The 121,293-nt window shown below is 42.6% G+C and overlaps 4 protein-coding genes and 1 long non-coding RNA gene across 14 annotated transcripts; 2 read left to right on the top strand and 3 right to left on the bottom strand.

The window, feature by feature from the left end:
- Positions 1-19,693: 19,693 nt before the first annotated feature.
- On the bottom strand, positions 19,694-53,727 carry pou2f2b (POU class 2 homeobox 2b). 7 transcript variants are annotated; one of them, XM_028981216.1, is made up of 17 exons: positions 52,902-53,727; positions 28,867-28,932; positions 28,719-28,753; positions 28,546-28,602; positions 27,308-27,430; positions 26,635-26,901; positions 26,310-26,415; positions 26,043-26,134; positions 25,826-25,963; positions 24,702-24,843; positions 24,272-24,420; positions 23,565-23,756; positions 23,271-23,319; positions 23,044-23,185; positions 22,571-22,639; positions 22,049-22,122; positions 19,694-21,430 (listed from the first exon to the last, which is right to left on the bottom strand). In XM_028981216.1, the coding sequence occupies exons 1-17, from the start codon at positions 53,122-53,124 to the stop codon at positions 21,102-21,104; spliced, it is 2,253 nt and encodes a 750-aa protein (XP_028837049.1). In that variant the 5' UTR covers positions 53,125-53,727; the 3' UTR covers positions 19,694-21,101. The 7 variants fall into 7 exon arrangements, with proteins under 7 accessions (XP_028837049.1, XP_028837050.1, XP_028837052.1 ...); XM_028981217.1 differs by having other exon boundaries at positions 26,635-26,877; XM_028981219.1 differs by lacking the exon at positions 52,902-53,727 and adding an exon at positions 42,714-42,861.
- Positions 53,728-68,749: 15,022 nt separating this feature from the next.
- dedd1 (death effector domain-containing 1) lies at positions 68,750-77,539 on the bottom strand. 2 transcript variants are annotated; one of them, XM_028981556.1, is made up of 6 exons: positions 77,319-77,539; positions 76,679-77,159; positions 76,459-76,590; positions 76,048-76,185; positions 69,761-70,142; positions 68,750-69,650 (listed from the first exon to the last, which is right to left on the bottom strand). In XM_028981556.1, the coding sequence occupies exons 2-6, from the start codon at positions 77,139-77,141 to the stop codon at positions 69,644-69,646; spliced, it is 1,122 nt and encodes a 373-aa protein (XP_028837389.1). In that variant the 5' UTR covers positions 77,142-77,159; positions 77,319-77,539; the 3' UTR covers positions 68,750-69,643. The 2 variants fall into 2 exon arrangements, with proteins under 2 accessions (XP_028837389.1, XP_028837390.1); XM_028981557.1 differs by having other exon boundaries at positions 76,048-76,182; positions 77,319-77,530.
- A 4,017-nt stretch (positions 77,540-81,556) lies between these two features.
- On the top strand, positions 81,557-84,997 carry rabac1 (Rab acceptor 1 (prenylated)). The gene is made up of 6 exons (XM_028979476.1): positions 81,557-81,629; positions 81,916-82,018; positions 82,312-82,524; positions 83,512-83,609; positions 83,753-83,854; positions 83,956-84,997. Exons 2-6 carry the CDS (start codon positions 81,945-81,947, stop codon positions 84,042-84,044), a joined length of 576 nt encoding a protein of 191 aa, XP_028835309.1. The 5' UTR covers positions 81,557-81,629; positions 81,916-81,944; the 3' UTR covers positions 84,045-84,997.
- Positions 84,998-85,653: 656 nt separating this feature from the next.
- On the bottom strand, positions 85,654-117,796 carry atp1a3b (ATPase Na+/K+ transporting subunit alpha 3b). Of its 3 annotated transcripts, XM_028979473.1 has the most exons (23): positions 117,743-117,796; positions 117,196-117,264; positions 94,211-94,330; positions 94,015-94,074; positions 93,134-93,337; positions 92,897-93,010; positions 92,679-92,813; positions 92,246-92,363; positions 91,793-92,061; positions 91,293-91,491; positions 91,077-91,079; positions 90,539-90,783; positions 90,099-90,291; positions 89,684-89,996; positions 89,116-89,266; positions 88,711-88,879; positions 88,467-88,621; positions 88,223-88,346; positions 87,907-88,052; positions 87,571-87,701; positions 87,265-87,366; positions 87,066-87,157; positions 85,654-86,945 (listed from the first exon to the last, which is right to left on the bottom strand). In XM_028979473.1, the coding sequence occupies exons 1-23, from the start codon at positions 117,791-117,793 to the stop codon at positions 86,917-86,919; spliced, it is 3,192 nt and encodes a 1,063-aa protein (XP_028835306.1). In that variant the 5' UTR covers positions 117,794-117,796; the 3' UTR covers positions 85,654-86,916. The 3 variants fall into 3 exon arrangements, with proteins under 3 accessions (XP_028835306.1, XP_028835307.1, XP_028835308.1); XM_028979474.1 differs by lacking the exon at positions 91,077-91,079; XM_028979475.1 differs by lacking the exons at positions 117,196-117,264; positions 117,743-117,796 and adding an exon at positions 104,477-104,939.
- LOC114789967 (uncharacterized) lies at positions 105,123-113,008 on the top strand. The gene is made up of 2 exons (XR_003749739.1): positions 105,123-105,170; positions 107,661-113,008. It is a non-coding gene; the product is annotated as an uncharacterized LOC114789967 (long non-coding RNA).
- Positions 117,797-121,293: the final 3,497 nt, after the last annotated feature.

The following is a 121,293-nucleotide window of genomic DNA, read 5'->3' as shown; positions in this document are numbered from 1 at the left end:
AAATCACTCAATGATGTCAAAATAATCTTCTACATACTATGATGCAAATGATATTTGAGGTTTAGCTTGATTTTCATTTTGAAAATCTATATGGTAACATGGCTTGGTTGGGTGTGTTATAAGACCCCTAATTAATTAGAAACAATTATATAAAATGATTAAAATGTTCTGTTCAGTGCAATCCGTGGAAACTAATGATCATTGTGCTCATTTGAAGTTAATAACAATTTTATTATAAAAAACACCAGCAGCCGTAGCTCGTAATGAGAGTGGGGGTTTGTTCCTCTTCACTTTCTACATTTTTACTGAACTCTTGTAGATGTGTGGCATAATATCTTCTCTCTTTCACTCTTTCCGGCTCACTTTCAGGTGAAGGGCCCTTCAGCATCCCCCTGGCTCTTTAGAGAGGAAGTAGGGTTTGAGAGCAAAGGGAGAGTGGGAGATAGGAAAAGGGAGAGATGGAAAAGGAGAGTGGGGGGGACGGAAAAGAATGAAAAGGTTGAGGGTAATGAAGTGAAAGAGCTGAAATGGAAATGAACGAGTAGCCGGAACTGTCTTCCTCCCTTTCGCCATTGCTCCCCCTCTTCCTGCCTGTGTCTGTGTGACTCCCACCCCATTACCTTTGTTCTGTCAGTCCTCCTCTCACTCACTTACTAAAAGGTAAAATGGTAACACAAGAGCAGTGGGTGACATTTTCAGAGATGTACAGCACGGTACATTCTGAGCACTGATAAACAGTGTTCTCTCTGTCCCCTTCTGTCTGTTCTCTATCCCTCGCTCTCTTTCTCTAGCCTCTGCACCATCACCCTCTTCTCACACTTATTTATCCACCCATTCAGTGTCATGATTTTCCCCTGCCTACCTCTCCTCCCCCTCTGTCTGTCGTTCTCTCGTGTCAAGTTTCTCGCTGTGTGGTAAACTCAAGGTTATTCGCCTGTGTGAAACAGCACAATGGAAGTTGCATTCTCTGTGTGTGCGCTGACACACGTCTGTGTCAAATGGTTTATTCTAAAGATGTTTACAGACCTCATAAATTAAAGTTTTATATTCACCTGTCACAAAAATGACAGCTAAACAGCTAAATATGAAAAAGACAACAGAACCCTGTTCAAGTGATGGTGGAATAATGGTGAATATATTAGTTACTTTTACTTAAATGAATAGCCTAAACAGACTAATAGCTTGTTTTCACTTTGACAGCCTGAAATAACAAGGTTACCTGTTGCCATCATGGCACAATGTAGTATGTGTGACGACTAGGAATGTAACGAGTCAGCTAATTCAAGATCCATTTTGATGGGTACTATTGAAATTACAACTAAATGTTTCAAAAATTTGCGATTGAAGAAAAAAAGATTTAAAAATACAACTGCATATCAACACAAATCTTGATTCTGTTAAACAGGAAATATAGCCAAGCATAAACATAAAACAGTTACTGTTCCTGTCACAGATGTAGTGCATGGAGCTTGGTCACAAGCGTATGGTCCAGTATGTCTTCAGGATTTTGAATAAACAGAAAAACAATTACTGTTGGCTAGTTTCCAGTATTTTGAAAAGAAACCAACCTTTTGAGTCTAGCAGAAGATACGTTTTAATTATGATTTATAAACAAAGTTTAAAATGGGAGGAGCCTATAGAGATGACAGTAAGTCCTCAATTCTGGATTATTCTCTCACCAGTATGTCACAAGTAACACAAGGCATAACACCAGCAGTGTGGGCAAGATTACTTTGGAACTGTAATTCATTACCGTTAAAAGTTACCAGATTTAAAATGTAACTCTTAACCATTTTGGAATTTTCTTATCTCCCAGTGACCACTGCTTTCAATAAATGAATGAACATTATGAATGAACCAGGGTGGTAGTAGCCTAGTGGGTAACACACTCGCCTATGAACCAGAAGACCTGGGTTCAAATCCCACTTACTACCATTGTGTCCCTGAGCAAGACACTTAACCCTAAGTTGCTCCAGGGAGACTGTCCCTGTAAATACTGATTGTAAGTCGCTCTGGATAAGGGTGTCTGATAAATGCTGTAAGTGTAAATGTAAATGTAAATTATAATTGCTCAATTTCTTCTCCTTCCTTCAGTTACTCCACAGCTGATCAGCCGGTCTGGCTATCCCGACAATTGTCTTGGCAAATGTTTTATGCTGGATGCCCTTCCTGACGCAACATTCCTCATTTACCAAAGCTTGTGACCAGCACCAAGATGCATATAGGTGGTAGTAGCCTAGTGGGTAACACACTCGCCTATGAACCAGAAGACCCAGGTTCAAATCCCGCTACCATTACCATTGTGTCCCTGAGCAAGACACTTAACCCTAAATTGCTCCAGGGGGACTGTACCTGTAACTACTGATTGTAAGTCACTCTGGATAAGGGCGTCTGATAAATACCATAAATGTAAATGTATATCCCCAGTGGCTGGGTTATTATAATTCATAAATTTAATAAAGGTACTATAATAACAGCCACCACAAGGTCAGACTTGACTTGACTCAACTATTTAATACTAAAGAGCATGTAAGGAACTTTATCATTGTTTGGGGTTCCTCTGCCCTTCCTCACCTCTGTCCCAGCATACCAGCACCCTTTTACTGTCACAACACACCTGGCAGGCCTATAGCATCCAACGTTTTTCCAGCATTTTCCATGTGGTGTCACGGTAAGATGAAATGGTTGTATTAAAGCACTGTAATCAATGTAGAAACACCGCTAAAATCAACCTCTTCTCCATCCTGGATCCAGAGTCTGCTTCAATGCTTTGTTTCTATTGGTAGTGCAACATTGCATCACAGCGCGCAAATTTTAGCTTTGGCAACAATGTGCACAGTGTTTCTATTTCTGACATCCCCTTACCTTAAAATGGCAGAACACTGACTTTAACCCTGTAGTGATAGCTTTTGGTGGCAGGATACAGTGGGTGGACAGTCCAGCTCCAACATCAGGTTCAATGTCAGGACCAGTGACTTGCCACATTTAACCAACAACGTTCACTTCACTGGGATTTATAGGCGCTAAGCACAAATACCACTTCCATTTTTTTTCGCTGTATCACTATAATTAAACATATCGGCAAGGTTTTGTATAAAATATTAAGATGTAACTAAAATTATAATCATGAATCTTTCAGTAAGTAACTGTACTTTAATTACACCTGTTACATGTAACACATTACTCCCCAACGCTGGTTGACAGACACCTGATTTCAGCCCGAAATCATTCGGCCAACACACAAACACTCTTTCACAAGGATCAGGGGTAGCTGAAGTAGAGAGACGTGCTTTAGCTAGTGAAGAAAACAGTGAGTATTTTCCTCCCTGCACTGGAAAGGACAGCTTGTGGGTGAAATGAAAGTTTCATCCCTGTATTTCTTCATTTCTGCCCCAATCTCCACATTTGAGACACTGTGACTTTTGGCTCAGAAAAGGTCCCTCCAAGAACATCTTCCAGGGCTGATTTCTTCTTGCAAGGGGCCTGTTCCAGCTCAGCTTCCTGCACCATCCCTGTCAGGACAGATACTTCTGCTGCAGGAGTGGTGTCACCATGAAATGAGCCCATAGACAAGGATCACATCTTTCCACACAAGCAAGCAACACCAGGGAGCTTGAAATAAAAATAGGATTTATGAAGTCCAATCTCAAACAGATACAATCCCCATCCTTCCCCTCCTACCCTCTCTCTCACTGACACATGCACTCTACCAACCTACCTGTTCGTAAAAAAAGTGCATAGTTCTCTCCTTCAGCATCTTGAAGACATCATGCCATTGGTGTGGTTCTAGAAGAACAAGAGTTCAGAACCTAGGGACCAGTGCAGTGCACGCTAGAAAATTTCCATGTATCTGTCTGAAATCTTTGGATAAGTGTGGCTTTCTATGTATGTTATTTGCTACTGTGGAGGAATCCTCTTCTTTGAATGTTATCCTCTGCTCAGTCATGTTCTTGAAGAGCAGTTTTTTATTGCACAGCATGGTGGTAGCTGTTTTTAGAGGCGTAGGTACCGGTAAAATATCCGCTGCATCTCTAATATCAGTGCCATCACAAGTATCAATTTCACAGGCCATTTGTCATACTTAAGCTGCTCAAGATAGCACAGTATCATATGGTTCCATTGTATGGTGATATCAATGACCGGTTTAAATGATAGAAACTACAACCGTCTCTGTTTTGGGCCAAACAGAGCTGTGGCTCTGAAGAAAGATCCTGAACATTGTCTCACACTGATCCCAATATGCTATTCAAAACAAGCACATTATTTATGTATTCAAAAGCCTACATTATTTACAATCCTCATTGTGAAATGGTTGCAAGATGCCTATACTGTAAAAAGTGAAAACTGGCTAAACTTAAAAATAAATAAATAAATAATATTTTAGCATTGCTGTAATGCAAATTACCTGCTGCAACCTGTTTATTTACATTATGTCAATGCTAAGATATTAGGAGTTTAGCCAGTTTTCACTTTTTACAGTGTATGGATGCACTAAAAGTAGACCATACATGTGTCACGTCTACGGACTTACGGGGGAAGGAAGCGCAGAGGTCTGACATGCTGGGAAGGGGTTTTTATTAATAAACAAACACTAAACACAAATAAAGACTGGCGCGGTGGCCAAAAACTTAAATGAAGAACTTAAACAAACCCGTAGGCGTGTGGCGATTGCCAGAACTCAAATCACAAACATACACACGGTTGCCAAATGAAGTTCACGAAAATGCCGGAGACCTGGAAGGGGCGGAAACATCCGGCATTTAAGCGCTGTCAGGATTGGCCACCGGTGTTGAGCACAGCTGCAGTCAATCCTGACAACATGTTTAATGTGTTTTTTCTCCTTACAGTAGTTAAAAAGTATTAGTTTGCTATTTTAAATGGTCTAATTTATGCTTATGAGTATTTTTTTACTCTACTTTAAAACTACTGACAACGTGTTTGTTTGGTTTATTTACATTATGGCAATGCTAAAATATTAGGTGTGACAGGTTCAGAAACTTCTTTTAGCGTTCACTTTTTTCAGTGTAGTGGAAACACTGTTCTCTGTGTGTGCAGAGTGTGTCTCTTGCATCCTGCTTATTGTCTGTGGGAGAAAATCCCAAAACATTTTTTCAGGCAGGAGTGCCTTTACCAGCACCCCAACAACTCCCTCCACACCCAGCTCCTACTGGAGATAAGTGTACATCTTCCTGTCTCACTGAGTTTATGTGGTGCGATCTTTACCTCCATCTATGCTGAAGGAGTAAGGGAGCAGATGAGAGCGCTTTGTAAAGAACTATGCAGGAGGAACGCCAACTGTTCTTCAACAATGCTTCACCCACTCACTCCAGAGTGATTACAAATACTTGCCCACACTCAGATGCATGCATGTACACACTCACACGCATACACACACCTGCCTCCACACTTGCACAGGTACACAATGCACACATGAAAACTGTCCATACGGTGGCTTCCTCCACACTCTCATGAAGCATGAACGATGCATCCTCATGAAATTACACAAGTAAAGACAGCAGGGAGGGAAGAGAAAAATAAAGAGAGAATTTAAAATTAAGTACTGAGAGAGGAACCATTAATGTCACACCAGTCTTCCCTAATTGTTTTCAAATCTATTCATAAGAACAGTGTTCTATGACATCTGATGGTTTGTTTTGGCCATCGTGCCTTTTCTGTTTTGTGTATTTGTTTGTGTAAAATACATTTTATTTACTGTCTGTGTATATATATGTCTGTGTGTGTGTGTGTGTGTGTGTGTGTGTGTGTCTGTTTGTGAGACCTGCTGAGATTGTGGGACCACGCCCACTTGAGCCATCTGTGCTAGCATGGAGTGAGGCAGCTGCTACAAAGGGTTTTGGAGGGTTTGCCAAGGAGTGGCCGATGCCTAATCTCTGCACCGCTGGTGCAATTAACGGAGGAGTGGGGCTTGTTGGTTGGATGCTATTGCATGCAGTGTAATCAAAGAGAAAAATTCAGACCAGTTGGAGTGCCAAACAAAAATACGTTCCTAGTTTACCAAAAGGATAACTGTTTTTGTCATGTAACAGGATTGCTCTTCATAAGGCCTCCACCCTAACACCTGTCCAACTTGGGCGTCCCACCTGAAGGCTGAGCTTAGGGTCTCACATTCCCCCCACCCTTGACCATGATAAGGTGGCAATCCCCCAGGACAAAAAGTAAAATATTCCTCATCAGGTATTATATATATAAAAAAAAAATTACCTTAATTGGATGGCCTATATAAAACATATTCAAACCCAACAATAACACTTCTTACTATCGCCAGTATTTACAAAAATACATTTTTATATTTACAAAGCTGGTATAGTTGAATAAAGTGCTTGTGGGATCGAGAAAGAAACACTTGAACAATGTCCCCCATTGACTGAACAAATATAAATGTATTTTTTAGTTGCTCATTATCAGTCGCTAAGATTTTGAAGACAGAGATTTGCTGCTTCCTCTAAGCCTCTCGCTCACGGGAGATCACGAGATCACATTAAAAAGTTTTGCTTGTGTCACAGCTGAAGGAGCCAATCGGTTCTCTGTTTTCACTTGCGCAGTGAAGACAAACCTTAAGACGGGCGACAAATTTGAAACATGTTTGCTATTCTTATGTCCAGCCGATCATGGTTTGTGGCCTGGTCAGGAGGGATGTATCGTCATCTATCATCTGTCATCTAATTTGTGTATTTTCCAGTGTATTTTTCAGCTACTGTAAATACCCTTTGTGCATATTCAGTTTGCGGGCAATCTATTACTTTCTTTCTCAACTTCTAAAAGTTTGATTTGATTTTGAGGCTTCAGGAGAAAAGATGAGCAGAAAGGCAAAAGTGCAACATCAAAGCAGAAAAAAAATCAGAAACAACCATATTACACAGTAGAAAAACCTGCTTTTATTCAGTTTGAATGACACAGGTGTGGAGAAGCCATTTTAATGCATGACATGAATGCATGTGTAATGCATGACATGAAACCAGTATAAAGTGTGCAATGTGATTGAGGTAGGTATGGAGAAGGCTATTTCAGCACCAGTGCAGTGACAGTTTGTGACGTGTGTCTTTATACCTGACACCCCTATGGTCAATACAAACAGCTCTAATATCAGCACTTAGTCACTTTAAATATAAACTTGAGGCAACAAGTACTTTACATTGCTAAAAGCTCTGAATACTCCGGCCATGGCCCTCCATGGGGGAATTGGGGAGGGGTGTACGCGTCCAGAGAGGGTCTGAAAGTCTTCAGCGGGCTGGAATGGGAGGCGGTAATATGAGAGCTGGTGACCGGGGGAGAGAACTTGTGTTATATTAAACCATCATCTGCTAGAGTGACACGTTGGTAATGCAGTGAGAAGGAGACAGAGATGAGGAAGGACATGGACATAAAGGGAAAAATGAAGATGTATTAATTAGGGCTCGGGGAACATGAGACTGACAAGCAGGTAGGCAGAGTGAGAGACTGGGGGGAGAAAGTGAGGTCGGCTAATTTGTAAAAAAAGGGGGTAAAAAAAAGTGTGACAGAGTGTCTGATAGAGAGATGATGTAAGGAGAGAAAGATGGAAAGTAAGGAGAAGAAGAACATGCACAGGCAGAGTGAGGGAGGAATGGCGGAACCTTGGGGGGGGAGTGAGAAAGTGATTGACGCAAAGGTGGGAGAACGAGGGAGAGCATACGTGTGTGTCACTGCGCGGAACGGAGGGAGCGCGAGGGGGGCAGCGGTACGGGAGAGAGAGGTATGCCTGGCACAGTGACAGTTTCTATATTGAGCGCAGCGTGTGTGTTGACAGTGTCTGTATCTCTCCGCGGAACACTCTCTTCCTATTGGCACTGCTTCCCCTTCTCCTTCCCTCTCTCTCCTTCCCACCTCCACATTGACCTAATCGGTACCCCATCCCAGCACGGTGTATGTCATACCACAGGCCAGAATTAGATTTGGCTGTGACACACCCGCTACTCATAAGAAGTGAAAAGCCGAGGTCAGATCCAATCAGCGCGCGCTGCTCGCTCATTTTCTGGAGAATTACACATTAGGAAGGGGGCCGTGCCCCGGGTCACCAGGAACTTCCGCTGACACAGTTCGAGTCAAGTGCTGCCTTTATGGATTTCTTTTGTGGCACAGTTTTAAAAGGTCTAGAGCTGCAACTCACTCACTCACTGCAACTCACTCACACTGGGGCAGTGGTGGCCTAGCGGTTAAGGAAGCGGCCCCGTAATCAGAAGGTTGCCGGTTCGAATCCCGAGCCGCAAAGGTGCCACTGAGGTGCCACTGAGCAAAGCACCGTCCCCACACACTGCTCCCCGGGCGCTTGTCATGGCTGCCCACTGCTCACTCAGGGTGATGGGTTAAATGCAGAGGACAAATTTCACTGTGTGCACCGTGTGCTGTGTATCACGTGTGACAATCACTTCACTTATTATTATTATTAAGTTTTTTTATTCTCATCTGTCAGGTGGGCAGTGCAAAGATTTGGCCTCAGAGTTATAGTCACAGTGGGTGCCTCTCAGTGTCTCCCCGCGTTGTACTTTTCACACCACTGTGAGGTGTTCTGAAATAAAGGTCATTGTTTGTGGAGTAAAATGCTTCTGTAAACGTCATGTGTATGTATGATGTACTGTGCTTTGGGAGAACAATTACGGCACAGTCTCTGGCTCTGGCAGAGAAGGATATTTACCAGCAAAGCAGTTAACCTGCCTTGGTCCCCACTTTGGGGTCCTTGCAGGGTCATGCCGGCCTGACTCATGAGCCCCAGGAACCTTTTGTGTGGTGCTACAGCCAAGTATTTAACAGCTTGCCATAATAGCATTTTGGCCTGGCGTAGCATTGAGTCACCGAGGTGAGGAGGTTGCCACGCTGTTTCCTCATCTGGACACAAAACGAAATCATGGGGTGCAGACGAGTTGTATGATGTCACCGTAAGCATTCTGTATGACTCTCTGTCGGTCTACGGTTTGAGGTAAAACTCCTGTCATAAATGAATGTTGTTCAAAGTGACAGAGCTTCACTGGGCTTCACAGAGCTTCACTGGGGGGCAAGAAATTGCAGTTTAGTATGAAATCAATGACTAAAACAAAAGCAAAACGTGTCTATGCTGGATGTGTGTGTGTGTGTGTGTGTGTGTGTGTGTGTGTTTGTGTTTATATATACACACACACACACACACACACACACAGTGGTGGCCTAGAGGTTAAGGAAGTGGTCCCGTAATCAGAAGGTTGCTGGTTCGAATCCCGATCTGCCAAGGTGCCACTGAGGTGCCACTGAGCAAAGCACCGTCCCCACACACTGCTCCCCGGGCGCCTGTCATGGCTGCTCACTGCTCACTCAGGGTGATGGGTTAAATGCAGAGGACAAATTTCACTGTGTGCACTGTGTGCTGTGCTGCTGTTTATCACGTGTGACAATCACTTCACTTTCATTTATATATATATATGTGTATGTGTGTGTGTGTGTGTGTTCACATAGTTCTTGTGGTCGATTGTCAACAGCACCTGTTTTTTGCCCACCTGGGTGCCAGGCTGTGCCCACAGGCGTGAGAGGCAGACCACCCGGGTCGGTGAGGGGGTAGGAGCAGGCTGACTGAACCCTGCTGTGACTGGAGGCTGGCAGAGATGACGGATGCCTCCTGTCACCAATCTGTAAACTGTCCCCGTGCATCTGCAGCCGTGCCGCGCGCCTCTCCTTGCATTCACTGTGGGGTGCTTTTATTTTGGTCGGTTTTATTTGTCACGCATGCAGCAATTTGTCACACAGTGTAATAATACTGAGACAGAGACAAAATTTGGTGGGAGGAACAGCGGTCGTAAAAAGAGTGGGGAAACTTCGTAACACGACCATGCCGGGCGAAACGGGATCCGTGACACCGAATGGCACCCACCACTTCTCAGCTACCAGCACTGGCATCCTGACCCAGCCACACCATGGCAACTGGCATCTAGCGGTGGCATACGGTGACAACTGGCATCATCAGCCACGGCGGCCTTCTTTTCCCCGTATCAAATTCTGCTCACGGGTGACATAAAAAGCACGAACCGCATAGCAGCGGCATGAGATCCGAGTGTAACATGCAGCCTCCCATTTCCTGTGAGAAATGCTTCATGTGGAAACCACCGCTTTGTTGAGGGTCTTACACTCTATCAGGAACTATCTGTGGTATGGCCACAGATTTAGCTGGCCAGCAATAGGGGACAGGGCCACCGTCCCTGGGGCCAATCGGGCGTCTCACTGGGCCTTCGCTCACCGTCGCAGCTTTATGAGAACAGATCCTCAATCACGACAAGACACCGGTCTGGCCGGACTCCTACTCCAACACCCCCACTCCCACATACACACGTGTGTGCACACAGATACAGTGGCAAACACTCACACACTCGTGCACAAAGAGACAGCAGAAGCGCACACTGTTCCTCGCACGGAGACCTAAGAAACGGGGGATTATCCGATTTCAGCGCATGTCAACCTGGCAAACAATCCGTGTGACTCAACATGGAGGAGCTGTGTCAAAATTAAGGCAGAATTAGCATGAAAAGATAACCAGGAACAGAGAGAAAGACACACAGAGGAAAGAAAGGGCAAGTGGGAGTGAGCGAAGGAGAGACAAATAGAGAGGGACAGAGGGGACGACAATGATGGACAAATTTTGGGATGAGGAGTGAAACCCAGGACAGCGACAGTGTTTGTCAATGACCAGATGTCCCCTGACTCACAAGAGCAAGCAGAAGACGGACAGAGAAAGAGAAAATAAAGGGGGGTAAACTGTGAGAGAGCGTGTGGGAGACGGAGAAGGGGACGACTAAGCGATCCCGAGAGGCTGAAATGGAAAGTGCGACGTGTTTACTGTGTGTTTGTGTGAAAAAGAAGGAAAAAAAGATAGAAAAATATAAGATGACTAACCTAGCACTCCTCTGTGCCTGCTGGGTGGCAGATCCTTCAGTAGGAGGCTCATCTGCTTGGTGCCGCAGGACAGCTAATCACCACCACCATCACCGGTGATATCACGTCCCCATCACCACCCTCATCACAACCGTTATCAACCCCAGCGTCAGGCGTCGCGGACGCAAAAGAGCAGATAGACCTGCAGTAAGTCAGTTCCATCGACCATGCTAACTTTTCTCAAGAAGGTTTGTTTGCACTCAGCTCTTTTCAACAGGCCGGCACGGCACGCTTTTGTAGCGCAACGCGAGAGACGCTGTCTGTGCAGCCTTTTCAAAGATAGCTTTCAAGGCTGCTTTCAATCCAGCCGATATCTGGATTTCAAATGAACAGTGAGGCATGAGACTCTTCCTTTCGAGATTAAAACAGGAAATGGGATGAAATTAACGTCATTCTTATGATTATATTTTGTTATTCACACCAGGGGCCGAATTTCCAAAGCAGTATAATAGATCTAATGAGTTGAGGCGTGTGACGTGGTCGGCTCCTGTGTGGAGATTGGAAGTGGAGTGATTGTCATTGTGATACACTGCAGCATAGCACACGGTGCACACAATGAACAGACCCATAATCGGACGATGCCACTGAGCAAAGCATCGACCCCACACGCACTGCTCCCCGGGCGCCTGTCATGGCTGCCCACTGCTCGCCAAGGATGATGGGTTAAATGCAGAGGACACATTTTGTTGTGTCACCATGTGCTGTGCTGTGTTTCACAATGACTATTACTTCACTTTCACTTTTTATTTACTGACGCTGACTGATCGTCTTCTGCAACAAAAATGTTGCCTGTCTTTGACTGGAGAAATGTAAAAATATGCTGACTGAATAACCACATTGACAAGACGATTAACCAGAAAATTTGTTTCCCCTATTTTAGGGGAAGGCAGATAACTGCTTGGGTCACAAAAGAGGAAATTACATCCTATAAAGTAGTACAACTCTGTACAATCCTTCTGACTTGTCTCCTTGTACAAACAATAAAAGCTTTATTCATCTTGGATCCAACGACTGTCTTATTAAGTAAAATAAATTTCACCTAACACAACTAAATGGTATTTTTTGGTGTTTTACAGCTTCTTCCAAATTCACTATAGAAAATTTTGCTGATCATTATAACCACCAGACTAATAAGGCCCCCTTGTTCTCACAGAACAGTTTGAGACATGGACTCCACAAGACCTCTGAAGGTGTCCTGTGGTATCTGGCACTAAGATGTTAACAGCAGATGCTTTATTGCCCAGAGCATCACAGTGGCCTTATTCCCACATTGCATCCTGCTGCCATTTCTTCCGCAGGTAAACAACCCACATGGTCCTGTCAGTAGGGTTACCAACTGGTACATGGACGTGTTCATTGCAAACAGGTGGGTGAATCTTTCAATTCTTGAAATAAACCAGTTTCCAAAAGACACTGATGGCCATAGGAGACTAATAAATCAACGCATAGCAGGAACGTAGTGGAACACAGACACTTTCTGGCTCAAAATGTCCTTCCTGAAATGGATGAGGTGATAACAGTATTCTTGCATTGCCGAATGGTTCACTTCTAATGCTAACATGATTATATTAGTATCATACTGCTATATAAGCATACTGCTATATAAGCAGTATGAGGACAGCTCCACACACAACAAACTGAGATGTACTTTGTGTACTTTAAACACCTTTTAATCAATAAAACCACTCACAGGCTTCACTTATCATAGGTTTTAATACAGTGGCCGGTTGGTATGTTCTGATGTTGGCCAAGAGAGCTTGATGTCTCCATCTAGTGGCCAATCAAATAATCTGTGTGGGACATAGTGATTGAGCATGATGGACACAAAGCATTCTGGAAATCCAGGAAGTAAAAAATCCAGAAAAGGGCTAGTTGTTGCTTTCAAGGTAAAATCTTTAGCAGAAGCTTGCAATGAACAGGTCTATGTTTATTTACAAGGTTGTACAAAGATTAGACCATTTCCTACAGGTTTCAGTAGGAGCAGTTTGGCTGTTTAACTGCACATGTGCACGGAACATCTAAACAGCAGATTGTTTTCTGTCACGTTTTATTTGGATGAATGAAACACTTTTAATTACAAAAATTACTTTAAATGAACAACACTGTACAATGAACAAGCGAGTTTTAATCTATTTTTTTTTTTGGTTTTAAGATAAATACACTAAAAGGCTATTTGGCACCACAAGTAAGAAGGGAGGGACAGAAAAAAAGGGACCAGCAGAAAGTTAGACTGTCCACACAAAGGAAAAGACACAAGATATTAAAACGCACGAACATAACATAAAATAGGCACAAAATGTAAGCATTTTTGGAGGGCTGTGTACATAAACACACACGCACACACACACACACACACACACACACACACACACATTCTTTTACTGATACTCTCCCAATTTCTTTTATAAATTTGATGGACAAAGATTACATTCTTCTAAACAGCCAGTGTTGAAGAATAAATAAAAAAAACAATGAAGGAAGTACAAAAGAACACTGGCCTCAAACCACCAGACATTAGGCACATTAGGTCAGACGAGCTGCATGTTGTCATATAGAACATTAATCAGGAAAGTTCTAGGGGAATAACGACAAGTATCTAAGAGACGTTAGTAATTAACACATCATCTCTCGCTTTCTCTTTGTGCACTTACGGATCCACATTTGTTAATAACGCCTTTTCCCAGCCGTACAGGGTGCAGCAGTTTCTATGTTATAACGAATGACCTGACTAAGCCTACGGGCAAGTAGCTGCTGTGTTTTGAGGGCTTGCCAAGTTGCCGTTTCTCATGAAATATGAGTAAAATAAAAAGAGTGCATGAAAATGTTTAGATTAGAAAAAGGTTGTTGCAAAATTGTAAACGTCACACTCCTTGCACATGTGCTTCACATGCACAAGGTAGTTGGAACTTTAATATAAACTGTAAATATGAAATATGTGTGCCCCCTGTCTCAAGGAAGTGTCCCACGTATTACACACCATGAGAACTCCTAGCCATATGAAGGGCATGATGTATGTAATTCCCTGGGAACCCCCTGTGTAACAGCCCATGCTAATCTAAATTTTAATCTAAAATTGATCTTAGTGGAGTCAGCGAGAGTGTAAACTGTAATGGTTGGAAGTTAATGGGAGTTAACACTTTATTTCTCTTTTGTGAGGATTCACCAGAAGGGAAAATGCATCCAACACCTGTCAAGAACATATGAAAGTAAGAGGAGGCCATTCAGACAATCGAGCTTTCAAGGGGGAGTTTGAACTAATAATTTAAAGTTGGCAGAGTCTAGTTTAGGTCAAGTTTTTTTTTTCATTTAACTCTATGTTAAGTTTGTAATTTATTTCTTTGGAATTCTATCCAAATCAACATGAAAAAAAAATAAAACAGCATTAAAGCAACTTATCAAGAATCGGGAATTTAACAACCTGACTAAGTTGTCTAATGCCAATTTAGAACAAATAGCTAAAAGGCATGTCAAACCTGTAATTACTAGTGACATATGACATCACAAATGGACAAGTAGTAAAGAGGTGGAACTTGAAAAAGTGGAGAAGAGTAAGTAAAAGTTGAGCAGTGTTGGGTCAACAATTAGAGTCCTTCATCCATCATGTTTATCAAATTCTTGTGCATTTTTTAAAATCATATTTTAATAAGGGTTGATATATCTCAGTATCAGAACAAATATGGCTTCTAAGTGACATTGTGTACTGACACACTTAGAAAAAAAAGATCTGTAGCTGGATTTCTACCCAGAAATGAACATATTAAAATAAATAAAAGTTAAAGAGTAGTTTGTAATTGTTAACTTTCTTTGAGTAACTATCCCAACACTGCACACTGATTTCACACACACACATACACACACACACACACACACATACATGGACAGTGATGAGTGGACAGTCACAGAGAATGAATAACAGATTTTACAGGAACTCATGAAGATGGATGTATTAGCATTTGTCTGGCAGCACAAAAAAGCCACAGAGATACAAAGAGTAATTTCATTATCATCATCATCGTCATCATCATATGTATGATACGTTTTTTTCCCCTTCAATGACAAATAGTTAAAAATATACATTTGATCATAACATCATCATCATCTTTTGTTACTTCACTTTGGATAGCTGAGGTCAACGATTCAGAAAGCGGTAGCTAGGTGACTAGGGACTGAGTCTGTAAAGGTATTGATTAATAGAAAGAAAAGAGAAAGAAAGGTTGGAGTCAAGGTCTTACAGATAGGAGGACATAGTGGAGTTCTTTGGTTTCATTTCATAGATTTCTTTCTGACAAAAAATCTTCACCATCACCTTAAAGTACCTTTGGACTGAAGCTGTATTATAAGCAGAAATTAGAGCAAATGTAGGAAAAAAGTGCAAAAGGCGGGAGAGTAAGAAGAGTGGAGTGCTTGATTACTTTCCTTTGATTTTCTCTGAGTGTTGCACCCTTCTGTAATTTCCCCCTTTTTTTTACCAAATGTTCTTTTGAAAAATCTTTTTAGTCAGTTCTGGGGATTCACTGAATTTGGCTGATGATGATTTTATTAAAGTGTTTGAACTAATGTCTGGCCATTTACCAAAATCAACAGGTGTATTACCAAAAGTTGGTATGAAACCAATATTAGTATTGCATTATATGACATTCCCATTGATGTCAAGTCTGTAAACCCTGGACTATGTCTTTAATGCTAAAACTCCAAACAGAGGGTTAGCTTTGGTATCATTCTCTTAGAGTAAAGTCTGTTTGGAGGCCCAGCATTTCAGACAAAGTTCAGACATACAAGTCCAAAAGTATTCTTGTGTAATTGACAGGTAACCTAAAGCTAGTGAGTGCACACCAGAGAAAACAATGTAGAGCAGGAACAATGGGACAGATAAAGGGCACCCCGTCAACATCACTCTGCCCAGATCTCTCCCACCCATGACATTGAGACAGTCTACATATGTACAGATGTCACCTAGCAACCACAGTCCCCGTCTCACCCACCTACGCCTCTGCGCTCTGCAGTATAGGTGGACAGGACTTTTGACCAGTAGGTTTACAGCATCAATGGACCTTACTGAATCAGGCAGCCCTGATGCTATGAAAGAAATCTTGCTTGGGGTTGTCTTGGAAACAGTGAGAAAAAATACATGTATGTATATATCTTTGTATGTGTGTGTATGGCACATGTGAGGCTGCATGATCATGTACTCATGTACCATGCGCATGAATGGGAGGAAGCAGAGGATTAGGTGGCTGAAGACAGGGCTCTAATCAGAACTTAATTAAGGGGTTACAGGGCTCATACCAGGGTGAAGGTTGCCATGTGGTCCAGAATGTTCCTTAAATGTATTTGTGGAGAGCTAGCCCATATTCTTAACTGAGGGTGTGTGGCTATTGTACCCTTTGATTTTATAACCCCTCCCACCTTCAGAATACTGGGACACATGCTACCTCCATCCCAACAATAAATTATTACACTTATTATTTAAAGCATTTGTCTTTTTGGTTTATCATCATAGAATATGAGGTATATGATGAACTATCTCTCTTATACATCCACCTGAGGATGCGAAAAATAAGAAAAAGAAAGCAAAGGAAAATACATAGAAAACACCAGAGAGAGTAAGATGGACATATTGTACAATATGCTTTTGACTCAGTCTAGCATCTCTCCTGGCTTCTCATTCTTTCCTTCTTTCTGCAACTGACCCCACACTTTAAACATTTTCTTTGACTTTCATCTGTAATGTGCCCTTCTTTCCTCTCTTTCTGTTTTTGGTTTCATAGCTGTTTAAAGCTTTCAGGTTCTTTTAATCCCCACGAGAAAAAATGGAGGGTTCTGAGCAGCTCTGTGTCTCTAGCCAATGAGATCAAAGTGTCTGTATCCGTGACAACAGCAACCAGCAAACAAGCTGTGCAGCGTAGTCTCTCAGCTGAACTGTACTGGAAGCACCCGTACTGCAGCCATCTCCTCCAACCCTTAGGGTTTACCGTCCCAAAGCTAATCCATCTGAACACCTTGTCCTTGCTGCCTTTTCAGTATCAGTGTCAACACCGTGGCACTCATTAGCAGCATCAAACATTTAGTGGCGGGCCTGAGGGTTTATATTAAGAATCTCACACGTACTGTTCAGACCAAATCAGTGGGTAAAATACTACACTGTGATTTCCTGTCATGTGCTTCATGCTAATACTGAAAGACCTTTTGGTTTGATCTCTTGTTTGTGCACATTAAGGGCAACATTGCTGGTCAGGGTATTTCATTAACAATCGTGGCTCCGGGTAAGGCTGTAGAGATCCCTAGTGAAGACTCTGCATGCTGAAAAAAGGCCACCATAGTGGGACAGCTAGTGCATGAATTCTAGCACATGCATGTGGTACTCAATTGCACAGTTATACCACATAACATTTAGATGAAATGTAAAAAACCCTAGGAGTAGGAGTTTAAGAGAACCAAATATGTGAAACAGTTGCACAGTACCTCCATTAAATGAATTTTATACCCATGATGTCTTGTTAAGGTCATCATGCACTAACTTTAAGGGTTAGGACATATCAGATGACACTTTTGCTTTTCTCACTGGCTAAGCAGAGTGTTGCTCGTCCCCTGTTGCTAATGCACCACCTGAGGCACAGTCCCGCAAAAGTGGCCTGGGGTTATTCTGGGCATGAAACCACCCATTTTTTCACTGGCCAAACTGGACCAATGGTTGCATTATATAAAGATTTGGTTTGCCATGGTTGCCTTGCCATAGGCTGTGTCATAGTTTTACACAGTCTAACTCTATAACCCTTTCCTGGTTCCCCCATGACATTGAAAAATCAATTAAATAAATACATATTAACAGCATTAAAACAGGTACAATAAAAAACAAGTAAAGCCTCCAGGAATAAATTTTAAAAAATGAGAGAGATAGTTGAAATTTTTGGTCTAAAATCAAGTTATCATCATTAGCATCATCATGTTTTTAAAGTTTTTTTTTCATTTTTCTCCTTTTTTACAGTAGCAATAAGCAATAGAACATAGATCTTTTCTACAAAATCTATAGAAGCACTAACAGATACATTCTGTCTAAAAGTTAATGTAGATATTATTTTTCACTTATTGGATTTAATCCTGATGCATCTAAATATGCTGTACGGATCACATTCATTCCATTAATTCCTATCATTGATCTGTATATTTGTTGAAATTGAATACTGCAAGATATTTCTGTTTGTGTGTATGTGTGTATTCTATACAGTCGGTAAATGATAACCTTCTTTGGTTGTTTCAGTTTTTTCTGATGCAAATAATAGCATTTTATTAAGGACATTTGCCCTTATGTGTGAACAGACCTTATACACACTTACACACACTTTTAATCAAAATGGTTGCAGAAAAGTTTAGGGCAGACAGTCATATCCTGAATGTGAGGGTGTCTTTTCTTTTTGAAAGCATGAGAAAGATCTGATTATATTTAGCAATTTTGTTCTGTCTTTTTCATTTAAAGATCTGGAAGCAATTTATTCACAGTAAGGACTTTTGTCTGTCATTAGTGAATATGATATTTCCAAATAAGATCTAGCTAATTTAGGGTTTTTTCTTATCAGCACACATAGGAGGAAAAAATCAGAATGAAACAGCCAGGAGAAAAGAAACAGAACATTTTAAAAAAGAAAATAAAAGAATAAAAAATTGTTAGATCAGTTCAGTGAGGTCATTCGAAGATTCTTCCATCCAGGACCAATGGGAGTACGCTTTGGGTGAGACTAGAAAGAAGGACATTAAAATCCATCCATCTATTTTCCTGCCATCAACAGATTCATCCACTCGTCCGAGTATTTGTGCTACACAGTTCAAGTTAGCTGGGACTCCATTCCAGTGAGAGTGACACAGATGGAAAAGGATGATCAGATGCTCCTCTATAAAGCTACTTTTTTAATTCACCACCTTCTCCACCTGTCCATATTTGGTCTGGTTATTGTTTTTTTGGCTTTGCTATTGTGAGTCCTTGTTTTTGGTTGTTTTAAAAGAAGTTTAGTTCATTTTTGGTATTTTTGGTATACCTGCTTAATACCTGTTTCTCCCATACCCCCAAATACAAACAATGCTCCTCTTCCCTGTTAATGTCACAATTTCCCTACCCCACCTCATTATGGCCTAGGACCAAAGATGGGAGAGATCAGCACTTTCATGTCCTTGGGGAGTAGTAGAGGTGGGCTGAGGAATGTAAGAGAGGAGAAAGTTTGCTTCTTCCCACTCTCTGCGTGGTCATGGCTATGCCATACACTCTGATGAAGGGTTTGGAAGATAACAAGAACAGAGTGACAACATAGAGCAGAGAATGGGCATGAAACAGAATAAGAAATCACAGATGATTAACATAAAAAATGCCAACTGCTAGAATGTAGTTCATATGTGATTATATAACAAGAGACCAACAGAAAATGAGAGAAAGGTGACAGACTTGCGTAAGTCATTGGAAAAAGATATTGGGCCCTAATTTCACTGTGTTTGTTGCTACATTTTAATAGTAAAATGTCACCAGGATTGAATATTCTAATGACATGCTGGTGCTACACAGTAAAAATGCAGGTACTGTAAAAGAGAATACTCTGTAATCACATTTCAAATGAATAAATTAGTAGACATGAAGGTGTAAATCAAGAGATTTTGCCACATTTTATAAATGCTGATTCCCTAAGGCTGAAGGTCATGTGAGATTTAGTGTGAAATACAACAATAATTATTATTAGGATAATAATAATAACGTATTTACAATCTGCACCAAAAAGCCAGCTTGTTTCTACAACAAAATAGAGCACTTACAGAGCAAGCCTGTTTCTATAGTCAGTCAGCTGTGTCATATTGCCAACAGAAGTAAAATACACATTTATTTAATTAAAATGCCTTTATGGACTGGTTTACTGTGCATGAAATGTGTTATTTTTTATGTTATCAAGAAAATATTACAAATATAAAGCTATTAAAATGGTCACAAACCATGGTTCCTGTTGGTTCCTGACAAATTGATTATTACATCAATAATGTAAATGGAAGTAATATCTCATTGTGTTTGTTACACTGTATTAACTTTCAAAGTGGATTCTGGTGGCACCATCTGGTGGAGAACTCAAATAGCAGATGCAAAATGCTTTGCACGTTCAATTTGGCCAAATTCTATAGAACATCAATGGAGCACTAGTGGGCCTTCAAATTGTTATTTTTGTTCAATCTCTCTCCCTCTCCCTCCCTCAGTTTGTCTGATGTCAATGAAAGGAGTGATGCAGACAATGATGATGATGATGAGACCAAAACAACAGTTCAGCAATTTACATAAATAGATTTATGTAACTGTAACTGTATATATTTACAGATCACCAGATTATGCAATATGAAATATGATAAAGAACATATCATGTTCAAAAAAGAAAAAAAAAGAAAGGCTATATACAAATTCCTCATTTATAAATGGAAGTATTTTCACTTTTATACCAGAATAAGTATGATTAATGGATAATGAAAGACATGACATGAAAGATATTATAACAATGCATGTGATAAGATAAGATGGGTGCATGACTTGAGTTGGTCTGATCCTGGACAGTTTTTTATTTACAGGTCCTTTGGATAAAGCTTTTCTCTCCATATTTTTGGTTTCGGTTTTTGGTATTTTGGTATGGTTTTTCTTCAGGACCGTGTGTAATCACTCCACTGAATTTTTGGTATAATTCCTCCACCTTTTTGAACAGCAGCTCTGTAGTGAAGTCCTTATTATTTTTTGTCTTAACTAGCATTCCTAAATACACACAGTAAATGTTCTTTTGTCATTTTTGGTTCAGAATCATCATGCTTCTTCTTCCCTGTCATTTGTTTTTTAAAAAAGTAGGTTTTTTTATCCAGAGAAGAGATGCTCAGAGTTGCTCATTATTGACAAAGAGTCCCACCAAGTTTCCTCCTCAGAAGATTTTTGGTTTAGAGCTCCCCCTTTTTTTGCACCTCTCTTCCTGTTTCACTTCAGTCTCTCCCTCTCTCCTTTCTTCCATTCTGTATATATTTGGCTTTGGGAGACTGGGAGAGAGCAAGAGAAAGAAAGTGAATAAGAAAAATGGACAAGGGGAGAGCAAGAGAGAGTTTGAGAGAGCTTTGGTTGAAAGGCATGGTTTTTTCTCTCCTCTCCCTGTCCTGTCTTTGGCCAGATGGCTGCGTCACTCAATGTTGGCCCTTCCCAGAGGCTGTGGGCTGTGGGCCATTTCACTGGAGGAGCATGACGAGGCAGGGCTAGAGCAGGGAGAAGGGGAGCAGGGGCTGGGGCTCATGCCACCAATCCCCGAAAATAAGGAAGGCCTGGCAGGTTTGTTGACCGTGGAGCTGACCAATCCAACTCCAGCACCTGCAGCCATTGGCAGCAGGGCAGAGTGATTAAGGAAGAGGGAGGAAGGAAGGCCCACCCCCTGGGGCCCAGAGCCGCCCACCAAAACTTTACCACCCCCTTCAAGACTGGAAATGGGCAGCTGACCACCACTGGCTGCTAGGGCTGAGAGACAGAGAGAGAGAGAGAGAGAGAGAGAGAGTGTTACGAGAGTTTAAAGTTTAAAGATGACTTTGTACAGCAGGAGACTCATAGAATATTGTTAATACTTATGGCTGTTGTGTGTTATATTACTTATATCATTTACATTAATATTTATGCCATTTAGTCGATGCTTTTATCCAGAGCGACTTACAATCAGTAGTGGCAGGGACGGTTGAAAATGTGACTGTGGACTTTTGGTTATGAGGCAAGTGTTTTACATACTGGGCTACTACAAACTCTATGCCCTCAGTGTAGTACAGTGAATATCCTCACTTGCTGTGTGTTTTGAGTGCAGTCTTGACAAATGATGACAGTCAACAAATAAATAAATAATGTTTCTATTAGGAGTTATCATATATAGTCTGGTCATATTGCCAACTTTTTTTTTGCAGGTGGGCGTTTGAGTGAAGGAAGCCGGAACAACAAGCAGAATTAACAAACACACATGCACACGCGCAGACACACAAAGTAGTTTCGACCTGAATGCTTTCTTTCTCATCTCCTCCAGCCTTCTGCCTGTCACATTGGACATCTTTCTTTCTATTTCTCTTACTTTATCACTCCCTCCCTCTCACACACCTTGTATTGTAGCAAGTGGGTTGCTGCTGATGAGAGCTTGGTTCATCCCTGTGTTAACTCCCATCACAGTGTTCCTGAGTCACATACATAGACACACAAACACACACACACACACACACACACAGAAAGTGACAGTAGGCAAAAGCAGAAAGCAGATTTAGAAGCAGGCCTGCAATTTGGTTATTCCCAGCACCTTACAAAATGACACACTATCCAAGAATCATCAGCATGACTGGTTACAATGGCAATATAAAAGATGGACAAGAAAAGACACAGACAATTCTACAAAACATTACTGGTCCTCAGTGTGACTTTAAGTTGCCCATTCTGAAAATATGTGACTATGTCAAATCCTGAATTAATAGAAAAAAGGGCTCAATGTGTGTTTGTGTCCCTTTTATGCTTTGACAGCAAAAAAAAAAAAAAGGTAAAATAACGTTAAGCACAGCTGGAACATGATTGTGTGTGTGTGTGTGTGTGTGCACAGACAACAAAAATGAATTCTCTCTTTACTGTATTCACCTCAAGTTTGCAGCAAAATCTGTGATGTAGTTAGAAACGTCACCATTCTTTTTACCAATACGCCATGGGCTGTGGACAAAGAGATCACAAACACAGAGAAACACATGGGGTTAAAAGCTGCTGTTGGACTGGAGTACTTCAGATACCCAGCACGCCTCACTGTTCACACGTGCAGGTCTGCGTCTGTGAACATGTTCTGCCTATGTTCATGTTCTGCCTATATACCCGAGAATGGGTGTCAAAATGTTACTGATAAAGATTTACATCTGCACAATTAATAACACCTGATGTTGAAACTGTATGTGTATAATAACATTTAAATATAAAAAAACAATTTATCTCTGACACTATTATGGAATTTGTCCATGTAACTTTAGGATGTAAACACTTTTGGATTATAGAAAGTGGTTTGGACTATTCTTTATCCAAAAACGCATTCCAGCATGTACAGTCTTGTGTGTGTTGGCACTAACCCTGTGTTGGGACTCAGTGTACTGTGGCTAGGAGGGGCAGGGCTGGTTGTGCTGCAAGGAGGAGGAGTTACGGGAGAAGGTGTTGAGCTGAGGGTAGCTGCACCACTGGGGGTCATAGAGCAAATGGACGGCATGGTTGTCACTGGGGAAAGGAAACAGAAGAGGTTACTGCAGTGGCATCCCAGGGCTGGTAGATATTAATTTGGATAATTCTATACAAGTCTTACCTGTTGTGCTGAGGCTGGTAACAGCCTGAGAGAGTCCCTGATTGGACATCTAGTGGTAGGTCAAGACACGAAAAGACAAAAAAAGCAATTGGGATTGGTAACAGTTTCTTATGAGCAATTAGTCTTTTTTAAAGATAAAAACACTTTTCTTAAAAAGAAATGTCAATGTTTTCTTTACATCAATTGCTACCCGATGACACATTTTCTGTCAGATAGCAGGGAGAGTAGTTGGGTGCAAACCATTCAGGGATTCAGAGTAAATACAGGATGGGTTAGTGAGTGTGTGGATTGTACCATGTGTGGGCTGTAGCAGGGGGGTTTGTGCGTCGCAGGGGCAGGCTGGTTGGGCAAGGGAGACGTGGCACTGGAGGGGTTGATGCGTTTCTCTTTCTGTCGGCGGTTGCAGAACCAGACCCTGATCACCTCCTTTTCCATGCTGAGCTGCTCAGCGATCAGAAGAATCTCCTCTGAGGTAGGCTTCTGGTTCTGAAGGGAAGAAACACTCCAAGGTAGTGAAGTACGAATGGAGACAGGCATGTTACAAGAATCTTATTAAGATTAAGATTCTTCTAATTTAGTCTCTGAAAATACTCAAATTTGTACCTGTGAAAAATAGAATTCTCCTACAGGATGTGCTTAATATGCTTTATTAATGTCCTTAATGTATGTTTCGTATTTCATACATGGGTCTTAGTAGATTTGAACATCTTACTTTAAATGTTAATTTCCTGTGTTTACTTGCGCACCTTTAATAGCATTTAAAATGCAGTTAAACTCACCTGAATGACAAAAGAGTCAATTTTTGGAAATTAATGTTGTTTTAGTTTGTTTACATTTAGTATAGAGCATACAGTTAATGAAAATGCAATATGTATGTATCCCAACACATATTTACTAAATTAGATAGAGAAAAGTACATTTCTGCATCCTGAGCACAGACAATATTTTAACTGCCGAATACTGAATCTAAGTTTTGACTGACATTGTCTGTCTGGTCTCACCGTGATGAAGCTACGCTCCAGAGCCACACGGACATTGGTCTCAATGCTGGTGCGTTTCTTACGGCGGCGCCCAGGCAGTCCATCAAAGCCGAGAGAGGGAGAAGACATTGAGCTGGGACTCGGCATGGTGCTGTCCATGGACATTGTCTCTGTAAGGAGGTAATGAATGGGCTCAGACATAAATAAAGAAATCACACTCGCATATCTACTACATCAGTCTATAAGCACTAAAACGCATTTTATTAAAATAATCGTATTTTCTGACATTAATTAATTAATTGATTGATTATTTTAGTTTAGTTCCTACAGTCTATAACATTTTCCAAAAAATAAATATTGTGTTTATGCAGCCTGTATAATACTCTATTGTTTTTGAATGTACACTTATTTAAAAAATTGTAATGGTGCTCTATTTTGTAACTACTAGTACCAGCATCGTTGAGCCACTTCTCCAGGAGGGGCTTGAGTTTGCACATGTTCTTAAAGCTTAGGTTGAGGGCCTCAAAGCGTGAGATGGTGGTCTGGCTGAAGTCATTGCCGTACAGTTTCCCCATAGCAAGACCGACATCCCCCTGCGAGAGGCAAAAGAGAGGAGGTGAAATGTGTGTCACTGGTGGGGCATATCTTGCTGGAATTGCTATAGACTTCCCTATTTTTGCAAACACTTTCTGTCTGAACCGACTGTAAACTGATGACTCAGTCACACCTGAGGTGTTTGAGGTCTCACATGTATGCGAGTGACCCCCAACCACAATTTACGCAGTACACAAACTATGTGCTTGAGTAAAAGTAGAGTTACCCAGGGTAAAATTCTACTACAGTAAAAGTAAAAGTCCTCCATTTAAATTTGTACTTGAATAAAAGTACAAAAGTATTTGCCTTAAAATGTACTTAAATATCAAAAGTAAATTAAAGTGATTTATTGCAGTTCTAATGTCTAATTTTAATTTACGGATTAAATCAGTTTTATTTATGTGAATTTTGCATAGAAAATCAATTTGTAGAGAAATTCCATTAATTAAGAACTAAGAATTAATGGACATTTTTTTAATGCTGCCGGAGTCTACAACCCACACGTGGCTCAGGTAGTGCAGCTCATCCAGGATGGCACATGCCGAATACTGAGCTGTGGCAAGAAGGTTTGCTGTGTCTGTCAGCATAGTGTCCACAGCATTGTGTCAACTGCCTTTTGATAAAGTAGTGGAGTAAAATATGGCTGTGAAGATTTTCAGTCATCCAGGTGAAGTTGTCTAAAAGTTGAGTCATGGCAACTGTACTTTTATATATAAATTTTAAGGTCAAAACGTTTCATTCTGCATCCACAGAACTTCGTCAATCTGAGGGAAGTTGGCTGGTGACCACAAATTTTACCTCCAGGTCATTCACATGTCACTCCTGTCTTGAACAGGTCGTTTGTGTCACTTGTCATAAACATTCAGACATGTAAATATTTTAGTACAAATTTGAACAAAAGTACAAATACACAAAAAACTACTTAAGTATAGTAACGAATTACATTTACTCCGTTACTATCCACCACTGCCAACAACTGACCTGTGTGAAGCCCAGCTTGATCCTGCGCTGTTTGAAGGTGCGTGCAAACTGCTCCAGCTCCTCCAGGTCACTGGGCTCTTCAGGGTGAGAGGTCACAGTATTCACAGAGCTGACACCACCCTCCACATTCTTCTCTCTCTGTCATAGATTTTATAGCGTTAGCACATTTATCTAAGTTCAGACTTTTTTATTTTTGGTTATTGCTGAGCGGCTCAACCTGTGCTTGCAGCCCCAGTCTGGATTGAGTGGTCAGGAGGCTCCTTTGGTTTTGTTGAGGTAGTGGAATTAAATTTGGTGTCGATAGCAGACCTGGAAAAAAAACGACTAATGAACTAAATCTCAGATCATGCATCAAAACTCAAATCAGCCTGTAAATCTGAATTTAGTAAAGAAAACATGATTATGCAAATGAACATATGAGACAAACATATGAAAAGGCAATTTTCTGAGTTACTAGGACATGAACTGATGAGCCCCCACCCACCTTGTTGGCCTTGCTGGGCCTGCGGAAGAAGGAACTGGGCAGGTGACTGTAAAGGATGGCCCTGCACCAGAACTAACTGCTGTAGTTGCAACAACTGTTGTATGTCCTGTGGGAAGAAAAGAAGGAGAACACGAACATGAGATGAAGACAGAGGGAAAGAAGTCAGAGGAGTGATGTACTGGACCCCATAACCCACAAACATTTTGTATTTTGGGATGAGAAGACATTGCGGTGTGTGGGACTACATCTCATATACAAAACCACAGGCTGTCCAGTGCCCATAGCACAATGTCTCGGCATGTCAGCTCTGATTGGCCAGCCGTACCTGGGCAGTGAGCTGGATTGGCTGAGAGAGGGAGAGCTGGGGTGGAGGGGGAGGAACCTGTTCCTGTGTGCTCTGTGACTGGCTTTGCTGCACTTGCACTTGAGGCTGAGCAGGCTGCTGCTGCTGCTGTTGCTGCTTCTGAGCTTGCTGCTGATTGGCTGCTGCTGCAGCATGAGCAGCGTTGGACTGTTGCACAGCTGCAGCCAGGAGCTGAGCCTGCGCCTGCTGCAGCAAGAGCTGCTGCTGTGTGGGCAAGAGAGCTGTTAACTGAGGCAGAGAAATAGCAGGGAGAGCAGAGGCAGAGGGGGAAGGAAAGAAGAGGAAGACAGTCATATACTTCCCAGTAGGAAATGCAGGTCAGTGTAAAGCATTGGCAGAATGTCAGTGTAAAGCAGAAGTTAAAGCTCTGCTCTACATACACACACACACAGACGAACACATTTGTGTGAATGTTTTAATAAAAGTGTAATGTAATATTTATGCAAATGTGTGTTGAGCAGTACAGAATCTCATTGGCAATCCATCGGCAAATTAGCATGTTTCAGTCTTTATCAGATATTATATAGACATTTGGAACACACACTCATTTTGGTGACTCGTCAATGAAAATGAATGTTGAAAAGATGCTGTTAAATCTCTATATTGTGTCTGTACACGCTTAACCCTGTCTTACCCCTGCAAGCTGGCTGCCTGTCAACATGAGCTGTGCATGAGGGAGTGGCGTCTGGGTTGGAGTCGGGGCGGGGCCAGGTGGAGCGGGGTTTGGGGACATTTCTCCACATTCTTCTAGTTTACCCTGAAATAAAATAAAAAAAACATAAGGTAAAGGCTGGCTTCATGAATTACTTCATGAATGAAAATTGTCTCATGAGATAAAGGCAGCACTTTTTACATTTACATTTACAGTATTTAGCAGATGCCCTTATCCAGAGCGACTTACAATCAGTAGTTACAGGGACAGTCCCCCCCTGGAGACACTCATTGTTAAGTGTCTTGCTCAGGGACACAATGGTAGTAAGTGGGGTTTGAACCTGGGTTTTCTGGTTCATAGGCGAGTGTGTTACCCACTAGGCTACTATCCAGTGCATTATTCCGGGAGAGCCACCCACACTTATAAACACACTAATGGAAATGATGAGAAAAGGAAATGAGTATGTTCCAATATGAGTGACTGTTTTTCAATAAAAATCATCTGTTCTCTCTGTCAGTGGTTATAGGCATATCCTGCTCCAGGCGTGGGGTAAAATATTGCTTTTTCAAACATCAAAACAAAACTTTTTTTGCTTCTCTATTTTTTTTTTTACCCATTATCTCCATCTTTTCATCCATTTTTAAAATTTTACACCAAATTAACCTTGCATAGTTGTCTTCCTATATTGAACATGAAAGTGAACGTGAAGTGATTGTCATTGTGAAACACTGCAGCACAGCACACTGTGACACAACGAAATGTGTCCTCTGCTTCTAACCATCACCCTAGAGAGTAGTTTCGCTCAGTGGAACCTCAGAGGCACCTTGGCGGTTCGAGATTTGAACCAGCAACCTTCCCAGTACGAGTCTGCTTCCTTACCCGCTAGGCCACCACTGCCCCAACGACTAACATCTACCACTATTTCTCTCGTACCCACCAGTGTTTCCCATATCTGTTTTAGGTGAATTTTAAAACCAACATTAGCAACTAGGCATGTCAGGACAGGTGAGACTTCAGGGGGCAGATTTTGCATATCAGGATGCAAATTTGCTGGAACCTCATGACGTCATATACACTATCCTATTGCTTTTACTGCACTCAGGTGCACATGTGAAGACACACCATCACCACATTTATCATGAACAGACCATATTTGCTGATGTAAACACACATAGAAACATGCATTTTACATATTCATATATTCGCGCATGCTGACTTACCTTGCTGTTACTTAGCGTAGGAGAGAGGGAGAAGGGGTTGATTTTCATTGGCTGAAACTAAGGGATTCACACAAATCAGTCTTCAAGCAAATTAATTGGTATCAATACTAAATGTAATTCTATCAATAATGGAAATAAATGTATTTTAATGATGGTTTGACTGTAAAACCGACCTGGTGGTGTATTTCAGGTCCATTTCTTTCTGATTCTGTGTGAAAGAATGAGATAATAATTCTATTATTATATTATATTTCTATGTGATAAAAATTGTTATGTTAAGGTCAATCAGTGTATATTTACATACAGATACAAGCATCTCACCTGCGCTGTCAGCTGGAGAGTCGGCCCCAGAATTCTCAGCCTCTACAGGCTTAGACATCCTTATATCTACAAGTAAGAAAAGGAGAGACAGACAAAATGAAACACAATCGGCATTTTAAACACCAGCAGGAACAACATTTCATTAATTCTGGAATTTCATGGAAGGCACATCACCAATCTCTACACATCTAGAATGCAGTTTTTTGACAAGTCATTTTCATATTATTTCTATAATTTAAAGGTCTCATGCTTCACCGTTGTAGACTTACGGTAATCAACCACAACATTATATCCATTTACATAGGACCATCAAAACAGCTTCTTCACTCTTTATCTTCAAGATGACTTTTCTGTCTAGAAAGATACATGCATGGCTCTGTAGCAACAGATTCATCTGAGATTCCATTCCGGCCATTGTCCACTGTAATGTGAGTTTGGACCATGGATCAACAGAAGAGGATGAGCTGGCATTTTAGCTAATTTATGGGGAAGAGATAGCAGGAAAAAAGGTAGGATGGTGGATGCTCTGGTGTGATGTACTCTGGATGTTCTGAACTGGCAGTGGCCTCTTTCAGCAGGATAATAATATGCCTTTCCACACTGTAGAAAGGGTTTCAGGAATGGTTTGAGATTTAAAAAGATTTGGGGTCCTTTTCTCGATCTGGTTAAGTAAGAATTTCCCTTCTGTTCCTGGGTGATACAGGTCTGGGTGGAACTCTGCAGTGGTGGTTTTAAATGTATGTACGTATGTATGTATTTATTTGTGGGGGTGATTTTGGGGGGGGTTGGCAATTGTTATTGCTCATGCTCTAATTCCAATAATCAAAGTTACATAACTTTACAAAGTACAAAAAAAACAATAGTTTGAGGTTCTCCAAGTTCTACAGATCTCAATGAAATCAAGAATTCATGCTCATTAGGTACCTGTTTTTAATGTTGTAGCTGACTAGTGCAAATGTTGTCAGTGCTAAAACCCCAGGCTTTTTTGCACCTCATTTATATTTCACTGCAGCAATGCAAAAAACCCCCAATTTCACATAAGCATAGATCCTATTTTGAACTATGATATTGTAGTTACATGCAGAAATAAGTCTATCCAGCTGTTTACTGAACAAATCAGCACTTCATAGCAAGTAAGTTCCCACACGGTTTTTCAAAGATGAAAGTAATGTTCTTCTAAGTGAAAAACCCAGCATGCTGGGTCTCTGGCTTTACACGTATTTTTGGTTTTGGGGTAGGAGGGCTCTGGGGAACACAGTGCATGTATAGAGGCTTGACTCCTCCACATAATGTGTTACTCATTGTTACGTCATCCGCTCCCGTCACACTCCATGGTTGCCCTTGGGACAGCCCCAGTGAGGTACCCTTCGGGGCAGGAGGTTAGTGGGGTATGGTAAGAGTGCAGAAAGATAATTCGATGTTCAAGTTTGTGTTTGACCCTTGTTGACCTAAGGTGATTAATAAGCACAATTTAAAGTACTGAAAATGTTTTTTCTGGACTGAGTGAATGACAGAAAAAGGGTGTGTGCGTGAGTGAAGCACTCCTCTGTGACTGCAACAAGCTCTTCTAATACACAGACTTCCCTTTTGTGAGAAATATGCAAATTTGCCCAACGACCAACTAATTATATCCACCACCTGCATAAAACGCTCGTCTCAGCCTTTGGTCTCTCCCTCTTTCTTGTTCCTTTCTTTTCTGTCTGTTTTTTGGCAGAACTGAGAAATGCTGACAGAAATTATTTATTTTTGCCTGGTATTACCGTAAACCATGACAGTGTGACTTGGGAAGGATAGGTGGCGGTATTTAGGCAAAATGATTTTCAAAAGAAGGCCCGGCACGGATGACCCTGACATAATGATCTGGAACTTGGGCTTTGTGTTTATGTCTTTTACACACACACAAGCACACACACAAGTACACACTGCAACGTTTCCTATTGTTCTGATTAAGTTTACACTTTACACATTTACACTTTTTCTGCCTTATGTTTGTCCAGAAATAATTGTCTCAGCCAACCAGTTGGTGCTCTCCTTGGTCATGTGGTTTTCAGACAGACATCATAGTGGGAAGGGGGAAGCAGCTGAACAGGAAATCCCCACTCCTGTCCCTTTGTGGATGCACGACTTTGGTCTACTAGACATCAGCACTTCACTGACCACATCATACACTAGAGAACTCTGCAATTAATGGAACCGATTTAGTGCTAATTCCGGACTTCATTCATAAATTACTTATCCCTTGAAAAAATTATGAATTTTGGTAATGTAGCTTGGCTAAACTAAGATGTAATTCAGTTTATAATACTGGCATGCTATGTGTGTCATATAGTTATTATTATGGTTTTGATTATGCCCTACAAATTGAGAACAGCTACGTTGCACTGGCCTAAATAGATGTGTTGAGTTATATACCTACTAAGTACATAATAGATCATTGTAATTTCAACAATATGCATCAAATGTTACACATTATTCCATTATGTATAAACTATTAATTCTTTAATGAATTAAATAATTTTTCAGTTGTAACTACTTTCATATTCACACACAGTATGAAACACTACAGAATTATATTTTGTAATAATAGTAATCATAAAATTCAAGTAATTACATTTTTACATATAATGTGTGTGCGTGTGTGTTTGTGTGTGTATATTTATATATATAAATCTCTATATATGAATTAAATATTACACTGTATAAATAACTTTAGGCTGCAAAATGCATGTACAAATATACAAATACATGTAAAAATACAAATACAGGTAAATACATATAATATTTATATGGTTTTGATTGTGATTGTATATCAGCTCATGTCCTCTGCAGTGCTTTAATAAAGAAATAGAATGTATACTATTGAAAAGTATAATGTTGTGTCTAGAACTGTATTGTTATACAAAACAATTCTACAGTTAAACTGCTTATTAAAACAGTGTGAATTTAAGTGTTGTCTAACTATATATCATATGACAAAGTGTACATTGAATATTAGACAATGATATGGAAGTACTGTGGGACTAATCTCTGAATTAGTGTGCATGACATACCATATGATTAATGCTACATACTAAATGGAATTGTATAGCGAGATACTATTGTATCTCAACGGTACATTACTGTATATTGATATGTAGACGATACATATCATGGTTTGGTGCCTTCCTCTCACTTCCCTCCACTGACTTCCCCTCAGCCATGACTGCAAGCAGGGTGTTAAACCAAACCCTTACAGTCAGTAGGGTTATTAATACTATACTGACACTCCTTCTCTACACTTAGTGAACACGCACATGCATAGTGTAGACCCAGCTTGTCACACACTTACAAAAATAAGAAAGTGGTTTCTTGTCAAACCACTCTCGCTTCATCATATTTATCACATAAAAACAGTAGCATGCACACCCATCACTCAAGAGTGTTATAAACATGAAATAGTTCCCTGTCTACATTCTGACAACAACAGTACAATATAGCAATAGTTTTCATTAGATCATGTGCACACCTATGAAGATTAAAGTTTCAACACCTGGAGCTATCTTTCTCGAAACCATCAATATAGTTATGTCATTTGCAGAAAATGTCATTTAAAATGTGTGCTCAACCCAGCATACATCATACAGCAACAGACGACACACCACTGAAACTTCAGAACCATGACTCCCCTCCACCAATGCCCCTGCAACTCCCTAGCAGTTTTGTGGGAACTGTTACAAACATAGTTTTCTGGAATATTCTACAACAAATACCGAGAACAAGTCCACTGAACAAAAGCAGAGACTGACTGTTATCAGGCACGTGGGGGTTCCTTTTGAATACAAAATCACATTTATATCTGGTTATGTGTGGTTCATTCAGAACATCAAACAGCAACCCAAGTCCCAAAAGAAGTCCTGATCAGTTGAATATTGTCAATAATGTGAATTAGTGAACAGCGATGAATAACCCTGTGGCCATTTTAACTTAAGATGAATGATCATGCCAGAAACAGAAAACAGATTTCTAATATTTAAACATAGAACAAATACTCTAAACATCGCTCATATTTAAAAAGAATTCAAAGTTGAATTATATTTAGTATTATTTAATAGCACACCCCAAATAGCTTATTTACCTTGGAATAATGAATGAAATAAACATACCTGGCAACCACAAGTGTGAGTAATCCATTGCCCCTATCCCTCCAGTTTTAGTCATGTCTGTATATTAGTGAATGTGTGTGTGTGTGTGTGTGTGTGTGTGTGCGCGTGCATGCACTGGCTGCGCTTCTCGCGTCTCACTTTCTAACACTCATCCATCTCTCTGCCAGCCTTCCCTCTCACTGCATGTGAACTTGTCAGACGAACAAAGTGAAGACCAGAAGACAGAGAGAATTTTCATGCTCCTGTCCTCCCTAGCTGCTCCATCCTCCCTCCCTCCCTCAACGGTATCCCCGCCTACTCTGAAGCTCCGCCCTCAACCCTACATCATGAGAGAGAGGAACAGGCAGACCGAGAACCAGAACTGAGCATTATTTGTAGCTATTAATTATGACTCAGAAATGAAAACAGAATACTGTGAGCTGGTTATAGTGAAATCTCACTTCATTTGTGCATCATTTTATCATCTTTCACGGACCAAAACCCCAGCAGTGCGTCAAACCATATAAAGCTATCAACCAGTGGAAAGAGAGAGAGGAAGTAAACAAAAAAGACGTGGGCAGCGCAGGGGTGAATGGCAGCGTGCGGGGGAGATGAAGGTTTGTGAAGTGGGAGTGTGGTGAAGGAGGAGAGATGTAAAAGAGGTGACTGAGGGCGAACTGCTTGCCATTGGAAAGTGCCGGGGCTGCTGGAAACAGTACATCACGCTCAGCGTGCGGTTTAAAAAAGGCCTTGCACGTTTGTTCACTCACTCACTCACTCACTCCGTGGTCACTTTTTAACCCGGATCTTCATATTAGTGCTGTGACGTAATAGGAACGTGGTTAAGATCAATGCGAGACAGCTATTAGGAGTTTCAAAACTGTTGGCGTGCACTACAGGACGTGTGCTGTGTGCTGCTTGGGTGAGATGAGGGGGCTGCTGAAGGAAGGAAAAGAGAAAGAGGAACGACATGAGGCAGGTTCTCCTTCATCATTCCTGACCTCGTTTCTGTTTTTTTGTGTCCCTCTACAATCTGGGTTAGGATCTTCTGGTGAGACTGGCAAAGAGATGAACATTTACTATTGTCCTTCACCCAGTTCTTTTCCTCTCCTGTTCTGAACGACTTTTTAATATTAGATAAATTCAACCTAAATCCAGTTATTGAACTGCTATGAAAATGTGATCTTAGTAAAACAGACAGATTTCTTATAATCCCACATTTGTTCAATGTTAAAATGATCATTTTACATTTTAAACCAAAAAAAATTTAGAAGATTGTTCATAGATGATTTAGATATTATTAAGAAGATACTAAATAATATTTACATTTACAGCATTTATCAGACGCCCTTATCCAGAGCGACTTACAGTCAGTAGTTACAAGGACAGTCTCCCTGGAGCAATTTTTAGGGTTAAGGGTCTTGCTCAGGGACACAATGGTAGTAAGTGGGATTCGAACCCGGGTCTCCTGGTTCATAGGTGAGTGTGTTACCCACTAGGCTACTACCACCCTAGTTTATATTTAACGTCACTTTTCAGTGCCAGTCAGCCTGGAATGATACACAATAACCACATGGGGGCACCCTTCGCCAAGAGCTGGAGCATTCGCTGTCCCTTGCAAACCTCTTGGTCCTCCACGTATAATTAAAAGGCGGAGGGACAGAGGGTGCTCAACCTTAACCTTGACAATGACTGAAGTAAATAAATTAACTCGTTCTAGTGCCTTTTTACTCCTTCAAAACCTTTCAAACGTAGAGACAAACACACAGACAGACAGCAGTCACTGAATGAAAATGCCCATGTTCTATGTTACCTGTAATATCACATTAGGAATCGCACAATCAGATATTTTTTAATAGGTAAGGACGTTCTGATTATGTATTGTATTATGTATTGGTTATGCCCCATTTATTATTTAACCAAACACAGCTTTGTCTGATAATAGTTTAACAAGTAATTTTGTTGCTAACGAGCCAAATATACACAGTCACACCCAGTGTGTGAGGTGTGCATATATACGTGTGTATTGTCTTTCTGAGAGGTCGGGGGCAGTCGAGAGGTGGTGGCCCCAGTGGTCTGGGATGTCCAGGCCCTGTGACAGATTGCATGTGGGTCAAGGAGGGGGTGTGTCCATGTTTGCCACCAGGGTCAAAGATCGACACACTGCCCTGGCAATGGCCCAGCCTTTCCCCCCACCTCTACAAAGTCTCTGTCACCATGGCAACGTGGCCAGGCTCTGGCAGCCGGCGACCGGTGATCTGAAAGCCCAGAAGTGTGCCTGGACTTTGTGTGTGTGCCCTGAGCAGACAATAGCATTAGCATGTGACTTGCCATGTGTGTGTGTGTGTGTGTGTGTGTGTGTGTGTGTGCACATGCGTGTATGTAAGATTCACATTCACACTACAGGCCAACAAATACATGGTGGATATCACAGTCTACAAACAATAATGAAAAAGCTCAGAGCGATAATAAGGTCTCCTCCAAAACCCCAGAGAACCTCACCAAAGAGGAGGGAGAGGGAAAGAGCGATGGAGATAGGCAAAGGGGGACATTCTCGATTGGGTTCGTTGACACACTGTGCCTTTATCAGCTAGGAGAGGAAGCAGTGATCAGGGCCCAGCCAATTCAATCCTGCCCCATACAGGAGCTCCTCCACTGGGGCTACCAGGAGGCCACCGGCCCTGAGAGAGCCATCAATCATCCCTCTGTCACCAGGTCTCAGGCTGCGGGAAAATGCCTGTGTGTGTGTGTGTGTGTGTGTGTGTGTATATATACCACTATTCACACACAGCTATAGTGACTGCACACTCACATTTATCAGGTAAGAACAGTCTTTTTTCAGTGGAAAAAATAAAGTTGTGGAACAGTAAAATTATGTAAATGTAGTAGGTGGTAGTAGCCTAGTGGGTAACACACTCGCCTATGAACCAGAAGACCCGGGTTCGAATCCCACTTACTACCATTGTGTCCCTGAGCAAGACACTTAACCCTAAGTTGCTCCAGGGGGGCTGTCCCTGTAACTGATTGTAAGTCGCTCTGGATAAGGGCGTCTGATAAATGCTGTAAATGTAAATGTAGCACAGCAGTGAAGCCCCCTCCCACATGCAATCACACACACGAAGATAGCAAAGATGTCCTTTTTGTGGCGGGTAATGAACGGCCCTCAGGACTAACATGTGCTTCTCTCATGCTCTTCTTTAGTCTCTGTATCTGTCACGTTCTCGATCCACCCCCTCTCTCCCCAACTGTCTAAACTCTCCATCCCTTCCTCTGCTCTACACCCCTCCATAATCGCTTGTTCGATCTTCATCATTCTCTCCATCTACCCCCCTCCTTCACCCCAGCTGCTGGCTCGACTTTCACTTTCCTCCCTTTCGATGCCTCCTCAGCCCCTTGTGCCGTTCTTCCTCTTTTCTGGGCCCCATTGCTGCCTCTCTGCTCTGGTCAGCAGCAGCTGTGACATCACTGGACATTGCTCTGCACAACGATTGGACACTGGGTCACGTTGCCAGGCAACAGCAGTGAAAGGTCTCTGAGTGTGTGTGTGTGTATAGGTGAGTGTGTGTGTGTGTGTTTAAACCTGTGCCTCAGACATGGGTCTGTTGTGTGCTTGTACAGGTGCTCAGTGGTTATTTGCAAAAGAGAGAGTAATACATTTAGGACGCTTTGTCCCTACCATGCGTTACTGTGATAACAGGTAAATATATTTATTTGGTGTATTATTGAAATTGTGAGTGTGTGTGTGTGTGTGCTGTGTGTATCTCGGGGGAGTGGGTGGTTATTGTATCTGACACAGCGGCTCTTTCTCGCGCCTCATATTTCTGGGCCGATCGATTCCTCTGACTCCCGACAAGACAATAATCGCACCTCCCTCTCTCACTCCATCACAACCATTATTACTGCCCTCCCCAGGGAGCAGGATGGGGGAAAGGAAGGAGGGAGAGGGGGACGAACAAAGAGGAAGAGAAAGAAAGAGTAGGAAGAGAAGAATAAAAAAGAAAGAATGAAGGAGGAAAACATTAATTAAGGAAGCAAGGAAAAAAATGAACTTTTAAATCTTAAGAAAAAATAAACAATATTTAACAGTAAAAGAAAAGACAAAAGAAACCAACAAATGAGTCATAAAGAATCTGTGTGAAAAACTAGACAGGGAAAGAGAGATAAAGAGATGGAAATGAAGAGAAAGGGATGAAAAGGTAACTGGGGGTCTCTGCTGTGATGGTACAATAAAAGAAGGGAATTAACGGAAAGAGATGAAGGATTCACCCTATCTTTTTCCAATAAAGGAGAGAATGGGAGACAGGGCCAGATAGAGACAAAGGGAGAGGTAAGGGAATGTGAGTGTGTGTCACCTCAATCAGTGTCTTCTCTCTCTCTCTCCCTCACACACACACACACACAAACACACAGACGGTCATTTTGGAGGAAGCCATGGTTGAGAAGGGGAAGAGGTGGTGTGCAGAAATGTTATTAAATTGACGCAAGCACAATGGCTGACTGGCAAGCTGACTGCAAACATGCACGCTCGCACACAGACCTTTGTATTCGTACCTTTGCGGGGACCTATGGTGATAGGTTTCAGTGTGTGTGTAATGAGTGTGTAACTACCACTATGTAATGTAACTTGATGTAACTGAACTTTTTAGATAGATTTTAAGTTTTCTTGTGCAGGCCAGCAGTATGGATCCAGATTTTAGTTGGTCCCCACACACACACACACACACACACACACACACACTGACACACAGAGCTCTCTTATTTCATGTGTCACCTCCATGGCCATGAGCTTTGAATCCAGATTACAATTACAGTGATTGGCTTTCAATTCCTGGAATTGCAATTTGACCCCTTAACCCCGTTCTCCCTCCAGCCCTCTCTCTCATTCTGTACTCCCTCACTCCCGCTTGTCCTTATCCCCATTCATCGTTCCTTTCTGCTTTCATGCTCATCAATATTCCTCTTTCCCTTCTCCCTCTATCAGTACATCCATCTCCCTCTCTCTGTAATCCCTCTTCCCTCCCTCCCAGCTTCCTCCCCGTTTTTCATCGCTCTTGTTCCTCCTCTCCTTCCCTTCCCTTCACCTCTTATCCCACTTTCCATCGCTCCCTCTCCTCTCCCTTTTCTGTTTCTAACCACTCTCCATCTCTTCTTCTGCCTGTGCATTCATCCATCCATTTCCCCGTCTCTTCCTTACCATTTTTTTCCAACCACTTTTCTTTCTTCCCCCCCAAGGTTCCTCCATTTTTCTTTCTCTGACCCTTTCTCTAATAATCTAAGAAATAATTTCAGTAGTTTTATTTATTTATATCTGCACTGGGGACATCCAGAGTGTTTGGGAGAGAAATGGAGAGAAGAAAGAGGGAGAAAGAGCGATTGATAGAAGGATGGAAGGGGGTAGAGGTTCCACTGGTGTGCTGGATGTAGGGAGGAGGGGGGTTAGGAAATTGGTCTGGCTAGCGGAACAGCTTTTCACCCCTCTCTACCTCTTTCTCCCTCTCTCTCTCTCTCTCTCTCTCTCCTTCCATACTGCTTTGTATTCTGCAGAGATGACAGGGGGAAAGCTTTATTGCTCCGAGTTTGTATCGATCGGGGCCCCAGTCAGGGGGGTCGCAGACGGCTGGCCATCCCGGGCTCTATTCAACGACTGCTCCCTCACATCACCCCCTCCACTCTCTCTCTCTCTCTCTCTCTCTCTCTCTCTCTCTCGCTGAAATTCAAATTCAAGGCTTCTACTCTCAAAGGTTAAGAAAAGAGGCTGGGGGTGGAGGATACGGCATGGCTGAATGGGGCAGAATTAGATAAACAAACAACAAGTCCCACATTGTAACCTAAGGAAAACCAGCACCTGCATCCCTCTTTCTGTCTCTTCCTCCCCTGGTCCCCGCACACAGTGTAGCAGGCCTGTGTTTGTACAGAACGCGAGTTTCCGTTTGTGCGGATGAGGGGGATGAAGGATGGGCATGTTTAGGCATGCATTTTCATGCAGGCGAGTTCCCACAGCCTCATACACTTTCATCCACACGTACACACACACCTGATTTATACTTCTGAATTTAACATTAAAGAGCAGCCTGGAAAATAACATATGTGTTGCATTCTGCATTCTGTGTGTTGTGTGCTCTAATGCATGTGTGTGTTTATGGTGTGTGTGGGTACAAAGGTTGTGCCACATAATCAGAGGGGTGCAGGTTGCTAAATTCCCAGTGGGAAGTGTTCCTGCTGTCATGGCCTTGAGCAGCCTCTCTACCCATAATTCCTGGCCTCTAGGCCCATTTCAGCCGAATCACAGATTTTAAACCTGAGCCTGGCCTCGGGACATGGGAGCTCATCCATATAGCTTATACAGACACACACACTCACACACCAGCGCACACTGAGACGCTGGGCAAGAAGCACAAAAATGCACACATCAACACACAGAAAGACATCTCACATGCATGAACACACAGAGACCCCCCCAATACAAAATATCATCAGCCTGTTAATCAACTAACAATCAACACAAACTCTGACACAAACCACTCACCACGTGATGATGTCCTTTCGCAGATTATTTAAACTGTGGTATCTATATATCTATTATATATTTATTTTTTGCAGATGTGTACAGCTGTTAAGCACATTTATACACATACATACATATAAAAACACACATACACATTTACTAAGTTTGTATTATATCTTATATAAGATTTTTTATCTTAGATTTAGAAAATGTCAAAATGTCTTTATTTGTGAGTATCATTGCTTCTTATTACAATGATGCATGCCAACTCCAACACACAAAAACTGTGCATGTGCATGGAGACTCATGTGTAAACACACACACACACACAAATGCCTATTGCAGGTACAATGTTCTGTGGATTTCTTGTGAAGTAGTTTCTCCCCCTAAGCCTCTTGGATTGGATGAAAAGGGAGCATTCAATAAAGCTTGAAAATTAAGACGTGCAGAGCGAGAGCATTATGGCTGTGAAGAGAAAAATACACAAAAGCTCCGGGAAGGGGGTGACAGGGAAAAGCAAATATTCCCACTCAAAGCACAATCCTACCCCAGCACTGTGCGATCTTGACCCAATGCATTATTGAGCAGATACAGCAGTACACATGTAGCAGCTTCAAGGCGGCGATGCTTTGCATGTTGAGTTGAACTGCAGCCTTCTTTGTGCAATATTTATGTTTAAATACGTTCTGCTTTCTGGGCCCCTCACAGCTATCCATCTGCCTGTCTAAGAACAGCGCACTGAACCTACTCCCGTCTAAAATCACTTTAAAAGTTGCCTACAGGTTTTCTGCTTTGTCTATATCAGAAGGTAATATTGACAGTTAGCAAATGGGATTTATTTTTATGTTTTGGTAGTAAAGATGGTCATTTTGGAACGATAAATTGAGAAATAAATAAAATGAGTTTTTGTGAAGTTGTGTTAAGATGCAGGGTCATAGTTAACACACTAACAACGAGTGACTACGAATTCAAATTCACAGGCAGAATTAAAAGTCCTAGCAGTGAAAACAACACACCGACCCCTACCCTGTTTTTAGTGCAAAGGGCGGCCCGCAAAGAAGCGATCACTCCCACGGCAATCGATGGCGAGGAAGAGAGGAGAAACAGAGGCAGGGGAGGAGGAAAAATCGGTAAAGAAAGCAGGTTATCTTCTGTCTTTAAGAGGGGGAATCCCTGGGTGGGAGGGAGGGAAGGAGGGATGGGTGGGGTGTTGGGAAAGACCTGAGTTCATTGAGAGAAGGAATGGAGAGAGAGAGGGTTCAGGGTGGAGAGAAAGCAGACAATTATCTGTATTGATTAAAGCAAGCTAGCGCAGTGAAGACTGGGGAAACTATGAGTGGATCAATAGAGGCAGAGCAAGAGAGATGGAGGGGGGATATCATGGAAACATGAGGGAAAAGAGGGTCAATAGGGTGGATGGGGCATGTGATGGAATGACAGTACAGCTGATGACAGTTAATGGTGGAACAGTTAAATATAATCAATTATTTAGTTAAAGCTCATTTTTAAAGTATTTCACTTTTTTGGATTTCCTAAAGCATAACATGAATTTACATATTTGGGTAAAGTAAGTGAAACTGACCCTGATGTACATGAGCATACATGAATGGTTAGATACTTTAATACTTTATGTAATTGTCTATTTTTACAGGTTGAGTAAATGAAATAAAACAACAAGTAAGACGAGTTTTTATTAAGAGTGAAGAACTTTGAAGAATATTTTCAATTGTTCACAATACTTTCAACATTCAAGTTGAAGAACACCTTAAATATATTCAAGTGCACCATTTTAAATGATTGATTAGTGGAGCAAGTGAAATAAACCAAGTGTTTGAAGAACTTTAAATAGCTTTGTAACCAATATGTAATAGAGATTGTTTGGAAATTGTTACATAAACTGAACATTCAGGTAGGATTCCTGAACCATGCCAGTGGCTTTTCAGATCAAAGATCTCGTTCAGGAGTGAGGTGTACTTCAGCGCTGTCCTCACTGGCTTAACTTACACACCCTCAAGTCCATAAACCTCGTTCACATCAGCCCTCAGTGGGCATCCTAAACCAGGCCTCTACTGCTGTAGCTGCAAAGCTGGCAAAGCCCGGGCCACTGGCTCTGCTGAAGGTCGGACCACAGTCACAATTCATACCCAGCTGGGTGATGAAAGTGTTCTCACAACCAAAAAGCATTCTCCTGCTGGGACAAATGTAATCACACAATCATCTATCTATTTCCCTACCACCAGTAGCAGGATCAGCAGCATAACACTATTCCATCAGACAGAGAATAAAGACAGAATGGAAAGAGGTGGAAAAAAACGAGAAAAGAACAAGACAAAAAAGTCAAGGATAATAAAGAGAACAAGGCAAAGAGTGAAAAAAGTGGTGTACAATAAAGATAAATGGCATAATCGGGAGAAAAAAGCAAAAGGCCCAAAAAAAGGGTGTATTTTTGGGGCTGAGAGGAAGGAGGGTGTTGGAGGGAGGGCTGTGCTCACTGTGCGGCCTCCCGAACTCCGCCTCAACGGAAACTGAGCGAAGGGGCGAGACAAAAGCTTCAAAAGAGGAGTAACAAGAGGAGTGGTGTATGGACACAACCTGGAAACCCTCTGACCCCCACCCCCTCCAAAACCCCAAACCTCCACTAATCCCCCATCAGGCTGTACCCACCCCCTCCCACCGCCCTTCCTGTCTCCCACCAGGAATGACACGTATGTCTGTACTGCCAGTTCCGTCTCCCAGCAACCAAACCCAACAGCAACTCCTGAATACCAGCAAACAGGGTCGGAAAGACCACAGGCAGAGGTGCAGAACTCAGCACATTCAGGGCCGCAGTGTCTGCAGGTTTTTCTTGAAAAGTGCTCTGGAGCAGCTGATATCACGAGCAGGTCCCTTCCTTTGTTCAAGTAGTGCTCCCATTACTGACACACTATGGTCAGCAGGGCTGGACCCGGCATCGTGTTCCAAACCAGACTCCTTTGCTAGAAGCTTGCAACCTGCAAGAAGTTGTGGGCGTCAGTGTTAATGTGACAGGCCACTGGCACTTAGAGATCAAACAAGCAAGGTGAGGGGACAAATTTGTGAAGACACAAGTCAGCAGACAGCTGGAAGGAAAATGTCAAACCTGATAAATGGCCTTTTAAATATGAATCAGATTGGGACGTATACACCAAGGACAGCGGGTAAAGGGACGGCATGCATAATGTTTTCGAAAATGAGAGTCTTACCACGGCTGTTCTCCAAGGCTGAGAGGTCACATGAGCTCGCAAACATGACCAAACATTTCTGTTCAGTTCAGTTCTAAAATTGTATTTAAAATTGTATTAAAATTTGTACTGTTAAAAAAGGTACAATAAAAAGTAGAAGGGATAAATGTGGAATTGTAAATATATAAGACAGCAAAGAAAAAGATAAATTAAATATGATAAGAGATTCATTAATTTATATCGTGTGATAAGGCCACAAAAGCATAAAGCGAGAGATAAAAAGTGAGCGCTGCCCAGTTTACAGGTGTATAGTTGTGCATGCATGACATCACAAGACCCTTCCCAAACCCCTGGGAATGGGAGCCTAGGAAACGGTCACTAAGGGAACAGACGACTGGGAGTGGGAGAAATGGAGAGCGGGATGGAGTGAGTGAAAAAGAAAAAGGAGGAATTGTCGGATCAAGATGACAAGAAATAAAGTAAGAAGGAAAGAGAAAGAAATGCTTAGATAACTCTATTATATTTCTGTTATTTCTGTCTATTATATTTATTGTCATTTCTGCTATTCTGTCATACCGAGCAGCTTTATCATCAGTTCACTTAACTGGCCCTATACATCTGACAAAAAAAAAAACAATGCGTTACAGACAGCAGAGGGATTTATATAATCTCATTTATACTCTGACCCTTTCTGTACGGTGATATTACTCTGTATAAAGATGCGGCACTGGCTGGTCCTGTGGGGGTACAGTAACAGTGTGCTGGGGCATATGAACTATTTGGGCCTTTAGTAGAACTGTGGGCTTGTGCAGATCTGTAGAGTCAGGTTGAGGCTCCAGGAACGTTGAGTTTTATAATGTTTTATACATTTTTAACATTTACAACCTAATTCTTTACTTTCTTCACACCAACAAACATCACACCCCATGTGCCTTTGATTCAAAATGCTCACATACATTTTTATAATATTAACAATATTAAAAAATACAGTTTTAATAGTCAGTGACATCTCCCTTACAATATATTTTTCAGTCTCAGGCTTATAGAGTGAAATCTAATATTTTATTTAGGAATACCATTTGATTAATATCAAGCCTGAAATAATTTCACAGGATATATTTTCTCCCAACATCAAATATAATGAAGTCTTTGCTGCTATCAGATTTTAAATGTAAATCTATGCTAATTTAATGTTCACATAGAAAATGAAATTCTCGTCACTTGCTCCATATATTCAGCTGCACACACATACCAGCATTTCTTACTCTGCCTGTACCATTCGGCCTTTGCATAATGCATGAATGTGCTGAATTTTTATCAGTTAGGCCAAGTGTATACACCAACATAGTGAAAGAAACCTCCAACAGGCGAACAGTGTGTGACATATGAGATGGGCAGCGGCAGTTCAGACTGGGCTCTTCGCAATTGCACACGACATGAACCAAAACACAGGAGTTGCACAGTGCTGGTTTTATTGTCTGACCTGGCTCCCTCATTAAGGCTTGTTAAGGCTCATTAGGGTCTCTGCTCTGTGATCACTTATGTCAGTTCCAGGGGTTAAGAGATTAACAGTGGTGCTGAAGTAAAAAAAAAAAAACAAAAAACAGACAAGCTGCAAGAAAGGAACACGAAGACTTCTGTCTTGAAAAGATCCCATATGGCCTATCCTATATACAGGATCATGTATTTATACATGCTATTGTGCATGTACATATTTCAGAGCACTGCCGATTTTTAAACTGATTTTAAACTGAGATCACAATATGCAATAAATTATTCATTTGCTGGAAAAAGTACAACTGACTTATGAGCAGTAGAGAATTTAGCTTGTGACAGGTATAATGATCGATTGTGGCATCAGTAGACTTCATTGAATGGGTGTAGAATTATTACATAATACACATAATAAACATACAAATGAATAAAATAAAAGAAATATCTGATCAACTATTGACATTTTATTAGCATTTATCATGAAAGCAGGTTATCATGAAAGCAGGTCATCACTTTATGTACATTTATCATGTACATAAAGTGATGTACTAATATGACTTTTACTTATAGAAAAGTGCTAACAGTTAAATGTCAGCAGGTCTATCGTGAATTTGCAGTTTAAAAACACACGAGCATACATGCACAAACATTATCAAAACATTGTGCATTGAATAAATTGATTATATTGCCACAGATACAATGTACATTTCTAATATGTATTTATATGTGATGTCTTGAGAATTGCTAAATATGCCGGTAAACCAAGGATTTGAGGGAATACTCACTAAACAACACTCTCTCTTGCCCAGTCTTTCTTTCTGTCCGACACCCCCCACCCCCACAAGCCCAGTCTTTAACCTTGGTCCCCAATGACTCTGCCTGCAGTAATAAAGTCACCCCTCCTCTGTCTCCCCCCCTCACCCCTGCTGTTGTCCACCGCTCCCCTCATTCATAGTAAACACTATTGATTTTCAGCACTGAAAAAAAAAAACAATGAATTTTAATACTGCTATCTGCCCCCTTTCGCTCTATCTCTCCCTCCTTCTCTCTCTTTCCTTGCCCTGTGCCCCTATTCATTCCGTCTTTCCCTGAGAAGAGGCTGCAGTGATGAGAATATGGAGCAAAGCTAAAGGTGTCAGATTGAGTGTGTGTGATAGACAGACACTGTGTGTTTATGAACGTTAGGTGCGGTCATCTGAAGAAAAAAAAGGCAAGAAATTCAGGGAGCAGGAGCAAAAAGAAAAGGAATTTACTCCACCACACACACATTCATCTCAGAACAATAACACACGTGGCATCACATGCCATTCGTGATTATAATAATGTTTAAACCTGAATGTACTGAAGCTTTTATTATCCATTTCTCTGTCACTACTGTACACTAAGGAGTAATAAACTCTAAACCCAAATACTACAGAAAAGGAGTTCAAATTGTTTGAATGTGTTGGTTTGTAATTTGATGATCAAGTGTCTTGCAATAATAAGAAAAAATGAAGAAATGTTCTGTTACATAGTGGTAAATTAATTTAATACATGTGTTGAATATACAGCGGTGGGCTGGTGCCATGTGACCCAGGCGTCTCCGTGCTTGTGGCCAGTGCCCCAGGATGGGCTGCAGCACCGGCAACCCTAGTGAAGATAAAGTGATTATTAAAAGAAATGAAAACAAAAGTCTCTCTCTCTCTCTCTCTCTCTCTCTCTCTGCGTGTAATCAATTTTGACTGACTGATTTTTCTATAAGCGGTGTCCTGACAGTAATACGGTAGCACAGGCAGAACTCATCAAAAGCCACTGAACATTAAACCATCTCCCTAAACATCACTCCATCACACTTTGCCAAAGAAAGGCAAGCAAATGGGGAGAGATGAAGACGAGGCATGAAGGATGGCCAGAGTATGAAAAAAGAAAATATGATCGAGCAAGGAAATTAGGCTGGCAAAAAAAACCTCACACTTCCAAAGGAACAAATGTTCCTTTGAAATGCCTATTCACTTCACCAAAAGTCCTTTGGATGCTAATGTCATGTCCCCTGCATACCATTTCTGGTATTGTACAAAATAAAAAATACATACATGTCGATATATGTATCTATGAGTGTAAATATAGATATTTTTTGGTGTAAAATTTGTGTTTTAAAATTGGGCGTTTTAAGAGCAGATACAATCCAACAGCACACTGCACAATAGTGTTCACAGGCAGCTCAGTAAAGAATAATTAGGGGTCGACTGCTGTGGCTGAATGCGGGTGTGAGGCACATTTCGGTGTCTCCTGGTGCTGCCGGACAATTTAATGACGGCCGTTTGAGAGCAGCAGAAGGAAAGAACTCATTACTCTGGCTTTATCGTCCATGTTCTCCCTGAGCGGTTTCACATTTAATGTGTAGACTACGCTCAGGCGTCTAATGCGAGGGGACGAGTGGAGTTTGTGATCCGCAGCGAGGCAATGCCCCGCCCGCAGTGTTAACGAGGACGAGAGAGGGATCGTTAAAGGATTTCGTTAATTCTCCCAATTAGGCACAGAGTCATTGTACAACTGCTACAAGCAATTAAAGCCATAGATGATCAGTCACATTTATATTACAGGCAACACTTCAAATGACAAGTGTGTCAAATGTGCAAAACGTAGAATCATTTTAGTACGAATGCATACTAAACGTACATTTTAATAATGTTTCAGCTAAATGTGTTAATACTGTTATTTATAAAATAAAGGTAGATATTAATAGTAAACCTATTGTTATACCTTCAGATTTGTATCACTTTTCTACACCATTCTCTCCTCTAAAAGAGAATAAAGATAAGATATAAAAAAAAGGCTCCCGCACATTATCCAGTTCCGCCTCTGATTGTTCCTTGGACTCCCTCCTGCACCCTTCATCGTAATTTGACTGATGATTATACCTGTCACTCAAACCAGCATGTGCAACATTACAAAGAAGAGGGAAAGAAAAAAAGGACGAAAGGAGCAGAAACTCCTTTTTGAACCGCTTGTCACCTGACATATGCTTGGTTTCGGCCATTCTTTATTATATACCCATGGAACGCTTTAAAAAGATTCCAAACCAGCCTGGATATTGCTGAGGCACTTGCCTTCCAGAAGGAGCTCCACTCGCCTGGGGTGGCCGAGCAAAGACACAAAAATGCAATGAAAGAAAAGCCAGCAGAAAAGGAGGGGAAAGAGGGGGGGGGGCATGTGCCTCAAAATGGACAGAACATGACTGAGTCAAAGGAGAGACAAGAGGGGTCACCTACCGTGTCACCCCGTCTGTGCAGGCCGGGAGAAAGATCTCTCTTTTCTTTCTTCTACCATTATCCTTTCTGCACCTCCCTGTCTACCCGTAGCCTAAAAACAGCTGTGCGATTGTGTGAAGGTGAATATCATCTGTGTGCATTGTTTCATTGTGTAACACACACGCACCACAAAACACGGCCAGTGGCACACTCACCGTCGAACCTGAAACGGCCCGCTTTAACACTCACACACCACAAACATGGCGCTCAATGCGGCCAGAAAAGCGAGCGTTCTCCAGAGCATTCCGACATGACCTTGCAAGTAATGAATAGCACCTCAGGTTAAAGCAAACTGATTATTTTCCACAATGTTGGCTAAGTCGGAGCCAACCCCACAGTCCTGTGCCGGTAACAAAGGGCGTCCAGCCGATTTCGTCATTCAGGGGTGGCTCTTGTCGTTTGTCATCAGGAACCCGCAGCCTTTTAGACTGAGCGCGTCGAGGAACGAGGCTATCGGAGATTACACTCCTCGCGGTAGAATTGTGTCTCCCTGACCTCGGGAGCAAACAGGCATAAATACATCAACCTCGAAAGGAAAAGGGAGCTATTTTAATGGCTGGCCCGAGAGCGGCCCGCGGCCTGGCCTAACCTCGGAGTGCTGCGGAGCCGGAGGGATCATGGGCACGGCGTATTTTCTGATGAAAGCTGCCAATGTCAACATGAATAACCCGTCCAAACGGATTCATAGCCAACGCCGGAAAGGTTAAAGACGTGCTTTCAATCCACCGTATCAGCGGCCAGGAGTGATAGGAATAGAGAGGAGGAAGCAGAAACGGGTCGTATGGTAGAACGACAGATTCATTTCATTTTAAGGTGGCGTGGGAGTCAGGCGGAGACGAAAAAATTGGAAGAAACAAGAAATATCGCAGGACCTTTGTCGTACTTCAGTTGGCAGAATACAGCAGCCATCAGAAACACACGCCTGTCAAGATGCTTCAGATTTTCAGCTTCCGCAGACGTGATGTCAGGTTATCAACCGGCATCTCATAAGCGTATACACACGTAGAGCCGGAAGTGAACACGCTGACCAGACGCACGGACCTTCATACTAATGAAGGCGGCCTGAAGGACAGCGGTGGGCCCTGGAGGTTAATAGGACCTCTTCATTATCATAAATCTTATCAGCTAAATGAAATGGCGGCAAGGACCCCCTGATTTAGGTGTCCGGTGCTGGCCTGTGTGAGGGAACCCAAACGCAGCACTGGCTTTTATTACACCTCCTTTTATGTGTAAATGGACACACAAAGGGAAAAACCACCAGCAATCAACAGAAGAGGGGATGGGGGCCAGGAGAACATAACAAATGATGAACCTTGGCTTGATGCTCTCACAAGACATCTACGAAACAGTGCGAAAATGGCATTCAGTGACACAAACTAACAGCTGAGCCATCCGCAAGCAAACAAATGCCCCAAAGACACATCGGCACTGGCATTCACCATCACTCTGATACATTTGTCTGCATGTCAGCAGTGGCCATCAACAAAGCAAATCATCATTCATCTCCAGTTTACCAACCTACCCTTCATCTACATCATTCCCCTTCAAGTAGCCTGCAATCAAATGCGCAGCCTAGGTGCTTCTTTCATGCATAATTTACCTCTGTCTGGGCCTTTTGCTGTCTGAATGTGTGTACGCGTACGTGTGTGAAGGGGTAGCCACACTTCACACTCTCCTGCTCTTTCATTATCTTCTCAACAGGACACGCGCCGTATGTTGTGCATGTGTGTATATGTGTTTGATTGTGCTGGTGTGTACACGAGTGAGAGATTGTGTGTGATTAAGTGTGCATGGCTGTGATTGTCTCTGGGTCAGTGTGTGTGTGTGTGTGTGTGTGTGTGCGCGTTCTTTGGAGAGCATAATGGCCCTGGAGAGAACGGCCTGTGTGCCCCCTGGCCCTGAGCAGTGCTTCCTCAGTCCCCTGTGGACTGTGAGAGGCTCGGCCTGATTAAGTGTCCCACTCGCCCAACCTCTGATGAGGACCAACATCACGAGTCGCCTGCCCCTGACCGGCGCCGGACAAAAAAAACACTCAAAAGACACGGTACACACATTCGGTCAGGTAGCTGGGTGGTTAGATAAACCAAAATGTGCCCTTTTCCAGCATAACTACCATCTAATCATAATTAAAATCATTCAGTACACAGCAGAGATGTTTTGAATTAAAAAGCCAAGACAAGCAGAAACCTCACAGTGCACAGAGATTTATGTCAAGAAGATGACTAGAAAATCGAACAAAGTTAAGATAAAAATAGAGATTGAAAGAGAATGCAGCCAGACGTCCATGTTCGCTGTGTGTGTGTGTGTCTGAACGAGAGAGAGGGAGAAAGAGAGAGTAATTGCTTGTAATGGTTGCCAGAGAGGTGGGAATTTAGGCTGAGGCAATTCCTCACTGGATGAAACTCAATACCACTTACAGCTGCTAATGAGCCCGGGGTCTTCATCAGCATTAAGTCTCCATTAGGAGAGATCACCACAAACAGTGCCCACATACACAGCACAGAAAGAAAGAAATAAAGACAGAAAAAAGGAAGGAAACACTAAACAAAGAAAGAAAAAAGAGGGCATGATGGGAAGAGTGAATGCAGGGGGAACTAGAGAGTGGGCGAAGGAGAGAGAGCAGTAACTTAATGCAATAAAACATGTAGTATTGACATCTTTCTCGTGTCTATTGATTCCCCATTATGTTACTAACAAACCCAGGTTGACATTTTGTCATTCACAATCATGTTAACACTCGGAGTGGCGCACTACCCCCTCACGTACGATCTGCGCGCGCGCACACACACACACACACACACACACACACAATCCAGTTTCGCAATGAACACCTTAGCTTGCGCATTGCAACATAATTAAGTCGTTTTTGCTAAGAGACATATGGACGATGCTTCCATTGAACAACAGTCAGCCAAGCCAAGAGCACAGAAATATGAACCAAAGATTTACAAAGCACACATATCCTGTCCATAATAAAAACGTTCTATTTTAACAGTTCTGCTGCAATGACCTTACATTTATAGAAAAACAATGCAATTGAAGTTATGTATATAATTTAATGATCCTGTGGCAATGGACCTACTAAATCACTTTCTCACTCACACACACACACACACACAGATTCACATGTGTGTGATTGTAAGAATACACGAGGGACACGAGGCTGCCCTAAAGGCAGCGCTTATGCCTCAGTCTGGAGAGGGAAAGAAATAATGACCTGAACAATAAAAATCCCCGACTTTTTGGAAAAAGTCAGAGATAGCGTGGCATGCCCGGGCTGCCGTCCCGTTGCCTCTCAGTAGAGGCTGGTGTGAACTGCGGTTCAGTTGCAGGCATTTTGTGCTGATCCACTGACACCGATGTGGGTGAAGGTGTTACCACAGCTGTTAACGGCGACCGCGAGGCCAGGCTGCCCATAAACGCAAAGAAGAGAGGACGGGGCCACCGTGTTCTCCCCGGCGTTATCAAGCCACCCTCAAGTCTGTTAAATCCGCCAGTTGCTGTAACATATATTAAACTTTAATGGCACCATTAATGGCTGCGTTTCAGACCACTTACGATGACAGTGCGGACTTCACCTTCTTGTCATGGAAAGACAAAGCCATCCTGTAATTTCATGGAGAGTCGCATGCGAAGTCCAGTGTGGTCCAGTGTGTCTGATCAGACACCAAAACAAGGCAAATGGTATTTATCTGTTCTAACGCACGTGCTAATGAGGTGAAAAGGACATTTCGCTTTGCTACAGTGCAGTTTTTGATATCCTGCATATACTGGCCAGCCTAGAAACTCTGCATATCAACTCTTCTTCGGGCCCGCACGCCGAAATATTTACAAAACCGTCTCCATCCACAACGACATCAAGAAATCTGAAGGCTTTTGGCATTGCTGTCTACTTGCTGTCATCTGGACAAATACATTTCTCGTTTCAGTCCTAATGCTAAACCACAGATACTGTACAACAGTCTTGTTATTTTGTACAATTCAGAAGACCTACTCTGCCTCAATTCGCAGGTCACAGCCTTCAGAGGATGCATTTGATGACCGGATGTGACATAAGCATATTGACCGTTGGTAGTGGCAGGGTCCTTCCTACGTGGCTTTCGTTTCGGTTTCATGCGTTGCGTCCCAACCTCTCCTAGAATTCACTGTGTGGATCTTTTGAAGATCTCATAAAATGGCCACTAAGGACAACAAGGAAAAAACTATTGACTCCTTATTGACTTGCATTGACCCTTCAGATGTAACAGAGACAAATAAATATGGTTCATTTGGGCTCAGTTTTAGTAGGCTTGTCAGCTGGAGGTCCCAGACTGTCTCATTTAACAAAGTTCAAACAATGCAGTCCACCATAGGCCAGACCTTTACAGACCAGGTCCTCCAAGGACTGAAATAAGCCCCGGGCGTCACTAAAACCTGCACCGACTGATGTAGCTGGATAACCCTCCGCTCGTCCTCTCCCGCTCAAATCCGCCTTTCGTTCCCTCGCCCTCATTTCTCACTTTGTCATCTGCTTTTACGTCCCCCTGACTTTCCTGGCCTTTGCCTCGTTTCCCTTTTCTTTTCTTTCTGTCTACTCCCTCTGACATTGACCATTTTTCTACTCCGCCCTCCCTCTCCTGCTACCTGCCCATCACGTCTCCAGGACAGATGCGGCGTTGGGCATGTTACAGTGGAGATGGATGCAGGCGGGAAATGGGACTGTCCCTTTAAGAGCCCAGCGTCTGATGGCGCCCTTTTATTCGCCACATGCGTACATTTTTTTTTTTTAGGTATTCACTGTTCCATGATTACTATTAACATCATTCTCATTGGATTACGTCACGTGACATTTATTTAAAAAAAAAAAAAAAAGCCTTTTTATTCCTGTCCATATGAAATCCTATCAAAGTAAAAATACCCTCGCATTGGAACAGATCGTTTATGAAGTGAGCGCCGACACCGGCAGCGGCTGCGCGCTTCCCCCCCGCTCCCGGTGCCGGTCGCCCGCGTCTCTCCGCCGACCGCGGCGGGGATGGTGGGAATAAACCACCGCACACACGCACACGCACACCGTGCCCTGCGCGCCTCCCGTTCTGCGCGCCTCTCTCCCCCTCTCCCAGTATCTATCCGCCGGCCCCGGAATCGATCTCCGCGGGATCGATAAGTTGGCATGAATATTCCCTGCCCGCCGCGAGTTCAGTTCGGGAGAGGCGCGGGGAGGAGAGGCTGGAGGAGGACGCGGGCGGAGAGGAATATACGGCGTTTCCAACCAAGCGAGAGCAACGCGGCTCAGATCGCGGTGCTTTTGTCTCATAGTCGCACTTTTTTTGGGGGGAGGGAGGGCGGGAAGGACCGGGAAAGATGACGACCGTTTCTGCCATGAAATAAGGACGAGGCCACCGGAGGTGGAGGATGGATGAGCGGGATGGAGAGGTGGTGCTCTTACCGGAACCGGAGCGCAGGGCCGGCGGGGACTTGAGGCGCCAGGCGCCGAGGTCGGAGGCGGCTCTCTGAAAGACGAACGGGACCGGCAAGGGGACAAACATGATCCTCGGTGTCCTGCAGGCGCCGTGTCCGCCGGTGCTCTGGCGACGGCGACTTTTTCTCTCCGCTCCTCGGCGCGTCTCGGCCGGGGCTCCAGGTAGACGGTGTCGAAAACTTACGAACATTCAACTGTAACTCGCTTCTCCTCGATCTTCTTCCCCTCGTACTTTGCGCGGTCAGACCGTGGGCTATTTACATTTTCGGCGTCTGTCCGCGTTACGACTTCTGGTGTGGAAATGATGCATAGAATAGAATACACACAGACGGATGGACAAGACTGACTTAGGCTATTATGATTATTATTACTGTAATCATTATCACATTTCCTCTTGATGCACAGTCTGTATCATTTTCACTGTTTTGCTCTTTCCGTAAAAAAATTGTATTCGACCCCTATTATTATTACCCGCCGGCCTCCGCTTTGCTTTGGGGTTTTTTTTTTTTTGCGCTTTTCCGCCGTCTCGTTACCGTTCAGCGGTTCGGTTCTCTTTTTTTTTTTTTTTTTTTTTTTTGGTTGGTTGGTTATTTGGCTTTTAGCTGTCCCCGCAACCTCTCCCCGCTCCCTGTCCCCGCATGAATAAAGCGGCGTCCCGTACGTGCGTGTGTACGTAACGCGTGGAAAAAAAGGCGCGTCGTTAAAGCTATGCAGATCAGCGGAAATAAACGAAGGGTAAAGGCAACGCAACGTGCCCGCGCCGGCCTTCGCTCCTCCTCCTCCTCCTCTTCCTCGCACTGTGTCACACACTCAGTAATTAAAGCGCAATCAATCGATAGATAGATAGATAGATAGATAAATAAATAAATAAAGGAAAAGCGAGGAAGCGAAAGCCGCTCCGTTGCGTGATATACGTATATTTCTTTAGATATGTATATATGTATGTATATGTATATATCTTTTTTTTTGTAAGATCACTTGCCTATCTCTCCGTCCATCCGTCTGCGTGCATTTGTCTGTTTTTGCCTGTTATACGGTCCCTGGTTACGCGGGGACCCCTAAAGCTGACCGGACCCTCCACTCCCACCCGCGCACTCGCGTCCTGCCACCACACTGGCCGCAACATTGAAGCGAGGAGGGGAAAAAAAAGAAAAGAAGAGGGGAAAGAAAGCACCCGCTACAACTCGCACATTACCGCCCAACCCCCACCCACCCACCCACCCACCTCCCTCCATCCCTCCCTCCCTCCATCCATCCTTACTGCCCCCCACCTCCACCCGGCCCCGCTTCTCCGGCTACCTGTTCTCCATCGATCTCCGCGGCGCCTTTCCGAACCACGACTCGGCGTGTAATTAGGGGCGTGGCCCGGCTAATTAGCGGGAAAGTTCACACCCACCTGGCTCCGCGCCTAAATGCCCCCGTCCGGTCCATGGTGGGGGCAAAGGCGGCTGCGGTCGGAGTTGGGGATCGTGCGCTTTTCTCACCACTTCTGCCCCGGGTCACGTGGTTTTCATATTGCGTTCTGCGGACGGGCGACTCCCGCCGAGGAGAGGCTGGTGTCGGCCGATCGATCGGTTTTAGTGCCCGGTCAGGGGACAGGCCAGGATTGTTCGGGAAAGTGAATCAGCGTTTCCAGATCAACACCCTTTATCGCCAATCAACTTTCCAGGCCGAAACACGCGTGGCTGCAACACGGGCCCGGTTCATTATTCATGAATCTCGGGGCGCCACCCTGCACTGGCTGAATGGGAAGCTGCACCCTAAACTCTGGGCCAACAAGAGAGGGGGGGTCCACGGGATTCCACAGCCACCCACTTACACAGCAGATTATTGTCAATATAGATTTTTAAATAGAAAAATCTATACGTTAAACGTCTCGGGCAATAAGGACGAATCGATTGTGCCGAGCTGAGTCTGGGCGACTGGAACATCGGCTCCCAATCCGAATCATTTACAGCGAGGTGTTATTACGGCCATTATTATCATATGTAGAACTGGGCGTGGTGCTTCAGAAGAAGGTAGAAGGTCCCTCTGCCTCGGCCCGTTTGACAGATGACATCCGCAAGACGAGCGTAAAAAAGACGGAAGGAAGAATGGAAGGCAGGAAGAAGCGACCGGCTGTCCTTCACGCACCCCCTTTAGGAGGAGAGGGAGCATGGCACCCCAATCGCCTCCTCCCCGCACTCCTTCCAGACAAAAGCAATTATTTCTTGTAGAATATAGTGGGGTTGTGTGCGTCTGTGGGAGAGAGGGATGGAGGGAGGGCGTGTGAGATTGAAGGAGAGAGGAAAATAAGACGGTGTTGGAAGGGTTACATCTCCCAGCCGACTCTTCTTTCCTTCTGACATCCTCAAAGCAGGAGGCAAAACAAATAGTTTAATGGGTGATGCATCTCCCCCCTGCATCCCTAACAATAAAAATGGAGATGAAGGGGTGGTCTGGGACATCCTTTTAAATGTATGGATCGGTGGGACTGAATCTGCACGTCCATCACACGTCCACAAACCCGTTCTTGACAGAGGACTTTCCTGGGTTAGGCCATGCCGGTGCGGGATAAAAGTTTCGCAGCTCAGCGGTCGGCCCCGGTCCCTCTGCTAATAACACCTACACAGTGAGCCAAAGTCTGTCACCCCCCCCCCCCCCCCCCCCCCATCATTCTCCAGCCCTGCCTGTCCAAGTCCCTCACCACCACCGCACCCAACTCCTTCTCCTGCCGCGCTTGACTCTGAACATCAAGGCTGGGGGTCTCCTGGGTCTTCGTGGAGCCGCTGTGGGACAGCTCCCGGTGAGATAGCGCGGCTCGTTGTCTCTCGCCAGGAATGTTTTTTTTTCCTCTCCGCTTCGGCTGCCTCCGAGGACTGGAGGCCGCGAGCGGCCGTCATTGTTGCTCACCGCACTGATAGTGTTAGTGTAACTGTTGTGGCCAGTCAGAACGCGCACTTGCTCATTTCGTTTACAATATTAATATAGGTAAGGACAATTGATTCATTCTGTAGTCTGTATTGCCATAGAGTTTGACGCTCGGATTTCCACACAACAACCCGCTTTTTGTTCTCTATTTATTGTGCTTTTTACTCCTCTCTCCCCATGTGATTCCGTTTTCTCTGTTTTACCATATCCCCTATCTTCCTGACCTGTCTTACCCCCATATGTCATGTTTGTGTATATGTACGGTCAGGTTGATGGCCAGTTTTTCGCTAGTGACATGGTGCATAGCAACCGCAATAAAAGGAGTTCTCATCATCATTGATAATCACAACTTTCATTGTGTTGTAATCCTTGTCGTGTAAAATGATGCTAACATTTTCTGATGAATGTAGGGGAAGAAAATGCAATAAAGAAAATGCACGGCACTCTACTTATAACAATGCTGAAACAGTGCTTTTGATGGATAAATCTGTTGCTTTGCAACAAAATAAAGGCAGAATTGCCACTGCATCTCGTATATATTTGAAGGTAAAAGGCATTCTGAAGGCCAATCATGTTGATCAGTAAGCAAAGAGGCCTAATCCAGGGCGGCCAGATCTTTCTTTCCTGTGTCGTTCCCAAGATTTATGATGTAATATGTTACAGACGATTAAAATAAATGGCCGGATCTGATATAGAGAAACTCTGTGTTGTATATCAGAAAATCTGCTGATGTCAGCAGCACATCCAGTCTAAAAAATGTACAATAAGATAATAGAGCAATTTCAGCTCTAAAAGGGTTCAGCAATGAGTTACAACGTGTGAAAAAAACCTCACGGTGCCGGTGCATGGGTGCGTCTGTCACGGTCATTACTAAACGGTGATGTCACGCTGACAAACGAGCTGGCTGAATTAAATTCTCACCCATCGATAACAGAGGGGTCCAATCAATAGCAACAAATACTCATATTACTACTCTCCTCAGTGAATCAACAAATAGGGCATTACACACACACACACACACACACACACACACAGAGGACGACCTGTAACACACAGCCGTGACCTGTGCAGTGCAACAAGCAGTTCCCATGCTGTAATTCATCTCTGGTTTGGTTTATTTTCAACCCGCTGCATGGCTGTGGATGTGGGACAGAACCCTATAATGACTGAAGACCACATGCATGTCTGAGTGCGTCTCTGTGGAAAAATGTGTGTAAATGTGCATATTTATGAGTGTATGCCGGCGCATATGTAACACTGTATTTGTTGCGGACACCATGTGCGTGCATAGCCATAACATACATTTTACCAGCATGAGTTCAGAACACACCCACGTGAATATCCGCACGAATATGTTACACACGCTTATAGCACTCACTTTCTGGTGTGTGTGTGTGTGTGTGTGTGTGTGTGTGCATACGATTTTGTGCATTTATTTTGGTTTACAGTGTACGTCTGTGTATTGGGAGTAATGACTTTTCTTGTCCGACATTGGATTGCAGATATTGACATACGTGGGAATGTTTACTCTTAGACTACACAAACGCACACACTCATACACACACAAACACACACACTCTTTCTGACCATCTATTCCTGCTCCTCCTCCACTATCAGTGCCTGCTGTACTGAGTAAGCAGAAGATCCATCTAAAGCCCCTGTTCTTTCAGCATTCCTTGTCTCTTTTATTAGTTTTTATTAAATCTCCCACCCTCTCCCTCTCTCTGTCAGTGCTCCCAATAATCAATGCTGATATATTGCCAATATCCCTCAGAGTCCCCAGTGTCATCGCTCACTGCGCCTCCTTTATTGTAGGAGATTGGGCCAATAATAATGATATTTATTACAGATATTTATTATCCCACATCATGGCAGGAGTGAGCGTGTGCGGGTTTGAGACTTAAACATTCATTCCACTCTGTGTTTGACTCTCATGGGCCCTTTCAACTTTAGGACCCATTGACAGACAAATATTAGCCTGCTCTGGACAATGATGCCCACATTCGGTACGTCTTTCCGTTCCACTCTTCTTATCTTCTTTTAGCCTTTCACATCCCCGAAGGGACGAGGCCAGTGTGAGATAATGTAGGTATTAGCTGTGAATTTGCAGGATGTGGAGGGTTGGCGGCCCTGCATGCACAGGGCCTTTTATTGGCTTGTGGGACGTGTAGTTTAAATGCTTAAATGTGTGGCCCTGGAGGCAACGCCAATGCCACCAAATTTACGGTGAGCAAAAGAGGAACGCTGGAAAGGCTGAGAGACCAGTAAAGACTGTTACAGCTCAGTGGCGTGTCCAGGGCCTGGAACCTCATCACAAACACACACACACACACACACACACACAAGCACACCCCATTCCAGGTCCAAGGCCCCCAGACGCTAATCCACACTACCTCCCCTCATCGCTTCTCGTATTGATTTCCTTTCTTTGCTCCACTGTTACATGCGGCGCCACGTCATTGGGCAGTGGGGGCCATCGAGGCTGCAGCGGCTCCCCATCCGCAGAGGACCCAAAGGGGGGGACTACTGCATGTGGCCAGAGAGGACCGGACCGAAATTAAGAGGAGGAAAAACATTCTACCCATGCTGCAGTGTTGCAGCAGAGGGATGGCAGGACTGGGCTCACATGAATAAAAGATAAAAGAATATGGCTGGGTTTGACATGGAAATTAGGGGTTTAGTAGTTTAGCGCTCCGAGAGAGAAACTAAAGAAAGGGTGGAGGAAGAAGACCCAGGAGATGGCTGAGGGAAAAAAGGAAACAGTACAGTGTAGCGGCACACAGATGGGAATGAAGCTTTGGGTCAGCAAAAGAAAAAACTGGAAGCTATTGTTTTTTTTTTACATGGTCAGAAAAGCTTTTGCTGCTTTGTTGTGAACACAGTTATCACCAAATGAAAATAATGACCACGCTGTAAAATTAAAATATTTTTAGATGAACACTGTACTCTGTGTTACATAATAATTCGACAACAACTATAATAATATATAAAATTTACTCGGTCACTGAAAAAAGATACACACATCCTCCTGATGACTGGCCAAAAAAATCTAAAAAGAAAAAAAGCACAGTGATTAATTAATATTCACTTATTTCTTTTATTGATCATGAATGTATTTCAACATTTTATTATTATGTATTTCAACATTATTATTTTTTCATTGCGAATAAATCACTGAACCCTAAATCTATGTCTAAACTCATTATGACTATTATTTTGCTTAAGAAAGAATTATCTTAAAGCTGAGGCCTACTGTCATTTTTAATCATGTGTCTCCACTTTTCATTAGTGCTGTTTAATTTAATGTCTCACTGTATTGGAACTTAACCTGCTGAGAGGGACTTTGTCTGACCATTTTCAAGCTGGGATCAATAGAAAATTCAAAAATCAATGCACTTAACACCAGCAAATCAATAGCTCCTAATCGGGATGCCAATCCGGCAAGTCAAAACAATTAGGAGGGAGGAAAATGTTTAACGAGACCTCGCGCTTAGGTACAGACCAGAAGAGGGGGAAGAAGAGACAGAGGGAATGAGGTTAGGAAGTATCAGACAAAGCGGTATGAAATGCAATGATTTGCTAGAGAGAGAGAGAGAAATAGAGAGAGAGAGAGGATGATGGATTGTGCTGAAAAGACAAAGAGTTCGGGTTCAGAGCATAAAAAATATTAAACAGAGGAAAATATGACCAAACAAATATTTTTATAAAGAAACAAACAAGTCATGTATATTATAGATACAATATGAAGGCAGCTTGCATCATCTCCATCTGAACCCGAAGCCATTATACCATCTCCATTGTACTCTATGTTAATCTTCCATACTAATCCTACACATTTGATCCATTAGAAAAAATGTTTGAGTTGATGTGACAAGAGGAACTGAGGAAGACGCATCGATGTCGGCACATGCCTGTCAGACAAAACATCCAATGGGGACGTCCTGAACGGTGGACAAGGAGGGTGGGGGCCGGGTGGGCTAATTTGAGGTCAATCAATATGTCTGTGTTCTCTCTATCTTCTCCTTGCTCGTGAAGCTAAAATCAATGGAAAAGCCAATAGTTTTACGCTTGTGTGTGGATTAGTGAACATACAACTAATCAGGGAAAGTGACACTGTGGCTATTAACCTATTGATATGGGAAACACACACACACACACACACACATTCCATCAGTTTATAAATTTCTCTATTGAAAAAGTGTCTTAAACTTTAACCAAAATGTCTTCCTCTGCCCTTAACAAAAATGATGTACTTCTACAAAATATGAATTTTAAGTTACCTTGGTTCATTTGTGACTTTTATTTGTGTTGGCAAAACTCAATTCACACCCATATAAAAATTGCTGGAGAATTATGGAGACATGAAAAAAATAAGTTGAAGATTCAATTTCAATTTCTTATCCATTCAAAAGATCCAGAAGAAGAATGAAAGCACAAGGACACACACACAGACACACACACACACACACACACACACACAACACCCATTTGGTTCTGAAGGAGAGAATTTCACCCAGGAAGGGTGAGAACCAAATCCAGCGATGTCTCAATATCTGCAGTCATTTGCGCCGGCGCCCCGCTGCCACCTTCCTCTCCCCGAAATTGGACGTCAGGCCAGACCTCCAGCGTCCGGCCTGCATCACGCCGGGCAACGAGAGAGCCTCTAAAATGGCTCTCGCGCGGAACACACACTGTACTGTACCCTCATTAGGCCCGGGCGGATTCTCAGGCTGCTTCAAGTTTCCATTTTGCAGCAGGAGATCAAGGTTGACAACCCTACCGACGTTTTCTTCCTCCTTTATCCCCCCCAGCCCACCCCACCACCCTTCTTTTCTTTTTTTAGAAGGCTCTGACCCTCCAGTATTTCTGCTCATCACACAGTTATTACTCTGTGGTGTCATCACCCATGCCACTACTTTCATTACCACTCCGGCACGATGCACTTCGCTCCATACGGTCACGCTATGGATTCACTTGTGTTCATTTATTGTTTTTTTTCCAACTGATTAAATGAAAATAAAGTCTGGTGAAGTCTGTGACGGACAGATGTTGGTCTTGTCGGCTACCCGTCTACATGATTTAAAGAGCTCTGGTATAACTGTGCTAAAAAAGGTAGAAATCTGAGTAGAAAAGAAAAAAAAAAAAAAAAGAAGAAACGTGTACCTTATACTTTGGAGGGGCTCTATACAGGGATCATTTTTCTGAAATAACAACCTGACTGCCTTTCATCCCCACCGTTTGAAAGCCCCTTGTTTTCAGAATTGCTCCTGTCTTCCCTCCTCTCCCAGGCTGTCCTCTCCCTCTCTCCCTCTCTTATGTTTTATGATGTAGTTTTCATATGTTTGTTTGGTTCTGGGCTATTTTTCCCTTGTGCTTAAGTGAAAAGCTTCAAACATCGAATGCAGTGAGAATAAAAATGCAAGGTGTAAAACGGCTGCTTTTTAACAGGGCTGTACATAAGGTGACCTTTACAGATGCCTTAAACACGACTGGGTCGCTCACTCTAAGAAGCCGTTGTTGTTATATAAGCGAAATGTAGGAGCATAATGGAGTTTCCCCCCATAAGAAGCTGAGAAGAAATCCTGTTCTCCACACGTTTACTGGAGAACATAATAACTTGAAGGTCTTAGCATGAGATCTCTCTTCTCTACCGACTTCGTATCTGCTGACTTGGAGACACAGCATGAAAAAAAAAGAAAATGTTGGCCATGGCCAATATGATTGTGCATAAGGCTAATCTAAAGACCCCCTCTGAGCTGCCGAACGACTGATCAGGCCATTTCGGGGAGTCCGGGGGCTCGGTGGTGGCTGTTTATGAAGAGGCAGGACGAGATGCATTGGTTCCATATAAAAGTCCTAACCCTCTCTGACGGACGAGCCCATCTCGCCAGCCTGTCGGCGGAATCCCGATTTCTCGCTCCACACCAGAACGAGGGCGTTGCGGGACGATGGGGACGGCAGTAGACCGCAGCCACTTCACTGACCCGCTCGTTCACCAAACCGGGCCGCGGAGTGAAACAAGTGCCTGGCCCGTCTGCGGCATTTACATGAAATAAAGCAAAACCCCCTTCAGGCCCAGCAAGTGTGAACATGGCCCGCTCCGAACACATCTGGTGGAGAGCGGCTCCGTCCTCTACAGTCGGGGCCTTGATTCAATTTCACCGCCCCTTAGAGCAGGATGAAAAACTTCAGGCTCAAGGTTTTTGACAATTCGGCTCATTCCGTCCAGATCGGTCAAGGTGAGCTTCACTTTCTGCGGGAGAGAAAATTCATTTCCGGTAGAAACAAAGAGCGAAAAATGAATACACGCGCAGTAAATCACGCGTATAACACTGCCGATGATAAATCTGACGGGCCAGCACGACAGCACTATTAAAATGCTAATCTAGATTAAAGAAGACGGGAACAGGATTATTTGAAAGCGAGCGGCACAAGTGTGATGGACTGGGCAGGAGATGAGTCTGTGTGCGGACGGGAACAATAGACGTGGGCTGGTGAGCGAGAGAGATATTTGGGATTAGAGAGCATGTGCGGAGGGGGGAGAGGGAGGATTAGAGACCTGTGCCCGAGACGAAGACCCCGAAGAGGAGGCTTAAACGGCAAGAGGAGGGATGAAAAGATGTGTTTTTCCCTCCTCTTTTTACGTTCTGCCTTTTCTTTCCTCCCCCTGCGGGGGACTTCCTCCCCGCTCTTCCACGGTCGACTCCCCGCCAGCCATCAGCGAAGATGGGTGGCCGAACTAAGCAGGCCAGACAGCTGCTCTCCAGTACCACATGATGGCGACGCTGTGAACTGCAGCCCCACACTGACCCGCACCATACAGCCACTCCACAGCCCCGGCATCGGAGAGCACCAGCCGGCCGCTCCCAGCGCCGAGGTTGGAGGGGGTGCTAGGGTGGACCAGGGCGCCATCATGGCAGGAGTGCACGGTAGCCAGAGATGGGTGCCTCCCGACTCCACCGCTCAATCTGTGTGTTAAAGAGCGCAGGGGCTCGTGGGGCATGGAGGGCCGTGTCCAGTGCTGTGTGTGTGTGTGTGTGTGTGTGTGTGTGTGTGTGTGAGCGTGTCCGTGCACTTGTGCTGGGCCTACTTTTAATCAGGTTGCCGGTTGTGGTCACAGAAGCAGAAGTGAGGAGAGGAGGTCAAGAGCGGAGCTGCTTTCATTCAGTGAAAGGGAACGTTCCAGACCGAGCGAATGAGAAGAGCCCAGAATGACCCCGCCCGTAGGACAGCAGAAATGTGAGTTAGGAGCCGGGTTGGGCTGCAGACAAAAGAAACTTTTAATAAAAAGCTTTTTTCTTCCTTTTCTGTGGACACTGTTACCAACATTGCATTCCGGACTCCTCCCCCTCATTGCCTTTTGACCTTTCGTGTCCCTATATCGGATGGGGTCGTCTGTCTGCAACGACAATGACCTTTGACCTCTTTGCTTGATCACCTTCTGCCGCCACACATACACAGACCGGTCATTTTTAAGGGCATTTATCGCTTCCTCCGTGTGGCATTTCTGTCGGCAAGGGGATGATGAGGATGATGATGAAGAAGTCTCGATAAGGATCTTCAGGATTATGACTAACGTATATAATATTAGAGTAAGCTAATAAAACATAAAATAAAAACGTGAGCACAACGCTCACCGCCGCCCTTAACGAAAGCAAATAAATGGTTTCATACGAATGTACTGGCGCTAATATTTTTCATACTTGTGCTGGTAAACTTATTACCGACACCTCATCAACCAAACGAAACGAAACGAAACGAAATGAAATGGATGGATGTTTGACGCTTTTGTCCGTCTGTCCGGTTCCACTGGCGCGGAGGACAGCTGCCCTCCGACCGGGGGTCGCGCTGCGGCCGCGGAGCAGCCCAGATGGGCAGAATTCGAAAATGCGTCACGTCTGAAGAACACGAGAAACGAACGCCTCGGTGGGGTGTTCACGTCCCACGGGAATTAAAGTCAGTATTTACACGAATGTAATCAAATTAAAATGCTGACCATCAAAAATAAATAAATCAGAAATAATATAAAGTGCAGTGGATGTAGGATTAACCTTCCACGGCGTGGATTTAATGCAACAGTCACACAAGCGAAGCTATCAGCCTGCAAAATTACATCAAGCGCAAAGTTTGCGTTTAAAGATTGATTAAACATTGACAGAAATATTAAATAAAGCAGGGTAAGTTGTGCAGGAGGATTTCCGGCGAACTACAGACGACTTAAATGTGGGAAAAACTGAGGAAGAAGAGACGCGAATTTATGGAATAAAACTGGCTCATCAGCCAACATTGCAGAAGACGAAGAGACGTCTTTCACGGAATGGATGAAAAATGAACTCTCGTCCGACTTTAAAACTTGCACAAACCCAAAATCGAGGCTCCCTTAAATTATTTCACTACAATCCACAATACAGTAGAATGAACACACCATACATGTGTTATATATAGGTGTTTTTATACCATATATGTGTTGTATATAGGTGTTGTTATACCATATACGTGTTATATATATATGTTGTTCTACCATATAAGTGTTATATATAGGTGTTGGTATACCATATACGTGTTAAATATATAGATGTTGTTATACCATATATGTGTTATATATGTGAACTGGGTAGAATTGCTGTAGAATTCTATTGTGGATTGCAGTGATATAATATGTGTGTGTGTGTGTGTGTGTGTGTGAATCTATACATACATATATGCATATACACACACTCGCAATATAATACATACAAATACAAAAAAATACAAAACCGATATGAACATTCTATGATGATATTTTAGAGACGGATATGATCCACCATCACTGAGCGAATTAAAACGGGACAAGAAATTAATCTCACGCGCCAATCACAATACTGAGATTTCATTTTTAAAAAGATTTATTATTTATTTTAAGAAAATTCCATGCATGTCAAAGTCAATAGTTGTTTTGTGTAGGAAGTAGTATAAGTGGGCAAAGTAAAATATAAAATGGCCGAACTTTAAAAATATTTAAAATATGCTTAATTTGCATGCATGACATTCGTGCATAAATCTACCTTGATTTAAATAATTTAATTTAAATGATCCTAATCTAAATCTCAGTCCAACGAAAAACTGGTGTAAACACATTAGTTATTAATTATAGCACATTTGCATTTTGAATAATAATAGTAAGTCGTTTATTTATTAATGCAAACATCTAATTCATGTGGCCGTAAAAATTCTATTTTTCTTTTGAAAAGGACCAAAGCAAAAAGAATTACATTTAGTCCATTTAAATAATTTCCCTCTAATATTGCACTATTGGATCGGATAATGTTAACAAATAGGCAACTTTTAGGAAATTCTGCAAATTATTTAAAGATGTGCATTTGCGTTATGCAATATATTAATGCAAATTACGCGAGAAAAAAAAGTGAATATGCACGCGACATTCATCTAGACAAAATATTTCATGTACAGGTCTGGGTCATTTTTAAATCACAAATCACAAACCGCGTTATGTCGTCAGCAGGTTGACCGGCCAGAAAACACAGATTAGCAGTTTTGGGATCCAGTTCTTATTTGAGGACGTCATAATATTTTATTAACAATATTTCAAGCGTAATTGTCTTAATTCATCTTTCTTAATTCCCCTTGGTCGTTCACTTTCCTGCACATGCTATTTAATAGATGAAAGTAAAAGCCAGGAGCGGTTTTAAAATGTCCAACAGATCCTCTGTCAGGATGTTGAACTGCCGAATCACGCGTGGAACGTGGCGTTTAAATAAGGCAACGGGCTCTCCAAAAATAATCACACCACCATCAAAAAAGCACGTGCTGATTTATATTTTAAAATGTATAATGTATTTGGGGTACATTTAGAATGACAACAACAACATTTATTTCTTATATAGCCCAAAATCACATACAGTATGTCTCAATGGGCTATGACCTGCTATATAATTTTTATAAAGCTTGCGATTGTTTTCAAATTAAAACAGTGTTTTCTTTCTTTGTGGTTGAACAGAAACTGTGATTTTCAGTATATGAAAGATTTGGGAAATATTAAAATGTAAGGTAAAGTAAAATGTAAAATCCACGTGAGATATTGATATTCTGACTGATGGATCGCGGCGCACGTCAGTAAAAGGGAAGCGGTAGTCGGACGGTTTTTAATATTTTTTATTCTATATGAATAAATGAACACCTTCCTCGCGCGAGACATGCGTGGATGCGTCACGCCAGGACAGGAGGGGAAAACCGGCCGAAGGTCTGGATTCCAGTGGCCGGGTCAGGGGTGTCTCTCCCTCTTCTCCCGCGCTAAAGCGCCGACATCCGGTTCTTAATTGATTTTCTCGTAATTAACTCAGTCGGGCCATCGATTTCCCTTCGGCGGGACGCCCACGGAGCTTCCGCGCCCCCTCACGTTACCCACGGAACAAGTGTCGACCGTATCGACGTAAAAATATCCACGAGGACACGCCCATTCGGCGAATATCCCCGCGCGGAATCGAGCGACGTTCTAAACGTACACGTTTGCTGAACAAACGAGACAACGATCGTGATTTTTAAAAAAGGCCTTCCGTAGCGTGCGCGTGCACGTAACCTCAACGAACGGGTCGCGCGCACGCGCTCGACGTTCTGCAACGCAACAAAGGGGCTTGAAAGGGTCGCGAGTGGACAATAAGAGCGCCGGCCGAGGCCACCAGACAGGGTTCTTCTGACCCACGACGCACGAGAAGCACGCAGGGCCTTTACACGCCACCCAAATGTCACGTGCACGCATAACACAGAGTACCCCAATATTCAAATATTCCCGCGAAGCCCCCCCCCGCCCCCGGGACTGTAAAAATCGTTCGGAGCTCGGCGGGAACGGGGAGGGGCGGAGAGGAAACGGGGAGGGGGCAAGGGTCCGAGGACGGGAGCATATGCAAAGGAGCCGTGAAGTATGCAAGGCCGCTCCGGTTCTCTCTTGTTCTCTTTGTAGGGAGAGTAAAAAAAAATGTTACCGGCGCATCCATCGACGAGAGCCGCCATCTCCGCCACGCTCGCAGGCTGCCGGACACGGAAAAATCAAGATGGGGGAAGAGAAGGGGAGAAAGGAGAGGTGTGCGTGTGTGTGTGTGTGTGTGTGTGTGGGGGGGGGGGGGGGGGGGGCAGAGGTGTGTGTAGGGGGGTGGGGGGTTGGGGTAAGGTGCGGGGTTAGAAGGTGAAGGGGGTTTGGGGTGTCCAGAGGAGGGGCAGCGCCGTAACCTTTCATGCCCCCCCCCCCGTTCCTCATTGTCCCTTTCTCCATCTCGCACCCTAACTGTGTCTCGGTGGTTGCCATGACGACGTGCTGCTGATGGTGAGAAAGAAGGCGCGTTCACGTGAGGGATGGTAGGAAGGCTTCGGCCGACACGCTGGACCGCGGTTGCCAGAACCGGCGGTTTTTTTTACGCCGTGTTGTGATTTTATCGAAAACATGATGAGGTTTGACATAAACCAGACTGCCAATAATGGGATTTCTGTCCACTTCAAAAATATCAACACAATCAAAGTGAAGACTGATGAAATGAGAGTAGAAGTGAAATTTGAGGCACGTGGATGGTTGAGAGGACCGGTCTTTTATCAGAGAATGGGAACGGGAGTTGGAATGGGACATCTGGACGCATTAAACCGAAATCTGTTATCGGTGATCAACAAAATTTGAGCAATTTTCTGTCCTTTTTAGAACGGGTATACATTTAGTAAAGACCTGGCAACCACGGTGAACATAGAACAGGTACCCCGGTGCGCCCTCGAAATGTTATGAATTGAAATATCACTGAACATATATTTCTACACGTAAAACACTAATTTGTCGGAGAGACATGAAAATAATCATTAAAATACTTCATGTCGTATTAGCACTCAAAGTTTTTAACCTAACATCTGGAAAAATGAAAGAATATGTTCAGTCTGCAACCCACGGTTCAAATTCCCCTTTGGTCTGGTTCGGAGTGATCTTCTTCATCGTTTCACACGCCTTTATTAAAAAGCTTAGATGCATTCGGCAAATGCTGATATTCATTCAGAAACCTGTCATTCCCACATGGAGAACAGGGCAGGACGCCCAAGTCAGGAATACTACACCGATGTCGTCTGTGTTGGGGATGTTAAAATACACCAAAATGGTGCCACCTGCAGGCCAACAGTTACTGTCACAACGAACGTCTGAATCTTCAAGGATCACATTATTTTCACAGCATACATTTCTTGCATAATTAACTTCTGTTATCCACAATTCCAATTATTTGACTTATAAATATCTAATTACTCCCATAGTTTGAAAAAAAGCCTTAAGGCTAATACTTTTATTATATTTCACAGTCATTATTTGATTAATTAAAATCCACTCATAATTCATAACTTCACCGCAGTTTTTGAACGTGCTCTGTCCACCCTGGCGAAGCTTCGTGGATTTATTCAGCTTTATTCAGTCATGTTTTTGAAAATAATTGCAAATAACGTGTGCTGATCCGAGATGACAAGGAATAATTTTACACCACTGAGCACACAGTGAGGGCTGAAACAGTCTGAAAAATGGACATGAAAAGTACCAGTTCAACTCCCATTTCCATTGCTCAGGGACTCAACGTGGGGTTTGAACCTGTGACTTTGGGGTCTTCTGGTCCGTAGGTGAGTGTGTTACCCACAAGGCTTCTACCACCCTACCATATAGAGTGTGATGCATCATTGCAAATTCTGGTGCTTGAAAGAACAAAGACTAAAGTTACAGCAATCACGTAACGTCTCCTTGCTACCTGCGTGGATGTGAGAGCCCACCTGACACCAGCAGAGGGCAGCTGTGAGCTGAAAGCAAAGCTCTACTGGATACAACTCCAGTCCTGTAGCTGGTCTTTTGCAATGTACTTAATTTACTACAGTAAAAAAAAAAAAAAAAGGGACATAGGTAGTAGAGTGATGTTTTATTTGAAACAAATGTTTGAATTAGCATATTAAATTATACTACAGGACAAAGCAAATTTACTATGACTATGCCCATTAACAAAGTTCACTAAAGCTGAATTTACAAATGAATAATATCTCCTTTTCCCCCTTGACATTACGATCAGGTAACCCACGGGTCTCAGACTGCAATTTTTTTTATTTAATTGCAACAAAAGGCACAGAAACCACATTAACCAGCACCACCTATCTGAGTTCTACAAAGGGAACAGGTCAACAAAAAGATCTAATTGTGAATGAATGAATGAATGAATGAATGAAATCTTCTCCAAATCCTCATGGTCCACAAAGATGTTCAGGAGCTGGTCCAGATACATGAGAGTTGTAAGACACAATTTCCTCTGGACCCTTCACAAATGACAAGAAGGAACTTTATTCGGACTTGATTATCCCTGGTTGCTAGTTTCGGGCATTTTGGTACATCCTTCTCAGGAAACAGTCAGCCAGAAGTCTAGTGGAGTGCATCTGCATGACTTGTCCAGGCCCGTTCTCTCATTTCTTATGCAATAAAGACTGGACGTCCTCCAGTCACAGGGCAGGGAAATGAACGTGCATCGTCCTTTGTCTAATCGGTGAAGTGACTGCATCAGCTTGGCACAGGAACTGTTCTACAGAAACCTGAGTAGGTGATGTTTTAGCACAGCTCGGTCCCTTCTCTCCACAAACCACAAGTGTCCCAGAAGTTGTGAAACTATTTGCACACCATTCTTAAATATGGTTATTGCGAGTCACCTTAAATGGGAATAATACAATTATTATTAACAAAACAATATTAATAAATCAAAGGTTCCTTTTTTTATCCAGTATTCTTCAAATGCTTCTACTTGAGATGTCCATTTTCAATACCTACAGAAAAAACAAGACAGTTGATGATGTCAGAGCCACATGCTCACAATAAAAAGCATTTCAAAAGTAATCTCAGAATTGCGCCTCACACATTGCATCTACGGACCTACCCTCCTGTGCTGCAGTGAGCTGAGCTCTGGCTGTCAACTAGCAGCTTCCTCCCTCTCTCGTAGTCGTCCTGGTCCACGCTGACCAGCAGCCGGACCGCCTCCTGCCCCGCCGCCCTCTTCAGGGAGTCGGTGATGAAGACGCCCTTCAGGGCCTCCAGCAGGGCGCCGCTCAGGTAGTCGGCCCAGAAGGCGTCCAGGTTGGCCAGCTCGGAGAACTTGATGTCGCAGACAATGGAGCCCAGGTCGCGGGCGCGCAGCAGCTGGCTGGCCCGGTTCAGCAGCTCAAATTGTCGCTCCAAGGGCTGCTGCTTGTCGGAAGCGATGCTGTTACGTAGCACCGAATCGTGCTCCATGTACTCCGCCCGCACACGCAGCTGGACATCTGAGAGAAGGAATGGACCCAGGGTGAGGGAGCAGTGAATGAGGGGACGGTGCACAAAATGAGAGGAGATGAGGGAGAGAGAGTGATGGGCGAGGCAAGTCATAGACAGAAGAATCAGGTAAGTCAAAGGAAAACGAAGCGAAGGAGGGGTGGGATGGAAAAACAGAGACATTTTTTTTTGATATGTCCAGGAAGGAAGAGAGGTGAAGAGGGAAGGGTGTCAACCAGGGATAGGGAGGAAGAGGGGGAAAAAAGAAGAGAGAAATTGGCTTAATTTGAGATGGCAGGAACACAATCAGTGCTAACAGAACAAGATAAAGTCAACATTTTCTGCTCAGGCACAAAGCTGTGGTTTACATCAGATCACATTCCGAATGAAAAGAAAACCTCGATATTAATAGATTAGCAATCACCATTTTTCTATCCAGGAAATAAAAGTTTATGCTGATGGCCCTCTACTGTTTGGAGAAACTGGCTTGCATGGCCGAGGTCAGTTCAGTATAAACAGTTTGGTGCCACATCGTATGGCTCAGTACAGTCTTTCCTTTAAGGACCAGCTTTTGTGTCTTTATAAATAACTGTTTCTATTATGTTTTGGAGGTGAATGAGCCATTACATTAGATCAGCACGGTCAAGGTCTTTTGACGCAGCAGTTCCACAAAAAAGTTCCATTCTACCTCATCCAGACCTGTCTGCAGAAATCATATGTTGGATCACTAAAGCTGGACAAACAAAACATGGTCTTAGTGGTCATTTGCCCTAAAGAAAGACAGCTATTCTGAATTCTGAGATTGTATAGGGGCTTGACTGTAATGGAGAACTTTGGACGCAAGCAAGAACAATTTGGGAACCATACTGCAGATACCAGCTTTTAGTACGGCCTTCCTCCCACACACAGGTCTGACGTCAAAGCACGTTTGGTTGGGGGATGTTGCCATGTAGATTTACAGGACTGCAAAAGACGTGGATTTTATTTTTCAGTCCATACAGAACAATCAGTGCAGAGGTTCTGAGTTTTCTTCCCAATAGGAACAGAAACTGAGGTCATGCAACAGCATCACAGAGCACAGTGAGAGCAGGATACCATTGGAGCATACATACTGGGCAACAGGTTCGATGTCACTTCCTGTCATGTGTTTATCTCAGAGGTCGGGGTCAAGGCGGAACTGGACCCATCGATCTTCAGCTGAAACATAAATCCACCCCTACCACAGACCCCCCAACCCTTTTGGAACAAAAATGATCCCTGCTCAGTCCCAACCCACGGTCCAGAATACTTGCCAGGTTTGAGGACCACAGGTGAGAGTGAAAAACAGAGGAGAAAAGAGAGAATATCATCATGTGGGAGAGCGTGAAAGACAGAACTTGAATCCTACAACGCTAACGATAAGAGCTGAGCCACTTCACTCAGTCCACTGATGTCTATAGTGTGCAGATTTCAATCTCATCTCTTTAACCAACTAGTCTACTGAGGTTCTAGGATGTAGAGTAAAAAGCCAATAGACACCACAGGGACTGGGTAGAGTGGCAGATGGCACAGAGCAAGTAGAACACATTTTCAAGTACTCTCGAATAAAACCTTGTCACTGTGGGCAACGTTATATAGGTAAGTCCTGGACTTGGGGGTGAATATAAACCCTGCCCACATGAAATCAGTTAGCTGAATTAAGACTTCTATTAATTCCTCCAAACGAAAATGTCATTTTAACCTCATGAGATTACAGGTATGGTAGGTTTCACTGAGGCTTCAAAATCTACTGACCTACTCTGATTCCTGGGAACATTGCTGTAAACATTTTTAACCCTAAGCATTACATTCTTTAATGTATTCAAATGTTTTTATTAAGTTTTTTTTTTTTTAAACCAACTTTTCACCATTTAAAACTCACTCTTAGTTAGGACACAACAAACTGAAAACAACGAGGTGGTTGATAATTTTTTTTTTCTTTCAAACAAAATCACAATTGACAGTTACATTCAGGTGGCAGAAAGACTTCTAAACAGAGAAAACCACTAAATATGGCAGAGAGCATTCATTAACTGCCCGAAATTGGGGGAAAAAAAACAATATGTTCTTCAGGTTTAATGATAAAGATTCTTAGGCTTAGACAATTTGAGTTTTGAATTTGCAGTTAAAAATAAATATGGTTATTGTTGCAGCTGTTACTTTACAAACATTGCAAATGTTCTTGAAGAATTTGAGCTAAACTGTGCAATGATTATTCAAAAGCAACACAACCTGTTCATTTACAGCGTTTGCAGAAGCTTGTGTTAATGTACTGTGTGCCAGGAGCACTGCCACCACAGATCATTTTTGGCGCACTTCCGTTGAGTTGCACATTTCATCAGACACATTGCATCTTCTGACAGAACACGGGCACATCACATCTGTTTTCAAAATGCTCCCACTGACATTAGAAGCGAGCTTGTTTGTTTTTCCACTTCTCTTGAGCCCAGGTTAAGACAGTGTACCGTTTAAGAGGAGTCACATGGTGCGGAAGAGCTTCAACTCTTTATCGATCCATTTTTCTGCTGAACAACAGACCAAGAGGGAGAATGAGAGAATGAGCACTTGGAGAGGAGGAAAATCAGCTTGTGGAACATACAGCTTTGTGTCTCTTTCTCATTTTTAAATGTTCATTCTCTCCCTCTTTTTGTGAAAGGATGACCAACTTGTTACTGTCCCTGACAAACAAGCCGGTCTTTTTTTTTTTTTTTTTTTTTCAAACTGTGAACATAGAGAAAAGGAGAGAAAGAGGAAAAAGAGAGAAGAGCACAATTTGGTTGAACTTTTTTTTTTCCATGGTCTGACTTTGGTTAAGCACAAAACAGGCAATGTTACTTCATATACTGTACACTGTGCCTCTGTCATAATTAGAAGGCAGGTAATCCAATGTAAAAGTGGTCTAGGGCTGCCATTCCATATAGTAGCGAGTAATTTAGACCAAGGGTTACAAAGGTCCAAAACCGAAAAGTCCTAATCTTTGCATAGAAGAGAATGACATTAAGATATTTTTGCTCAATTAAAAACAAGTAATAATCTTAAAATATTAGTTTAACTCTTAGGTGGGTAGAAAACCAAGATCAAACTGTGGTGACAGATTGTAGAAAAACACTTTCTGGAACACTGGTGTTTCCCAATATAATTCGCAGATTAGTCACCATTAGGCTAAACCCAGCAAATAGTATCTTTACAGTATCTTTAAATTTGAATGTAGCATGGAATGGAGGTCTGGCTTGATGTACTATAGGATCAAGAAATGGAAAACACCTGCTGTAAAGCACCTAGGAACCGCTCCTCACTACTGTATAGAAATGACAGTCCTGACAAGAATGTGCTGAGGCAGAGAATCATTAGAGAACACTGTCAAATATTTATTTATGCTCACATAAGAGAACTCAGGATGCTGTCAATGGAGAGCCATATAAATTAAATGCCATACTTGATTATGAATGCCTACATTCATGTCATTTTTCAGTATAGCATAATTTAACGAGAGCACTGGATAAATTGAATCATAGAATAAACTAACAAACAGGGGACTGTAGGCTAAACTCTCATTTATGAGCACAGTTGGGCCATTTCCTCAGAACTGATCACAAAGGTTCCAGAGATGCTTAGTTGACCGATATCAAGTCACTCATTACAAAATGATTGGATGGAGGGAACTTAACCCATTTGATCATAATTTTGTTCTTGCTTTAAATGGACAAAAATATATCATTTTTGTTTATGTGTAACTTTAGAAGAATAATGTGATTCTCCTTTGTAGAACATTAACATTGTGAACATCATGGCCTTCCAAAGAGTTCTGAGGAACATATACCAAAGACTCGGAGTCCATTCTATCAAGCATGGAGAGTTTTCTATTCATCTTAAAAGACATTAGGACCCTTTCCCACATTGTAGATAAGTAAATTACTTAGATGGGTCAGGTTTCAGAAGGACAGTTAAAACAGGACACAGGCATTTGAACACATTGCATGAGCTGCCCTCTGAGCACTGAAAGGGCAGCTGATTTTCTTTACCTTTAGCATGGCTGTGGCCTGACGTGAGACTGCACATGAGTGAGCGAGCACACACGCACCCACACACTATCAAAGTGCGTGTGACTGGTCAGAGAGGCGCTTTTTTCGTTCTTTTTTTGGAGAGGACTCTCTCTCTATCCAACACTGCTGAGTTTCCTACACAATCTTGAGCAAACCTGCTGGGATTAAATTCGGAGTCAAGAGAGCATGTTCATGGTTCAAAACGTCAGACAGAACACTGCAGGACACACTGCTTAATAAAGGGACATGTTCAGAAGAGTGGAGTAAGGCTTGGGTGTGGCATAATGAATTAGGTGAGCTTGGGCAGAAGCACAACACATTCTGGCATGGCTGAGTCAGTTTCTTGAGTCGTGGCAGAGTCAGTAGCAGAACTGGTATCTGATTGGCCATAGCATTGACCAGTCCAGTATTTCTGAATATGGAAACTGGACATGGATACTGTCTGTTTCTTGCCAGAAAATGTTCTATGATGCTGGAAATGGGCTTTAGGTCTGAACAGGAACAAGAATGCTTTAATTATTACAATTTTTGCTTTGCTCAGTGAGATTGCAGATCACTGGACATGAGTCTTCACAGTTTTCTTTGAGATAGTGTCAAGTTACTAAACAAAAAATCTCCCGTTCCTTTTTGGCTGTTCAGTGTTCAAAAGTATTAAAAATAACAATTTAAGTAATCAACATTTAGATTACAAGACATTGCTAATTCAAATGCATAACCACATTCAATTAGCACAGATTAATAAACATACTGACAAAGGGACAGAGAGGTGGTGCGAGAGTAATCCCTATAACAATGGTGGGAGGAAAAATGGAAAAGAGGAGGGCAGAGAAACATTGAACTGGAACTCATAGGGAGAAAGTAAAGAGGAAGTGCACATACACTACCTTGCGGGCAATCACCATTGTTCTTTGTTTTTTTTGTGTTTTTATTTATGAAAAATTGTAGAAGTTGCCAGGAACCCTGACGTATGTTGTTAGTGTTTTAACACAGAGTGGTGTTAATTGCCATTGTTATTGTCTCCAAATATGTGAATGTTCATATTTCAAACAGAATCTAAATTCACAGTTGTGAATCAGATATTTGAGGTTATTTACATTTTGCACTGCCAAATAGGTTTCAAAAGCTTTCTACAAATAATCTCAATGTCAAGATGTGAGAGATCAGTGTTGTGCCCTTACGCGGTAACACCTTTGATTTTCTGAACAAGACCTGTGTGTGTGTTTTAGGAAGCATAACCCTTCACACTGATGCAACTTTGAGTCAATTCTACAGAATTCTGGAGATTATGGCAGATTCTAATAACATACTAAATCAGTTGCTGAATTGATTCTCATGTTGAGCACGTATTTCGTATTTCTTTGGAAAGAGCAAAGTTCAGGAAATTGCCATGATCTGTTAGCCACCAGATTTTTTGATGTGAAAAACTTTCATGACAAAAAACATGCATTGATGACCAGAAATAAGACAGTGGATGTTTGGCAGGACTTGCGCAAAATGTATGGAAATATAATTGTGAGAGAGGTGACAGAAGTTGAAATGGAGATAAGGAGAACACACACTGGCCCTCACTAGTCGGGCCAAGGTAAGCAAGGAAGCTCATATTTCAATTGGATTTCCTTCCACATGCCATATCAGGCATGTGATTAGAAGGAATATGAAATGGAGCTACTGGGAACAGCATAAATTCAGAGGGGGTGGGGTAAAATGTGGGTAAAACAAAAAAACTAAAAAAAAACCCAAACAGACAAGCTATATGGATCAGCTGTAATGTACAATGACTAGGGTTAGGGATGAGGTGGACTGGGGGAAAGGAAGTGGTGGAGAAAGTAGAACTGGACAGGAGGGGGGCTCTTACCACAGGTCACTTTGTTCTGAGCAGGTTGTGGTGCTGGCGGCAGAGGCGTGATCACCGCCTTCTTCCTGTTACGGGGACGAGCCTTGCCCCTCCTCCGCCGTGTCGAGCCAGCTGCTGACCCAGGCTGGTCAACATCTGCTGGCGAAACACAGACCAACCTTCTGAAAACCCGAGAGGACTCTAGAGCTAAAGGAGCATGTTCAGGAAGTAGGTACACGTAATCAACTTTCGTTCTAATGGTAGGGAATTGTACACACTCGCCTATGAACCAAAAGACTCAGGTTCAAACCCCACTTACTACCATTGTGTCCCTGAGCAAGACACTGAACCCTGAGTGTCTCCAGGGGGACTGTCCCTGTAACTACTGATTGTAAGTCGCTCTGGTAAACGCTGTAAATGTAAATGTCTCACCTGAGCTCGGGTTCTGAGATGTGCAGTCAGACGACGGAACCGTCTCTTGTTTGGTCCCTCTCTCCTCAGCAGCCCTGACATTTCCGCGGCCCCCCATGCCCGACAGGTCATCGTAGGAACGCTGAGGGGAAACTGCGGAACGAGGCGTGCCAACAGACGCACATGGAGTTAGTGATGTGCGGATGGAGCAGGGGATGCGCTCCACCCTCCTGGTGCTCACCTGTCCTCCTCTTTTTGTGGGAGACGAAGGGAAGGAGGTCGTGGCGCGTAAGAACCCGTAAAAGCTGTAAAAGCGGCCGCAGGTTGCTGTCGCCCAGGTAGCCGCGCCGCTCCAGCGCCAGCAGCAGCTCGACGCCGCTTTTGGGTCGGTGTCGAGCCGCGACGGGACACGGCGAGCCGCGCGGTTGCGACCGCCGCCAGGCCCGAACGAGCAGCGGGCTCGGGGGCTCAGCGGCCTCCGGCGGACCACCGTAGTCCGCCGACGCCTCGGTCCACCCGTCGGGGTCCAACGGGTGCCTCCCCGAGTAGGTCTCGTCCAGGAGAAACGACAAGACCTCGACGTCTGTCGCGGTCAGCTGAGACCCGACGACCGCGAAGAGCTCGTGAAGGGACAGCATCTCGTAGTAGGTCAAACACTCGGTCTCTTCCCAGTAAAAATCCCCCGAACGACTGTATTTAGCCATTGCAAACCGAGCACCAACCTACAAAAAGAGCAGCACGTCAACAAGCATAAAATCCAGAAAACGGGACACAATTGTTTTCATGAAATGCGCAAGTATCTGTAAAAAAATGTTGCAACTCGGAAGGACGGAATTTGGCAATATGGCTGCCAAAATCCAGCACAATTCTCAGATGTTTACCTCGTATACTTGACCGGTTAGCCGTTCCAAACTGAGCCTTCAGCACCCGCAATGGTAACGAGGATAACAGAGGGGACTGGATATTTTATTGTAAATATTTTTTGCAGCTTCAAAACAATCGACTGTCCACTAATGTTTGTCCGCTGACTCTGCTCGACGTCGCCTGAAAACACGCCCGGAGAACGGACACACGTGGTTGCCAGATCCTCGAAAACATGAGACAATCCTGTCTGAAAAACAAGCCAGATTCTTTATCCAAAATTAATGTTCAAACAATCAAAGTCTCATTTAACTCACACAATGTTCCTTAAAATGATGTCGACTGGAATTGCTTGTGGATAGCAAACTAAATAGTCGCTTAAAATAAACGCACTTGGCAACAAAGTTAATATAAACAGCACGTCACGTGGATGTATTATGTAATGTCACGTTTCATTCGATGTATAAAAGCATACTGCGGCAGTTCAGGTGAATATATTGAAATGGCAACATACGGCTCGGGATGTGACCTGCTAAAAATAATATTACATAAATCATGTTTGACCGTCTTTTTTATGTTCGTAGTCCTGGCCAGATGACGCTTTGAAATGGGAAGGTTCTTCTTTGATGGTGGCACCTAATAACCCTGCCCCGTAGTTTTTTAACAAGTTTTTTTCACATATAGGAATATGTAAAAGGAATTGGTTAAACGATCTCAATTCTCTTGTAGGCATTTGAGAGATTAAACGATCTGCAAGAAATGGTGGTGCCAACAATAAACAATAAAACCTTAAAATGAATTGGACAAGTTGGGTGGTAGTAGCCTAGTGGGTAACACACTCGCCTATGAACCAGAAGACCCAGGTTCAAATCCCACTTACTACCATTGTGTTCCTGAGCAAGACCCTTAACCCTAAGTTGCTCCAGGGGGACTGTCCCTGTAACTACTAGTTGTAAGTCGCTCTGGATAAGGGCGTCTGATAAATGCTGTAAATGTAAATGTAATCTGATAAATGCTGTAAATATAGTGACTGTGGGTAAGACATTTTATGGAACTTTAATTGACTGCCAGTTCACTTATTTATTTTTTTACCTCTTTGATTGTAAATCTGACCAAACCAATCAAAACCAGTACCTTCTACAGCATTGTAGAAGGTACTGTGTGAATGGCACATCTCGGATGTGCATATGTATAGGACTTTGCATTGCATACTGATGTCCTATACATCTGGCAAGCAACATTATCATTCTGGGTTGATACTAGATTTGTTAGGGGCAGTGGTGGCCTAGTGGTTAAGGAAGCGGCCTCATAATCATAATCGAATCCTGATCCACCGAGGTGCCACTGAGCAATACACCACCCCCACACACTGCTCACTAAGAGTGATGGTTAAAAGCAGAGGACACATTTCATTGTGTCACTGTGTGCTGTTCTGTGTATCACAATGATGATCACTTCATTTTCACTGTAAGAGAAAACAATGAGCCCAAAATACTAATAATTTTGCTCAAAGTCTGAAATGTTTGAAAAATGCCTGAAGTGTTTTACTTTGATATTTCTAAAAATGTTATAGGTTACATATTAAGTCAGATGTTCTTACCTGTGAATTGAATAGGGTTCTGCATTGTGTATGAAATAGTACTGAAATGTATTTTACAGGGATTCTATCTGTGATTTAGATTGGTCTTTGTTTTATTGCTTCATTGTGGTTTTTTATTAATAAATGAGAAATACAAGTGAAGTGATTGTCATTGTGACAATCACATACCCAACAGTATTTATAATCAGTGCTGGAATATAGATTTGTTGATCACTTTTTTGATAATTTTGTCCCTTTTTATTGCCCAATATTTCCAACTAATGAATGGGAAGGTCACTATGAAAACAGGACACTTCCTCTTTCCCTGGAAGTGCATTTTGTGACCCCTGCACCTCAGCAATTCTATCTGCAGGTTACCATGGCAATGACCTTGTAGAAGGCATCACCCCTCCCTGCACCAGAGCCTGCTGCAGCAAAAGCTGCCGATCGATATTCCATTACAGCAGAGTGTTGGAAACACAGAGGGGAGGGGTGAGGGGAAGGGGGAAGGGCTCCACAGTGTGAGGAGTGTGAGGAGAAAACAGTGAGAGGAAGAGCATATGTGTCTTAACAGCAGGAAAGCAGCCATTTTGTGCTGAGTCAGGACGTCTGGGAAATGACTGATGGAGAAAGCAGGTAACATATTGACAGGAGGTTAAGGGGAAATAACCCATCCTCACAATGTTATTATTAGGTGAATTTTAGGTAATTCACTAGCCCAACACCAACTGGAAAAGCCCCTACATTATTATCCCTCTGACCAATCCCGGTCATGCAGGTTATGTTTTCCCAGACCTGAACATCAGACTGCCAGACAGAGAAACCTGATACGTCACTCCACAGAACAACTTTCCATTGCTCTAGGATCCAGTGGCAGTGTGCTTTACACCACTTCACCCCATGCTTGGCAATGCACTTGGTGATGTGAAACGTCCATGCATCTGCTCAACCATGGAAACCAGTTACTTGAAACTCCATGCGCAGAGTTTCTTATAAAGAAACTTAAAGGCAGAGGAAGTTCTGACTCCTCTAAACAGAGAGCTCTTCAAACCTGGTCTGTTATTTTATATGGTCTGCTACTTTATGACTGAATTTCTGTTGTTCTTTTGGGAAAATTTCAATTCTTTCCTTCTAATATACGATCATCAGCAAACTCATTTTCTAAATGCTGTGCTTTTTATGATAATTGTTTTGCACAATCAATCCACAATCCCTTTGTCATGGTTTAGATTTTTTAGTAACAAAATTAAAATCTACATATTATTATTTTGTAAAAATAATAATATTTAATCACATTAATAATCTTTCAAATCACATTATTCAATATTCACAATAAAACACAGATAATGTTCAAAATGGGAAATTGTACACTAAATGAGCTCATTTCACAAATATGTTAGCAACTAATGGCTGGAAAAGCAAGAAAGATTCAGTGAAGAGAACATCTAGCAACTGAATTAAATTAAATTTATTAATATTAGGTCTGGCCAATCTGTCAAAGAGTGCATAAAATGACTGTGCCTAAAAACAATGTTCCTCAGTGTGAAATTGCAAAGGCTTTGCAAGTCTCATCATGTAGAGTGCATAACATCAAAAGATTCAGAGAAACTGGAAATATCTCGATGCTGCATCACTCAATGTCATGATTGTGTAAATGACATTACTAAATGGTCCCAGTAATACTCCAGAGACCACTGACTCTAAATATGATTCACCGTGCCATCTGCAGACGGCATCTAAAGCTCTATCATGCTAAAAAGAAGCCACATTGAACATGGTCCAGAAGAGCCAATGTGTTGTTAGGGCCAAGTGTCATTTGAAATGGAAATTAATCAGACAAGTACAAATTTGACTATCTTGTTGGTAATCACAGATGCCATGTCCTCCATGGTAAAAAAGAAGAGGAAGGCCTTCCAGAATGGGACCAAATTCCAAAACCAATCCTGTAGAAAGCATTACATTTGAATTGAGCTCATTTTTCACAATTTTCCATTCTACAGAACGTCCCAACTTGTCGGGAATTCGACTTTACTAAATTAAATTGGTAAAAAGTCAAAAGTTCCTCTAAAGAAGTGTCCTTAGGAACAAAGCTGGAGCTGCGCACTGGCAGCATGTTATACTACATCAGAGTCCGCGACTCTTCTGTGTTAGAAATCCAGCAATTCATTCCAGTTGTCAAATATTGGTTGTCAGCTCTGTTGCGAGGCACCGCGACAGCCGCCCAGGGGATCGGGCTGGATGGGTTCGATAAGTAGTTTTAATTCGAGCAACAATACAATAAACGTTTACCGCTTGTCTTAGTGACTCAGGTTCTGTGTCAGGTTCACAAGCCAAAGAGTGAAGTGCAAGGACAACAGCACCAAAGTTGATCCATTCCTGGACTTTTTTTTTTTTTTAATGATCACTAAATCAATCGGTGGTAGTAGACTAGTGCGCAACACACTTGCCTATGAACCAGAAGACCCAGGTTCAAATCCCACTTACTACCATTGTGTCCCTGAGCAAGTCCCTAAGTTGCTCCAGGGGGACTGTCCCTGTAACTACTTATTGTAAGTCGCTCTGGATAAGGGCGTCTGGTAAATACTGTAAATGTAATGATTGGGGGTAAACAGGTCCTTCCTGTCAGCCACATCTCCCTCCTGTACGCTAGGTGGCGGTATTAGCCGCACGGGGTGTGAGATGTTCCGGCTCAGCTTCCTGCTCCACGTTGCATCGAGGAGGAAGCGGCTGTAAACAGTCCTCGCCGCCGTTGGTATTTATTCCTTTTTTCATTCCTTTTTTTATTCCTCCCCCCCCGCTCGCATGAAGATGTTGCGGTCTTAAAACCGCATGTTCGATTTTTTATCTGAATGTGTTGTTCATATGATAGATGTTTGTGCGACACCTGATGCCTGTAATGCAATGTTGTCTTATTTGTATAGCGTTAACGTAATTATTTATTAAGTTGTCACAAAGGCGATCGGTCCTGTGCGTTGTATGTGTCGTTTTTATTTAGAACAGGGACTTTCTTTCAGTGGTATGTACTTTTTTTTTTGTAGTTTTTTTGGCACACATCGGTTTGGAAGACATGGCGGATAAAGCTGGAGATCCATTTGGCGCTGAATTAGGAACCGATCAGCCTGGAACCAGCATCATGGGAAGGTAGATGCAATTTTTTTTTCTCAGATATTAGTTCCTACTTCACTGTCACTGATAAGGTCTTTCAAGGCTTTTCTGAGTTCTAAAAAAGCACACAGGTATCTGGTAAAATCCCCCAAATTTGGTAAAATATGTAACAAAACAAAAATTCACTTTGTCTGCAATTGCCGCTGCAAAGTTTGATTAACTGCTATCTTTGGTTATGTGAATTATTGATAAGGATGTGAGTTGTATAATCTTGCTGTTCCAACAGGATGTACTACCTGTTTAACAGCATTGTTCTGCTTGTCTTCCAGACTCTGGCTTCCTAAAGGGCTCTCTGGGAACATTGCAAAGGAGTGGCTAGACCGCCGACGTAAGTCTATCCGTCCTTGGGCGTCATTTGTGGATCAACGCAAATTCTCTAAACCACGCAATTTTGGAGAACTCTGCCAGAGGGTGGTGCGGAACCTAGACACCTACCATAGCAACTACACGTTCATCTTCCTTGGCCTCATCCTGTATTGCATGTAAGAAATCATTTACAGTACAGTTACAAAAGTTTGGACACTCCTTCTCATTCAATGTTTTTTCTTTATTTTCATGACCATTTATATTGGTAGATTCTCACTGAAGGCACATTATGTACTTAACAAAAAAAGGTGAAATAACTGAAAACATGTTTTATATTCTAGTTTCTTCAAAATATCCACCCTTTGCTCTGATTACTGCTTTGCACACTCTTGGCATTCTCTCGATGAGCCTCAAGAGGTCGTCACCTGAAATGGTTTTCCAACAGACTTGTAGGAGTTCCCAGAGGTGTTTAGCACTTGTTGGCCCTTTTGCCTTCACTCTGCAGTCCAGCTCACCCCAAACCATCTCGACTGGGTTCAGGTCTGGTGACTTTTTGTTAAGTACAAAACTCCACATGTGTTCATTCATAGTTTTGATGCCTTCAGGGAGAATCTACCAATGTAAATGGTCATGAAAAAACAAAGAAAACACATTGAATGAGAAGGTGTCTCCAAACTTATGGCCTGTACTGTATGTTCTCACCTTTTTGCATTTTGTTTCTTCTTACATCCGACCCCAATGTTCTAATTTTGAGGCTTTTATGTAATAGGCAAACATAAAACAGATTAGAGTGTTACATGGTATACATTTAGTGATATTCCCAAAGACTCAGGTTGGCCTGATCATTATTGCTTTTTTTATTTCTATGTTTTCAGCTCTTCTGTCAACAGGCTGAACAGTCAGTCTTGTGTAATTTATATATGGGACTTGACATAGTGTCAGATATTAAATGTCATGCTGACATTCATATAGTCATTCTGTATTTTTCAGCTGTGATTACTCACACTTTATCTGCAATTTAGAGTTGATTCTAGATGTAAAAGATGGTTTGAGTAACAGTTGAAACATGTTTGCTTAGACTGTATTCCTTTGGAACCTACTGTGTCTAATTGAAACTGAGTTAGTTCACACTCTTTCTACCTCACTCCCTTTGTGTACGACAGTATCAGTTCTCCTATGCTGCTGATTGCCTTGGCTGTGTTTGCTGGTGCCTTCTACATCATACACTTGAAGTCTCTAGAGAAAAAGCTTGTTGTTTTTGGTACGTAAAGAATTTTCTTCATGCATGCACAGATGTTGGTTGCGGGGATGGATTGGTCTCTGGAAAGCTTGTAAGCAGCTCATGGAGTTGACAGGGGAAGAATGTTGCTGAGTAATCTAATCAAGCTTGTCCTTTCTCTGCAGGAAGAGAACTCACTCAAGGGCACCAGCTGGGTCTGGCCGGAGGAGTGTCCTTCCCGGTGTTTTGGCTAGCTGGAGCTGGAACAGCTGTCTTCTGGGTTCTGGGTAAAATGATTTCCTGTGCCTCAGCTGCATCATGCCTTGCCAACGGCTTTCTTTCTACATCTTCATTGCATACATGGTAATTTCCTTGTTTCCTCTATCAGGTGCAACCCTGGCTGTGATCGGCTCCCATGCTGCCTTCCGTGAGTTAGAGTCATCTGACATGGAGGAGCTCCTAATGGAGCCTGTGTAATCTGTCGACCAGGACCTCAACATTTTTTAACTGAAGCCTCTCATTTACCCAGAATGCTTCTATTGCCAATACCCACTACAAAATCAAAGACATTGGAATGATAAGCCTTTACCTGATGTTTGTGCATTGTATATTCTTCTCAGACTTGTACATTTGATGGGTAGAATTGACTTATTCTGTGCTCTTGGTGTGGCTTTATTGTCATACATGTATGCATGGCTGGAAAAATCAATTATTCTAAGCACATTAAGCACCTCAAATGCCTTTCTTCTTGCCAAGGGGGGGTTGTCCTCTTCCCCAAACTATTTAGACAATGCATACTGCTGATGAATAAATATTGTATAAAGTACTATTATTTTATAGCGATATTTTAACTTAACTGAACATGCAGCAATATCAGAATATCAGAATAGTCAATATACAATATGACGATATCAGAATAGTTAAATAAAATGATGTATATTGACGTTACATTACAGCTCAAAGTCTGAAATAGTTCAGTACGAAATCTTTGGACTTGATGTGTCAAATTAGTAGCTGTATTTGCATTTATTTTCTTAATACAGAAAATTTTCTGCAAAAAATTGTTTCTGATTAGTTGAGTAGCTGTCTGCATCATTGCCTATTTATTGAAAAAATAATTTTGGGGTGTCAAAAGGAATTTTATTATGGATTCAGTTTATTTCACAAGCAGCTTTATAGTAGATCTGACATTTGGACCAGTTTTTGTCTCCCCTTTTACCTTCTGTCCTCCTTTTTTGTCATATTGTTTGGGAAGTTTATGTTACTGTTTTTTTTTTTTTTTAGCTAAAACTGGGAAGTGCAATACGTTCCTCTGTCATATTAAAGATGAGTGTTTTTCAGTTCTGGCAGATCTGTGTGTTAAGAAGGACAATATTTAATCCAATATTACTTATTATCACGGCTCAAATAAAGATTTGTTTTTAACTTCATTCAGGTTGTTGATAATGTTGTCACTATCAATTCATGAGCGGGCAAGGTAAATTGCCTGAGGTTGAGGTACTACGTAAAATATTATTTCTTTGCCATTGCCGTTTTTGTGACCTCTGCAATTCAGATAAATTTAAGTCTGCCTTATCTGCAGGTTACTATGACAATGACCTTGTAGAATACGATCACCCCTCCCTGCAGCAAAACCTACTGCGGCAAAAGGCACCGATCGATATTCCATTACAGCAGTGAGGGGACGGGAGGGGTGAGTCCCCACAGAGAACTCACAGCTGGAGTGTGAGGAGGAGACAGTGAGAGGAAGAGAATATTTGTATGTGTATCTCTTGTGAAAGCAGCCATTTTGCGCTGACTCAGTCTGGGGTAGCATATTGATAGGAGGCTCTTTTCAGGAGCTCATGATAGGAGCTCATGTTCAGGAAATCAGCCCTGCGGATGGGGGGATGTTATCGCGAGGTGACTTCTTTTGCCATTGGTCATGGAGACGTGTTGCTAAGACAAATCCACTTGTTCCACATTTTTACTCTGGGCAGTGGTTCATTTTTAAGTTTTTACATCATAAGTTACAACCAGTTTTTAATGGTTTGAATATTATATGATAATGACCACACTCTGAAATGAAAACACAGACTCATTCAAATGTTGTATTAAATGTTCTAGATGTTTTATTGGTGTTGGTTTCATTGCTTTCAAGATACATTTTCTGCAGTCGTTATTCTTTGTGTTCCGTCTCTCCCTTTTTTTTCTCAACCACCCACAACACCCAGTGCCCCAGACATTAACACAAAGCCCACTGTGGACTCCTGGCATGTGGGTCTTCCTCCACCACCAGCATGGCTAACAGCAGTGTCATCGTATTACTTTTATTTTACACAGGCTTTCTGGAAAACCCGGCAACAAAGGAGGGAAACCAAACAAAATGAACAAGATATCCTTATGACATTTCACCTTTTTTTCTGATTGATCTGTTTTTTTTTTTTAATATGTTCCATTTGTTAAAATTGGAGTGGAGTTGAATATAGTCTTAGAACACACCATTTTTTTAACGTTCAACTGGGGCTATTTGCAGTTATAACAAGGACAATGGTTCACACAGTGCACACAAACAGAGACAAATTGGGATTGAGTGGCTGGGAGGAGAGAATGTGAGAGACAGACAGATGGAGAGAGGGAAAGGCGAAGGCCAGTGAGACAGCTGATGTGCTTTGTTATGTCTGAACATTGCAAAAAGTTCTCAAATGCTCCCCTCCATTAAAAAAAAAGGTTGACAGATAAAATCATTGTGGTCCCCCAACCCTGTACTAATAAAAACATCACCGTGACTAAAGAAGTGGAATGCACAGAGCAGGCATGGAAGCATGAAAAGAGAAGGAGCGATTACAAATTTGGTCTCCTCCCCAAACACAAGAATTTTTTTGAGAAATAAGTGAATGGGTGTCTTGCTGTGACTCTGGATCTGTAAATCTGTGATCAGGAGACAAGCGAGTGATAAAGGGAAGGAGAGAGAGGGGGGGGGGGTTATGCTGTAAAGCCATAGAGATGGGTGTGAAGGCAGTTACGAAGAGGGATGGAGGGGGGGTGATGGCCCTTTTTTTATCGAGTATACACAATCCGTTTGCGTGAAAAGCTCCTTCAGTTCTACATATAAACAATTTGCAGCTGCCATTGGTAGATATATAGATTTACATACACAGCAATGTGAAGACACATGCAAAGAGGGGAGAGGAGAGGGTGATGATGTCAAAAGTTGTTTATTCTTTCGGGCAGTCGTGATACTATCTGGAAAAGATGTTCTTTTCTTATAAATGTAGGGAGGAGAGATGGGGCATTTGTTAGTGGAATGGAGCAAGGAGGGAGAAAAAAATGGGTGATATAGGGGCATAAGTAAATAAGAATTCTTGGATCAGTAGTATGTCTCCTTTTCCACCCAACCTGCAGACACAAGGAAAGGTTTACGTCCTTTTAGTATTACTTGCGGCATATAAACATAATGTATTATATATGTGTAAGTGTAAAATGACAGCAATGTGCAAGCAGCGGGGTATAATATACCTCCAGGGTTTCGGCGCAGGAGGAGTTTTCGGATCTCGTCGTACACAAAGATCAGGAAACTGTACGGGAACGCGCAGAACCACCAACTCGGCCTGAAACGAGACATTCTATTTAGTGCTCTGTGCATGGACAGCGACTGGTGAAGAATATACAGTATAAAGACAGAAGCCTGTTAGGGAAGATCAGGTGCATCACTAACTTGAGTGGGTACATCCTGAGAGCCACATCCATGCCAGGGCAGTAGGACAGGAAGGCAGCAAGGGCAGTTTCCTCAAACAGCCCAAAAATCAAGATTTTGTTCCTTTAAAGAGGAGAAAAGGAAAGGCCAGTGATGGTTACTTGTTATAATTTTATAATGTTTTAATGACCAATTAAGTCATTAATAGTTTTTTTAAAACATATATGATTTTCAAGCTTGAACTGGGTTTGAACAAACATGCATACAATTTTAGCAAAAATCTATCTAAATAACATGAATTTCAAATGCTCCTTCCCAGAAACTCACTTCATGCCCTGTTGGAAGACTGAGTTGCGTCTGGTCTTGCATATAATGACATCTGCCCACTGCACCACCACAATACTGACAAAGAAAGCTGTGTGACATGTGAACTCCACAATCTTCCTTTGTTCATAGGTCTAAGGGAGACAAGCAGCAAACAAAAAATGGAGAGAGAGAAAAGGAACATAAGACTGTGATATGCTGACTAATATATACCATAATGAATGAATCACTATGAGCTTTTACTGGCATTTCTTTTGGAAATGAAGAACACTGTTCTCCATCATGGAAACAAAACTCATTATCTGGGCAGACAGAATCTACCAAAGCTGTAGTACCCACCCACTGCTGGCCATAGCTGTCCTCCAGGTCATTAACAGTGCGGTCATCCCAATTCAGGCGAATACCGACCAGCAAGGATGGGAGGAAGCCATTTTCAGCCAAGATGACAAAGTAGGCGAAGAACCCTCCCAGAGCCTGGATCATTCCTGAAGAGTGGGAAGAAACAGAAACAAAATGGGAGGGGTGACTACATTTCTTCACAAGTAGTGGAACAGTAAAGTACATGTCAGTTGCTCCCATTACTTTCTATGTTGGATCAAAGCTCAATGACTTGTACTATAACTTGTATTGAACTCAATGCCACTGAGAATCTCACCAATCTGCCCATAGGCAATGCTGATCAGCCTCTCGTTCACCAGTTTGTCCCTCAGGGGGTTCCTGGGCTGGCGCTTCATGATGTCACTCTCAGCAGCCTCGTAGGCCAGGGAGATAGCTGGCACCTATAGAAGGAGAAAGAATAAGTGTGAGAGAGTGAGAGAGATCGAAGCGTGAATGTGCAGTAAAAGTGCTAATGAGTGTGAGATTGGGTGTGTGCAAGTGTGTGTGTGCACACTTCTCACCATGTCTGTGCCCAGATCGATGCACAGGATGGTGATGGTACCCAGGGGCAGTGGGATGTTGACAATGATGAACAGCAGGAAGGGGGTGATCTCAGGGATGTTGCTGGTCAGGGTGTAAGCAATGGACTTCTTCAGGTTGTCGAAGATTAGGCGGCCTGGAGGCAAAAAAAAAAGAGTTTGTAACTCATTCTTCTATCATGAATATCCATGTGCTTCATTCTTTACCTTTTCCTCTTTTACTCACCTTCTTCCACTCCAGTGACAATGGAAGCAAAGTTGTCATCCAGCAGGATCATGTCAGCAGCCTGTTTGGACACATCAGAACCAGCAATCCCCATGGCTACACCAATGTCAGCCTTCTTCAGAGCAGGTGAGTCGTTGACACCATCTCCTGTCACAGCCACTATGGCACCCTGGGAAGAGGCAGTAGACGAGAAGAAAGTGGTGAGAAGGAAGCAGCATTCAAGGTTCAAGGAAGGATTATCTTCAGGGAACTGGTTGCTGTTGTCACAGGAGAGAATGAAGGTCCATCCAGGTGAAGATGCAAGATGCATTATCTCCTGGCAGAGACGGTTGTACCATTTATAATATGTGTTATGTTGGAGTTAACCAAGGTCAATGGACAATCTGTTCTGCAGGGGACGGTCACCTGTCTCTGGCAGCCTTCTACAATAATGAGCTTCTGCTGTGGAGATGTCCTGGCAAACACGATCTCTGTGTGGTTCCTCAGAATCTCATCAATCTGATCTTGAGAGAGGTCCTTCAGGTCTGTACCGTGGATCACACAAGCTTTGGCATCCCTGGGAAGTGCAGACACAAGTAAATTTCATTACACACCATGCACAACATGTCAATGTCCTGGTTGACCTGTCTCACTCTCTCTGTGTTTGATAGGTCTGAATTACCAACAGATTACTATTTACTCAATTAAATGTACACACTTAATTTTTAAGAATAAAAGGAAATGTATTTGTTTTTAGTGCCTAAACATCTTAAATGAGTGTTAAGGGAATGTAAAAATAAAAAATAAAAATAAAAAATAAAAAACAAATGGAAATATTAAAGAAAACCAGAACATTTGGTCTGCTGTTAAATTGTGATAAGTGGTTGTTTAATAAATCTTTGGTATCATTGTTTGGATATAACTGTACATGTAGTTATGACATTAACCGTGACATGTATTGATTTGTGTTTGTTTCCAGGCATGCATAGTTTACCGTGGGTTAACCTGGCTGACAGGGATGTTGAGCCGGGCCGCGATGTCCTCCACTGTCTCATTGCCCTCAGAAATGATACCCACTCCCTTGGCAATAGCTTTAGCTGTGATGGGGTGGTCGCCAGTCACCATGATGACTTTTATACCAGCAGATCGGCACTTGCCCACAGCGTCAGGTACAGCAGCACGAGGGGGGTCAATCATGGACATCAGTCCCACAAAGCAAAGATTGTCTGTCTGGAAGTTGACATCATCTGTGTCAAAAGCAAAGCCCTTGGGACACTGATCCTCAGGAAGAAGAACATGGCAGAATCCTGTTGAGAAAAAAAGAGAAATATTAAGAATGAATGAGAAATAAATAAGAATATAAATATATTTTAGCCATGATGTTTTATATCTCTCAATCTACTTTGTACCTAGTACTCGTTCTCCAAGCCCTCCCAGCTCCAGGTATGCATTCTGGAAGGCCTCCTTCATCTCCTCATCCATGGGCTGTTCTTTACCCTGCAGGATGATGGTGGAGCAGCGGTCCAAGATCCTCTCTGGTGCCCCCTTCATCACCAGCAGGTAGCGGTTGTCATTGGGGTCCTCTGTCTCGTGAACAGACAGCTAGAGAAAAATGAGGCATTATGATTTTTATGCTGTTCAGTTTTCATAAATATATTTAACTTTTCATGAACAACACAACAACATAATCTGTAGCATAAGGGTAGCAGCAGGATTAGTAAGAGTGGTGTAAACACTCTTCCATGATATTGGTAGGCATGTTTGAAGGCCACTGAGTCTCCATACCCTGATTTAGCTCTACTTCAATGCATTGTTGTTTTTAACTTGAAAACTAGCCGGCATCACTTGCCTGGTATTTGTTGGTGGAGTTGAAGGGAATCTCGGCCACCTTCTTGTTCTTCTCCCTCATGAACTTGACGGAGCCACAGGACAGCTCAATGCACTTGAGCAGGGCCGACTCAGAGGCATCTCCAGCCACGTCTCTCTTCAGGATGGGCAGAGAATCCTGACCCGCCTTAAAGACGGCACGGTTACACAAAGCAGCGACGCGAGCCAAAGAAGCCCATGTCACGGAGCTCTTATCAAAAGATGTACCTAGATAAAGAGAGTGGAGGAGAAGCAGTAAAAGTGAGAAAGGAAAGGAAGGACAGCGGACATTGCAAGGAAAGTTGCTGGTAGACCTTCCTTATTGCAGAAAGAGTGCTACAACTGCATCTATCTTAAATAGTTATTTTTCCATTAATCTGTTGAGGATGGGAAGATTGGTCCTTTTCCTTTCCCACTGATAGTAGAAGAATCTCTACCCTCTCAACAACTTCACTACACTGAATGTTATCCTCAATGTAAAATGTCTTTAATGAAATTATAAAGAGTGCAAGGACATTTACCAACTTATTTAAGAAAAAATTAAGAAAGATAGATATGTAGAAAGATAGAAAAAAGAAAGAAAAAGAAAGAAAGAATGAAAGAAAGGTGTTATATAATGTAATGTTTTATAACCTGTAGATATCAACTGTTGACTAGAATTGCAACTGTTAACAAATAAAAGACTAAATTAATGAATAAACTCCTGAAAACTGTAATGAAATATGTACTGCACATACCAGACTGGTCCTCCGTTGTGTCAGCCTCATGAATCTGGTTATCGAACCACATGTGGGCCACAGTCATGCGATTCTGGGTTAGGGTGCCAGTTTTGTCGGAGCAGATGGTGGAGGTAGAGCCCAGGGTCTCCACAGCCTCCAGGTTCTTCACCAGGCAGTTCTTACGGGCCATCCGCTTGGCTGTGAGGGTCAGACACACCTGAGAAAAGTAGAGAAGAAGAAAAAGAGAATGAATAAATGACCACAAATTATGTAAGTGGGCAGAAATCTGAATGAAATGACACCTGAAATATTATATTTACATTTTATATTTATGGCATTAATGTGACAGGGACAGCCCCCCAGGTCCAACTCAGGGTTAAGTGTCTTACTCAGGGACACAATGGTAGTAAGTGGGGTTTGAACCTGTAACTTTGTTGTCTTCTGGTTCATAGTCGAGTGTTTTACCCTCTTGGTTACTACTACCCTATCAAAGCAGATTTACAGTATCGGTCACTCACGGTGACAGTGGCCAGCAGACCCTCAGGTACATTGGCGACAATGATGCCGATAAGGAAGATGACGGCTTCCAGCCAGGAGTAGCCCAAGATGACAGCCAGGATGAAGAAGGTCACGCCCAGGAAGACAGCCACACCGGTGATGATGTGGATGAAGTGTTCGATTTCTTTGGCGATGGGGGTCTTGCCAGTCTCCAGGCCAGAGGTGAGGGTTGCGATGCGGCCCATGACTGTGCGATCTCCAGTGCAGATGACAATGCCTCGTGCTGTACCTTAAATTTGGAGAGAGACAGGAAACCTTTATCTTCGTCAGAAATGTGAATGTTCGTCAGAATTTACTATAGAGATGAGGAAGGAATGGACATAATGAAAAGAGGCAGAAGTCGACTGGACGGAGAGGGGTGTTAGTCACAGCACACACGGCCAAAGTGGCAGTTTGGCTGTTTCCTAGGTTACCTTCCACACAGTTGGTGGAGAAGAAGACAACATTGCGAGTCTCCAGAGGGTTGTCATGGGTACAGTCAGGTGATCGGCTCTGGGGCTCTGATTCACCAGTCAGAGAGGAGTTGTCCACCTGTTAAACAGCAGGACGTGGGGTTAGTGGCTGGTTCTGTTGGCATATGCAGCCCAGTCCGAAACTCAAGTCAAATATTCAAAAGTTGTTATGTTACCAATTTAGACAAATGTTTTCCTAATTTCATTAACTTAAAATGATAAGAATTTCGTTCTGCGACTCCAAAATAATAATATTATTTATATTATTGAAAGATGAAGAAAATAATCTGTGTAATATTTACATGTAATATATGAGCAGATGAGCCTAAATGTTTGTGTTTGATTGCGTTTATGCAAATTAGTGCTTATGTGTGCATGTGTGTGTATTTGTTACCTTGCAGCCATGAGCAGAAATGATTCTCAGGTCAGCAGGGATCCTGTCTCCACCCTTCACCTCCACCAGATCTCCTGCCACCACCTCCTCAGCGTTGATCTGCATCTTCTCCCCCTCACGGATCACCAAGGCTTGCTGTAGATGGTTACACGGTGTTACACACAGGCAACTTACACATACACCTACAGACACCAAGAGAAACTGAGTATTCTGCTGACCTGGGGAACCATGTTCTTGAAGGACTCCATGATCTTTGAGCTCTTAGCTTCCTGGAAGTAGGAGAAGCAGCCAGTGATGATGACGACAGCAGAGAGCACGATACCTAGATACAACTGTATAGAGAAAGAGGAGAGAATGAATTACAACTGTCAGTTCATGGGCACAGCAGACAATTGGCTCATCCCAGAATGATTGTATTTGTGCAAAGAGTGTGTGTCTGTGATCGTCAGACTCACATTGTCCCCTGCAGGGTCATCCTCTGTGGCAGCCTGGATGGCATAAGCCAGGAAGCAGAGGATGGCTCCGATCCACAGCAGGATGGAGAAGCCACCAAACAGCTGCCTACAGAACTTGACCCACTCTGGGGTGGTGGGGGGAGGGGTGAGAGCGTTGGGCCCATCGCGGGCCAGGAACTCTGCAGCCTTCGCATTAGTCAAGCCCTGAGAAGAGGAAAGAGGATTTCATTTTGCATTAAATAACAGTGCCGCATGTGTTATTGCAGAGTGCACATGTTAAATAGATAAAATAGTCAACATATTTTAACCTAACCAAATGAGCAAGAAATCAAAGACAAATAAACAGTATTAATGTATTAGGAATATGCTAAGCTAAAAAATGGTTGAGCTAAGATAAAAACTAAATAAAATCATGGAAACAGTTCCTATTTCTAAAGCATCTGTTTCTGTGAGGATTGCATTTAAGATCTCATTTTGATAAAATGGGTAAAAATGTTTAATATTTCCACCTGTGAATGTTTCATCATCATAAGTTTACTCATTTACATTTTTTACAACATTTATCAGACACCCTTATCCAGAGCGACTTACAATCAGTAGTTAAAGGGACAGTCTCCCTGGAGCAACTTAAGGTTAAGTGTCTTGCTCAGGGACACAATGGTAGTAAGTGGGATTTGAACCTGGGTTTCCTGGTGCACAGGCAAGTGTCTTACCCACTAGGCTACTACCACCCAAACCCAAACTCCTTCTGCTAAAAGTCCTGTCTAGAGCAGATTTTGCAGGTGCACACTGCCCCCTCGTGGCAGATAAGATGCAGTATCACTAAAAAAATTGTGTTGGGGGGGGGGGGGGGGGGGGGGTAACATGTACGATGCACTTACCTGAACAATGTCTGTCTGAAATTTCCGGCAAACTTCTTCCACAGACATCTTGTGTTCAGTCTGGAAAGTAGGAAAGAAAATGCTCATCACAGGAGTGTCTGTATTGCTAAAATAATTCAAGTGTAGGTACTGAGCATCATATTAGACTGTAACTATATATTTGTCAGTTAGACGGTTGGGAATCCATAATCCATACCAGCGGTACTTCTTTCTTCAAGTCCTCAAGATCTTTCCCGCCCTTCTTCTTCTTGTCAGGAGAGGACTTGGAATCTTTGTCCTGCGTGGTGGCCACGCGGTAACTGTCTGACCGCCCATACTGTAAGGCAAGGATGACAAGAATGAGACAGACAGCAATAAAAGTAATAAGAAACAGCATATCTACATTTTCTAATTAAAATGATATGTGTTTCTCAAAAAGCTTCTAAAAAAGCTTCTAGAGAGGAGAACCACACTCAATTCATGTTTGCAGAGTAACTAAGGGGCCCTCCTTTCTTTTCATCTTCATCTGTCTTTATGAAGTCTGGAGGTACAAAGGCCTTCGGATTATATACAAACACTGGTACACACATTGAATTACCATCATCAAAGCAGCAACGATTAGGTTTGCTGGGTGACTGGTAGAGTTGTATACTTATAGAGACGCAGATGCTCTATCTATCTCACACATACACACTTGCATCATTACAAACCATTCACAATCTGTTGTTTTAATTCACTGTCAGACATAGCAGAACTGTGAAGTCATTAGCAATTCCAGCAATTCATGAACTGAATAAAACTTAAATAAATCACAGCCTTGAAACTGACATTGATATCAGATTTACTTCACATGACTCTCACGACTCGCTAATTCTACACTATCCTGCTCTTCCAGCCACTGTATTTTCGCTCTCATTTACACCATCATACTCTGTTCATGACTGCTGAAGGGCCATTCCTTTCACAAGGCTGGCAGTTAACACACAAGGCAGGCAGGGGATGCCCCATTCAGTGGAGCTTATATTGATGAAGGCCAGCCACTCAGGGAACTATGATGCACGCCGCAGTAATCAATCAATACTGAGCTGAGCCGGAGGCACAAAACGGGAGCGTGAAGGATCAGCTACTCATATTTAAATGAGGCTTCCTAGAAGCTGAGTCAAACCTCTGCACCCTGTTTCCACCCTGTTGCTGCCTGGTCATTTTACGTACCTCTGTGTGCATTTCGCTGTGTACCTTTGCATCTTGTTATGTAGTAAAATCGCCTGTCTTGTAAAGTCGTGCGAATGTGTCCTACCATCCCTGGCATGTTGCCTGCACCGTGACAATTATGACACCTTGATAGCCCTCAATGCAGCCCCAAACCATGACACTCCCAGAATCATGCTCGACTGTAGGTACTCCTCACCCGGTAGCCACCACACATGCCTCACACCATCTGAACCAAATAAGTTGAGCTTGGCCTCATCAGACCACGAGACATGGTTACGGTATAAATGTCCCTAGTCTGCTTTTTCTTCAGCAAACTGTTTTCAGCTTTTATATATCATCATTTCCTTCTAGGATGACAGCCACGCAGACCAGTTTGATGCCATGTAGCAATAAGTTTAACACACCTGCTCAACAACAGGGAGGAGAAGGGGCTAATTTGTCACCATTTGGACCTTTTCACTGTTGTTAGAACTAGGTTTATTAAGTAAAACTGACCCATAATGTTAGATTTTAAGGTAAACAAGAGAGCATTCTGCAAAAAATAATTAAGGTAAATTAATATGAGATCTATATTTGATACTGATGTTTTGGTTTAATTAACAACATTGCACTTTACACAGTACTGTATCAATTACATGTCATTATTACATTAATAAATTGTGGTAACTAAATAATGCAGAGTAGCTGTCCATGGTTCTGAGTCCTGTACCATTAAGGAGTTAACCGTTAAACGATTATCAATGATATGAAATGAATGCCCAACTTTGACTACATAAATGATTCAGCATGGCTGCAGAGTGTTAATCGTTACTAAAAGAGGGTAATCTCAGGGACCATGTCTCAGTAGGCTAAAGGCAATATGGTGAGGTGTTAAAAGCACCACTGAGCTGAGTCTGTTCTGTGACAGATGCAGAGTGGGGGGGGGGGGGGGTGCTGTAATGAACACCGGGCTCTCTCCCGCCTACAGTGCTGAAGGGCATTGCGCCAAAGAGGCAGGTCAAAGCAGAGATCCTTGTATTCGCCTAAGGTGCGAATGAACCCCCCTGCTGGAGGGAGGTCGGTATGTCCCCGACCAGACTCAGTAGGGACTGTGAGCCTAAATACACAGATATCTGACTACAGTTCACATAAAATGAATTAATTGTTCAAATATTATGCTCCACTGCTCATGTATTGCTGGATGTGTGTGACTGGGGTCATTTTGCCTGTCTGAATGTGACATCTACACCATTATAGAAAGCCAAAGCTTTCAAATCGGAGGGTCCAATAGAAAACAGTCTCCCTATAAAACAACTAGAGGGGTGTTAGGTTTTAGGAGATAAGATGGCCACATTATCATTAAATCATGTCGACCTGTCCTCAGCACACTGCTCAGGTAAACCAGGTGCAGAGCAGACGCACGTGTCTACTTTGGATGAGGTGTGAGCATGTGATGCCAGCGACAAGATGCAGTGGAAAAATACAGCTCTTAATCCAGAGATGTTGGTCTAATATCTCATCTGTGTGTGTGGTTCACCAGCAGGAAGCTTGCTTTAGGAAATCTATACATTTACTTAGAAATGATACCGGAATGGAAAAGAGGATCTTGAGCCAAAATACACCATCCACCTACTGACTTACTGTTTCACAAATTCCTGTTACCGATTACACATTTTCCATCATATGCTGTGTAATGCACACACACACACACACACACATAATAAACTCTCAGTTCCAAAAGGTTTTACTGACATGAGTAGGTTTAGTTCACAATGGTCTATATAAATGAATGTTAGCAATATAAAAACTAATAAATCTAACACAATAATTGAAATAAATTATTAATGTAATATATTAATATATGTTTTGAAATGTACAATGGGAAGTGATTTTTCCCTGTCTGTTATGAATTAGCAAAATGTTTGATTTTGCTAATTCAATCAATTAGATAATTTCATTGTTTTTTATTGCCATTCTTTTTTATAATTCTGCCAGACCTAAATGAAATGGACACTTTCATGGCTGACAGGGATGCTTTCACACTGTGTTTGTGTTCCTCTCTCTTTGTGTAAGGTCCAAGGGCACACCTGCTAACACCTGCCTGCATCCCCCATACGCTCTCAGACACAATTGAAAGATGACACACACACACACACACACACACACACACACACATACATGAAAAACCCCAAATAGGTGAAGTGGTGGTGAATGAATGAGAGGGATGGAGGGAGGAAGGGAGCAGACAGATGGAAAGAGAGATAGGTGGGGGAGGAGGAGAGTGTTTTGTGAGGGAAGAGAAAGAGACACAGGTCACACATATACCACTCTGATAATTAGATATTGACCCTGCGCTATCTCAGTCTGCAATGTGTGTGTGTGTGTGTGTGTGTGTGTGTGGTTGTGGGTGTGTGGTGATGGATGGCGATGCCACTAACCAGCTGACTTTTCTCTCCTCACTCCAGTCCTCCTGACCTCCACACCCTGCTAATAATAATCATATGCACACCCCAGACACATCATACCCCTTTCCGAAGGTGAACCCCTCAGCCACTAATGTAACAAGTAGAAGCACTATGTGTGTGTGTGTGTGTTCAGCTCCATGAGGCAATGACAGTTCCCATTCATTAACTGGTCAACTGAGGCATGGACAAGGGTCCCCCTTCACTGACCTTCTTTAAACCCGATGGGAAAACCATTTGATGGGGTATGTATACAGGTTTAATCATTTAGAGGTTTGGTCGATTGGGGGAGATTCTTTCACCAACTCACACCACCTTAAGGCTAATACCCTACAATGTGTGTGGAAAACAGTTGTATTTTCACTAAGTAAAACAATGTTCTACCAAAAACAGAGGCTTCATTTAACTTACAATTATTTTTAGGGAATTAATAGACACCAGTGTGACTTACAACCAGTACTTACAGGGACAGTCCCCCTGAAGACACTCATGTTTAAGTGTCTTGCTCAGGGAAACAATGGTGGTAAGTGGGATTTGAACCTGCAACTTAAATCTGGCTCATAGATGACTTATATGGCAGACCCATGAAAGGTAAAGCTTTTGCTGAGGCAGGAGCTGTTGGCAGCACCCTAGTAAAACTAATCATACAGTTCTAGGTTTACCAGCAGCTCATATTTTTGCCCAAACTCCTGTATGACTTTATTTCATATTACGTGGCCTTATTGCCACACAATATATCTTTTATAAAGTATGAGAACAGCACTGATATTCCATCATGATATGTTAGAAAAGATACATTCATATATTTGCTGAATTTTAAAATACTCTCCAGGTAGAATAAAATATTTAATCAACACTGGGTTTTTCTGTAGATAGAATCTTCTAACGTCAGTATTTTTATTTAGCACACGACCAGACATACACGCAGGTGGAGGCGAACCTGCAGAAGCATCCGCAGAGCATCCTGCACTGCGGCGGAGTCTGGCTCTATTTTTAAAAAGAGCTGCCTCTGCAATACTTATCCAAATGCAGGCAGCAGTATCTGCCTGTTCCTGTTGAACACCTGGACAAAGCAGGGAGTGGCCACTCACATTTTCACAGTTCAAACAAGCTCCACTTTGACATATATCCACCACCAGGCCATACATGGCAAGATGACTTCCTTCAAACTTTATTTAATGGATGGGATTCATCAGTTTGATTTGCAGAGAAATCACAATCACACCAAAACATTATTTGTGTCTCTTCAGTCTTCGTGTTTAAGCTGATCTTGCTTAGCACTCTGTGTTCCTTGAAAGAGAAAAGAAAGTAGAGACTAAAGGTTGGAATTACACTCTGCCCCCATGATCCTTCCAACGGACGCATCAGTGGCTGATAAACACACACATATATCGACATGCACACAAACACGTATGCAGAACCTCTACAATGTATGTACATTCAAAATGCCACTTCTCCCTTCTAAATTAGTTCCTAAAATCTGTACTGTCTTGGTTATGTACCAGACTGTTCCCTTTGTGTTCCACAAGCTTCATATCATAGATAAGTCACTGGCTAAAACAGTCAGTTCTTTCTCATTGGTTATGCATGTATTATGTTTATATAGAACTAAGAACCTTTTTTTAAAAGCACATTACATAATCTGTCTGAGTGGTGTCCATTAAAACAATATGTATTCACTTATCAGCCTGGATCTGAATTTGAAATTGCCATTGTTAGCATGTTCAAACAGACATGGCGCCATGTGCTGGTTGGACGCTGAGGCCTCCTTTGGCTACTGATCACTAATAATTGATGTGCTGTAACTGGACTCTCTAGTAACTTCCTGTGCTTCAGAAGAGCCGACAGCGAGAAAGCTCTTGCATGATGCTTAGTATGGGCGCCTGCTGAAACAATATTCACATGTGGAGATGAACCTGCTCACCTGCTGATCATCAGGGCTAGTTTTACCAGTCAATATGGAATTTTATGGGAAAATCGAGTCTACTTGTTGTTTTTTAGTGTTGAAAATGTCATGTAATATCTGGCCTGCCTCTGAGAAATAAAGACTAAGAAAAATATTTTTACGGTGACTTGGGAGGGAGGCAGTTGAGTTCATATAAAGGATAATTGTGTGCATAAGAGACTATCTATCTATCTATCTATCTATCTATCTATCTATCTATCTATCTATGTTTGTCTTGAAAAACATTTTTGTCAAGGCAGCTATGTAATCATTTAATCACGGCAGCTATAGGTCAAAGTTGTTCTTCCCTTATTTTGCTCCAAATAAAATGATTTTGTAGGAATTCCAAATGTTCATACATGACCATGAAATTATTTTATGCTCCACTGGATTGCAAATTAGCTTTAGGACATCTACAGTTGTCCTAAGGAAAGCGAGATGTGAGTAATGCCCTGAACATTTGCCTTCCCTTATTTGAGTTTACTGAACAGAGTGATTTAATTCAATGTGACTGAGGGAAGGTCACAGCTAGAAGGCCCTGAATCTGTTTCTCAAAGTCATGACAACTGTCATTTTAGGCTTGAATCCTGCATTGAGAGTTTAGTGAGAGTTGAGAGTTTGTGTTTTTAAGAATAAATTAGAAAATTAAATCGTCAAAAGCCACTGAATGATACATTATTTTACACCATTGCTGAATATATTTGCTTTTAATATCTAGACTGGAGGGCTTCATGCTGCTTCATAATAGAAAATGCCTGAAGACCCCCTTTATCCTCTTTGAGACTAAAAACAGAGCAGATTAAATTATTTGATTAGTGCACGGAGGGATTCATTGAGTTCATTGAGCACTGTCCAGACTCTCCCATTTTCCTCAATCAAAAAAATCTAAATGGTCCAAGAAAGCTTCTTGAAATGTGGTCTGGGAGTATTAGCCACATCACAAACAAGCAGATTTTTCTGACAACTAAATCACACAGCATATTTTTAGGCAAGAAACAAGGTCTAGTGTCCTAAATTTTCAGTGTCAGCAAAATTAAAACTAACAAATGAAAAAAAACTCAAATCCCCTCTTACCTAACCCCCACACACAAAATCTCCTCCCCCCATCCATCTGTTCATCCCTCCATTCAGTGATCAGTTCAGACTGGCAGCTGTTTAGCAGCTCTGTGTTGGCTGCATGAGAGGGGAGATGGTAAACTTGTGAAGAATTTAAATGTTTTTTTAATGCTCTGGGTGACCCTCACTGTTTCTGTGTGTACAGTCAGAAAATTCTGTTCAATATTGATTGCCTTTTTACTTTTTACTTTATTACCTGACCTATGCATCATCTCAGCCTGTGTCCTCCTGCTTGAGTGGCATCATAAATCTGTTTAATCTCTTTAACGATTGTCTGTCTTTCAGAAAAGGGGTTGCCTAAGGAGTCTCTCTTCCGGCAGGGCTATGGTTATAATGTGAATTATTGCTAATACAAGTTGGCTACGGAAAGTAGATATTTCACATGAAAGCACATGAAATCACTTATTCATAAGTGTATGTGTGTCCACTGAAAGAAAGTGAGGTTAGACCTTCTTGCCATGTTGCCATGATCTGTTTCGCTGAATTCATTTGTTGATCTTCATTCTGACATACTGCTTAGCTATACTTACTGATGATAAATATCTTTATAGTTTTCCTCCAGTTGCCTTTAACAGGATTAAAAACTTTTTTCTTTGTATGTACTAATGCCTACTGCACAAAATAATCCTATGTGTTATTTTAAATGACTTCAGATGAAATTGTTCTGAAATGTAATGCAACAGCCCATTTTATAAAAGAGAAAAACATATCAAGAAAACAGAAGAGAGAAAATTGCTGTCTGCATCTTGGAAATAACCTACATTAGTTCAGTCATGATTTGTGAATATTTAGAGGCAATCGGGTAACGAGATGCATTAAAACTTCCCATCTGCAGCTGAGCCCCTCAGCATGGGTCTGGGCAAGAGGCATTCTCGCTCTGCACCCACCTTGCTCTCATCTCATCAGGCTTCTAGTTAACAGAAGAGCATCAGATGAATAAATCATGCTGACGTCTGCAGGGAACCTGACTCTCGGCCACCCTGACCGATTCCTGTAACATTTCTGCAACGTTGGCAAACCGCCGGCACCGCTGCGCCGGAACCCAACCTCAGTGCCGGCAGTACATCGTGAGAGAACAGTTTGACCTTCAGAGGCCCAGTGAGGTCCACAGAGATCAGACAGACACGACCAGAGAGGACAGCAGAGTGCGGATAATTAAAACCCAACCTGATGTGCCTGACCAACTTTACATCAGGCACAAGGTGTACCACAGGAGTACAGTCAGTCGAACAAACCAAATACCCTGGATACATGCCATATGTATAATTGCAATACAAGACAAACTAATCATTGTCAAGATGTAACACCAGAAATTCTTACAAGATTAATATCAAATAAAGTTATCACTGGATGACCAGGATAGTGTCATGAATATTTTAATGCGTAAGGAACACTTAGACTGTGGTCTCAGGTGGCATATTGATCAGAGGGTCGATGGGGATCGATAAGTGCGAATCACTGCCCCGTAAAGGAGGTTGGACGAGTGAGGCCAGTGGCGCGCTCTCATTGGTCGCCTTCCTGATGGTGATAACACTAGTGCACCATGGTGCACTGCGCAAACTGTCACTGGGAGGGGTCAGGACAGTCACGCCGCTGCAGTTTGGCCTAATCAGTCTATTACCACAAGTCTTTACATACTGTTACAGTACATAAAGACTGTTCAGATATACTGCACATGGACAACTGCAGTCTGGCCCTCCTCATTAATCTGCCCATGTTAATGTCACCTACGTCACAACAATTCCTCCTTTGTTTTCTAAATGTAACCAATCTCTCTCTCTCTCTCTCTCTCTCTCTCTCTGTCTCTGCTCCTGTGCATCCTGCCTGGTAATCTGACCTAAGTGCCTCAGTAGAAAACTGATCCCAGGTAATCATCCAGTAATCGGATCTGCACATACACATGCTATATACCCGTCCCTCTATCATCCTCTTCAGCCCCGTTGCCCCTCCATGTTTCTCTCCCAGCTGCTCGCCAGCCGTTCTTCCATCTTCCAGTTCCTCTTTTTATTTAGACCCATTCTTACTCACTGCTCACCCCCCTTCAACAACAAAAAAAAAAGCCACGATGACTGTACTTCTTCCTATTATTTTTATCAACTCACGCACTCTCATTCATGCACACATAGTCACACGACACACATCATGTTGGTGTAGTTTATTTCATGTGCTGGGATGCTGCTGGTATAATGATGCTCCAGCGGTGACGTCAGCGTCCACCCGCGACCCCCACGCCCCCTCCTCGGCGCGCGCCTATCCCATCAGCGAGTCGGGAATTTCCACTCCGCCGGCCACGCCCCGCGCCCGACGCAGGAGCCGGGTCGTGAGAAATCCTCGCGCTTTACGCTGCGAGCGTCACTGCGTCAGAGCCGTCACGTGGCGCGTCGAGCGCTACAGCAGCCGGTTCGATTCAAGGACCGATTCAAGCGACGCTCTCCGCACGGAGGAAATACGTGACGTGACAGGCGATTTTGTATGCGTATTAGATGGTTTTTTTTAAAATATAATTTCCTTTTTTGACGCAGTGTCCACGGCGTCGGCTTGTGCCATTCGGGCGCGTCCTTGTGAAAAAGAATCACTAATCGATACTTTCCCCGCTGATCGGCTGCGTGGTTCGAACTGCGGATGTACCGGCAAACTCCGAGCAGTTTAACCGCATTGTGGGGCGGATATTGCGCAACTGGCTCACATCTGCAGTCAGAGTTACTTCATCTCCTAAAACCTCCGAAGTAATCGTGGTCCGGTTGGAATTTGCTTTTTCTACGTATGTCTGTGTGCGTCTGTCTGGAGCGTCTCCCCACGCAGGACTACCTCCGGCGCCCTGTTTGACGCAGTGTTCTGTCCGCACAGCGTGTACCCACAACTCAAAATCCCGACCTCGTCATTGTCCCTCGCACAATGCGATATTTTAATCAGCGGGCGATTAGCGGGACCGCGCTGGCAATGCCGCCGACTCCGGGGAGGAATTAGGTGCCGGGAGTCTTATTTCGGGTAACCGCATTATGACGCATGGGTAACCTGACGGGATCACAAGCATCACTTTCATCCCGGTCACACGCAGCCCACGCTGTCTGCGGCGCGGAACAAATGCGCAATGCCCGCGTCCTCGGAAGGTTATTTTACGCAAAGCCCTTCACACGAGACCCGCCGAAGACCAATCAGAATCGGGCATAACCGGGGTTATCGGCAGGGGGTGGGGGAGGGATTTAAAGGGAGGGGGGGGTGAATAATGTCCTCACAGTGTGACACGCGAACTTCATGCGAGAGAACGGACACTGCTGCACTGTCCGGGCCTCGCAGGCGACATTACGCAGAGGTGTCATTGGGGAGCTCCTGACTAGTGTCAACCGATTACGCACATCAGATCTTCAAATAAAATCATCTATTCGTTTACATCCTGTTCCGAAGTTAAAGTCTAAACATGCTTAATTCATTAAAGCACAAAACATCATAAAAGTTAAGAGCAAAAAAAAAGCTGCCCTGGTAAACCATTGCATTGAAATGGAAACCAATAGGGCCGCTGATCTGAAAAGTGCTCCACCTGTCCCAGCACTTTGTCGCAGTCTGACAGAAGGAGGTAACACAAAATCCGCATTAGAGTCAATGTCACTCTGACACTCGAGATGTCCGCGCAGAAAAAAAACCCGCATTACGCACAGTAATTGGGGCGAATGGCTACAGAAGACTATTCGTGCGGTTAAATGTGCACCTTTTTTCTCTCTCGTGAATCCCTTGCGGGAAATGGCATAAAAAAGTTAGATTCCGGTCTTACCCCCATGGTTGCGCAGTCAGTCCTTTTACGATCAGGTGATGTGGAGTTAGAAAGGCGTCTTGGTCTCGGATCTCACAGGTAAAGCGACATAGAACATAAACGACAGCTATACTAAACCTAAAACAGTTTCTACCCCCACTGACGTTTGCACTGTCGAGAGAAAAGTGGTTTTTGGTACAAAATAAGTGGTACACTCTAAAGTAAAGTGGCTTTCCGGTACAACCTTCAACGCGCGTTCTTATATTTGGTTAGAAAATAAACTTTGAAATGAAATCAGAGTGGCGGCAGCGCATCACGCAGGGATGCAGGTCTATGACAGCTCCGCTACGGCCGGCAAAAACTAAGAAGCCGCGCTGCCCCGCTGTTCTGCGAGTTTGTGTCCCTCCGCGGCGCCGCCAGCTGCCGCAGTGCTCCCTTCTCTGCTCCGCACCACTCCGCCCGTGAAAGAAGCGCCGGTATAAGGCGGCGAGGGGTGTAGCGTGTGGCCCTCATAAACCGAGCCGGCGGGGTCCCTCCCACAGACGGGCGGATTGACCAATGGTGTGTCCGAGCGTCTCCTCGGCGACGCACGCCTCAGCCAATCGGGTCGCTCGTTGCTGAAGAATCGTCCAATGAGCTGCCGTGCCCCTCCTTTTTTACTGCAGAATTCCAAGGCTGCCAGGCAGATACACCGCGAACCGCAAGCAACATTTCTGTAAAATGAACGCGTATTTTAACGTTTTGTCTGTGTATTAATTGTATGAAACCAACTTTGTGGTTGTGGCGTATGTCCGTGGCATGGCATGTTCTCCGTCATTTTCCGCACGTCGCCGTGGCCTGTGCTGAGCATGTTGTCCACCTTGAGTGTTGCCTCGGTGTAGTCCATCCTGCCCGTAAGATGGTTTTGTATATGAGAGAAAATTTAACACTGATCCATGTCTGATCTCCACTCGAATTGGATCTATTTGGTCATGTAGCTCTTGTGTGCAAAGCAGAAGCGACTGACCCCTCCTGGACTATTAGCATGCCTAGGGGCTTGGGGGTTCAGCTGCTCTGCACGCACATCTGCAAGAAGGTCTCTTGCATTGCAGGTTGAGAAAGTTGCCAGCCTACATGGTGCTGTGGTTAATAGATGAAGATGACCCCTTCCAGGCTGTTTAAAATGGTGCATGGTAAGAACCTCCAAGTTCTGTGACCCTCTTTTTTTGGATCATCAAGGATCACCGCAGGATCATTTCAGCCAAATAGATGACTGGGTGCTAGTAGCCTAGTGGCTAACACACTCGCCTATGAACCAGAAGACCCAGGTTCAAACCCCACTTACTACCATTGTGTCCCTGAGCAAGACACTTAACCCTGAGTGTCTCCAGGGGGGACTGTCCTTTTAACTACTGATTGTAAGTCACTCTGGATAAGGGCATCTGGTAAATGCCGGAAATGTAATTGTAAACATTAATAACAGTAAACATTAACCTAGCGGTTAAGGAAGTGGCTCCGTAACCAGAAGGTTGCCGGTTCGAATCTCGATCCGACAAGGTGCCACTGAGTTGCCACTGAGAAAAGCACCATCCCTACACACTGCTCCCCGGGTGCCTGGCTACCCACTGCTCACCAAGGGTGAGGGTTAAAAACAGAGGACACATCGTTGTGTCACCGCGTGCTGTGCTGTGTATAACAATTACACTTTACTTCACTTTCACTTCTTTTGTAGTTTAGCAATAACATACAACAGTTTTCTTGAGAGGGTTACGTACACTAAAGAAAGAACATATAATCGTTGTGTGATGTTGGTCATCAGTGTTTACCAAAACAGCACATATATTTTTAACATGAAATTCCTTGACAGACTCATTTTCTGCAAAAAACATCTAACATAATGACTTCACAGTTCACACCAAAAATATGAACACCACAAAAGAGTTAAATAACCAATAATAACCTGTCAACTGTGCCTGTTTCACTAACAACTATATGATGAATCCTGCTTATTATTATGATTTCCACTTTGAGGTTATTGGCGTTATCTGCTAAAACATATTCTCTGCATAAGACCTGGATGACCAAAGATTCTGAGAGAAGCATTTAAGCAATGCAGAAGCTACACACTAATCCAAGGGATTTAAAATGAAGGGAAACTGGTTTATGTGTGACTTCCTGCATTAGACCATCACTATGGATGAGAATGCACTCTGACTGTCATGCCATGACTCTTTGGTGTCACGGCCAATGTTTGCATGTTTGCTGCTCTGGAGAACCAGTTTCGTATACATATGTCGTGCACGGCCTGCTGTGAGGTCACTGGGGACGTGGCCACTGTGTATGGCAAACTGACCAGGGTAGGACACCCGTGTGGACCACCCTGGGTTGGGTTAAAGATTGTGTGGGGTGACTGCTTGCAACAGTGTCTATAGAAATGTAGTTGAATTGCATAGAGATAGAGATATTAATGTTAATGGAGATTTATGTTAATAAAATACGTATTTGCATAAACATTCTATGTCCCGTTCTCATCTCTTTACTCTGTCACTTCATTTTCCATGTGTACATTTATTTTAAGCTGATTTCACTTCAAGCCTGAGGAGAGACTCAGCAAAAACTAAATAAATATTGTTCATTCAGGCCTGATGTGACAGTTGATCTATGTGTGTTATCTGGATTGTAGCTTTTAGGAAAACGTTGAGAGGACTTACCGCATAGAGGGGCCTATTAAGCATGGGACTTACACAGCAGATGAGACTGCAAGCCTGTCGTTTTACCTGCTATATGAATCAGAAAGATACCATTTCCCCTCATTTTGCATAAAGACATTCATCTAATTAGTTTGAGGGTTGGGTTGAGATATAATATGTTGCAATTTTGGACATTACCTTTATTTTCCAACAGTATATAATGCTTCTGTACAATGCTAAATATTAAACATTATATAGTGATATTATATATGTTACATGGTGATGATTACAGGCATGTCTACATCATATGTCATGATGATTTTATGTTCTTTTATTTGCATGGCTGTGCAGCTTGTCAATGTTGTCCTTTGCAAGTGCTGCTAATAAAGTTTTTTTGTCTCCTACAAACCAAAATGGCTGCCACCATTCATGCAGTATCCTTCTTTAACCTCTGCTCTCTCTCTCTTTCTCTCTCTCTTTGTCGCTTGTCGATCTCTCTCTCTCTCTCTCTCTCTCTCTCTCTCTCAACATTGCAGTAAAGAGAGGAAGGCAAAAAAAAGGCAATTCCAGTCTCCACAGCAACAACAGTCAGGTGACCTTGTCTTCTCATCATAGTGCTGACTCAGAGAAAAGTGGGGACTGGGAACGAGGGGAACATGAAAGATGTGTGCAGCATGAGCTAATGCTTGTACTCGGTTTGTATTTATGTAATTCCTGATTTTCGTGGTTTGTCATTTTGCCTTCCTCACAGCTTTAATGGTATTATCTCTGATGGTATTCTCCTCAGATCTGGGTGCTTGATGGGATATTCTGGCTGTGGGCTTTCATGATATGGCTGATTTAAACATTTCTGACACAAACCTATCCCTTCTTGCTTTGCATTTATTTGATCTTATTTCTTGTATTATTTAATGAATGTAAGCAGAGGACACTGACCTCCCACTGAAAATAAACTCTGTTTTTTATTTATTTGTTAATATTTTACTATTTAACTGAACAGCAAGACATCATGCTGCTTTAATTTGTCTGAGACAGAATCATGTTGACTCAGCAAAATAGTTTGCAGTTTAGACAAATAATAATGTTCAAAATGGGTGAGTGAAGGTGAACCTCTCTAATCTGGTTTTATAATGATCTGACAATCACTGCTGTGATCACTATTCAGCAAGAAAGGAGATGTACAAACTCTTCACAAGAGGAGAGGAAAGGGTGATCAGAAGTGTAGACCAACTGAAACAAAAGGACGATGGAATATGTCAAAATAGAGAAGGTCAAAAGGAATGGGCAAAGGAAACAGAATGCTTTAAAAACGGAGGACTGGGAAAGGGCATCTGCATGTAAAGGTCAACAGCATGCTGTAGCACCCACAGAATGACAGGGTAGTTAAATGAGTGAAAGGATCAATTATAGTGGAGTTTAGAGCAAAACGAGGTGAGAATGTAGAGCAACCGTGTTTGACTGTTCTGGGGAAGGAAGAGGAAAGGAAATAAAGCAGAGGAATAATTAAAATCAATGAGGGATGAAGGAAGGGTGTAAGTAACATTGGTGAAGAGTCATGGGAGGGTATAAGAGTCAGATGGCCATGAGAGAGACAAAATAGGCACACACTCATGCACACACATGACATTATAACATACTGCCTCTTATGTTATTATTGTAATTAAGATCACCATGCAGCTCCGTTGTTATTCCGCTGCATGTAATTTTCTCCTGAACTGTTAGCAGTTGAGTGTTTTAGTGATCATCACTGCACACTGCTGAAAGCATGTGTGGCAAATGTAGGGAAAGTTGCAGTTTAGCCAGTTGTAACAGAACTGAATTGGAAAATCCCCCAAACCCCCTTGAAAGGGTCCGCTGGCAGAACCAAACTTGTTTTCTTAGTTTTTGATCCACTGTTTTATTTACTCCTTTTATTCAAGTAATTCCAGGTAGTCAGTGGTTCAGGCTGGGGAGTTGTCCATGGTACTGACGTCCAGAGCTTCAGTGGATTAATGTTTAAAGTGTGATATTATGGTCCCTAAGTGGATAAAATATATTTAAAAGACTAGTTAGTCTTTTTCACAGCCAAGTCGGACTTAAAACAGATGTTGCTCTGTTCCCAGAATGAACACAAAGCCTTAAAGGGTATTTAAAAACCAGAGATGTGAGGGTAAAAAGATGACATCACATTCCAGGCCCTACTGTAAGTGACATAGCAGATGAAATCCTGCAGATTCTGCAAAACATCCCAACTGCAGACAGGATTATTCTTCATTTTTAGTCCATCCAGACAGTAAAGTGTGGCTCTATTCACCAGCTGGAGCAGTCCCTTCAGGAATTTCTATAGATTTTGAGTTTACAAAACTAAGAGCCCTGATAAGGCCTAACTTGTCAGAAAAAAAGAACATGCTCGGAAATTGTTAAGTGCTAGACGAAAATTTTTTTATTTTTTATTTTGTGCAGTTTGTGTGCATGTGCATGTGTAAGTATTAGATTCATCTGAAATTCTTTTTGAATAAGGGGGTTTTCAACTGCTTCTTAAACATATGAAAGTGTTTGGTTCAGTATTAATGACAAATCTATAATCAATAAACCTATTTCAATTCTGACAGTAACATACCCTTATAGTATATTTGGGCCAACAGTAGCTCTGAAATTAGAAAATTGACCTGTGAGTGATATGGCTTAATGAGAATCTCTTTTATATCTCTATGCTCCCCAGCTAACCAGAAATAGGTTGGCCTCTCTGGCCCAGATCCTATTTATGAAGTTTTGTGTGGATCAACCACAACATGACAGCCACCCACTGTTGTGTAGGTCCACCCTAACTGTGACTGATCAGTCATGGCATTGACAGAGGAGCTATTCACCATGGACTTAATGCAGACAAAATACCCTCACTGACCACTTTATTTGGTACAAATGTTTGTGTATGAAAGTTCAAACCAGGCCATCTGGCACAAACAACCATGTCACATTCAAAGTCACATAAATGTACATTTACATTTATGGCATTTATCAAGACAAGCTTATCCAGAGTGACCTACAATCAGTAGGGACAGGAGCAACTCAAGGTTAAGTGTCTTGCTCAAGGACACAATGGTAGTAAGTGGAGTTTGAACCTGTGTTTTTATGGTCTTCTGGTTCATTAGGCTACTGCCACCCACCAGTAAACTGGTAATTTATCATCCCTTCCATTAGAGCAATCCTGCATTTGACAGGGAGGGGACAGACTATTACGCCTTCTTTATGTGTTTGTATGCACCATTCCATTCCCTTTTGAAATATTAAAGATTTTAAAGATTTTAATAATAGCATCAGCCTCTGGAGCGATGGCTGAGAGAATTCAAATATGTGACCACATGTATGATATAAAGTACAAGACAAAGCTAAACCACTGGATATTTCACTGGATATGTTTTTAAAGTAAATAAACCTATTTTAGTTTCTTTTTCATTTGTTCATCTAAAGAAGTACAAAAACTCTTAAACCTGAATTTCAGGTTGAGCTGTCAATCTGTAGATAAGAGTTGCTTGCAAGGGTACATTTTCAAAATTAATTTGTTATAATGTGTAATGTGTGTGAGTGATGTTATGATTCCAACTCTCTGATCCCTTAGGATTATGTGATTATGATAGCATCATCACAGCTTGAGGCCATTTCATGCACTGGTAGGTCACAGAACTCCTGATGTGTCTTTTCTGCAGATGTGTTTCTGATGTGAATTTTTGTTGCTCCAGATTATAAAAGATCATTAATTTGACCAAATTATCACTTATGTTCTTCCTGAAAAACAAGTAATCTTTCACTATAAGGATGAAGTCCTAGCTTTTATTAAAGAGGTCCTTCACCTTGAACATGCATGTATCATGAACTCTTCATTGTAAAAGATGCCTCTGTTTGAATATAGCATTGGCTTGAGTAATTTAAATGTGTCTGTCTAAGTGCCTCATCCCATTGTGTGGTATGGTGCATGTGTAAAATATGATGTTGAGCGGCAGTGAGTCAGGGAGGAAGCCATGTGCATGCTGGCATGCTGTCGCTTTAAGAGCTAACGGGCCAGTCATACTGTAGATGCTGAAACAAGCCTGTCCTTGGGAACGACCTTGCAGGGGAACTGCGAGCAGAGAGAGAGGGTAAAGGGAGAAGTGAGACGGAGAGAGAATCACTCCGCTCTTTGCTCTGTTTAAAGGGCATCACACTGAAAATGTTAACAGGAAATCTGCAAGGACAAAGAAGGAACAGCCCTAACTACAGGTATTACTGTAAAATGAAAGAAAGAAAATATGAAGAAAGGCAAAAAATGGCACATACAGTAAGAGTGTGAGAGGACAGAGAGTTCATTGTGTTCACAGGGAGACAGAGACAATCTGACGTCACCCCCCTCCAGATTAAATTGACTACTCTTGGATTGCATAAGACATTCACTTCACAGAGGGCCAAGGGGGCAGGGACAAGAACAGACATCAAATTGGTTTAGGAAAATCACATATCACACTTCATTCATGGCATTATTTGCAATTACAAAATTAACGCAAATTCAAATATTCAGTGTTATTTGCGTGGAAAATGAAGCGACAGCTTTGCTTATTTAGTCTGAACTGGTATGTGAGAACTAAATAGGTTGTCTGCAGGGATTGAAATATGCTTTAGTATCCGCTTTACTTGCATACTGTTCTTTAAATTTCTGGCACAAAGTGAGCTTGTGCTAGCTCTGACTTTCACATGTACATATAACACTCTCTGTCTCCTTAGTTCCCCCAATGTCTCAGGTTTTCTCTCTATGTCTCTGTAATGCTGCTAGTTTTGTTCTCTGTTTTGTCTATGTCAGCGCTCACAGCATCTCTCTTGGGTTTAATCCCCCCCTCCTGTCTCTGGTATGTTAGCACTAGTACTGATGCGGATGGTAGATTTGGAGAGCTGGTGACCCCATTCTGTTCCTTGTGACAAAGTGGAAGTGGGTTCCAGCTGTGCTGCTGAGGCCTGTGCCCATTGAGTCAGGCTGACAAACGGCTGTCTGCAGTCTGCTGCCTCAGCAGAGCTGATCCGACTCTGCTGCTGCAGGACGTGAGGGCCTGGCGCTCCTGTCTGCACTCAAACGTGCATATATAACTCACACAGCCTGCATCACAATATCCTTGTTTCTTTTATTCATTTCTATATTTAGTAGCCATAAATGGACAGTCTGTCTAAGTCATATTAAATGGCCTGGGATATATAAAGGGCTGGAATGCACATGATGATGTGAAATATGATGATCTGATATGGTGGTTCATATCCTGAACAGATGCGCAAGAATAGAGCTCATCATATGCAGAAAATGCCTATATCACCTCGCATGAACAACTGTCTGACATGCAGAGAACTGAGTTGCCCTTGACTGCAGTTCATCCAGTTCAGAATGTGTGTTATATGTTGCATTTTAAGAGTATGAATATCTGTGAATATACACATATATGTGAGTCAGTGTGTAGGAGTGTGAGTGTGTGTCAGTGTGCCTCTGTGGTTTCCAAGGTCCTTGTTCTGCTGATACCCTGTTTAATAAAGTAAACATTGTGGCCTTCTAAACAGATGTATGAATCACAATTACAAAAAAAGATACAAGCTAGAAAAGATACAAAAAGACACAAAATACATGCTGTTCCTTAAACAGAGGATATGTGCGTCCACAAAATTACTTGCTGTTTTTGTAAACAACAATCCTGTCTGTCTATTACAGTTGTTTGTAACGTTCTGCTGTCTGTTACCAATTTCTTATCGATTACTTATCTTTACTTCAGACATTTTTCCACTGAGCAAGGACAGAATTCAGATGGGTGCAGGTCACCTTAACCAACACTCTCACATGATTAAAATGAAAGAACAAAACACCCTTTTGTTTGTAATAAAACTGTTTTTTTCTCTATCTGTCTTATTTCTTCTCTGCTTCACCGTTTTCTCCTGACTTTGCTCTCCTCCATTGCAGCCTATGAGTAAGGAGCCATGATGAAAGAGAGAAGCTATATTTAGCAACAGGACGTCAATCCCCCTCCTTCCTTTCTTTTACTGGCATTGCTATTTGTGTCTCACACACGCACATGCACACGCATGCACACACACAGATTCTCTTTACTGGGAAGGAGAGATGAAGGAGGTTATGAAGTGTGTGTGTGTGGGGTGGGGGGTGGGGGGGTGTTGCTAAGCAACACTCTGTCCCTGCCTCCTGGGTGGGTCATGTGACAGGGGTGACCCCCCCTGGCAGTCATCTCCCTAGTGAATTTACTGCACCTCGGCATCATGGCCTCAGTGCTGACAAGGTTAAACACAAACTCAAGGTTACATGCCATTTCTTCATACAAAAATTCGAAATACACTGATATTCTAATACACTGCCAAATGTACACATGCATTAAAGATTTTTTGCATTAAGTTTTTTTTTTTTTACTCATCACATCTCATTGATTATGCTTATTAAAATAAGCATAATCTGAAATAATGATTCATGAAATAATGATTTATGTTGTCAGAGGCAGACAAAAATACACACACACACATACATTCCATGAGTCTGCATTCAGCAGTGCTGAGCAGAGCTGCAGTGCAGCAGGATGAGAACCAATGCCTAGTGATTGACACCAGTTTTGGACATTAATATTTTCTGCTTCCACGTTCAGCCCACCTCTAATGTGCAGCAGCCAAATCAGAAAGCTCAGCTACACCGCAGGCAGGCCAGCATTCCATGCACTTGTGATGTCAGCAGTGCCAGCAGATAGACCTGAAGGAATTTATGATTCTACAGTCCTCATCTTTAAAATGACACGTGAACAATAATCTCTAACATGCACAGATGCTGATTACTTCACAATGAAAACATTTTCATTTCTATATTTGATTTAATGAAAGTACAGGAGGCACAGAGGAGATTACTGTCTGGCTGAGCAGGTTATGCATCATCACTGGCTTTATCTGCTTTTAGTAATGGGCACATCTGGACCTGTGACCTCCATGCTGACATAATCAGTCCTCTGCTTCCAAGAAGCTGGAGTTCAACTGCAAGCGACTCCATTGATCCAAACAGCCAGCTTCAAATGAGATAAATGGTTAAAAATAAGTGAGGAGGTGCGTCTTTATGAGTCTCACAGAAAAGTAAGCTGGAATTTAGGATCAGTGTCCTGCTGAGGCTGCAGGTGAATAATGACAGATGACAGAAGACATTTAAAAAAGTGGTTGGGTTGAAATGGGTATGAATAATAGGCACTCATCAATTTTTACATGCAAGCCTCTGTGAGTTTTGATGAATTAATATGTACCACTTATCAGTTCCTCAATTTTCTAAGATCACATCTGATGAAATCATTCAGATTATATCCACAGGCAACCCAACCACCTGTCCACTAGATCCAATACCTTCTGCAATGTGTCAAACTATCTCCCCTGACCTCATCCCTTTCATTTCTTATATCATAAACAGCTCAATCTCATCTGGCCATGTACCATCCGCCTTCAAAACAGCCAGGGTTCTTCCAATCCTAAAGAAACCCACTGCTGATCCTACAGACATTAACAATTACAGACCAGTTTCCCTCCTCTCATTTCTATCCAAAATCTTTGAGCGCTGTGTCTACAACCAGCTATCACTCCATTTATCACAGAACAACCTCCTGGATCCTAACCAGTCTGGCTTCAGAACAGCTCATTCAGCCAGATTGGCAAAACTGTCATCAGTTCTTATTCTCCTCAACCTCTCTGCTGCATTTGACACCGTTAACCACAAGACTCTCTTGTCAATCCTGAAGAGGCTTGGAATTCGGGGCAGTGGTTTGCTTCCTACCTTGATGAGCGATCTTACCAAGTGACTTGGAAAGGATCCACCTCTACCTCACGTAGACTCTCCACTGGTGTCCCTCAAGGCTCGGTGCTAGGTCCTCTCCTTTTCTCCCTCTACACGAGATCACTTGGTGAGGTCATTTCCTCACATGGATTATCCTACCACTGCTATGCTGACGACACACAACTCCTCTTCTCCTTTCCTCCCTCTGATCTTCATGCTGCTTCCAAAATCTCTGCATGTCTAACCGACATCTCGTCTTGGATGGCAGCCCATCACCTCCAACTCAATCCCACCAAAACTGAACTAATATTCATTTCACCACATCAGGATCTTGCTATTTACCTAGACAACTCGCAGCTCTCTCCTTCTGCAACAGCCCGCAACCTTGGCGTAACAATAGACAACCAACTCTCCTTCTCAACTCACATCAGCAATCTTTCCCGCTCATGTAGATTCCTTCTCTACAATATCAGACGAATCCGCCCTTATCTGTCAACCCAGGCCACCCAACTACTGGTTCAGTCCTTAGTAATCTCACGACTGGACTACTGTAACTCCCTTTTAGCTGGTCTACCACTATGCACCATCCGACCTCTACAACTACTACAAAATGCAGCAGCACGACTGATCTTCAACCTTCCCAAATTCTCCCACACCGCCCCTCTGCTACGCTCCCTCCACTGGTCCCAGTAGCTGCACGCATCAGATTCAAAATACTGATGCTGGCCTACAAAGCCAAGCAGCACCATCCTACCTCACAGCCCTTATTACACCTCGCACTGCACCTCGTTTACTCCGAGCCTCCAGTACTGCTCGCCTGGTCCCTCCATCTCTGAAGGTCAAAGGAAAACATTCATCGAGACTCTTCTCTGTCTTGGCCCCTCGGTGGTGGAATGAACTTCCCCTCGAGGTCAGAACAGCTCAGTCACTGAGCACCTTCAAACGACAGCTCAAGACCTTCCTCTTTAAAGAATATTTAGATTAAATTGTAATTTTCTTGTTGTCGAACTTTGTGTACAGAATCTACAACAGAGTGAATTAAATAGATGTATTCATAGTTGGGGTCCTAGTGAACTGGAATTGATCTCTTCATCGATGGTAACTTGAAAGCACGTTGTAAGTCGCTCTGGATAAGGGCGTCTGCCAAATGCCATAAATGTAAATGTAAATGTAAATGTAAATTTGTATTATTTGCCAAACTTATTTTTTGGTCAAGTCCAACCCATTTCAGCTAGTCAGAGCTGATTTGATGTGACCCTTTGCACACATCATGTTAAATACAGAAGCATAGGACAATTGTATTCTTAATATCAACTATTTGATTTTCGCTCTCATCTACTTTCAAACTCAGCATTGAGGATATTAAAAATAATAACAACATTACACATCAGCTGAAAATATAATAATAATAATCTTGCAGCCTCCATCTACCACCAGTGGTACACAACACAGTTTGAGAAGCAAGGTTTTAGATTGTTTAACTATCATGTATGCATTATTTTAGACCCCACAGGATGAAGTGCTGAAATTTCTTGCTTTTTAAATGATATAAAGTGAGGCAAAAATGTCTCAGATCTGAAACTTCAGTGATATCATAAACAAGCATTGCAAGGTCTTGGGAATATTGTTGATATGTGCGCTGTAGCAGGATGCTTTTAAATTAGCAGTCAGGAAAACATATATAAAAATCTCCATGGCACTGAGAACCAGCCAATAAAAAGATTCTACCAGGACAATGACTCAGAGCACTGAGGAAACAGTACACTAGAGAAGATTAAAGCCAAAGCGTCTAATTAATTAATTAATTAATTAATTAATTTTGTGAAGAGAAGGTTGGTGTAAGCTTTCTTTTAATCAATAGAGTGAAACCCTTTAAGGACTTGTGACATATTGTGTTCCATTTCCATTTTTAATCAAATTTAATCAAATCAAGTTTTATGCTGTTTGCACAAAAATTCAGTCTACAACCAAAGAGCTGTCAATACTCCCCACACACACTCCAGTGTGTCCTAATATAACTCCACTATCACCACTGTGTGTGTTTCATCACCCCTTCTGTCTTCTGTCCTCTGTCACTTCCCTGTATCTCCCTGTCCTTTATTTATCTCTAGAATGGCATGGGAGCCTTCATTCTGGCCTTCTGCTGTCTCCCTCCCTTTTTTGTCAGCCAGTGTCACCAATTATTGGTCATGTTAACATAATCTTAACCAGTTCTCTCTCAAAATTTCATCCTCTTTTTTTCATCCTCTCAACCCTAAGGTTAAGGCTGGAGGCCCACTCACCATGCTGCTGGTGGCTCGTCCACATTCCTCTCTTCTGCCCTCTTCCCCTCTCACACAACTCTTTCTGGCCTTTCTGGGTCAAAGGGTCAAAAGGAGCAAAAGTGAGAAAAAGTTTTTTCACTATGGATGGCATCAGGGACTCCAGAGATAAAATGAATGACTCTTTGCATTTAGATTTCACACAGACACACACAAGCAGACATAGTGGCATGATCCTTTTATAGACTGTATGTGTGAGAATGAGAGCTGTAGCACTCGTTGAGAGAAAATGGTTAATCAGATCAGTTAGTAGCAGGTGGAAAAGGAGAGAAAGAGAGGGAGGAAGCCAGAGAAGTGCATTAAGTATTGCTGACATAAGCTGATTAAGCAGGCCTGGACTTTTGATGAACCTAACTAAACCTTAATGAAACTATATTAATTTTTACCATCCTGTAAATCTCGTAATTTAAGGTACATTTTTATCGCAATGTAATTGTAACAAACATACATTTTTATTTTGAGAAAAAAATTATTGCAAATGCTACCTTCAGACTAGCAATTTACTCACCAGCCAAGATAATACTGCACATGCAAACATACTCATCATAGTCAGACACATGGTGGTGGTGAAGGGTCACAAGCCCCTCATTAGGCTGCAGACAGCCTTGAGAACCCTTATAGAGAGGAAGAGCCTATACTGGCAGTCAATAGAGAGTCAACTGCACCTTTACCTCCGCTGCCTCCACTTTATCTGCTCTTTCCCCTCCTCCAACCCCATCCTGCCCTCCATCCTTCTTTTCTCTATTTATAGGCAGATTAGATGTACCGAGAGGTTGAAAGCTCTTCTGGGCAGTTTAGCAGGTCCTCAGTAGTTAACTGGGTATAGTCTTGCCACCAGCTCCCAACAGATGCCTGGTAACATTTCACTGTACAAAATCATAGTAAATCAATCCTATCCAATTCAACAGGAAAAGCATTTAAAAAACAAACTTTAATATTTTTATAAATACAAAGCAACCACCACTGGTCCCAGTTGTTAATGCACTATAATGTTTTTTTTTTAACTTAATACTATGTTTTTCATAGTGAGACTAAAACCTTTTTTTTTTTTTTCATCAAAAGTTATGCCACAATATAAATGCATTCTTGTCTTGTGTGTAAGAGGGCCCTCTTGTGGGACATGGCTTATATTGCAGTCTAATTCACTTTCAAAACGACATAGGAACTCTAAAATGTTCTTTTTTGTTCTTGTGTACAGGATATAAAAAATAAGATAAATTACATTTCCATTTTAAATAACACTGATCAAGGGCTGAAAGTTAGTGACACCTACATCCCTGTGATACACCCTGTGCACAAAGGCACCTTCCATGATGCAAGTGTCTTTTGTGTGACTGAGCAACAGAACCTGGTCTGATGTAGTTGTGCAGTATATCAAACTTTGGAAACTCATTCTCTTGGAAGTTCATTCTCAATTATTCTTGGGGTATTGAGCAACTTTCATTTAAATATTTACACGTATATACACATATAACACAAATCAACATAAGCTGGAACCAAAGCTGCATTAGCAATTTGTACTTCCACAAATACACTTTTACACAATGTAATATCAAAGGTAACAGATGTAGTCTAAATTAATGTCTTTAAAATTGTATTTGATGTTGGCTAACATTTTTTTGCAGGAAAAAACAGAACACCGTTGGTCTCATCAAAAATACAGTTTTTTTCTTTTTAAAAAGGAATTCATTTTGCAACCCTTCACCATTGTCCAATGTCTTCTTGGCAATGTCACCGTCCTGTCTTCACTGTGTTGAACAAGGTCACAGGTTCGAACCCCACTTACTACCACTTACAGACGCTTAACCCTGAGGGTCTCCAGGGGGACTGTCCATGTAGCTACTGTCCCTGTAACTAACACTCTGAGGGTGTCTCCTAAATGGCACAATATAAATGCAAATTTTTCAGCATTGTGACCCCTTTAATTCTAGCTCTAGGTGAACCTTTTGTCGTAGTAAATGTTTGGAAAATCCTGCTGCGGAATCACAAAAACCTGGTCCGTTTATGTTTTTTAGAGTCACTTTAAATGGCAAGAGCCGCATGGTGGTGGTACAGCAGTTAGTGATGTGGCCTTACTCCTCCACGGTGGTGAGTTTGTATCCTGGCTAGGACATTGTCTGTGAAGAGTTTAAAAGCTCTCCCTGTGTTGCCACAAGATTCCACCAGGCTCTCTAAATTGACCGTAGGTGAGAGTGTGTGTGTGTGTGTGTGTGTGTGTGTGTGCATGCATGGTGTGTATGTGCACCCTATGGAGGGCTGGCGCCCTGCCCCGTGTGAGTCCCGACCCTGTGCCCAGTGTCCTGGGACGGGCTTTGGCAGCCACAACCTCCAGACGTCTGGCAAGCGATACAGGACAGGACTTCACACGCACATCCCAATTCAGGAACAGTTTCTACCCCACCTCCATCGAACTGCTGAATTCCCAGCACTCACTCACCTCCTAGTTAACATCAGGACTCACTGGACTTCTGCGCAAAGGTTTTACCGCTGATTTGTAAGTCGCTTTGGATAAAAGCATCTGCAAAGTAAAGTCATCAGTTGCAAAATAAAAGGGAGCAGGGAATAGCCTCAGTAAAACACAATGCAGCAACATTGGCAGAAAAATGACTCAAACATCTCCGGTTTTAGGAAACCTTGTGCTATGGTTAAACTCATCCAATTTTATTCACCAATAGGTTGTGATCGCCAACGGTCAAAGGTAAACAAAAAGTAAAGCACAGCAATTAACTTGAACTTGACAGTAAAGGGTTTAAAAATCTCTATATGCAGACGTAGCAAGTTTCTCTGGACAAATAAAGGATGTGAACAAGGAATTTTTATTATAACAGCGAATGCAAAAAGCACTTGAGCAGCACAGGTTCCTCACAAGATGGCACCACCTCCCAAAATGCAGCTCAACCATGACACACAGTCATGTTCTATACAGTGTATACAGTACTTTGCTGGGGGTTGTAATATTTTGTATACTTCCCCAGATTCATTATAGTTATGGATTGCAACATGGCTTTAAATGTACAGTGCTGAAATATATTTATTTATGGTTTCCCAAAAACAAGCATTTGATTAAATCCATGCACAAAAATCAAATGAACTGTCAGTAACAGGAAAACAAACAAATCTCTTCAGCCGTAGTATAAACCAGTTGTCTTGAGTCACCACTGAGAAGTTGAAAGCAGCAGTGTTTTGTTCAGTTTTCTGATATAATGGCTTTTGAGACACGGTGAGTTTCTATTCAAGATCACTAAAATTTGTTTGTCTTTTCAAACCACAAATTTCCCCTTGCATAAATTGTTAAAAGGTATGTAGAATGCATTTATGCATAGGGGTTGTAGTAGCCTAGTGGGTAACATACTCGCCTATGAACCAGAAGACCCAGGTTCAAATCCCGCTTACTACCATTGTATCCCTGACACTAAACCCTGAATGTCTCCAGGGGGACTGTCCCTGTAACTACTGATTGTAAGTCACTCTGGATTAGGGCATCTGATAAATGCTGTAAATGTAAATGTAAATCTTTCCATGTTCCACCAAACCTCATTGAGGATGAGGAAAGATGTCGTCCCCCCTGAAATAAAACAATCAGAGCCACCCCCTACTAAAACGAATAACCCCCGTTCCGTCCCTTGTGCTATTCTGTCAATGGCTGCATAAGTAAAATACAGTGAGCATGCCAATTTTTAAAAAAAAAAATTTATTTACCTCAGTAAGCAGCAAAGCAGGTGATGCAAATGCTAAGAGCGCCGTCCATCCAGGTTTGTTTAAACTATTAATGCATCTTAATTTGAAAAGAACAAGACCACATGAATTTACCTGCTTAGAAAAGCCTATTAAGTAGTAATAATAAGTAGTAGTAATAATTCCTCCTTCTTACTCCATTACGGCAAGCCAGCATGACCAGCAATCAGCAGGTGTAGGATACAATTACAGCGCAGCACACACACCAGTATTTTAGTACAAATTCGACACCTGACTGGTTCTCTGTGTAATATATGACTATATATCCTCACCTTCCTAAAATATTGGCAAAAAATATTGCCTAAATCATGTTTTCATGATGCT

Source organism: Denticeps clupeoides, chromosome 5, assembly GCF_900700375.1.
Source record: "Denticeps clupeoides chromosome 5, fDenClu1.1, whole genome shotgun sequence".
Taxonomy (NCBI): Eukaryota; Metazoa; Chordata; class Actinopteri; order Clupeiformes; family Denticipitidae; genus Denticeps; species Denticeps clupeoides.
This window is presented reverse-complemented; position numbering and strand designations above follow the sequence as displayed.

Coding starts and splice junctions, on each gene's coding strand:
- atp1a3b (XM_028979473.1), bottom strand. CDS start 117,793: ATGTGTCTGACTATGATGAGTATGTTTGCATGTGCAGTATTATCTTGG. Junction 90,292..90,538: donor ACTCCACCAACAAATACCAG/GCAAGTGATGCC, acceptor ATTTTTCTCTAG/CTGTCTGTTCACGAGACAGA. Junction 89,267..89,683: donor GTCAGCCAGGTTAACCCACG/GTAAACTATGCA, acceptor TGCACTTCCCAG/GGATGCCAAAGCTTGTGTGA.
- dedd1 (XM_028981556.1), bottom strand. CDS start 77,141: ATGGCTAAATACAGTCGTTCGGGGGATTTTTACTGGGAAGAGACCGAG. Junction 76,591..76,678: donor CCACAAAAAGAGGAGGACAG/GTGAGCACCAGG, acceptor CTCGTTCCGCAG/TTTCCCCTCAGCGTTCCTAC. Junction 70,143..76,047: donor TCAGAACAAAGTGACCTGTG/GTAAGAGCCCCC, acceptor TCCTTCTCTCAG/ATGTCCAGCTGCGTGTGCGG.
- rabac1 (XM_028979476.1), top strand. CDS start 81,945: ATGGCGGATAAAGCTGGAGATCCATTTGGCGCTGAATTAGGAACCGAT. Junction 83,610..83,752: donor GAAAAAGCTTGTTGTTTTTG/GTACGTAAAGAA, acceptor CTTTCTCTGCAG/GAAGAGAACTCACTCAAGGG. Junction 83,855..83,955: donor AGCTGTCTTCTGGGTTCTGG/GTAAAATGATTT, acceptor TTCCTCTATCAG/GTGCAACCCTGGCTGTGATC.
- pou2f2b (XM_028981216.1), bottom strand. CDS start 53,124: ATGTTCGTAAGTTTTCGACACCGTCTACCTGGAGCCCCGGCCGAGACG. Junction 26,416..26,634: donor CAATCCAGCTCACTGCCCAG/GTACGGCTGGCC, acceptor TTCTTCCCACAG/GACATACAACAGTTGTTGCA. Junction 23,186..23,270: donor TACCAGCCTCAGCACAACAG/GTAAGACTTGTA, acceptor TCCTTTCCCCAG/TGACAACCATGCCGTCCATT.